Here is a 144,179-nt window from a genome sequence, read left to right as displayed (position 1 = left end):
CTTTTCTTTTTATTTTTAGAATATGGTTTTCTTTTATTTTCTTTTTAGAATAGATTTTATTTTATTTTCCTTCTTATTCAAGACTTTGGTAAATGAAAATGGGTCAAGCTTTTGAAATGCCATTGGTTCCACATCTAAATGAGCATTTCTTACCCTTACCTTTGTATTGTGCACATTAATTGTTAAATGAAATGTCTACTTGGGTGTTAAGATTTATTATGTGCTAATATTGCTTGTTGGTTAATTGATGAATTGATTGTTAGATTAAGTTAATGTTTATACTTGATTGTTTGGTTGTTCTTTTATATCAAAATGCTTAATATGCTAGAATTTATGCTTCTAGTGGAAAATCTAGATAAACAAGACCGAAAAGAGAGTTTATCATTAGATAGTTCGATATAATTGTGCTGAGTAGTGAGACTGAGAGAATATTTATATGTCTAAGTGAGACCGAGAGGAGAGCTTAGGTAGTATCTTTTAGTTTATTGTAACACCCTTAACCCTTCTTCGACGATAGTTTAGGGTCACGAGCATTACTAACAAATCAAACAATTAATTCAATCATAATCAACATATAAACTAACTAATAACATTGTAATATGCAAGGGCAAGTCACGACAATCTAATACTTTCATGCTAGATTCTTATACATTCGAATCATAAATTATGCTATCCTTTTCTAAACTTGGTCTTCCACTGTCTATACTCTTATCACTATTTATCCATTCTAGAATATCAGAATTTAGATACATAGAAGACTATTCCAATTATTAGCATTAGAGTATTAGTCCATACTCTATCTACGATTATCTTTTTAATTTATCTTCAATAATTTTAGTAGAATGCACCTAATATAGGTTTGGTAATCCATTCCAATTCAGAGTAAAAGTTACTCTTATGACCCTTATTACGAGTCTATAGGACCCTAAAAGTAGTTTAAAATATAGACGAGAACTAATTTGAAACAATTCTGGAAGTTTAGAAAATAATTACAAAAATTTTAACTGCAGGGGTCACACGACCAAGTCACACGCCCGTGTGTTTGGCCATGTGGGCATTCGAAGTAGGGACACAAGGTCGTATCCCAGTCCGTGTCCATGCCCATGTATCTCACCAACTTAGGTCACCCGGCCAAGCCACACACCAATGTGCCCAGCCGTGTACCCTTCGAAATGGCATTGCACGCCCGTGTGCTAGCCGTGTGTCTCACACGGCCAAGTTACACGCCCGTGTGTCTGGCCGTGTGGACCTAAAATGTGCCTTAAACAACAAATTTACCATTTCATACTTGCTTTGGCATCAAGCAATTCAAAAATCGTTCGTTTAACCTATTCAAAACATGATCAAACACATCCAAAACATACCAAAACAACTATCCTAGGTGCCTAACAAATGTACCCTCATTGGTACCACATTTATATCATCAAAACATATCATCAATGCATCATTTAAATCAAAATTATGAACATGCCAAAATCCATCAATTTGGCCTAGCTCATATCTTCCTAAAACATTAACTTAAATTCACATGCACATATCAAACATTGGTTCAATTCACCATACCATACTATGACTTCAAACACAAACACATGTTTACTTATATACCAAACTAACATTACACTTATAACCTCATTTACAATCCATCCATAAAATAACTATCAACTAAACATCCTAGGTACATGCTGACACAAAAATAAACTCCACCACATTTGAGTTCGGGATCATTGTTGGATGCTGAATCGGTGATCAAAAGAGAAGGACCTAACCTGCTCACGGAAAAAAAACTTTACATTGAGTAACACTCAGTGATATTTCTATAAGCCAAACATTTAAAGACAAGAGAATACAAAATGCACAATTGAAATATAAACACATATTAATGACTAAGATCACAACTATCATATGTCAATCTTTTGAATTCATACATATTAGCACATCATTTTAACATCATTTCGTATTATACTCAAATTGCACATGCTAACATCTTTTATTTGATTAACAATGTCCCAATTCACATAATTTTTATATAAATAGCTATTCACATATCAAATCACAATTGTTATAAATTGGCATTAGCCGTTCAATACTCAATTCATGAGTACATAACTCATGTATCTCATTTAGTCACAACATATTTCATTTTCATGTTTCAAATCTCTATCCCATTTTCAATTCACATACAATATCATCCAATATTAATTATAGAACCATTTTATTTAATTACCCCTATTAACATGACTCGGACTCAGACGGATACACGGATCCAACCAACACACCAGTTTGGCACCCAGTGCCTCATCGGATAAATCTGAAGTAATAATTGCGCCTAGTGCTATATACATTGACACCTAGTGTCTCATCAGTTAAACCAAAGCAAATTGGTACCTAGTGCCTCATCGACTCGAGGTTGAAGAAATCCCTAAACTTTTCCTATTTTATGTCGTACCATCTATTTCTGACTCAGCCTGATACAATTAATAGGGTTTAATTTTACATTTCAAATACAACCAATATCCAAAATCAAGTTTTCATAAAATCCCTTATACATATGAATTCAATTCAATTTATAATAATCAATATCCTACTTCCACATTTGCACATATATTCGTTTCAATTCAATAATCAATATCTCAAATACTCACCTCAAACACTTACCATATGCATTAATTCAAATTACAACAATTAACAAATAGGTTCAGATTATAAAAATACAAACTGTGAATTCTGAGCTATTCGGTGTCGATTTTATCCTTCCCCTTTTAATCGAGGATTCTAGTACGACGTTATCAATTGAAGTTGAAAAGTTTGAAACCCTTAGGTTGCCGTCCCACTCTTTTCTTCTTCCTTTTATTTTCTAAATTGTTTTTGCATGTGGAAACACGAAAATTTAGACATTTTTACATACCCTTTTTAACTTAAAATCATACAATTTCGATAAAATTCTTGTCGAAAAAATAATTAATTTTTACAAAATAATTAAAGTTCACTTAAAATATGAACTAATTGAATTTTAATTAATTTTATAATTAATTTTGATTAATTTTGGTTATTTTCGACAGATTTGCACAAATGGCAAAAAATGGCTTTGTAGACACTACTAGAAGCACAAAACCAAGAAGCAATTTGAAGTATCGAGGCAAACTAAATTTCAGCTTAAGATGGTCCAAAATTATATGTATTAATTCATAATATAATTAATTTTAATTTATATCCAATTTAATTTGGGTCAATAAATTATTATTAATTAATTATGAAAAAGTGGTCCAGTTGAATTGAACCGAGTGAACCGAACCGACCAAGAAATGGACAGCCTAAAAACCGTCCCAAGAGCTGACCCAAATCAGCTCATTATCTGATTATTTAAGCTTGCAAAGAGGCCCTTGAAGACTTGTTCAAGTTGCATTCAAACCCCTCCACAATTGGTGGCTTTATAGATTTGCCCCAAGCCTAAATTAGCAAAGTTGAAACTATCAACCTTGCCACATGTGTGGCTGGCCAAGGGAGGGATCTTTGGCTGATAATTATAGCTATTTTTAGCAGCCATCCTCAGCTATAAAAACCCCCTTAGGCTGGTCATTTTAAAAACACGCCTCAAGCATTCACATATTTCCTCTATTCTCTCCACTTTCTCTCTTCTTTTCCATTCCAAAATTCTCTTGCTCTCTTGCCGATTTCTCCTCTTGGGAAAGGGGTATTCATCAGCTATTTGGATCAGCAATTAAGTTCTCATAGTAGCCTTGGTCGACAAGGACAAAGGAGAAGGAAGAACAGAGCAACTAGTCAAGCCACGGAAAAACACCGGATTTGATTCTTGTTCCCTATCTCTTTAATTTTTGTTGTTATGCTGAGCATATCTATGAATATTTATGTTGTTGGAATGGTTAATTTAATCAATTTAGCTTGAATTTAATTCATGTTAGGTTGATTGCATTTCATTTGTTAAAATTATTAAAATTGTGTTTATGTTGTTATTGGCCTCGGTAAGATGCTTGATTAAGTAAAATCATGACTAAGTTATTCTTGCATTACAATTTTTAGGTAACTAATGAATTAATTATTTATACGGATTAAAATTGTAATTAATGGACATAGTACTTAATCAGTGTATGTTTAATCATCTAAGGTAGTTGAGGGTTAGATTAGCAATGGTATCAGATGATACATTTGCCTTGCATAACTTGCAAGATTATTGTGATTAAACTGTTTCAAGGTAAGGATACTTTGTTACCTCACATAGTCTTTTATGTGCTTATTAAATCGAGTTAATTGTTTGAATTGACATAGGGATATGTACAAGAGATTATTTTGATTTAATAAGTATGTATGTGCAATAACATATTTGCCTATTAAGATTTGTTTAATCGGTTGAATTGACATAGGGATATAGTCAAGAGATAAATGGATTTTGGTAGGTGAGTATGTTCATAAGTTAGCAAATTACCGAGTTACCGTGAACTTATTCGTAACAATATAAACATGAGTTTAATAATTCTAAGTTAAGAAATGTAATTAATCTAACACAATTATGTCATCTTGATTAAAATCGTATTTTGAAATCGTGCATTTGAGATTTATTTATTTAGTTCACTTAGTTTAAAATCTTAGTTTTTAATCACCCTCTTCAAACAAAATATTTTTCTTCACCAAATTGTTTTAAATAACATTCATCAACAATTCTATTCACAATCCCTGTGGGTACGATTGTAACACCCCAAACCCGGCCTAGACGTTATTGTCGAATCTAGTGTGTCACATTGAAGTGTTTTTTTCGAAAACCATGTTTTCATTAAAAACCCTTCTTTAAATTTCAAACTTCTTGCCAATTAAAACTTGTACAAAACCTCAGTTTGCGTTTGCTTATTTTCAATTGAGGTTTATTAAAGAAACGTTGTTACCTTCAAAACCTTATTGTTGCGGAAGCGTAATTTAAAACAAATGATTTGCGAAAACGTGTTATTTAAAAATTGAGTTGCGAAAACGTAGGGTTTGAAAATAGTTATTGTTTTGAAAAACCAGGTTCTCCTTCTAGCAGATAAGAATCACAATAAATAAAATCTCAAATTTAAAATCCAAAATTTTTGAGGCCTTATTACAACCTGAATCAAAATCAAAGTGCTTTAGTAAATGAGCAAAATAGAATAAAACTTGTGCAGTTATGTGGCCCTCTCTGAGTCCCTTGCAGCTTTGAACCGTCTAACACTGGGGATTACCTGAAAGGTTAAAAACGGGGTGAGTTTACAAAAACTCAGTGTGTAATCCCCTATCATTCAGTTAGTAATATAAGTAGTAACAATCTGGGCCTGAGCCCTTTTCAGTAACAGAACAATGTGGCTTTAGCCCAAAACAGTAAAAGTGTAGTGTGGGCCTTAGCCCATTACAGTATCAGAATAAAAAATAGAATACATGTGGGCCTAAGCCCAATACAGTGATAGAATCAGTAATAGAAATGCAACAATACAATCATGCAACCCATCCCAAACCAGCCAACACACCACCCGTACCAACCAACACACCATGTGGGGATAAAATCGACCCATCCAGCCAACACTCCAATATCAGCACCGTTTACAGCACTAATCAGTATCGCAGCAAAGCTGCCAGTGACCAAAATGGCTAAGAGCCGTAAACAGGATAACTATAAGTTATAAACAGAATGGCTACAAGCCATAAGTACAGTAATATGATTGGCACAAAGCCATCATTAGTAGTGATATGATCGGCACACAGCCATCAGAAACGGTAATATGATCGGCACAAAGCCATCAGTAGCATCGTAGCAAAGCTGCCAGCAACAGTACCGCAGCAAAGCTACTAGTAATAGTATATGTGGCCAAGCCACCAGTAACAGTGATTGTGGCAGAGCCACTATTATAATACTTCCTCCATAATAGTATCCCAACCTCATGTAGTATGTCGTGTATGCAGAATGCCATGCTCAGAATCAGTTATACAAATAACAGACAAATCAGTCATACCAATTATAGACAAATCAGTCATTTAAATCACAGACAAATCAGTCATTTACGTCACGGACAAATCAATCATTTACACTCGTGGGGCAAAATAGTCATTTACCCTCTAGAGGCATTACGGTCATTTTACCTTACAAGGGTATTTCGATCATTTAGCCCTATGGGGGTATTACGGTCATTTTACCTTATAAGGGCATTACGATCATTTTATCATATGGGGACATTACGGTCATTTACCCTATAAGGGTTTTTCGGTCATTTTACCCTACAGAGGTATTACGGTCATTTTACCCTATAGGGGCATTACGGTTATTTTACAAATATTGAGGTCTCGGTACTTATTACGACCTCCTAAAAGGTCTATCATCGCTTCGATCGACTCAGATAACCTACACAGCCAGAACAATGTATATGAGCCCAAAACCCGCTATTGTGCCCAAGTGGGCCCACACGCTCGTGTGGCCCATTTAGGCCAGATTCACATACGGCATCGCGAGCCTCATAAACCAACCTATCAATGATCACTTACCGAGGATTTTACCCGTGTGGGCCCATAAGCCCGTTGAGCCTACGCGACCCATTTTGACCCCTCGAGGCCCATACGGCCCCAACTATGCAAACATCATAGTCTAACAACACTTACCACATCACATACATTTTATTCGTGTGGCCCACAAACCCACTGGGCCCACACAACCCATTTTAGCCCAACGAGACCCAGAACAGCCCAAGACCATGAGAACGCTCGTGGTGGCCTCTACAGACTAACGCCCATGTTCGTAGGCTCGATTCACCACATGCACAATTGCACGTTCGTGTGACATCATAGCCATATTTCTGACTTTTCGGCATTTTGCGATCTACAGTCATAGCAGTGTAACAACACATACTTTCAGCTTTTCAGCTGATCATCGAATACCGTATACAAATACACACCTGATTGCAACAACGAAAAGTGCGAAAAATCTGGAGCACAAAACCTATAACCAACACAACACAAGATTAAGGCATACTCTTAATCCATAAACTTTGTTTACTAAACCACAAACACTCACCTTGCTAGATCTAACAGATACTAGCACCTCATTGCTGATCAAGGGCGAATCCCCCTCCTAACATGATTCGACAGATCAAAAGTTGTTAGAAAACAACCATACATTCGGCTCCCAAGAGAAAGAAAAGGGAAAACCAAAGCTTCTTAATTGAGCCAAAAGAAATTTGACTAAGAACAAAATTATAAAGTGGTTCTAACACCCCCTTACCAAAAAAAAAAACAAACGTATTTCGGCAATAGTCAGTCAGGAAGATTCAGCCCGAATCAAGAAGAACAAAGAGATTTGAGAGGGAGAGAGTATGAGAATTCAGCCTAACAGAGAAAGGAAATATAGAATTGGAAAAGAAGTAGAGATGAAAGTAAAAGAGAGGGTCGGCTATAACAGAAAATGATTAAAGAAGAGATGAGTAGGAAGTTTCAAGCAGAGAAGAATCAGTATTTGGTTTCTTTTAGAGAAAAGAAGCAAAACTAAAGTTGAAAAGGAGAGACCAAATGGCAACATACAAAAGAGCCAACCAAGAAAACCACTCCGGCACTTCGGATATACCTAACAAAAGCCCCTAGCAGAATTTCCAAGAGCAAGAAACCTATTTCGGCACAACTTCTCAAGCCTTCAAACTCCTTGAAAACCTCCACCCCCTCTCCTTGATTTTCCCCCCTTATCCCTCTTGATATCCTCCACAACCAACTCACAAGACCAATTCAAACTTTCCAACAACAGAGTTCAAATCCAACACGAACTCTTGCCACCTTATGAACAAAATATATAATCCCATTTGGATACAGTGAGACTCGAACTCCAGTCCCCTACCAGAAACAGCACCCCAAATTGCCACTAGACCATCCCCTCTCTTTGTGTCATAAAACAACCACAAATAATTATAAATCCTGTAAGCTAACATCCAAGTTCCCTTAAGAGCCCAAAAATTAAAATTTTTCCAAAGGCCAGACTTGAGCCCAAGCTTCTCAAGCACTCCCAAATATGCTCATATCACTTAGCCACTCAACCAAACATGCAATTTGTGTTACTCATTTGCACAACTAAAATATCTAAGAGCAGTCTCCTATCCACTTCCAAGCTCAAGGCCCAATACTTTTAGGTCCAAAATTCAACGGGTTATAACGATAACTCGACATTTACTTGTCACTTTATTACTTGCTGCGATTGTGTACACTTGCACATTTTCGTCGTTCCAAGTTTTTGGCGCTGTTTTCGGGACTGTGTTTTAAAAAAGTCATTATTTATGAAGTTGTTAGTTTTGCATTTTGGTTTATTTTTCTGTTCAAATTTTAATTTAGTTAATTTTTCTGTGATTATTTCAGGTGTTTATGAGTATTGAACGAATCATTGATTTACTCCCTGTGGACCCTGAGATTGAACGAACTTTTCGACAGCCAAGAAGACAAGCAAGTCAGAAAAGGACTGAAGAGATGAACTTCAAAAATCTGAATCAAGGAAACGGTACAAAAATTGGTCAAAATCATATCCTTATTATTGATGATAGGGATAGAGCTTTAAGATAGTATGCCGTGCTTGTACTTCATGATCTTAATCTGGGTATTAGGAGACCCGAAATTGAGGCACAACAGTTTGAGTTGAAGCCCGTCATGTTCCTGATGCTTTAGACAGTGGGCCAATTCAGTGGAATGCCTACCGAAGATCCTCACCTACACTTAAAACTGTTTATGGAGGTGAGCGATTCTTTCAAGTTAGCCGGAGTACTTGAAGATGCATTACGATTGAAGCTGTTCCCATATTCACTAAGGGACAGAGCTCGAGCTTGGTTAAACTCATTACCACCAAACTCAATTTCAACATGGCAAGAGTTAGCAGAAAAATTCCTTATGAAATATTTCCTGCCTAGCAAGAATGCTAAGTTGAGGAACGAGATCACTACTTTCCAACAAATGAATGATGAGTCGTTGTATGAGGCATAGGAAAGGTACAAAGAATTATTACGGAAGTGCCCTCATCATGGAATCCCACATTGCCTACAACTTGAGACATTTTATAATGGTCTCAATGCTCACACGAGGATGGCAGTGGATGCTTCTGCTAATGGTGCTCTCCTTTCTAAGTCTTATAATGAGGCTTATGAAATCATTGAGAGGATTGCCAGCAACAATTATCAATGGCCAACCAATCGAGCAGCGTTAGGAAGACGAGCCGCTGAAATACATGAAGTAGACGCTCTTACTTAAATCACATATCAAGTATCATCAATATCCTCAATGTTAAAATATCTTACTACTAATGGGTGTAATAGTTTTGCAACACAGCCACTAAATCAATTTGAAAATGTAGCCTGTGTTTATTATGGGGAAGGACATTTGTGTGAAGAATGTCCATTGAACCCAGAATCTGTGTATTACATGGGTAATCAGAACCAAAATCGAGGAAGGCAAGTGCTGCAATCCAATTTCTATAACCCATCATGGCGAAACCACCCGAATTATTCCTGGAGTAACCAAGGGGCAGTAACTAGTAACAATTATATCCAACCTAGATCGACCCAGCCACCTAGTTTTTCCTAACAAGACCAGAAACTAACCCAAGCTGAACCATCCAATAGCCTAGAAATCTATTGAAGGTATACATGGCTAAAAATAATGCCTCTTTAAGGAATTTGGAGAATCAAGTGGGCCAGTTTGCAACTAAACTCCGAAACTGACCACAAGGTGCTTTACTTAGTGATACAGAGAATCTGAGGAATCCAAGGAAGGAGCATTGTAAAGCGTTAAAATTGAGGAGCAGAAAGACTTTTGAGCCCAATTCCGTCGAAATTGTGAATGAGCCAGCTGAAGCTCAAGACTCAGAGGAAATTCAACCGAGTGTTGAAATTCCAGTTTCGCCGGAAATTGAATATGCAAAATCTGACAAGGTAACTTTTGAACCAGCTAATTCTGATTAACTAATAACTCTGTTAGATGCAGAATTGCCACAGAAAACGAATCAACCAGTTCCAATAAAGAAACCTCCACCATCCTACCCTCAAAGACTTTAGAAGAAGAAGCAGGAAATTCAATTCAAAAAGTTCTTAGACGTACTCAAGCAACTTCATATCAACATTCTGTTGGTTGAAGCACTTGAATAAATGCCGAACTACGTCAAATTCATGAAGGATATCCTATCTAAAAAATGAAGGCTTGCAGAATTTGAGACGGTAGCCTTAACGAAGGAATGCAGTGCATATCTTCAAGACAAACTACCCCCAAAATTGAAGGATCTTGGATGTTTTACCATACCTTACAATATTGGAGCAACATATTGTGGTAAGACACTATGTGACTTAGGTGAGAGTATCAACTTGATGCCCATGTTAATATTTAGGAAGTTGGGGATAGGTGAAGTTAGACCTACTACGATTACACTTTAATTAGCAGATCAATCCTTAGCACAACGAGAAGGAAAAATCGAGGACGTATTGGTACATGTAGACAAATTTATCTTTCATGCTGACATTGTGATTCTAGACTTTGAAGTAGACAAAGAGGTGCTAATCATCCTAGGAAGACCATTCTTAGCAACCGGAATGACCCTTATTGATGTGTAGAAGGGCGAGCTTACTATGTGTGTTCAGGATGATCATGTAACATTTAACGTTTTTAAGTCCATGCAATTTCCTGACTCAATTGATGATTGTTCTGCAGTGTTCGATTTAGAGGATTTAATCGTGGAGAAGGAACTCAATTATGTTGCGGACCCATTGGAACAAATTTTGACATCAGAACCTCCAAATGATGAAGAGGAGGATGAATACTTAGCTTTGTTAGAAGCTAATCGAAGGGAATTTAATCCGCAATCCCGCTTTGAATCTTTGGAGTTAGAGAAAAAGGATTATGCCCAACCAAAAGCGTCAATCGAGGAGCCACCTAAATTAGAACCAAAGGTACTTCCCTCACATTTGAAATATGTTTATTTAGGTAAATCTCCTACTCTGCATGTGATTGTTTCAGTAGAATTAACTACTGAGCAATAAGAGAAACTCATCCTGGTGGTGAAACAATTCAAGAAGGCTACCAGATAGACCATAGCCGATATTCGCGAAATTAGTCCATCTGTATGCATGCACAAGATTTTCTTAGAAGATAACAAAAAAGGGATGATTGATGGACAACGAAGACTGAACCCCATCATGAAGGACGTAGTTAAGAAAGAAATCATCAAGTGGTTAGATGTAGGTATAATTTACCCCATCTTAGATAGTTCATGGGTAAGTCCGGTCCAGTGCGTGCCAAAGAAAAGAGGTATCACGGTCATTAAAAACGAGAATAACGAGTTGATACCGACTAGAACGGTTACGAGATGGAGAATTTGCATTGATTATCGAAAGATGAACATGGCAACTAGGAAAGATCACTTTCCTTTACCATTTTTGGACCAGATGCTGGATAGACTCACAGGGAGAAACTATTACTATTTTCTCGATGGATACTCGGGGTATAATCAGATTACAGTAGCACCGAAAGATCAGAACAAGACAAGATTCACCTGTCCATACGGTACATTCGCATTTAGGTCCATGCAATTTGATTTATGTAATGCACCTACTACATTTCAAAGATGTATGATGTCTATTTTTACTGACATGGTTGAGAAATATTTGGAAGTGTTTATGGATGATTTTTCAGTATTCGAAGATACATATGATGATTACCTAGCCAATCTAGCCAAGGTACTAAGGTGATACGAAGAAACAAACCTTGTACTTAACTGGGAAAAGTGTCATTTCATGGTACGAGAAGGTATTATTCTAGGGCATCGGATAACAAAACATGGAATCAAGGTAGATAAGGAAAATGTAGATATTATTGAGAAACTCCCACCTCTAATATATGTAAAGGGTGTTAGGAGCTTTTTGGGCCATGTCGGTTTCTATCGAAGATTCATCAAGGACTTCCCCAAAGTTGCTAAACCCTTAAGCAAATTATTGGAGAATGACATGACGTTTAAATTTGATGAGGAGTGCTTTTAACAATTTGAAGAGTCAGTTAGTCTCAACACCCATAATAGTCATACCAGACTGGAATTTGCCATTTGAATTGATGTGTGACGCAAGTGACTACGCAATCGGAGTTGTCATGGGTTAGCGAAGGAACAAAGTTTTTCATCCTATCTACTATACGAGTCAGAGTCTGACAGGAGCTCAACTGAATTACACGGTAACAGAAAAAGAGTTACTTGCTATTGTGTTTGCTTTTTGACAAGTTTCGATCTTATCTTGTAGGTACCAAAGTGATTGTTTATACGGACCACTCGACAATTAAGTATTTACTTGCCAAGAAAGACGCTAAGTTGAGACTGATCCGATGGGTACTTCTACTTCAAGAGTTCAATCTAGAAATTCAAGATTGAAAGGGAGTGGAAAACAAAGTAGTAGGCCATTTGTCCAGATTGGAGCCGCAAGAAGGGAGCTTTCCTCTTATACCAATTCGAGATACATTTCCAGATGAACACATACTAAAGGTAAATTATGTCCATAATACCCCTTGGTTTGCTGATATTGCTAACTTTTTAACTTGTGGTTTGATGCTGATTGATAAGACATATCATCAAAAGAAAAAGTTTTTTCACGATGTGAAGTACTATTTCTGGGAATGACCATATTTGTTTAAAAAGTGTATAGATCAAATGATTAGGAGATGTGTGGCAGAAGATGAAGTACATAAGATTTTATACCATTGTCACTCAGCTCCGAGTGGGGGACACTTTGGAGGTGCACGTACTACAGCCAAGGTATTGCAAGCCAGATTATTTTGGCCAACACTATTCAAAGATGCATATGCTTACATAAAGAGTTGTGATCGATGTCAAAGGTTCGAAAATGTCACCAATAGAAATGAGATGCCTCGAACAAACATCATTGAGGTAGAATTATTTGATGTTTGGGGTATTGACTTTCTCGATCTTTTCCCTTCGTCTTTTGGTCACAAGTACATATTAGTAGCAGTAGACTATGTGTCTAAGTGGGTTAAGGTAAAGGGATATCCGACAAACGATGCTAAGGTTGTAATGAAGTTTTTACAGAAACATGTATTCGCAAGGTTTGGAACCCCAAGAGCCATCATCAGTGGTGAAGGGTCCCGTTTTGTGAACAAGTGGTTAAAATGGTTATTACATAAACATGGAGTGAAGCACAAGGTCACTACAGCTTACCATCCGCAGACGAATGAGCAAGCTGAACTGGCAAACAAGGAGATCAAAGGCATACTTGAGAAGGTAGTTTGCTCGAACCGATGAGATTTCTCCAAAAGACTGGATGATGCTTTATGGGATGCTTTATGGGCTTACAGGATAGCATACAAGACACCTTAAGGGATGTCACCCTATAGGTTAGTCTTTGGGAAAGCCTGCCATCTACCCTTAGAGTTAGAACACAAAGCTTACTGGGCTCTCCAACGACTCACTTGGATCTTAAAAGTGCCAAAGAGAAATGGATGCTTCAACTTAATGAGTTAGAAGAATTTCGAATGTCTTCTTACGAGAATGCCAAATTACTTAAGGAGAGACTCAAGAAATGGCATGACAAGCATATTCGAGTTCGAGAATTTGAGGCAGGTCAGCAAGTCTTGTTATTCAATTCCAGATTAAGGTTCTTTCCAGGTAAGTTAAAATCACATTGGTCCTGTCCATTTATGATTCATCGAGTCTATCCATACGAAGTTGTTGAACTTCATGGTAAGAGAGGTAATTTTTGAGTTAATGCTCAACGCTTGAAACATTACTGGGGAGATAAAATTGAACGGAATCAAATCTCGTTCATTTTATCAGATATTTAATTTTTCTTGTTCTTCTATTTGAATAAATGATTTAGGGTATATTTTCGGGATTAGTATGTTTAAATAAATTATGTCTAGGAGATTGGAACTTAAGTGGGACAGCTTATGACCTCTCCAATCTTTCCCGAGAATTGGTTTTAACATAATTTCCCAAGAAATTATTCCCTAAATGTCAAAATAAATTTTTAGTTTTTCAAATAAAAGGGTCAAATTTGATCCAAGTTTTATGTTGCAACTCAATTTTGAATATTCATTAAGTCTAGGAACTTAATTGAATTATTTTTAAAAATTTAGTTGCTCTTTTGTAAATATTAAACATTAGATGCCTCTTTTTGTAAATATTTTCAAAAGCATCTAGAATAAATGTTTTAGTTCAATAAAAAAAGAAATGATGATAATTATTAATATATAATTATATCCATTGTAATATATATTAATTATGATCAGCTTTATTTAGAGTTAGGATTAGTTTTAATTTAATCATATTTTATTCGGTAAGTTTTTATCTTAATAAATTAATAGCAAATAATAATTTAATATGCATTATATTAATTATTAATTGTTATTTACTTTGAGTAGAATTAGAACTTAGAATTTTTAAGAATTCTACTCTAGCTCCAACTCCTTTCACTATAAATTCCACCTATCTATTCTTATTTTTTTCATTCATACACCATTCCCTCCAAAAACACCAAATCCCTTAAGTGCTGAAACCTCCTAAAAATTCCCTAGCCACAGTATCACCCAGCTGATCGGTCAGCAGCACCCCGCGAGCGCCCACATAAGGCCTACTCAACGATCTGCACGCTGCTCACATCCATCCCTTGCTGCGCGCTGTTGCCTTGCATACCCGAGCGGCACACCTCCCTTTCACCCATCCTTAGCCAAAAACCCCTCAACCTATTTTCATTTGCCATCTTTTGATTCAAAATTATTTTTCTTAAGAACTCTTAATTTTTACAAAAAAATGTGGTAATACCAATATTTCTCCTAAATTTTAATTTTATTATCTAATTTTTTAATTTATTGAATTATTAATATTGTATATTAATTAAATTTTTGAGAAAATAATTGTTACCATCTTATGATCGAGTTAATTATGCCTCGCAAGAAAACTCGTGCATCTACCCAAATTGACGAATCACAAAACAAGTTCCACTGTGAAGAAGCCAAAGCAAGATACGAGAGCTTCTTTAAGAATTAACAGATGCATCCAGAGAAATGTTTCAAATTGAAATAAAGCAACTATATTGGTTTTATGGCGCGTATTCGTCAGGTTTCTGAAACTCTCAATTGGGAGTTGTTTTGTGAGAAGAGAGCTAGTCTGCATGAGGAGTTAGTGCGCAAATTCTATACGAATTTAACCTCAAGCGAGTTGACGGAAGTTCCAGTTCACGGAATCAAGGTACCAATAACTTTAAACGCTATTAATGAGTTCTTTGAATTGCCTGATTTCGAAAATAACGAATATTTATCCTTGATGAGCAATATAGAGTCTGAAAATTTGCAAGATATTCTCGAGGAACTTATAGTTCCAAGTTCTAAGTGGACTTTGTTAAAGAAAGGAATCCACACTTGTCGAAGAGAATATTTGACACCACTCGTAAAGGTATGGTTCTACTTCATTCGATTCAGCCTTATGCCTAGCTTACATAGGACTACAATCTCATTAGAGCGAATTGTCTTATTATACTCGATTTTAACTGGGAAAACCATTGATGTGGGAAAAATCATCCTGAGGGAATTGCGGAATTGTGCCGTTAGACGCTCATGTTCTGGCCCAGCTTACTTTTCGTTTATGATAACAATTCTGTGCTTGAAAGCTAAAATTCTTGCAAATGTAAAGAAGATAGGCTATAGCCAGGGCACAATCATAGATTGGGACCTCTATCGAATAGCTGGAGACTCTGTTCTACAGCAACGAGTTAAAGAAAGTGAGGATCCCGAAAAAGAAGAATAAGAAGATCCCACAGAGATCAAGCTAGTGCAATCAGCTAAAGTCCCTGATAAGGTGGAACCAATGGAACCAGAAGGCGAACCTGCTATCGAGACTTCAATGTTCAGAGCTCAACTGCCTCGCCCAGATCTTCGAGATGAGCTGTCAAAGTTGATGGACATAATGTAACATATGTAGTGACAGCAACAAGCTTATTGGAAATACTAAAAAATAAGGGATGGCTTGATGAGAAGTGCTCTTACGAAAATTTACAATGAGCCATTTATTTTTGCGCCTGAGTTTCCAGATTACATATTTGAACCATGGAGCCCATTATCGAAAAAGGAGCGAAGTGATTCATGCAAAGACAATAATGATGGAGCAAAAGATGAGTCAGATTCGAAAGGATCTGCAAATAAATGAGGGATCTCGACTTTATTTTATTTATGTTCTTAGGTTATTTTAAGATAAAGTTAATTAGGAATTTTCGCATAATAAAACAAGAGATGGAAATCATTAATAAAATTGAACAAGTCGCGAAGTATAACATGTGACAATAGATATATACATGTCTAGGATTGGATTTAGAAAGAGCTTGGTACTTAAGCAGTCAAATTGACTCACCTCCTCTTTTCTAGAACCCTACCTGGTGTATAGTATCTATTCACTTTAAACAAGGAAGGAAATTGTTCATTTTAAGTAGGGGGACCGAAAAATTGAAATTATTTCCACTCAAAATAAATAGTTCTTTTAATTATGATTAGGATATATTTTGTTCAATAATTTGAAATTTTGTTAAGTATGCTAAACTTCAGTATAAATAAAGTTCTATTATTTCAATAAATTGTTACGTTAGCTGAATAATGATATAAATGTATTTTAATAAAGCATGCAAATCGTACCATAAAATTTTTAGTTCCTTAAGAAAGGTAGGCATGCATGAAAGTTTAAGTCTCTAGAATTGACTTAGTAGTTTCTTGAGGCGAAATCCTAGGAAGCATGGAATGTTGAAACTGATTTAGGCAACTTTTGTTTGAATCGTTTGATCCTTTGAAGCTAACCTTGATGAAATTTTATCCTTTGAAACCCAACTTTGAGACTATATGGCCTAATTATTTGAACCCTTGCAGTATTTAGCCATCACTTCTCTCTTAATTATCTTTAAATTGTCCCAAACACTAGACTCAGTACTATTCAGAATATTCTTTGAAAATAAGTTTGGGGGAGTTGAAAGAAGTATCAAATGCTCTAAAATTTGTAGTACATACAGTAAAATGCTAAAAAAAAAAGAGACCACATGTACTTGAAAGAAAATAGATGTACAAAGGAGCATGTGAAAGTAAAGTAAGTTGGTGTATTGAGGGAAATTATTCCAAAGGTCCGATTGAAGCCGAGTCTAGGGTTTAAAAGCCTAAATTTATATATCTTTTACCTACCTCTAGCCTAGCTACGTTGCAACCTTTTTAAATACCTATTGATTCAAGTTTTCTATGCTACCAACATTAGTGGAGAGAAATTGCTATGTTCAACATATGAAGGCATAAGTTAAACTTAATGATTGCAGCTTAATCTTGAATAAGGAAATAAAATCAAATTGGTAAGGGTTAACTTGTTTTTGTTAAGGAAGCATTTAGTCGAATTTTGCTATCATGATAGTTGTTGAGATTAATTTGAACGATATGTATACTTAAGTAGCATAACTATCAAAATTCTTGTTTTTGAGCATAAGTATATTAAATTCATAATTTTGGGAAGAATGTTATTCTGAAGGAATTTTTCAAAGGTGTTTTTCGAGTAATTCTTTTTAATTTGTGCATTACTCAGGACGAGAAATGAATTAAGTTTGGGGGTGTAGAAACATGAAAATTTACACATTTTTACATACCCTTTTAACGTAAAGTCATACAGTTTCGATAAAATTCTTGTCGAAAAAATAATTAATTTTTACAAAATAATTAAAGTGCACTTAAAATATGAAAATGTTGAATTTTAGTTTATTTTATAATTAATTTTGATGAATTTTGGTTATTTTCGACAGATTTGCACAAAGGGCGAAAAATGTCTTGGTAGACACTACTAGAAGCACAAAACTGATAAGCAATTTGAAGTATCGAGGCAAACTAAATTTCAGCCTAAGACGGTCCAAAATTACATGTATTAATTCATAATATAATTAATTTTAATTTATATCCAATTTAATTTGGTTTAATAAATTATTATTAATTAATTATGAAAAACTGATCTAGTTGAACTGAACCGAGTGAACTGAACAGACCAAGAAATGGACAGCCCAAAAACCATCCCAAGAGCTGACCCAAATCAGCTAATTAGCTGATTATTTAAGCTTGCAAAGAGGCCCTTGAAGACTTGAAGACTTGGTTAGGTAAGTAATGAATTAATTATTTAAAGTGATTTAAATTATAATTAATGGACATAGTACTTAATCAGTGCATGTTTAATCATCTAAGGTAGCTAATGGTTAGATTAGGAACGGTATCTGACGATACATTTGCCTTGCATAACTTGCAAGATTATTGTGATTAAACTGTTTCAAGGTAAGGATACTTTGTTACCTCACATAGTCTTTTATGTGCTTATTAAATCGAATTAATTGTTTGAATTGACATAGAGATCTGTACAAGAGATTATTTCGATTTAGTAAGTATGGATGTGCAATAACATATTTGCCTATTAAGATTTGTTTAATCGGTTGAATTGACATAGGGATATAGTCAAGAGATAAATGGATTTTGGTAGGTGAGTATGTTCATAAGTTAGCAAATTACCGAGTTGCCGTGAACTTATTCGTAACAATATAAACATGAGTTTAATAATTCTCAGTTAAGAAATGTAATTAATCTAACACAATTATGTCATCTAGATTAAAATCGTATTTTGAAATCGTGCATTTGAGATTTATTTATTTAGTTCACTTAGTTTAAAATCTTAGTGTTTAGTCACCCTCTTCAAACAAAATATTTTTCTTCACTAAAGTGTTTTAAATAGCATTCATAAATAATTCTTTTCACAGTCCCTGTGGGTACGATAACCCGACATTTACTTGTCACTTTATTACTTGTTGTGATTGTGTACACTTGCACATTTTCGTCGTTCCAACATGTTCTCTTTCCTTTCCACTATCTTTTATTATTTCTTTTTCTTTTTATTATAACATATATATATTATATAATACATATATACATACTTTAACTTTTAACCATTATAATAGGTATATATATATATATAATAAGTTTACACATATGGTATATATATAAAATTAATGTCGTCCACTTAATGGAATAAGGCATAATTGTTTCTTTAGCCCCTTGATTTAATCTTGAATCTATAATTCAACTTTCACCCTATACATGATTTAGTCCTTAAACTATAATAACTCCTAATTCATGCAAAGTCACTTAACCGAAACCTAATTAACTACACAACTAACTTCGTAAATATTTTTAATAAATATTTACGAGTCTGATTTACGGGAATGGATTCCAGGAATGCATTTTCTGACACCCCTGACTATAGGGTCGTTACAATTGATGAGACCAATAGGAGATTCCAAACTAAGAATGACAAACAATATAATCGGGATAGTTTTATCAGCTTAGTTAGAGATTAGCGAACCAAGCGACCATCATTTTATCATTTGCATTGTTCAAAGCAATAGGGAAGAAAACTAGATTAATTTGTTTAAACTTGTTAATTTAAAATTAGCTTAAATATCATTTTAGTTGGTTGCACTAATAATTTCCGAATCGATTAGATTAGTAATTGCTTAGCTTGCAATTAACTTGATAAACGCATTTATCAATTTGACAATCCCTTGAGTTTGATCCTCAAAATACTTCTACATTTTGTTGTAAAATTTCTATATTACAACTCGACATTGTACATTTGTAGTTAAAAACCACGCTTTTAATTTTTTTTATAAACTATTTATTTTCTGCACACACGTGTATGTATTCAGCAGGTAGGTGTAAACTTCAACTGGATAACCTGGTGGTAGATATGCATCTTTTAGAGGATACCCTGCAAATCCACATTAAAAATTATTGTTTCAAAAAAGGAAAAATCACATCACAACAAGAATGAAAGATGCTCAATTTTCCAAAAAGAAAATCAAAAGCATCGTTAAAATAGACACATTGAGGTGGAGGAACACCAACAGTAGGTTACTGCTGGGTGTAATAACTCATCCTTTACTTTTTTAAAACTTGAAAAGTCTTCTTTTTTTCTCATATAGATTACTAAATTTTGAAGAAAACAAGAAAACCAAGTGTCGGTTGTTGAAAATCAGAGGATGGTTTTATATGAAAAAATTGATAAGTGGGTAAAAAGGGTAAAGGCTCTGAGGAAGCTTGGAAGAAGTTTTTGTAGGTGCTACACCCACTCTTCACTCTTCAGTTCCCATATACTTAAAAGATGAACAATGTCATTAAGGGAATTAGAATGTAAAAAAAAAAATTAACGTATGGTTCAAGGTGTGGATTCTAGCTTCACCTACAGAGGTGTTTTATTCGATATTATTTTGCACTACAGTAAGCAGACGAAACAAATATATGTCTTCCATTCAAATAATCATAACACATGGTACAAGTATAAGTAATTACATCAACACACATCCAATTAGCCAATTTTATCAGTTGCATTATTTGATGTAATATGTACCTTCTTACTATCTTTATTCCAAAATTATTTATCATATTTCACTTCAATTTCTCAAATTTTTTTGAGCCTTTGAATTAATTTTGATTTTAATCTCATCATCTATTAGCCAATGAGATTTTGACACTATTAGCAAAAAATGAGGCTCTAAATCTTGAAGGTTCAAGTTTGAGTCTCATATCTATGATCTGTTGTAATTTGATATAGTAAATTAAGCTTTCTTGGTATATTTGAGGAGCTTATTTTTGGGAAAAGTAGTGTTTTTTCTGTAATTTTTAGGTTTTTGATTTAATATGCCTTTTTCTATTTATTTTGAGACTCAAATTGGCCAATTGTGTCATTTGGTGCCTAAACCTTCGTTTGAGTGTTGGAGCTACTTGTTAGAGGTTCGAAACCATGTGAAAAATTCACCAAGGCAAGGGTATTCTTGATATCAAGGCTTTGGAATTACGATACCAGCACTAGTCTCGAGACTAAGGCATGAAGCAGTGGTATCGCAATATCCAAAGGGCAAGGAGAATCCCTATTTCAAGACTAGCAATGATATCGCGATACCAAGCCCTTGGTATCGCGATATCACTGTTGTTAGGAGACAAAAACTGACAATGTTTGTCTAACCGAAACACCAATCAAAAGAGGCCCGTTCAATGGCAATTTGGTCACAAATCTTGGGCCAGAATGCTACTAAAATAAGTCAAAATTGGCTGAGGAGAGAGGAGGCCACACATAGAGTAGTTTAACTTTAGTTTCTCTTAGTTTTTATACACTTTTTCTAGGGTTTCACTTTTTCCTTCTTCCTCCATAGTTGTAGAGTTTATTTTCCTACCTTTTCTTCTTATTCTTGGTGTTCTTGTAGTTAGTTAAGTTAGTTAACATTGTAGCTTAGTTTTATTTGCACATTTAGTTCTTTTACTTTGTTCATGATGACATTTTCATTTTTAGTTTAACGCATTTTAGTTTCTTTTTACATTAATTCATTAAAGCTTATTCCTTTTATATTGCTTGCTTTATATTTTCATGTAATATGCTTCTCTTTAAATTTCCTTTTAAGTACTCTTACATAAAAAAAACGAAACTTTTTTATTTTTCTTAAGTTTTTCTTTAATGGCTTCCATGTTCTACACTTTTATGTTTGTTAGTTTAGTTTTTCATATGGGTAAACTTTTAAAGGGGTTTGTTGATGGAGATGTTGTGAGCTGATTTTTGGATGAGGGACCAAATGGTAATAAATTGGACTAATTTGAATGAACCAAAAACTTAGGATTGACGACCCTAAATGAATATTTAGGCAAGTGAGACCGAAAGGAGACCTTGTTGAGCACCAATTCGTTAGTCCCCGGTTAACTGGTGAGATCGAGAGATAAATTGGATTAATTTGTCTAACTTGGTAAAATTCAGGTCGAGAGGTAACATGGAGCCATTTTAGGAGCTTAAGCTATTTGAATTCTTAATTAGAGGATGCGTGAACCACATCAAGATCAATACCCACTATTTTTTTATTTATTTGTTAATTTCGTAATTTCACACGTTTTAGAATTTAGTCCTTGGTAGTTAGATAGTAGATTAGTGTAATTCTTCTTGACTTATGGTTTGTCGTAATATAATTTTCAGGGAATAGTTGGTTAGATTCTTTATTTTGCATGCTCGTAGCTAGAAATTGTTCAATCTCTGACTCTCTTAGGTTTAATCCTCAGAGTACTCCTATATCCCGTTTTACAAATGTATTACAACTGACCTGTTACACTTGCAGAAACCACACTTCTTAGTTTCATTCAATCTTTGTGTCTTTAATTGATGATTTTCTCTCCTCCCGTTGTTCGCAATAGCAAAGGGGAGAAGAGGAGCAGTCAATATGCAATTGCAATACATGAATCCCCCTTTCATCCAATGCTTATGTCTTGTCTAAGCTTTATCCGGTTATTCATCCTCTAATGCATTGTATTGAATGAATTCTATACAATATTTTATCAAACATATATATATATATTTACTTGTAATTTTTCATGTTTTTGTAGTAGTGGAACTTTAAAAATTATATATATTATCATATATCAATCCTTGAATATATTTTGATTATTAATTTAATTGTGCTCTATAATACTTAATTTAGATTAATCGGTTTGGAAATGTTGGTTTATACTTGTAATTTTAACTTTAAAAGTTTATCCTAATCATCATAAAAGTAAAATAGAGAAAAATTTAAAAGAATAATAAGTAGCGATATAAAAAACCAGATACATTTTAAATTCTAACATTGCAAATATAACAGCCCTAATTCATGAAAATAAAAATAATAATAAGGCTCTCTAATATAAGAATTTAAAGACAACACAGGCACCATTCTTAATCATCCCAAAACATCGCCCCTCAAGCCCTAAAAATGGCGAATGTTATTTTTGAAATTGCCATCATCTTTCAACTATAAGAATTTATTCAATCTACAATAGACAGTTATCTACTATTTTACGACCAAAGAAACCACCAACAGCGAGATCTGATGGAAGCATTGCTCGAACTACTTCTAGGCATTACAGTGATCTTCTCACCATTTGCGGCTTCCCATTTGTTGAAACTAGGTGAAGAAACAAGTTCTTCGATAGCCCTTTTTGTGGAGTCGTTGGTGAACTTCTCCCATTCACCTTTAGAAAAAATTTTCCTTTCTGGTGTGTTGTGAAAGATGGATGGGAAAGAGTCCATATCCGGCAGCTGACTCAGAGATGTCTTGGTAGTTCTTGAAGGAGTGGCTTTGAAAAATACATGAGTTTTTTTCCTTTGTTGGTCAATTCAAAAACAACTAAATTTTCTTAGGTTGTATATAAATAAAAGGATCAAAATCTATGAGCAAACCTTGAAGAGAAGTATTGCAAGAAGCAAGGGGAAAGTGCTTAGACCATTGATTAAGGAAGTTAATGTCTTCAGGCTTCGTGTATATATATATTTTTTATGAGAATATTGCTTGGAGATAAAACAGGAATTTGAATGTTTCTTCCAATGACTTTGGCTAACTTGAATAACTTATTGCAGAAGTGATCCATATAATGGGTTTTCTGATGAAAATAATATTAAAAATTTACTTACAAAAATGGTATGACTTGTAGATTAATTACAAAAATGGGGTGTTTTCTACAGTGTTATTGGGTGCCTCCAACCTATCAAGTAACACCATCCTAAATTTCACCTAATTATTTTGGTGGAAAAAATATTTTTTTAACTGGTGTTGCCTGATACATTGGCGACACTGGTTTTATTTTAAAAATATACATTTATTTTCTCCTAAATACTTAACAAATAAGATACAAGTACGAAAAAATAATTTTTTTTGTGGTTCCGTCTAACACATTGGCAACACCAGTTTGATTTTTTAAGATCAAGGCTATGAAAAAGGGAAAAAAGTTGAAAAAAAAAGAGGTGATGTATCAGGGTGCCACCTGACAGTCTAGTGGCACCAAAACACTTATTTAACCTCCTCCCCAGCCTAAAAAACACATTTCAATTGTTTATGAGTTTCAAAAAAAAAAACAAGAGAGGAAAAAAAGAGTTGCTAGAAATCAAGATTGAAGATCAAGAATATTTGTTTTACATTTTAGTTTTCAAGTTTTTTTTTTTTACTTCAAAAATCAAGTTTGAGTTGATAAAGTTATTTTGTAATTATTTTTATGTAATTTTATTTTATTTTACTATTATGTACAAATATGTGACTTTATATTGATAATTAATAGTATGAGATGCAAGTTATATTGTTTGATAAAAGTTTCCTTGTTGCTTGAAAATGGTATGAATTGTTTTAATAAAAATAATATATATATATATTATTTTTAATTTATTTGATGATTTAGTATCAAAGATGAATAATCGATTCTTCGTATACATCCATTTCGATAGGGTAATTTTCCAAAAAAAGTTTGTTGTATATTTGAATCGCACCATTAGATAGGAATGGGATTTAACAAGAGTGTAAAACTAGATTAAATCAAATAAAAGATTAGTGCAAAAATCACTCGACGTTGTGCAAGGAGCATATCTAGATTATTCAACAAAAAAATTAGTTTTGTCAGATCTGTGCAAATATAAGAAGACGGAACTTGTAGAGGATGATGACATGGAGACTATGATCACAATATATTGCTCGTCTGATAACATTGAACTAGTTGACTTGTTCAGTGAGTTAGCTGATGTGGAACTAGTACAAAATGTCATTCCATTAATTCAACAATATGGAGTTCATGACCTGTATACAGAAGTTCTGAGAACCTTTTTTGATAGGTGATCTTTTGTACACGGGATTGACTTTGGTCTGAATGTTGAGTGGGTTGAACTATGCAATTATGGAGCAACATTGACATGGGGCAACAATCCACACAATGCACCTATTGTGTATAATAACCCTAATCCAAGTCCCCATTTATAGATACATCTATTGGTGACTAGTACCGAGGCAGATGGTGAAGAAGGACTCGATAATGACGATGGTTTCAATCACTAGGGTGAAGGTTTTAGTGACCCCGATCTCGATGAGGTCTCGAATGATATCGATGAGACGATGTCACACCCAAAAATGTTAAAGCTTTGGTTTCAATGGTAACTTTGGGTATTAATTTGAAAAGCTTTCTATTTGATCAAGCTCTAATGTAAATAAGAACAATTTGTGGATTGGTTGATAAAAGATTTGATTTCAACCTTTAGTTAAGTTACTTTTGAATTAGAAATCTTCGTAGTGGGAGATATGATGGTTGGGGATATCTATAAATTGTTTTTGAATTGATTTTGGTGAAGGAAGTGTAGGAGGATTATATAAAGTGGGAGTCTTCTTTTATGAATCCGTTTATATGTTTCGCAAGTATGGATTCACATAATTGAGTCTGAAACATGGGCCCATAAGGACCATCTTACAAACTTGTGTCCATTATGATAAGTTACTAATAACAGTCTACAACAAAAACTATTTGTCAAAACCTACCTTACTTGGCTATCCGTAATTGTTGGTGCAAGTCACGTGCCATGGAAAAACTATTTAGGGGTCTACTTCCATAAGTCCGCAAGTAAGAATCTACAAGGATTACCTCTCAAGGAAGTATTTGCGCAGGAGTTCACCAAGACCCACCTCACTTGGTTATCCATATCTATTGGTGCAAGTTACGTGTTGTGGGAATTATCTAAGGGTCTTCTTCCATAAGTTCGCAAGTAAGAATCCGCAAGGATTACCTCTCAAGGAAGTAATTGCACAAGAGTTCGCCAAGATAACTACTGGAGAAAGAATCTGTCGGTATAGTTTGCCAAAATGGAAAACATCTAAAAATTTGTATTTCTGATTATATGTCTATGAAATCTCATAAGTGGAAGCCTTGTATGTGCAAGACAGTGTATAGTCCGAATGTGAAATCCCCTATTTTCAAGTCATCTGTATTAGATGCAATGCAGTCGAGCAAGCTGAATTATTCTCCAAGATGTGCAAGTAGATAAGCGATGGTGTCATTAAAGGTTATATGCCAAATACAAGTTGAGCCAATTTATGCGATTTCAATACTACACCAATAAGATTAGCGAACTATTCTAGTACAGACAAAGTCAAACATGAATTTTAATCCATGAAGTACAAGCTTACTAGTGTTGTACTGAAACAAGGTATGAACAACTCACTAAGTTCATTCAAATTTACATGTGTTTTATTATGAATTGCAGGTAAAAAGGGCAATTCAGGGATTCAAAGAGGAACCAGACCAGAATTTGCCATGCTCAGGCAGACTTATTTCTTAGTTGTAATATGCATACAGTAAGGCGACCTAGAGGCGAAGCCTCAGGGTCAGAGTTGGATTATAGTTAAGTATGGTCATAGAATATTATTTCTAATGCTAAGTAAATATGTCAATATAGTAAAGCTACCTTTGTAAAAATTTTATTGCTTAAATGAAGGGTATATATAATTCTATTAAATTCATTAGCAAAGTCAATCAGTTAACGGTGTTATAAATAATATTTGTACTACATTATTTTGATATGCAGAATGTAATAATGAATGTTTTAGTTAAATTCGGACATGAAGCGTAGCACCCTATAGTCCAGATCCAGCGATAATGGTGTGTTACAATTTTAAGATTTATTAGAGCATCGGTTTAGTTGATCCTCAAGAAGTAAGATTTTGAAAGTTATCCCCTGTATGCAATGCATGTTACTCAATTTTGGCTTAGTTCCTTGAACCGTTATTAAGATGTAATTTTTATTGTAGAGTTAAGTCATGCTAATGGATAGTTCATGATAAGTGGAAAGGAAAACCCTACAAGCTATTGATTTGAATACAAGTATCCCAGAATCAAAAGGAAAATAAAGTAAGCAAGGAAAGAAAATCAATCATGAATGTTAATAGAAGAGTTAAAAATTTTATTGATGACAGGAATTGGAAGAGAGGCAAGTACAATTACAAGAAAATTTTACTTCCCTTCCTTGACTGGTGGGGCAAGAGTGGTGATATCCTCCAGGGCTTCTTCTTTGTGGCAAATGTCTTTAATGGGAGCAGGATTAGTCACCTCGGGTTCTAGGAGAAGAAAGAGTTTGCCTGACTCTTTCCATTCTTTTTGGAATTCTTCTCATTTCACTCCTAAAGGGTAGAGAATATCAAAGTTGAGGTCCACATTGATAAATATTTGCATGCAATTAAAGTCCACCTGACTCATTTCAAAAGGACCCACGATGACTTGAGCATGAAAAATAAGGTTGGAATTAAAATTGCGCAAATATTCTTTCATATTGGCCTTGGTATCTATTTTGAAGTTCTTTAGGGCCTCGTTGCTTTCGTTCCACAACTGCTCCAGATCCGTGAGGTGTTGTTCCTCAAGGGCTTTCATCTTCCCCTCTCATACAACTTCCTTCACTTCATATAGGCGGGCCCTCCTTTCCAAATCTTTCTCCCTGGCCTCCAAGGATTTGTACTTAGTCTCTCAGGTGTAGACAGAGTCAATGAGCTCTTGGTTTTGGCGAACAGTTGCCCCATTTAGTTGGCGAAGCTAGATAATTGTTTGTTCACCAGAATGAATGGTCTTCTCAAATTCTACCCGTTTAGCCTCGTGTTCATTATAGGTTTCCTAGAGGGCCTAGCCAAGAAGTCCACACTCTGCTGCCATCAACTAAAATGAACCCACCAATCCTGCTAGCGAAGGCTTATGAACATTAGAAGAGGAGAAAGAAGGGTAGACAAACTCTTTTAACCCTTAGGGCAAATCCTTATCTTACCTTTATTTGACAGAGGATGGAGAAAAAGGATATGGCCCCGCATTAAGGTGATTCCACCAGATAAAGAAGGTATTACCTCCCAGGAGAAGTAAAGTTGATGGAGAAAAAAATGAGAGGTGTGCATAATAATATGACTAGTACCAAAGCTTGACCCTACAAGAGAAGACACTGAAATTGGGGTAGGAAGATCCGCAGGATTGGCAGCTATGATGGAAGATTCAGGTATGGTAGGGACAGTTGGAGGAGAATTTTCTCTTTGAGGAACCGCTAGTTCCTTTCCATGTTTACAAGGTATCAGCCTACCCCTACTACTGTCTTCAGCACTATGGGGCCCTTCTTCCACCCTTGGCCTCTTGTGGCCACCACGGTTGGCCCTTACCCTTAAGGGAACCACCTTTTCACTCTCTCGTACACTGTTCATCAAAGTGTCTATGTTCACACTATGTTGGGACTGGAAGAATTAGAGAAACTGGAAGAGCATGCAACAACAAAAATGATGTCAGGCCAATTGGGAACTAAAGCTTTACTCGATGACTTACCTTTATCACCCGTTGGTGAGGAAGACCAACTGTATGGATGCATATTACAGACGATGTAAAAGAAGTTGGTGGGTTCCCTCTTCCTCCGTACCAACATCAAGGCTAAGTCATTATTGGCCTCATAAGGCCATGTTTCTTTGGTGGATATTACTCTTCTGGTATCCGTACCAAACATCCGGTCAGCTACCTGACAACCATTAGGGCTTTTCCCGTCTAAACGGTATCGGAATATGTTCCTAGCTATTAAAAGCTTTTCCAACTCCAGAGTACGACCCAATTTCAATAGATTGTATTGCTTTATGGCAATTTTAGAATCACATACTTGCCACTAGAGACAGGTGGTTTCTCGAGGGATGGACCACTTGGTTGGGAAGTCGAAACCATCTTCAAGTTTCCTCCTTACCATCTTGACAATGGGCTCGCAACCCATGCGGGCACGAGAATGAACCATTCTAGCTGAGGCACCTTGAGTGATGACCTTCACCTGATATATCTACTGAAAAACACCAATAAGGGTGGCTCCTCTCAAATGTTACAATCCATGAAGTAGGCTACCAATTTCCACCATGAGAGACCCGCAAGTTATCCCGATACAATTCCATAATCGTTGGCACTGCACAAAAAAAAAAGGTTTTAGTGAGAGATAGAAACCTAACTATAGAAGATAAAGAAGGAGAATGAATCCATCATCAGATTCGCTTAATCGACACCCCCCTTAAACAATTTTGAAATCCTAGGCAAAGTTGGGCAATCAGATTCCCCTGACTGTCAAATGCTTGACCATCTCCTCCTTAGTAGTCATGCATCCGCAAACAAGATTTTCTACCGATATACTGGCTTCGTAATTCTGAGGCTAATTGCCACTTTCAACAGTAGAACCACACCCACGACTTCTCTGATCTCGACCACCATGGCCCCTGACCCTACCCCCTAGACCTACACTGACTCTAGCCATTTGAAGTAGAATGAAAAGCAAAGGACGATGGAGAAGGAATGATTACCTTTAGAATTAATTGTGTTCTGAAAAAGAAGGAAGTAATGCTCCGGTGATGAAAAAGGGAAGAACAAAAGAAGAAAACAAATCAGGAGGAACGAATTAGGGTTCAGAAAGAACTCAAGAGATGAGAAAATTGAGGGAAAACAAATTGAAAAAGTAATGATTTCCACTTCTCTACGATCCATTATATATAATCCAATCGTCCACTAGAAGTTTCAAGTTTAAAAAGAATTATAATTAACTATACAAATTCTCTAATCCGTACTTGATAGGTGTTAATGTCTTATAAAGGTTTCCACAAACTCTTGGTATTTAGAAAATGGAAATATTCGCCAATATAGTTCACGTAAGCAAGTATCCTCCAATTTGGGCTCGCCCCTTTATGTATCCACCAAAATGAATATTGCAATATAGCCATCCGTTGAGGTTATATATTTTGACACTCCGCAAGACTACATCTTATGTCTCTTCACTAAGACTATCAACAAAAGTGTCTATCTACGGAATCTATTTATAGTGCGACTGTTCACATAATTGTTTAAAGAAACATTTTGCACAAAGAATGCGTAGTGCTAGCTGCATTATGTTATGTATGGATTAATCCACCAGTTACTAGGGTACGAAGATTATTCAAAGTATCTCCTGTAAGATTATTCCTTAGTATACACCACCCTAGTGTGGTTTATCTAATCGATTTACAGGCAACTGGTACAAGTGCATATAACGCTAAGCGTTCGATTTAAGTAAAGATGAGAGAAGGTAATCTTTTACACCTTAAAAAGTGGGGCCACTGAGGAAAAACAATTTCACAATGATTCCACCTCTTTCCTAATTGTAAGTAAGAAATTTCGAGGATGAAATTGTCTTTAATGGTGGGAGAGTTATCACACCCGGAAACGTTAAAGCTTAAGTTGTAATATTAAATTTGGGTATTAATTTGAAAAGCTTTCTATTTGAGCAGACTTTAATGTAAATAAGAGCAATTTGTAGACTGGTTGATAAAAGATTGAGTTTCAACCTTTAGTTCGTTACTTTTGAACTAGAAATCTTTGTAGTGGGAAACATGATGATTAGGGATATCTAGAAATTGTTGTTGAACTGATTTTGGTAAAGGATGTGTAAGAGGATTATATGAAGGAGAGACGTTATTCTCTGGTGTTATTCTTTCTTTTTTCTGTTCTTTCTTCATCTTTTTCTTTGGTCTATTTTGGAAGAGAGAATGATTAATGAGCGTTATGCATGGAAAGAAGGGACTAAAGTTTGAGCATAAGAAATTGAAAATTTTTGTAGCTAGTAAGCTTTTTAACCTCTCTGTATTAGCAGATTTAAGAAAAAGGAAGAAAGTTAAGAATTTCAGTTAACCTATTGATTCTGTTCTATAATGTGTAAAGTTTCAGATAATCATTAAATTCCCTCTGCATGCAAACAAATTGTGGTTCTTATAATTATGAATTATCTTCGTTGGATTTCTAAAATTGTTGTTTAGTTTGCTAAGGAGACTCAATAAATAAGGGAAAAGCTAAATAGATGGATTCGGTGTCAACTTCCAAGTGAGTTTCAAAAGTCAGTCTTAAATGGTTGGTCATTTTTTTAGTATCGTGTGTTGGGTATGTTTAACTTAGTGTTCTAAAAATGATGAGTTATTCTACGACTGAATGTTGGTGTATCGTGATGCATGATGTGTGTTGATATGCAAATGCATGAATGCTTGTAAGTTTAACAATGTTGTGTAGATGAAATGCTTGGCATAATATGTGTTGTACATTAATAGTAGTATTGGTTGAGTGCTTGTGTATGAAATGCATGTCTATGAATGATATGTGGAGTATGGAGGGATGTTCTGGTGGATGATAGAAGGGTGATATGCCATGTTGTGCAATCTGTGCCATGTGTTATTCAACTTTGCGAAAGTCTGGGTGAAATGTACGGAGAATGAGTATGAATGGTATTTGGCTTTGCAGAGGTTCGATTGGTTTGTACAAAGAATATGTGCACATAGATATGAAAATCCTTTATGGGTAGTATAAGACTTTGCAGAGTCTAAGGCTTTAAGCCGTATGAATGAAACCAAATCAATGGCCATGACATAATCTAGTGAAGGTCCGCCAGATAGTTCACGTATGTGTATCTATTTCTATATGAGGAATTCCTTTTAGGAATTCGTATTTTATGAGTCCGCATATGTAAGACATGGTTTTCTGCCAGAATCGCTTACATGATAGTTATACATGGGGTTCTACCTTGTGGAAGTCCGGAAAATAGTTCATGTATATGATCCCGTTTGGATATGAGTAGTAATTTTCTTTATTAATCAGTAATGGGTAAGTTGGTTATTCAAGCATGTATCTATCTAAGACTCTATGCGGAATGTATTCATATCTACAATATGATTAATTGTCTATGATCCCACCCCTGGATGAGAGACTTCTTTTATGAATCTATCTATATATTTTGCAAGTATGGATCCGCATACTTGAGTCTAAAACATGGCGATCATTCTACAAACTTGAGTTCATTAGGACAAGTTACTAATAGCAATACACAATAGAAACTATTCATGAAGACCTCACTCACTTGGCTATCTATACCTGTTGCTGAAAGTCACGTGCCATGGGAATTATTTAGGGGTCTTCTTCTATAAATCCGCAAGTAAGAATCTGCAAGGATTACCTCTCAAGGAAGTAATTGTGTAGGATTTCACTAAGACCCACCTCACTTAGCTATCCTATATGTTGGTGCAAGTCACGTGATCTGGGAATTATCTAGAAGTCTTCGTCCATAAGTCGGCAAGTAAGAATCCCCAAGGATTACCTTTTAAGTAAGTAATTACGCAAAAGTCTGCCAAGACAACTATTAAAGAAAGCACCCGTGGGTATAGTCTGCCAAAATGTCAAATGTCTAAAAATATTTTTTTATTCGCCTATGAAATCTCATAAGTGGAAGCCTTATATGTGCAAGACAATGTATAGTCCAAATGTGAAATCTTCTATTTTCAAGTCATCTGTATTAGATCCAATGTAGTCGAGGAAGTTGAATTATTCTACAAGATGCACAAGAAGATAAGTGATAGTGTCATTAAAGATTATGTGCCAAATACAAGTTCATCCAATTTATGTGATGTTAATACTACACCAATAAGATTTGCAAACTATTCTAGTATAGACAAAGACAAACATGAATTCTAATCCATGAAGTACAAGTTTACTAGCGTTGTGCTAATACAAGGTATGGACAACTCAATAAGTTCATTCGAAATTACTTGTATTTTATTATGAATTGTAGGTAAAAAGGGCAATTCTAGGATTTGAGGAGGAACTAAACCAGAATTGTAGGTAATAACGTATGCATACAATGGGGTGACCTAGAGGCGAAGCCTTAAGGTTAGAGTTGAATTGTAATTAAGTATAGTCATAGAATATTATCTCCAAGAATAAGTAAATATGCCAATATAGTAAAGTTACCTTTGTAAAATTTTTATAGCTTAAATTAAGGGTATTTATAACTGTATTAAATTCATTGGCGAACTCAGTTAGCTAATAGTGTTATAAATAAGATTTTTATTACGCTATTTTGATATGCGAAATGTAATAATAGATGTTTTAGTTAAATTCGAACATGGAGCATAGCACCCTGTAGTTTAGATCCGGTAATCGGGTTTGGTATGAGGTGTTACAAATGATAAAGGTGTAGGAGATGTTGATAATGTAAACGCCCATTTGCTTAGGAACTAGACTCTTGGCATTGTTATATGGAATGATCATTTAGCCCATATGCTTTAGATCCCAATGTTTTGCATATATCTAAGTTCCTAGAATACCCAGATATAATACCTTCCCATAGGTTGCCACTAGATCCCAAATCAAAAGAGTTGGTTGTAGGTTAACAATTCCCAAACAATTATGAACGTATATTTGAGATTAGGAAGTATAGCATGAAAGTATCATTGGACTACAAAGTCACTGTATCTAAACCAACATTATATATCGGGGAGTGTTGGAGGTCTTCAAAGGGTTGCAACTGCAGGTACGAGCTGCATTGATGCAAATGCCGCAATTGAGGGACATTCGAAAATATGTAGGGCTTCATACATTCATTGTAGATGATGCAAGATTGTGGAAAACTTAATATGAAAACAATCTATAATTTCATTATTCCACTAGTGAAAGATATGCCCACCATTCATGTATCAATCTTGATTGTCGATATACAATCCCGTTTTCAATAAAAAGTATCATACCAGAAAGCATAATGAGCTAAACAAATGGCGGTAGAATAGTTGTATAGTGATTGAGATGCGTCATACAATGCAATTCATGTGTGGTTAGCCGCAATACAAAAGTACGTACCAAGGGTTGTGGTTGACTTGCAGACATTGCCTGCTTACGGTTTGGCTGACCAATTAGATCCAGGGAAAATGATTTTCCACCGCTTGTTCTGGATATTTGATCCATGCGTTAGGGCATTTCCCCACTGTAAGTCTCTTGTGTAGGTTGATAGAACCTGTCTATATAGGAAATATACGATAATCCTCTTTATTACTGTTGCACAAGACAATAACCAAAACGTACTACCGGTAGCCTTTCCCATTGTGGAGAGTGAGAAAATAGAATTGTAGCAATTTTTCGTGACAAACTTTCGGAGGTATTTTGTTAGATAGGACAACATTTGCATTATTTTTTATTGATCAAAGGGGCTAATTACGACGATTAGGTGTTCTGGTTTTCTATGGAGATTCGTATACTACATCCTCTACATTACAGCTAATTTTCGCAGGGATTTTAAGAATGTAGATTAGCGTAAACAAATCATGAACATGGGTAATTCAACATTCATAGTTTTTTTATCTTTTGAATACACTTAGAAACTCAAAGGAATGATAACATGTCTTATGGAAATATGTGCACAAGGTATGAAATGGAACAACACCATTTTAGAAATAGGATGGCGAGGCTTCAGGAATGAACAATGATATACACAACTGGTTCAATAGCATATAGCTGTATCAATGGGCCCAATGTTTCAATGAAGGGTCTCGCTATGGACATATGACCACCAACCTTCTAGAGTTTGTTAATTTTTTCTTGAACTGTACACAAAATCTTCCCATTTTAGTTGTTTTCTCAGCTACGTTCTATTGGTTGGCAACCTAGATGCCTAGAATGAGGGAGAAAAAAGCAAAGCAGATTGAGGTGAGACATACTTATTGTGAGGAGGTTAGGAAGGCGATGGTGGTCAACACACTGAGAGTGAGGTCAATGACCATAAAACTATGTTTCTGACACTTGGAAAACTTTCAGGTGACAGAGTTTGTCGACCATCGAGTGGGTATCCCGGCTAGGTCCTACAAAGTTGATCTTCAAAATAGGCAGTGCTACTACATGAGGTTTTAAACTCTTTGGTACACATGTTCATACGTCGTTGCAACATGTGCATGGGCCAAGGTTGAATGTGACCAATATATCACTGAGGTGTACATGTTGAAACACATGTTACATATTCAAGAAAATGAGTTCCCCACATTTAGGGATGTCTCTGATGCAATTCCCCGAGCTTGGAATGTTCGTAAAATTGCTTGAATGAAAGGATTGTCTTGAATGGTTCAAATGGTGGAAACCTTGACTCGAAGTACTTGAATACTCTAAGGAATCAAAGTTATAAATGAATCCGACCCACTTAAACTTGACGAAATACTTGAACCTTGGTATGCGTAGTCACCACACTCCGTGATAGGAAACGAAGTGATAAGACAAAAGATTGAACGCCACAAACTAAGAAGTTTGATAAGTTCGAATAAGTTCGGTTAAGAACCTTAGAGAGAAAATCCTCACAAAGATAAGTTTTAATGTTCAAAATGTTCTAAAATTACAAATTTCTAATTACATGACTTATATACACCCTAAGATGGCTATTCAAATTTGACATCAATATTGTGTAATTAAATTGTTCACACTCTAGCATTAAAAATCACTTCATAAAGATAGGAAATTCATGCATAAATCGATTGGTCACTTTCTCCCCCCTTGGACCGTCCATGTATGCTTAATCAAGAAGAAATCGCCAAGTTTCCTTGCATGTTCAGCCTTTAATTCTTACTTCATTCCCCTTGGCTGAATATTTGCATGCCCCATGCATCTCCTTAAATTAAAGTTTTAATGCGTCTTAGGATGTTGACTGGATAGTATAAATATTTGTAATTCATTCCCCACATTGCTGTATGTATATGTTCATTCAATGGCCGAATTTATGAGGTACATTCCCTTTTATTTGTTCATGACTCCTTCTTTATTAAGAAATGCATTAATACATGTACTTAGCTCTCCATACGGACAGTCATATGTATCATCATTGAAGGTTGGTTCTTGAATGTTTCAGATGCTTCCTTTGTGCATGCATTGGTTGTGTAACACCCCTTACCCGAGACCGTTTCCGGAGTCGAGCACGAGGCATTACTTAACTTATCTTACTAATTCGAAGCATAAAAATTTACTTTTGCAAATTATTTTCACTATTTACAGCAAAGCTGTCCAATTGCGCAGCAGTCACTAAATTAATTATAACTTGAGCTAAGGAACTCAAAATTTAACTCCATAAATTTTCCTTGAAACTAGACTCATATATATTCCTACCATAAAATTTTTAGAATTTTTGGTTCAGCCAATTAGTACAGTTTATTAGTTAAATTCTCCCCTGTTTCACCATTCGACTGTTCTGACCTCTTGTTACTAAAAATAACTTTTCTCGTTATAGAATTTTCATATGCTATTCCCACTTGTTCCTACATAAAATATACTCATTAAGGAATCTAAGCATGTAAATTTCAACTCATAACCATTTTTGTACAATTTTTAATGATTTTCTAAACTCAAAACAGGGGACACCAAAACTGTTCTGACCCTGTCTCACAAAAATTCACATATCTTAAAATATAAAATTCCTTTCACTACACCGTTATTTTTCAATGAAAATAGACTCAACAAGATTTAATTCCATATATCATTCACCCTCTAATTCATTTTATACTATCTTGGGTGATTTTTCAAAGTCACGTCACTGTTGCTGCCTGAATTCTGTTTCTTTGCAAAATTTCATCCTTTCATGATTTCCATACATAATTTATCACCTAGACTCTTATAACAACAAATACCTTCATACTTAACCATTTTAATGACCATACATCATCAAATACTTACACATCACTCATTAGCAAAATCATCATTACAAACATACAAAATAACTAAATCCCTATACATGCCATAACTCAAACGTGTTTTGACATAAAATACCGAAGCGATTGTGGTTGATAGTGTGGACGATCTCCGACTTCTTTAGGATCCTTGAAGTAGCTTTGCAATACTATAAGAGAAAGAGAAATAAAAGAAGTAAGCATAAAGCTTAGTAAGTTTACTAGCAAATAAATAACAACATTACACACAAATAATTAAACTCAAGTGACTATATCTCTAGTTTACTCTTTAGTTAATCTCATACTAGTTCTCTTACTTGTTTACTTAGAATACTTATGTGCATAACTTACTCAACTCTTGCTGCATCGTTGAACATCAATTGATAGTATAATAAGTTCTTAAGTCTTACAACTTACCGAGCTTGCCATTTATGCTTTAAACCGAACTTTCATGAACATGATTCGTTTACAAGCCCGTTGAGCTACATTGGAATAATAAGGATACTCGGGTCTCTTCTGATAATAACATGCCAAAGCCACGTCCCAGACATGGTCTTACATGAGATGTTCTCATATCGGTGCCCATGCCATGTCCTGCACATGGTCTTACTGGGACCTCTCATCTCGGTGCCACGCCATGTCCCGGACATGGTCTTACATGGGACCTCTCATCTCGATGCCAATGCCATGTCCCGGACATGGTCTTACATGGGACCTCTCATCTCGGTGCCAATGCCATGTCCCGGACATGGTCTTACATGGGACCTCTTTACCCAAATGTCATGACATTCAGTATCCAAAGACCATCCTTATGTATCAACTGGACTTTTTAATTTTAATTCTCTATCATTTCATGCTTAGATCATCATCAAATAAATTCATAAAATAAATTCATAATTGCTGGAAAATAACAGCATTGATAATAAATATTGAAATATTGCATTTATTTACCGTAAACTTACCTCGGTACCAATTATAGCCAAATTCACCAACTTAGTCTTCAACTTTATTCTTCCTTTGTCTAACCTCGAGTTTCAGACTTCTTGATCTAAAATAGTAAATTTAACTTATTTAATAATCACATTCATCAAAACAGCCCTCGACTCTAACTTTTCAAAATTACAATTTTGCCCCTGAACTTTTACATAATTACATTTTTGCCCCAAGGCTCGGAAATTAAACTTCATCTCTTATTCTTATGTTTTATAACATTCTGAACATTTTTCCTTCTATGGCAACATCAAATTCCCACTCTAACATGTACTTATGAACATTAGGTATTTTCTGGATTATGTCGTTTTACTCGTTTTCACTTAAAATCGCTTAGCAAAAGTTGTTTAACATAATTTCTAGCTTCATATTCTATCATAAAACATCAAAATAAACACTTTTCACCTATGGGTATTTTTCCAAATATAAACCCTAGGTTAAATTATTGCTAGAATAAGCTAAATTAAGCTACCGGACTCCAAAACGTAAAAACATTAAAAGCGGGACTTGGGATCACTTACTATGGAGCTTGGAAGCTTGAAAACCCTAACTATGGCTTCCCCTTGCTGATTTCGTCCTAATGAAGAAGATGATGATTTTGCCATCTTTTTCCTTTTAATTCATTTTAATTACTAGATTACCAAATTGCCCCTAACTTAAAAATTTTCTATTTCACTTATCTCATGTCCATTTTTGTCTACCAAGTTACCAATGGTATAATTACCATATAAGGACCTCCAATTTAAAGTTTCATAACAATTGGACACCTCTAACATGTAGAACTCAACTTTTGCACTTTTACAATTTAGTCCTTTTGACTAAATTGAGTACCCCAAACGTCGAAATTTTCGAACGAAATTTTCAAAAAATCATTTTGTGAAATTGTAGACCATAAAAATATAAGAAAAATAAAATTTTTCTCATCGGATTTGTGGTCCCGAAACCACTGTTCTGATAACCTCAAATTTGGGCCATTACAGGTTGAATTGAAGAGCCACTCAATGATCCATACGAATGGTCTCCTACACAAGTACTTGGAACAACTCACTCCAAAACTTGGCTTAGACAATCAAAAAAAGAATTAGCCACTTGACTCTTGATCCATTCGCATATATCATATATATATACCATGACACACACTCACTCATGCCTATATGCAACACTTAATAACAAATTACTCGAACATACTAAAATAACACACGCATGCATGCTAAAGATAAATCAACTTAGTAATTTAAACATTGAAGACATATGACAACATGTATGATAAATTTTTTGGAATTAAATAAAAAAACACAAACTTATTAAAATAAACTTAAGATAATTAGAAGTCTTAGAATTGGCTGATTAATTCAATCAGGCCCTTTAAACAATACGTCCAAAATTTGAATGATTTGGACCCACATAGGAGTTGGACTAGGCCCAACTTGGGCATGACCAGTTTGGGCTTCATTCCAAAGCCTTTGTATAAGCCCACCAAGGTCTTCCACATAGCTTGGCCTTGGAATCACATCAATCTTGACATGGGAAGTGCCTCTGTGTATATTTGAAATGACATGGACTTGAGGGAGAAGGGCAAACCCAAACATTGCGGTCTATGCAAAATAGTTGGCCACAGTTTAAAGTGCCCGTATTGAAACTTTCATCCTAGACAATTGTCGTAGTCGAGACAAATATAAATTTAAGTACCCGAAGTTTGAATATATTTTAAACATTACCTATTGCATTTTATTGACATTAACAAAAATTAATTAATATAACACCAACCTTGTAATGTTTAATATAATAGAACATGAGATTGAAGTTGGAAAATTGAAACGCCAATAAAATTTGATTAATATAACACCAAAATTGTCATGTTTAATATAAAGGAAAAAATGAACCCTTATTAAAACTTCAAATAAAGCTTATTAGAAAAAAAATGGTACAATTAATTCACACTTTAAATTTATCAAAATTGATGGTTGGATGGATTTTTTTATGGGGTGAAATGTTGCAGTGCCCTTTGTTGACGTCTAGGTTGTTGCGACGGTCTATCGGGAGCTCAATGTTTTCCTCTCCTAAAATTGCATTATCATCATCCATTGGCAAACCAAGTGTATCAAAGTAACTCAAAAAATCGTATGTCCCAAACGTTTGACCGGGAGGTGTGGAGTACTGAGGTGCAGAGCTGAACATATCATCTATCATTAATGACCTCGATTGTTGATCTTGAGAATTACAATCGGGCATCTCCGAATGATAGTAGTAGCCTTGGAACTCTAGTGCAAAACTGTCATTGTGCAACTTCAGATGATAAGAACTAGCCTTTGATTGTGGTTGTATCTAAACTAGGTATTCTTTGGCAGCTACAGGTTTAGGCCAAAGAGTAGGAGGAGACGGATGCCTTCAGCGAGTATGAGAGCAACTCAATACACTTTCCTAATGTCCTCGTCGGTGCATGTGTCCAGGGACTACCATCAACTAGTCACAAAATAAATACGACAACCCGTCTTCCACATACCATCATTTGTAGTGGTTCGAGGGCATGAAATCCCTCGTAAAAGAGTCCATCTGAGGCCTCCTATCTATCCAAGCATTCCACATTACAATCCACTATTTATGCTTCAATGTCCAATTATTTACATCTTTTCTCCTCTTATTAATGCCATGGACATTATCGAAGTTGACTAGAACGTTTGGAACATCTTGCTTACACTCGAATTTTCGTAGAACCCGATCCTTGTTGTGCCACGCAATGTTTGAAAAATTCAAAACAAGTGCGTTAAAACACCACACATATGAATGGTGGTAATTCGACTGAGAAATTACACCCACAACATCTAACGCAACATATGGTATCCATACGAACTGCACAATTAATAATATCATTATAGTGACATGAGTAAAATAACATAACTAAAATAATTACATAACGTGAATATAATTTTATTTTGAAAAAATTACCTCTTTTTCGGCGTATGCCTCAATCATTTGTTTATATACAACAAAGGTTTCTGACTTCTTAATCCCTGGACAAGTACATCATTTGAAAAGAATTAATTCTTAATTGATGTTTTAAATTCTTTACCTACTTACAAGCGGGAAAACATATTGTTGGTGACTTAGTGATGCCAGAAATAGCATCTTGTACAATGCCCAAGACTATAGCAGTAGCAAACACCCCGCCTATATTTTGCATATCGTGTTTAGTCGCTTGACAAAGCTTAAGGTACAATGTTGCTAATACTGTTGAACCCCAACTATACGAACGGACAACTTGAAAATCTACCAACATAGGCAAGTACATCAGGTGGACTTTATTATTACATGAGTCTGACATGAGTACCCCCAGTCAGCTCTAATATATATGCCCGAGCAGTGCACATCTTCTCCCACTCACAGACAATACTCGATAAAGTTTTGAGATTTTGCTTGAGCCAATGAAATTTTAATCTAACACATTTAGCAGTGTCATCACCCGGTGACCGTCCAAGCAACTAATAGCAAAATGACATAGGTTCGATCACTTTACTTAATCTCGTGACTGCAACATCGTCAACTGGGAGCCTGAGTTGCAATGATACATCTACTAAGGTGAGTGTGCACTCTCCACATGACAAATGAAATTTGTGGGTCTCCAAGTGCTACCTCTCAACCAATGAGGAGATCACGTCAGCCCTGAGCTCAAACGTCCTAATCAACGCCATCGTTCCAAATCCCATGGCATCCAAATAGGAGAAATACATTCGTCTGGTTGGTAGTCAGAACATAGGCATGTACTCTCAAGACGCGGTACTTACTCTGTCCATAACAAATAATCATATTAATTAAATATGTCAATTAACAACATAATGACATGCAAATTTATAAAATACTCGTGAATAACAAGTAGCAATTTTTTTACCAATACATTAATCATCATGGTCGTGTGATCGATTGCTCTAATCTATGAACCTATTTCGATATTTGTACAAACAAAATTGAATAAAAATAACATTTTAAAACAATAACGCTTCAACATAATAATATTTACACAACCCATTTTCAGTAAATAATTTTATATTTATTTTATTTAAATAAAATATTCACATAATAATTTTAATCACCAACTAAAAGAATTAAAAAAATTTATCTTACCCCGGATGTTTGCAATTGAAATTTTATATTCTATGCAAATTAATATTAAAACATTATTAAAAAAACATATATATAAAAATAACTACTCTATTTAAATATGAAGAAAAAAAAGTTGGCAGATGATCGATTGGTCACATCGATGATAGGCGTCAGGCCAACTTTTCTTTTCTTTTCTACCATCAATTTTTTGAAAAAGAATCAAACCAATGCCCCTAATTTGTCAGAGATAGCATTAAAAAGTTATTTTTTTCGTACCCATATGTTATTTATTTTGTATTTAGGGGAAATACATGTATTTTTTGGTGTGACCTAACATGTTGGTGGCACCACTTAAAAAATGCTTTTTTTTCCAACAGTAATGATTGTGAAATGATTAGGCGAGTTTTAGGGTTGTGCCATCTGACTCATTGGCTGCACCAAATTCTACGATAGAAAATAACCTAATTTTGTAATTAAATTTTTTTTAATATTATTTTGATAAAGAAACCCATCTAATGTTATGCAATCAAATCTAGTGCGATGAAAAAGGAACAATGTCAGGGATGAAACCAAAGCATAAATTTATACTTGTACACACGGCGCATGAATCTCAATCGAGTGACTTTACACAAAACTAATGAGAGCATTACACAAAACTAATAAGAGCAAGGATGGGATCCATAAAACTCTACAGAAAGAGCAAAGTATAGTTTTAATAAAGAATGAAGATACAATTAGCCATAGGTCGGGGATATTTTCATTGAGTTTGAGAAAGTAGAGAGATTTGTGAAGAGGTACAACCTGAAGCATCATGATGCATCCACTATCCGCATGGTCCAGGCAACAAAGTAAGATGTGCTTATATCAATTGAGCCATCTTCGAAGAAGGCAAGTTTGCGAACAACTTAGAAACCAACCAAGCTCCAGCCAGAACAAAAAAACCCAGGAGAGATATAGCCAACTGAAATTTAAACATAAAAAGCAGTTCTTTGTATTATCAGGAAATATTTGCAAAGCTTCTCAGCAACTACCACATCCATTTATAGAAGTTCAAACCACTAAGCTATAAATACATGTCACACATGTAACATTTAGCTGCAACCAATATATAGTTAAATTGAAGATAAGAAAAATGCTCGTATTTGAATCTGGAACCAAGTGAAATAAAGAGTGCAAGTAGAGAAACTCTAGTCTCAATACTAGAATGAAGGTATAAATCTAAGCCAATTTGCAAAGCAAGTATTTAATTTAGAATTTTTTGCATTTTTTAGGGGTTTAAAAGAATACATGGATTGTTTTGTTACTTTAGAACACCTATATGCAATGATAAAATATTGACTACAACTAGAAGGGGAACAAAGGAAGAGAAGACAATAGCTAGATTTCAAATAATTCACACAACCATTAAAAATTAAACACCATAATTTTCTAGTGATAGGAAGTATTCAATATAAAGAAACCCTTAACAGAATAGAACTTTAGCAATTCTACATTGATTTTACCATTTCATTTTACATAATAATATCATATGAAAAACAATTTGATTTGATGGCCAAAATCCATACGAACTATTAAAGTCAGCTACCATGTTTCATCATTCATGGTTCACTCGCTACCCAATCAAATTTACAGTGTCTCATTCAACATCAACAAAGTAATTGATAACAATAATAATTAGTGGCTGAAACATCTTAGAGGTTATGCATTATATCATAGAGAAACATAGAGCAAGTGAACAAAAATATTTGCAGGAGACTTACATATTGTAGAACTAACGTTAATACTGGAAATATTGAATGATCGCAAAGTCCAAGCAATGAACACCAACCAAATCCAAGTAATGCTCAAACTTGGTTATAGGAAGTGACTTAGTTATCATATCTGTAGGATTATCATGAGTACTAATTTTGCTCACAACAATATCACCACGAGAAATAATATCACACACAAAATGATACCAAACATCAATGTGCTTTGTTCTCTCATGAAACATTTGATCCTTCATAAGGAATATGGCACTCTGACTGTCACAAAACATTGTACTGATATGAAGGTCTTTACTGAGTTCACCAAAGAGTCCCTTTAACCAAATAGCTTCTTTACAAGCCTCAATAATCATGACGTACTCAGTTTCAGTAGTAGACAAAACAACTGTAGTTTGCAAAGTAGCTTTCCAACTAATTGTGAAACCCCTAATTGTAAAGACATACCCTGTGAGAGAGCTTCTTTTATCAAGGTCTCCAACAAAATCAGAATCAACATACCCAATGAATCCATTTATAGTTCTTCCTAACTATAAGCAAACATCAGTAGTACCTTGTAAGTATCTGAAAATCCATAGAACTGCTCTCCAATGTTCTTTATCGGGATTTACCATGTATCTACTAACTGCAATAATTGATATGATAAATCTGGACATGGGCAAACCATAGCATACATGAGGGATCCCACTGCAGTAGAATATGGAACATGTGATATGTAGTCAATCTCATCATCTGATTGTAGAGACAAAGCCAATGAAAGTCTAAAGTGGGCTGCTAATGGAGGACTAACAGGCTTGGCATTCTACATATTGAACCTGCAAAGAACTTTCTTAATGTACCCTTTCTGACTTAGATATAATTTACATGCTTTTCTATCTCTAAGAATCTTCATCCCAAGTATCTTCTTTGTTGTTCCCAAGCAAGACTTGAATCGAACTATACTTCACAACTGGAGAAAACACATCTGTGAAGTCTACACCTGGAATCTAACTGTAACCTTTTCCAACCAGCATTACTTTATATATGGGTTCTTCAACTCCTGAAGTTCCTTCTTTCTTTTTGAACACCTATTTACAATGAACAACCTTTTTTACCTTTAGGAAGTTTCACTAGAGCCCATGTTCTATTCTTATGGAGCAATTCCATCTCTTCTTACATGGCAATCATCCACTTTCCTAAATCTTTACAACTAATTGCCTCAGAATAAGTAGATGGCTCTTAATTTGCATCTATATCTCCAGCTACATTTAAAGCATAAGCAACTAGATTAGCCTCGGTGTACCTCTTTGGAGGTTTAATTTCTCTTCTAGGAATGTTCTTGGCAATAGAATATTGTGGTGAAGAAGCAGCTCTACTCTCATTTTTTGTACTAACTTAAGGATTAGACTCTGTTGTAGATCCTAGATAAATCTAAAGCTCCACCTACTTTTGTTGGTCTTTATTGGAAGAGTGTTTAAGAGATAAGTTAGGTAGCATAGCAATTTCATAAAAAATAATATCTCTACTAATCCCAACTTTTCTATTTTCAAGGCACCATAACTTATACCCTTTAACACTAGTCTTATAACTAAGAAAAACACATTTAATGAATCTAGGTTCCAATTTCTCATTATCAACATGAGTGTAACACCCCTAACCCGTATCCGTCACCAAAATAGGGTTACAGAGCATTATTGTAAAACTGTAACATAAAAACATACATTTCCAACATTGATATAACCATAGCATAACCCATTCATATAAATGAATATCGTCCTTTAATCGAGCCCTCGAGGCCTTAGAAACACTTTAAAAACGATTCGGGACTAAATCAGAAACATTTGGAACATTAACGAAAAAGTTAAAAATTTTAAACTGCAGGGGTCACACGGCCGTGTGACTCACACGGTTGAGACATGCGCCTGTGTCTCGAGCCGTGTAACAATCAAAATAAGGACACACGGCCATGTCCTAGCTCATTTCTGTGCCCATGTAACTCTCTGACTTGGGTCACACGGCCAAGCCACACACCCGTGTGCCAGGCCGTGTAACACTCGAAATGGTCTCACACACCCGTGTGTCAGGCTATGTGTTAGGCCGTGTAACTACCTGAGTTGCAACCTTTGAAACCTACAGGGGGCACACAGCCATGTTGCATGGCCATGTGTCACACACGGCTGAGACAAACGACCGTGTCTTAGGTCGTGTGGACAAGAAATTTGCCAAAATCAAGCCAATTCTTTCACCCAATTCAAACATGTATCTAGACACAATTTGCATATATGACCAAAGCATTAAAATATGCCCAAAACATGCATAAAATGACCAATTTACTAAACTCTTAATCTATACAACCCACATGCCAATAAGGCACCTCAATCACAAACCATTAAACACATCTACATTTATGCATATTTGGCCATACATCAACCTTACACAACTAATTCATTTCCATCTCAAACATACCATACTTGACCACATTGCAACTACTCCATCACATACCAATTTGGCTATTGAAAACATGCACCAACTTAACCATATTAACAAACATTAACAAGATGCCATAAGTACCAAAAGCTCATCAACCAAGATAACTTATACATGCCAAACATATCAACTAGCCAATAACCATAAGTCCACCTATACATGCCATTATAACCTTCACCAAAACATCAAAATCTACTGATATAATCGTTGGATAGTGTGATAGGTCTCCGATGAGCTTCCAAATTGATCGAGCTTTTCATAATCTAGAAAACATAGGAAAGAAAACTACATAAGTATATAATGCTTAGTAAGTTTGTAAAACATGAACATAACTTACCATTTCAATTCATAACTTTAAAATTAAACATGATACAATCCAAGTAATAGCTTGGCACAAGCCTAAGCATCATCAACAACATTTGTTAGTACATTAACACATAATTCACTTGAATTATCAAGTGGTAAGGTAAATTCACATGAACATAATGTCATTGAACACTTTCCATAAATATAGAAATACATTCATAAATCATTATCAATTCATACCTTCCCAAAGGTCCATAACATAGACGATTGGAACACTTATCGTTCCTTCCCTTTACATGCCCGTTGAACCACTTAGAATAATATCAGATACGTGGGAAAGCTCACATAAATTATGCTAAATATATGGTCGAAACCATTCCTTTTCCTTTTCCTTTACATCGTTGCTCACTTGAGCCATAAAATGGGTCTGCTCACACAACCTAACGGTTAAAATGTAAGCTACACAATGTCGCTCACGCAAACTAACGAGTGTCCGCAAGAAATGTCCTACCCTGTTTCGGGTGCTCGTAAATGGAAATTTATGCAATTTCATCCACATTTCATGCTAATCGATTTACCTAGGGACTAATATCGACCCTTAAAAACCATTATTTCACAATTTTACCATGATATTTTACTACTTTTGCAAATAAGTCCCTAAATGATAATTTCATCAAAAATCACTTTATAAAACTTTTTTATTTAACGACTCATAATATCTCATTAAACTTCAAAAACCATACAAAAATTTTCATGGAAAACTCTAAACCTTTAACAGTTTTGTAAATTAGTCCCTAGGTTAGCTAGATTAAGCTACAATGACTTCAAAAACATAAAAATCAATAAAAACAGGATCAAAAATCGTACCATGTAAGAAATGAGATGCAATTGAATGTTCCAAACCCTAATATGGTTTCTTTCTTCTTCAATTTTAGCGGTAGTGAGTTTTGAAGAAGATGAATTCTTTATGTTTTAATTAATTTAACCTTATTTACCTATTTACCATTTTATCTTTTAAAATTATTCATAATTTCAACAAAACCAACCCATGAATATCCACTAACTATATAAATGGTCTATTTACCACCTAAGTCCTCTTATTTTAAAGTTTCATAGCTATTTGATATCTTTAGCTACTAGAACTCCACTTTTGCACCTTTTATGATTTAGTTATTTTCACAAAATTAACCAGGCAAACGTCAAAATTTCTTAACAAAATTTTTATACAACCTTATTAATATTCCATAGACACTAAAATATTAATAAAATAAATATTTACTCGCCAGATTTGTGGTCCTAAAATCACTATTCTGATTTCACTAAAAACGAGCTACTACAATGAGCATATGCAAGACACCCAAAAATCTTCAAATCAAAATAACTAGTAGGATTTCCAGTCCATACCTCTTGTGGAGTCTTTTTCTCAATGGCAACGAACGGAGACCGATTAATAAAAAATGCAATAGAAGTCGTTTCAGCCCAAAACAACAACTTCGGTAAAAAAGTATTCGACAACATACATTGAAACATTTCCATGATTGTTTTATTCATTCATTCTGCAATGTTGTTTTACTGTGGAGTATGGTGAACTGTTAAATGTCTTATGAGCCCTTCTAATTTGTAGAAGTCATTAAACTCATTAGAACATAATTTTAAACCATTATATGTGCGGAGGTGTTTTATCTATTTTCCAATCTATTTCTTTATCAAAGTCTTCTAATTCTTAAACTTGAACAACACATCACTTTTCTGCTTTAAGAAGAATGTCCACACTTTTCTGGAAAAATTGTCAATAGTCGTCAACATATAATTAGCTCCACCACTCGAAGGCACTCTAGATGGTCCCCAAAGATTAGAATGAATATAATCTAGCATTCCCTTAGTGTTATGGATTCCTCTAGTGAATTGAACTCTCTTTTGCCTCCTAAAAACACAATGCTCACAGAACTTCAGTTTACTAATGTCTTTTCCATCAATAAATCCTCTTTTGCTCAATTCTCCCATGTCGTTCTCACTCATATGCCCTAGGGCATATGTCAAATTCTAGTAATGTAACATCTTTAACTCGTTTCTGTCATTGGATTAAGGTTATGGAGCATTACCGGTCAATCAGAAATCATACAACATCATAACATTAAATATCTTAAACATATCATAAGCCATTCATTCATATGCATTTTGTCCCTAAAACGAGCCTTTGAGGCCCTAAAAAAACTTAGAAACAATTCGGGACTAACTTGAAACAAAACAAAAAGTTTAAGAAAAAGTTGCAAAAATTGAAAATTAGGGGTCACACGGCCGTGTGACAGCACCCTAGGCCGTGTACCTTTCAAGCAAGGGACACACAGCCGTGTCCCAGCCCGTGTCCTCACTTGTGTAACTCACTGAGTAGGGTCACACGGTCGTGTCACACGCCTGTGTGCCAAGCCATGTGCTAGGTCGTGTAACTCACTAACTTAAACACTAAGAAACTCACAAATGACAAACGGCAGTGTCGCTAGGCCGTATGTCTCACACAGCCATGTGACAACCGGTGTGAACCCAAAATTCACCTAAAATCAAGCCATTTCATAACCAAACTATGCATAAATATACAATCCAATTGTGCACACTTCCAAGTGACCTAAACATCATCCAAACACACCTAAAGATGTCATTTCAAATACCCTAATTGAACTAACCAATATGTCATTCAATGCACCACAAATGCAACAAAACATCAAATACCTAAACATACAAATATTTATGTAATCCAAACATAATAACCAAGTTGAAATAACTACTGTTTATAACCAAATTCAAGCCATCAAAACATACCAAAGAACCTTAAATACAAACACAATAAGGTAACCAAAATGACATAACTTGGTAAGGCATCAAAATGTACCGAACCAACATAGCTTTCAAAACTTATACATACCAAAAACATCATTAACACATTCATCAAAATACCATTCTCAAACCATCACAAACATTCCAAAAGATCATGATTTTAAATCACTAAAAGTGGTCAAGATGACCTTTCTTAACAAGCATTACAAGTCCATCATATAAACATAAACTTCAAGACACAAGCATGCTAAATCAACCACTTAATACGTTCATGATCCATAAATCCAAAAGACCTATACATGCCATTATTAACCTTGGCCAAATTACTCAAAAACTACCAAATTGATTGCTGGATAGTGTGATAGGTCTCCGATGAGCTTCCAACCAAATCAAGTTTCCAATGATCTATAAAACAAAGGAAAACAACTACGTAAGCAACAATTTCTTAGTAAGCTCGTATAAACTTAAACATAACTTACCGCTTCATTAATACAATTCATAGATTAAGCATAAGTGATTACCGATGCCATATAGTATAAGCCTATTGAAACACCATCAAACTCACAAGTTACTAAGTTCATTAACATCACATATAAGTTCATTTATAACATAAGTGAATTTCAGAAGACACATCACATACTCATCAACCTTTTCATAAGATTATGAATCATTCCATTTACTTACTTACCATTCCATTCCAAATGCTTAATATAAGCCTAAAAATCATCATCAATTCATAATTTAGTGCATTTTTCCATGATATAAACGAGTTCATCCATAGCATAAGTAGATTTCCCATATATAAGTACATCATTTAACTCATCAATCTTTTTATAACATCATATTACATCCCAATTGTAAACTTACCATTTCATTCCCTTTTCTTACCGGTTGAACCATCTATAATTACATCGGATACTCAAAAAGGCTTAAACATAGTGTGCCTTTACATATAACCGCAACCTTTCCTTTACATTAATGCTCACACGAGCTATGAAATTGGTCTGCTCACATGATCTGTGGAGTATCCGCAACAAATATAGGACCTCAGTCATCAGTAGGACATTCAAGACTAGCACCCAAAACATGAAATAACTGATGACATGTTATTTGTATCCTAAGAATTCTTAAGGTTCAATCGGGAATTATTATCCGTCAATTTATCATGGCACCAATACATTTATAGATATTGATTCATTTATATTAGAACAACATAACATATATTCAATTAAGCTAACGTTAAAATGAATATAGTTCATACGAACTTACCTCGATAAATACAGTTGTAAAACGAAGCCAACGACTAATCCAACACTTAGCTTTTCCTCAATTTTGATCCGTTTGGCTCCTTTTTAATCTAAATAATAATTTTTTGTTCAATTAAACCATTCAAATAACTTAACATAATCAATTCAAGCCTACAATCCATTTTAAGGTGAATTTATAAAATTACACCATATTTATCCAATATTTACACTATTTTCCTTAAATTTTACCTTTTCATAAACCATTCCCTAAAATTGAAAATCATCAAAAATTACTTAACAAAATACTTTTATTTAACAACCAAGCTTTATAATCTATCATAAAATTTCAAGAACATCACAATTTCATCCATGGTAAAATTCAAAACATTTAAAAATTTTGAGAACGAAGATACGGGTTAGTTGGACTTAGTTGTAACGATATCAAAAACATAAAAATTATAAGCAACGGATGAAAAATGGCTTACATGCAAGGGAAAAACCAAGTCAAAGCTTCCAAAATCCTCCAATGGTGGTTTCGTGATAAAAAATATGAAAGAAGAAGAAGATGGACACCATTTTCTTATGTTTTATTATTTTAATATACTTATTCATAAAATTTTAATAAATTAAACACATATTTTAGTAATATAATATAATAAATAATCAACCATGCACATAAAAATGGCTTAGTTGCCTTATAAATCCATCCACTTATAATAATTATGCCATTTAGTCCATAAAATTCAATAGAAATTAAGTTTTACATCTTTTACGATTCCTTTTTCTTTAATTACCTAATCGAACCATAAAATTTCCAAACCATAACTTCTCATACTAATATCGTAACTCTGTAAATATTTTTATAAAATATTTATGGGCTCAGTTTATAGAAACGAGATCTTGATACCTCGTTTTCCAAAACCACTTAACTTAATTATTCGTTCAAATAGCTTAAATTGCCAATTCAAAATTTATTTTACTACAATAATTGAGTCATAAATGTTAAATAATAATATTTACAAGCTCACTTGTCAAATTTGTGGCCCTAAAACCACTATTTCTTACACCGCAAAAAAACGGGTTGTTACAAGTAATATCATCATCTAACAAGGAAGAGGAAGCGATGAATGCATCTTCAGTAACAGTTGAACCTTACAACACATATAAATTGAAAGTCTTTCTCTATCCTTTCATCACAACGAGGGAACCCTTGCTAATCTTCAGAACTCCACTTTTAGTTGTGTACTTGTGCCCTTCTTAATCAAGAGTACTCAATGAAATCAAATTCTTCTTCAATTTTGGCACATGTCGTACTCAATTAAGTGCTCTAATGACTCCATCGAACATCTTAATTTTGATCATACTAATGCCTATGATTTTACATTAAGCATTATTTCTCATAAAAAAACCTTCAAACACAGTTTCATATGTTGTAAACTAATCTCGATTGAGACTCATATAGAACGTTTAACCAGAATTGAGGATCCACTCATCGCTTACTTTAGAGTTGTTGGTAGAAGCAACTATAAGTTCACAATCACTGTAGTCTTCTACTACATCAGCTTCACCGGGTTATTCTAGTTGTTTTCCCTATTGATTCACAGCCTCCCTTTTGATCTTGTTCTACAAATTATCGCATTTAAACTTAATGTGTCCTTTCTTCTTATAGAACTTATAGGTTTTACCTCTGTTTGGATATCTCGATCTACCCTTAGATTTATTGCGAGGATTTCGTTCATGTGTTCTCCCACAATTGTTATTAGTATTTCATTCTTGTCTCCCACGAACAATGAAACCCTCTATCTAAGAGTTGGATCCAACCACAAGATGCTTCATCTTGTCATATGAGATTAAGGAAGCATAGATTTCATCAACTATGAGAGATTTAGAGCTATACAAAATTGTATCTCTAAAGGTTGAATATGACGGGGGCAATGAACAAAGTAGAATTAACCCTAAATATTCTTTATCATACCGAACCTCTATAGCATCTAGGTCCGAGAGAATTTCTTTAAACACAATTAAGTGTTCGGGCACAGACACACCTTCCTCCAAATGATGAGCATAAAGACGTTACTTTATATGCAGCTTGCTAGTTAGGGTTTTCGACATACATAGCTATTTAAGCTTTTTCCATAATGCAGTGGCGGTCTTCTCCTTCAGCACGTCTGGTAGAATTTCATTTTCCAGATGCAGCTAAAAATACGTTAAAGCCTTTCGATCTTTACATCTCTTCTCTTCATCCGTCAATTTCAAAGGCATCTTATCTAACCCTAGCAGGGCATCCTCCAAGCCCATCTGCGCAAGAACTGTCTACATCTTTACCTACCATAACACAAATCTGGTGTTGCGATCCAACAGTGAAAAATCATACTTCATTTTCGTCATTACCATGATCGAAACAAGCAACCCGAAAAGCTCTTGATACTAGTTTGTAGAGCTAACGTCGATAATGGAAATATAGAACGGTTGCAAAGCTATAAGAAAAAAAATAAGGCACGCAGATTTTATGTGGAAGCCCCTTTCAGGAAAAACCATGGGAAGAGGAGAAGAAAATTCACTAATGTCAAATTTGAATGATTACAAGAGGAGTTTCAATTACATCTATTTAAATTTTTACAAACCTTATTCTAATCAATGTCAAATAAATGAAGTGTAGTAAGTTTGAAAAACCTTATTCTAATCAATGTCAAATAAAAGAAGTACAGTTCTATATGGATTTTACTTTTATTTTATTTTACCACTGTATTTTATTTTAATAAGGATTCAAGTCACTCAACTCTAACACATACAGGATTATACATGTCTACAGTGATTCCCATTTCTGAAAGTATTGATTGCACTGACTGTGGTATATAGCGGAGAAGACAAGATCCACCACCAAGCTAAAAAATAATGACAACGCCATACGTGAGAAGAATTAAAATAAGAAATAGGCATAAACACATATGCATGCATATGGAAAAAATATTAAAAATATATAAAAAATTAGTTTAACCGGTCAGTTCCTAGATCAATCGGTCTAATGATTTTTTTCAGACTAGTACCGTTATCGATTTCGATCTAACCGGCTCGACCAACTAATTCGGTTCAGTTCAAGAATTTTTAATTTTTTTATAGTTTTTATAAATTTATATCATTTTTTTATGAATATCTTATTAAGTGGATGTCCATCAATATCAAAATAAGTTTTAATGTATTTTAAATTCTAATAGTCATTAGAAGTAGATCTCTACTTCATTTATACTTATTATGCCTATAAATAGAGACTTTGGAGAAGCTTTGTAAATATTCAGATTAATCAATAAAATACGCTCTCTCTTTGTTCTCCCATTCTCTTTGTTCTTTATTCTTTGTCTATTTATTTTATAATATGTTATCAGCACGATTCCCTTTTATTTTATAATACAATCACTCCAAATCTACTGCTCAAGTTATTGTGAATTGCCTTCTAGAGCTATTGCAATTTCAGTATTCAATTAAGGCCTGTGCACTATGGGTAATCATTATCCAAAGAAATATATATAATCCTTACGTGGGTGATGACAATGATGTTAAAGATCTTCAAGTATATTTTACTATGATTTATTTATTATATCATGTTTATTATAATTGGAAACTAATCATGACAACATGAATAGATAGATTCGATTTGAAATCATATTTGTGATGATGATTATGAAATAAAGAATTTTGGGATATTTATAAGTTCTTCATAGTAAATCTATTGCTCCCCAAAGTGAACACAAAACAAAATATAAATCAATATTATTCAAATATTTGGTAGTACAAAATTAGTCAAAACCTTCGAATAGCTAATATATTAATATCTTGTGATGGCTAATCCATTGATTTTAAAATATGTTTATAATGGATCTCATATTGAGATTGTAAATGAAGAAAATATTATATTTCATATGAATCATTATTGCTATAAGTATCTATTTTGAAAGGATGAAAAAAATGGGAGGATTGAGTTATTGATTACTCTTATTATTAAATTGAATTGACTGTGCCCATCTTTGTGATCTTCTTTTGTCATCATTCCCATTAAGTGGTTGAAAGCAAAATATTTGATTGTGAAAGATCTATTTATGAGCAATAGAATATGTATTTCTATCTAAAGCTCGTTATGATTGAATGCACCTGAAGTTGTAATTTTTTTAAACTGTGAGTATAACTCTATAGTATTCAAAATAAGTTCTCAATTAAAATTACGTGGAAATATTACTGATGAGAACTTTCAAGAGAGAAAACTTATGTATGAAAAGTCATTGGTTATATACCTGTTGTACACCTGGAAAATAAGATCATCTCTCAAAGTTTGCTATTAATAGATTTTGATTGGATTCAAAGTCTACTACTGGAGTTTAATTTGCTTACTTCTTGATAAAATCGTCAAGACTCAATGCAGAAAAAAAAGATTTTGGCATATTCCCTAAAGTGAATATTGCATATAATTGTTTAGAAATTATATTTATTTTGTTGACTTCGTGACATTATAAACTTCACATTGATTTAGGCATTTCCAATAGTAAATGTCACAATAGTACTTATATGTGGATAAAAGTAAAATAAATGACAGTAAAAATATCAATTTGCCACAATTTGTATTGAAATTATTAGTACAATTGAAGTGTATATTAAAGTAAACCAGAATTTTACTAATGCGAATGCATTTGCTACTTGGCATGACTAGTTAGACCATCTTGGATCATATATGATGTGAAATTTAATTGAGAATTGTATGAACATTCATTAAAAACCAAAAGATTCTTTAATTTAAAGAATTCTCATTTGTTGCTTGTTCTCAATGAAAATTGATTCTTAGAAACTTACTAGCTAAAGTTGAGATTTAATGTCTTACATTTGTAAAATAAATATGTGCCCATTCATCCACTATGTGGATGGTTTTGATACTATATGTTTTGGTAGATGAATCTACAAAATAATCACATGTGTTATCAACTTACAACTTGTTTGCAAGATTACTTGTTTAAATAATTAATTTCAGATCATGCAATTAAGACAATTCATCTTTCTAATATTGATGAGTTTATATCTCAGTCTTTAATTGATTGAGTTTGAAAAATTTTGTAAAAGTTTGTTATTTATGCGTATAATGATTTAGAGAAATTATTGATTGAACGTCTTTGGTTAATATCTAAACCATTACTTATGAGAACTAAGCTTCCTATTTCAACATGAGATTATGTTGATTTACGTGTTGTACGCGACAAGCCAATAAGTTATAAATACTTTCATTACAATTGATTTTTGGTCAAGAGCTAAATCTTTCTCATCTTTAAATTTTTGTTTGTGCGTATATATTCCAATTGTTCCACCACAACAAAAGGTGAGTGAATACTCAAATAAAGTTTGGAATATATATTAATTAAAAGTTTCATTGTATTATTATATTTTTTAAATGCATTGGAGATTCAATTATGACATGATTTGTGATTACCATTTTAATTCAATAGCTTTCTCGACATTAGGGGAGAGAAATAATAACTTGTAATGAGTTAGGGGGAGAGTAATTTCAACTAGAAGTTCAACAAGGATAACTCATTACAAGTTCCAAATATGAAAATTCTCATAAAAGAAAATAATTCTTCTAAATGATTATACAGTGGAGGCAGTTGCTCCAAAAGAGACCCAAGACATAACTAAAACTGCAGAAGAGATTCAGGTACCTAAAACTAAAGGTTAAAATAGTAAAAATAAATAAATCTCGATACGTTATGTCAATTTGAGAAAATGTCCAACTGATAATAAAAGAGGTCGACAATGGTTTTGCATGCAATATTATTATTGAAATAATGAAATAAAAGGAGGATCTTGAATAAATCTATTGAGAAATATAGATATATAGAATAAATTGTTCAAAATAGAAAGGTACAACTCAAATAGATTTAAATTCGTGGAGTTTTTGGACTAACAGTACAAATATCTAAAGGTATAAAGCCAGTGAGGGTACAAATGAAGTAGTTTTGCAAAACCGAAATAAAATATGAAGTTTTTTGCTAAGCCCTGGCATTCATTATGAAAAGATATAATATTCTTTTATGATGGATGCAATAACCTTTAGATATATTATTAAACTAACAGTTCCTGAAAGATTTAACTTGCATCTAATGGTTATTGTTACAATCTTTTATGAATCACTATATAGTAAAGTTTATATTAAAATCCTTGAAGGATTTAGAATGCTAGAAGCATATTGAAATTATCGTGAAATTGTTCATTTATATGAAGTGAAATAATTGAACATATGTGGTAAATTTGACTTAGTCAATAGTAGTTGAAAGAGGATTATAAAATGATCCAAAATACCTATTTGTATTTTTATAGAGGAATCATGATTAAAGTGTGTTATGATTATTGTTGAAACTCCTGAAGAGATCAAAATATAATTCCCCTAAACTTTTCCCTTACTTGTGACTTTCAAAAGAATGTTGATATAAATGCTTAGCCAATACGTTCAAATGATCATTTGAATAGCTAGTATTCAAGATTGAATACATAGAATATGAGATATTATGTGATGTTTTCATGAGGGGAGTAAATACGTGTTGTACTCTTTTGCCCTTAACTGAGATTTTGTCCCATTGAGTTTTCCTGGCAAGGTTTTTAATGAGGCAACATATTATGCGTATTATATATATCTACTCTTTTTCCTTTACTAGGAATTTTTTTCCCACAGGGTTTGTAACGCCCCGAATAATTTATTTCTATTTCTGTAAATATTTGACACAACTGTGTATCTGCTTCAATGGTTAAGTGTTCTGGTGTGTGTATGAGGTCTTGGGTTGAAGTCCCACATTTGATAATTTTGTTATTTTTTATCCAAGCCTTACCATTGTGGAAAAGGCTTACATAAAATTGTCTGTTAATTCATATCAATGTGTCTACTGGTTCGAGTGGTAAGGGGGTTGTTGTGTTGGAGGTCTTGTGTTTGAATCCCTGTATGGGCAAGGGTGTTAATTTTTTCTCAGGTGTCTGAAGAAGTTACTAGTTAGTGGGTTAGTGGGAGAAAATTTGGGGATATATTATCATATATGCTTTTATTTTATTATTTTATTTTATTTTATTTTTTCCCAAAAACTCTTCATCTGTTTTTGACGTTTCTTATTCCCTTCTCTACAAAAATTATGTTTCTTCTTGTTTTCCCAATTCCGCTCATCACTCTTTAACTTCTATGGTTGTTTTTGGAATTTCGTTGCTCGTCGCTCAGTTAAGGTAATTAGGGTTGCGTCTGTTGGAGTTTTCATTGTATGTAAAGTGGCTTATTTCCTCTCGTGATGGTGTGTTGGGGTAATCATGAAATCTGATGTTTCTACGATTATTTTGGTTTAGGAGAAGGCGGTGATCAGTGAGTTTCTCTTCCTTTGCTTAAACTGTGTTAGCGATGGTTTTCGTCTTCGGTAAGTCGAGTTTTTGTCAAATTGTCATTGACGAATTCATAATTTTAACCACTACATCGGTGTTGGTATGTTGTTTCTTAGGTTTTGGAGGGCTCAGGATTTAAGTAGCATCTTAAGCGAACTAAATGTGTTTCCAAACCACGAAAAATTGAGTTTCAACAAAAGCTGAAAAACCACACTATCGATGCCATACAAGCGTGTGCCTGACCGTGTAGTTGGCCGTGTGCCAGACACGACCGTGTGTTTGACAAGGCATGGCAATACGCAAGACACGGCCATGTGGTGGTGTGAGTGTGGCCGTGTGAGCCACATGGGATAGGCCACACGGGCATGCCACACGAGCGTGAGAGTTTTGAGCCAAGCCATGTGGGCCACACGGGCAAGGCCAATCTGGGCATCTAGCCCACACGGGCATGTGGGCCTATAATTCTAAAATTTTTCCTAGTGTCGCACAAGTCATTCCGATTGACTGTGGGCTACCGTAGGGTCGGTAAGGGCTAACCAAACCCTAAAACTATGTGATCTAATAGTTTGATATTCTTCTGCTCTAAGTAGGACACTGTTGTGCATGTTTGATTATTCTAATGCATATTTATTTAATATCTGTATATGAACATGTAAGCATGATAATTATAAATATATATATCTGATTGGGGTGGGATTTCTATATGTGGAGGAAGTGTTCAGTATGGCCATCATCGCCTATATTCTGGCAGCTTGGCTGCATATTATCTTATATGTGTCGTAATGACACAATATGGTGTGTAAGGATGGGTGGGTGTTTTTAACCCCACATGGTGTGTTGGGATGATCGAAGATGGTGTGTAGAGGATGGGGGTAGGATTCTGCATATTTGATTTTGTTATCTGTATCTGTAACGGACTTAGGTCCGAATCTGAATATGACTGTATATGTGATTTTTGAATGTATTGTATGTCTAATTCTGTTGGGTTACACACTAAGTTTACGAAAACTTACATATGTTTGTTTTTTTTATTCACGTAATCCACAAAATTAGGCAGATCGGAGCGACGATGTCTCGCGATGACCAGTAGTTTATGAACTGACTTTAAATAAAGGTTTGAATTATTTAAGAATTATTTATGGGAGTTTTGTATTATTTGGACTCTCCGGACTGTTCGGTTTAATTTTTGGGATTTGGATTTTTAATTAATACTTTATTTGCTACGGTTACCTAAAACATGGTTTTTTACTAAAACAGAGGGTTTCCAAACTTACAAATGGGATTATAAGAAATCACGTTTATTATAACTTCCGTTGTAAACCACATTTTGGCAAACAAATCAATTAAATAACGTTTTCGACAATAGATATAAAATGAATTTGAGTTATTAAGCTGGAATATTTTATCGAAACGACTCTGTTTTCAAAACCCATCTTTATGATATCTTCGGATTCGGCCATAACATCTAGGCCGGGTTTGGGGTGTTACATTTAGTGGTATCAAAGCTAGGTTACAAAACTCGGGGTGTGAAATTTTGGATTCCAAAATTGTGTTTCAAAAAGAACTGGTGTTTAAGTAAATTGGATAATTTCAAGAAATTATGTGGTACACCGAGCCTCCTGCGTCAATCTTGTAAGTATTTCTTTATTTTAGATAGAATATTCTAAAAACACTGTAGTTGGTACTTTTTGAAACTGTACTGAAATAGTTAGAGACTGAAACCTCTGTAAAAATTTTTGAACTTCTGTTAAGTTACACATAAAATACTTGCTAATAAATACTAGAACTGATGCATACAAATTTATAATGTAGATAAAATTTAAAATTTATGATGAGCGGCCATGGAACTCACGGACGTGGTATTCATGGTTGTGGTAGAGGCCGTAGGGGGCTCAAGCTGGGTCTTCCTCTTTGGACAGTATGCCATACTTAGATACGAGTGACACACCAGTTTCGCCTGCTACTGACACTGGGTCTGAAAGCCATTTGGCTGGGGACAATGCACTGTCCCAAGCCATGTTGAGGATATTGGAGAGGGTCAATGGACCCCATTCTAAAAATGGGGGCCGTGGGTCGATAACTGAGCAACTCCAATCCAATGGTGCTGAACTGTTTAGGGGTGTCACAAGAGTCACCCCTACTGTGGTCGAGTATTAGTTGGAGGCCATTGAGAGGATTATGAATGATATCGACTGTGCTCCTGATCAAAAACTTAAGGGTGCCATCTCTTTGCTTCACGATGAGGCATATCAGTGGTGGTTATCGATTGAGAAGGGTACTCAGCCTGATCGTTTGAACTAGGACTTCTTCAAGACTGCCTTTCAGGGAAAGTATGTGGGTGCGAGCTATGTAGATGCTCGTAGCGTGATTTCGTGAATCTCATGCAAGGTGATAGATCGAAGGCCGAGTATGAGCCCGAGTTTCTGAGGTTGAGCTGCTACGCTTGAGGCATGGTGGCGTCTGAGTACGAGAAATGTGTCAAGTTTTAGGACAGTCTGAGAGATTATTTGAGGGTATTGATTGCTCCATAGAGGGAGCGAGAGTTCACAATTCTGATAGATAAGGCGAAGATCGCCGGAGATGTTAAGTGCGTAGAGCGCCAAAATAGGGACTGTGAGCGAGGCAAGAATAAAAGGGAGTCGGAGCCCTCTAATTCTGTTCAGAGGCCTAAGAAAAAGGCTAGACCTGATGGGCCGGATAGAGTGGGGGTTCTTGTTGCTCTTGCTGGGACTCAGCCATGTGGAGATTGTGGTAGGCACTATCTAGGCAACTGTTGGAGTAGGATAGGGGCTTTTCTGAGGTTTGGGTCTTTGGAGCATCGTATTAGAGACTGTCCATAGCGGGCAGATCAGATGCAAGCTTTAGGACCTAGTTCTGGACAACCTCAGAGGGCAGTTCAGCAGCCCCCTAAGGGCTATAGAACGACTAGAGGTGGTAATGGTATGGGTTGTCGGCAGAGAGCACCGGGCAGAGGTGCTAATCAGACAGAGGTGAGGCAGCCTGCATTGGTTCATACTACTCGACGTCGAGAGGATAGAGATGCTCACAATGTTATCATCGATACGTTATTTATTTTTGATATACCTTATACTGCTCTGATAGACATAGGTTCTACACACTTCTATGTAGCTAGTACTGTTTCAGAAAACCTGAGGATTTCTGTTGAGAGCACTTCTGGTGATATTGCTATACTTTGTCTGCTCGGGCAGTCTATTCGGGTTAATAAACTTTATAGGAATGTTCCGTTAGAAGTGCAAGGGGCCATATTTCTAGCAAATCTGATAGAGTTACCGTTTAGGGAGTTCGGATGAATTGTCTTAATTGCATGATCTGAAGTTAATTATTTAAACAAGCAATCTTGCAAACGATAGGTTGCAAGTTGGTAACACATGTGATTATTTTGTAGATGCATCTACCAAAATCATATAATATCAAAACCATCCACGTGGTGGATGAATGGACCCATATTCATTTCAGAAATGCAAGACATTAAATCTCAACTTTAGCTAGTGAGTTTCTAACAACCAATTTTCATTGAGAACAAGCAACAAATAAGAATTCTTTAAATTAAAGAATATTCTGGTTCATTAATGAATGTCCATATGAATTCTCAATTAATTTTAGAATCATATATGATCCAGGATGGTCTAACTGGTCATGCCAAGTAGTAAATGTATTTGTATCAGTAAACTTCTGGTTTACTTTAACATAAATTTCAATTGTACTAATAATGTCAATGTAAATTGTGAAAAATTGATAATTTTACTGTCGTTCCTTTTACTTTATATCCACATATAAGTACTATTGTGACATTTACTACCGGAAATGTCTAAATCAATGTGAAGTTTATAATGCCACTAAGTTAACAAGATAAATATTATTTCCAAACAATTATATACAATATTTGCTTCAGGGAATACGCCAAAATCTTCAAATATCCAAAAAAAAAAATTAATAGCAAACTTTGAGAGTGGATCTTCTTTTCTAGGTGTACAACAGGTACATAACCAATGACTTTTCATACATAAGTTTTTTCTCTTGCAAGTTCTCATCAGTAATATTTTTCCACATAATTTTAATTGAGAACTTATTCTAAATAATGTAAAGTTATACTCACTTTTTTTTAATAAAAAAACTTGCAACTTCAAGTGCATTCAACCGTAACTTGAGATAGAATTACCATATACTATTGCTCATAAGAAAATCTTTCACGGTCAAATATTTTACTTTTAATCCATTAATAGGATGATGACTAAAGAATATTACAAAGATAGTAATACCAATTCAATTTAATAACAAGAGTAATCAATAACTCAATCGTCTTTTGATTCATATTAAAGATAATCTTTTCCTCATTCACAATCTTAATTGAGATCCATTATAAATATCTTTTAAAACCAATGGATTAACCATCACAAGATATTAATATATTAGCTCTTCGGAACTTTTAACTAAATTTGTACTACCAAATATTGGAATAATATTGGTTTATACTTTCTTTTACGCTCACTTGGGAATGCAATAGATTTACTAGGACGAACTTATAACTGTTCCAAAAATTTCTTTATTTCATAATCACCATCGCAAATATGCGTGATTTCAAATCAAAATCTATCTATTCATGTTGTCATAATTAGTCTCCAATTATAATAAACATGATATAATAAATAAATGATAGTAAGATATACCAGCAGATCTTTAATATCATCGTCATCACCCACGTAAGGATTATATAAATATCTTTGTATAAAATGGTATAAAAAATTTAGAGATTTATGTATACATGAGTGGCTAAAGGCTTTAATGATTACTCATAGTGTGCAAACTTTAATTAAAATAGCAGCAACTCTAGGATGCAATCGACAATAGCAAATTTTGGGATATTTTTGTGACTTATGAAGAAAAACAATTAAAAGAGAACTGTGTTGATAACGTGTTATACAATAAAATGGGAGAGCAAAAGAGAAAGCGTATTTTTATTGATCAATTGATATATTTACAATGTTTCTCCAAAGTCTCTATTTATAGGCATAATAAGTATAAGTAGAGATCTACTTCTAATGACTATTAGAATTTAAAGTATATCAAAACTTATCTAAATCTTAATGGATATCCACTTAATAAATTATTCATAACAATATGATATTTTTTTAAATTAATTTTCAAGTTAGACAATTGGCCCAATAGGTAATTGAACTTAATAATTGGACCTGAGATCGTAAATTGTGCCCAGGAGCCCAAAATTGAGACCAAGACCCAAAAACTAGTCGAGTCGAGCCCAATATGTGAAACCGGGCTGACGGTGCAACCGATTACTAGATCGGACTGGCCGGGTCGTCCTTGACCTGGATCGAACCAGCAATAGCCGAACCGGCTTGGGTTCTGTAAGGTTGTCGCACCTGCATTACCGGACGCAACAGTGTTGGTGGCTACGACGGCAGCGTTCCGGTGGCCGGCGGCAGTTGGTCATTGGTGATTGAGCAATGGAAGGGTTACACTCCTATTAGGACTTTACTAGAGAATTTGATTTCAGATTAATTATTCTAAAAATAATATTATTTTCATAGTTTAATATTAAATTAAATTTAATACTTATCTTAATAGTATTTTATTAACTTAATAATAAAGTGATTATCTTATTATTAAATTTAATTTAATTTTAAAGTGATTAAGTTTAATCATAGTTGAACTCTCTAAATTCTCTCTATATAAAGACAACATTGGGTCATTATTTACACACTTGAATTTAAGAGAAAGTTGTAAAGAGAAAATTCTCTGAAGAGATTATTCCAAAAAATTTCTAGAGATATTTTTTTGATTTATAACTTGACCCAAAAATTTAGATAAATTGTAAAATTACCCCACTGGTAATTTTTATGAAAAATTTTCTGATTCGAAGCGAGCCCACACTCGACAGACATGAGCTTGAGGATAGTGGAGAAGACTACTCGATCAAAGCGCTCATCCTAGACGAATCGAATTAAGTGTTTATTACTTTAGATATCACAATCAAGATCTTGTTTTGAAAAAAAATTTAAAACTCTGATTTTTCCCTAAATTTATTTTCCGCTGCATTTTCCAAACTCATTTTTCCAACATGCTTGCTACAACAAGACTTGCCGAAAATAAATTCTAAGATAGATGCCCTTGTTGCCGAGCTTCAGCGTCCAAAAGAACCGTCGTAATGCCCTGAAGATTAAATGGAATCTTGCTTGTGGTTATAATTGAAACCACGTGATCGAACTCTGGTGGAAGGCCATTGAGGATGGCTGATTGTTTCTCCTCCAAGGAAACACTCTGACTGCACCCCGTCAAAGAATCATGGAGATATTTAATCTTAGCAAGATAAACAGACATTGAAAAGTCTTTTTTTTTTTAAGATTATGAAGTAAATACCTATATCACATAGCCTTAATAGTCGAATGACTCCCAAAAAGACGCATGAGGGCCTCCCATAACTCAAAAGAAGAACCAGAACTCCTAACTAATTGATTATGAAGGGAAGCACTTACAGTCGAGAGAAGCCACGCTGCCAACATTGAATCCTGTTGCTTGTCTTGAACATACACCGAATTCTCATTGGACACGCCATCAGCATCAACCACTTCTCGCAGTGGTATAACAACAGTTCCATCAACAAACGACTGCAACCAATGAGTCTTAATCACCAATAAAACATGCTGCTTCCATGCCAAGAAGTTTCCATTGTCAACAGGAATTGCCACCTTCTAAGATGCAAAGGCAAACAGATTAAGAAAATTTTCAGCTGACTCCATCGTCGACTCAACAATCAATGAAAAACACAAAAAATACATTATGATACCATATTAGAATTTCAAGAATTGAGAGGTTCATTAACCGCCCTTTTATTATCCAAGTTATACACATTTATATAAGGCTAGAAACAACAACTAACACTAACTACTTAGTAATTGCATTACACCTGAAACTAACTAAGTCAGTTAGACTGTTACTCTAATAAAGAATCAAATGAATTTAATTATCAAAATCAAATGTCAAAATGAACAAAATAAAAATAAAAATAAAAAGTTGGTCTAATTACCTAATTGAGGCCAAAATCTAGATTAATCTTTCCTAATTCTAATTTAATACACTTTCCTTCTATAAATAAGTTGTTAATCAATTATATTAAATTACTTATAGTTTAGTTTACTTCATAATCTTATAGATTCAACTTCAATAATATAAATAGGCTGACTGCCTTGATGCATTAGAATATTGAGTTTAAACGTTTACCAAATCTTTAATATATATATATATATATATATATATATATATATATTTTGTTTTTTCTATTTGCTTTAATTTTGATGTTATTTGTATGACTTCATAAAATACTTGATTTTTTAGCACTAACAGTTTTTCATTATTAAGTTTGTTATTTAAGACATGTATAAAAAGTGTTGATTGAGTTTTAGTTTAATTGATATTGACATTGTTGTTAATATGGGAGGATGTAGATTCGAGTGATATGAAGCGTATTATCCTCCTATTTAAGGGTTAGGGAAGGGGCTATGGGTAGTTCTAGGCATTGTATCAAAAAGATAAGATATGATAAGAACCTATAATGATATTAATGTTAAAAAAAAAGAGACATATATAAAAGTTTATAATTTTTTATTCAAATATAAAAAATTTCATATATTGTCCTAATTTTAATATTAAGATTATGACACACCACAATGTAATATTTAAACATCAAATGGAACTTTTATTAAAATGATAAAATTAAAGATCTGAAACTTTTATTAAAATGATAAAATTAAAGATTTAAAATTCATTTTATGCAAGTTTTACTGTTTTATATAGAAAATAAAAAGACAAAAACACTATTATAGTAATATAACTTATTTTGTATGTATGAAGATATTTTAACCATTTTCAAATTGATCGGTGTTCGGTTGATTTGTAACACTAACTCAACAAAGAGTTTATAAATAGTAAGTATAAATAGATATTTTGTATATACGTGAGCATTTTAATTATTTTTCAACGATTCAAGTGCTTAATTAACTCGTAACATCAAATCAATTAAGAATTTAAATATTTTATAAATATTTATCGGTTTGCCTCTAGTTATTCAACATTTGAAAATCTTTTTCTTACTTTTTTTCATGCACATTTTATTCTATAATTTTGCATAATTAATTTTCTTTCTTCGAAATAAGATACTAAAATTCTGTTATAAATGCATTGATTTTAACAATCCAAATGACTTAAATAAAAGTTTTAAATAGTTGAATAACCAAATTGTAATTTTTTAGTTTAGTGACTAAGGGTATAGTTTACCCTAAAAAATATTATACTCTAAAGGTGTCATGCAATAAAAAGGATAAATTACACCAATTTCCTAAACATTGTTTAAAATTACACTTTGATCACCTAACTTTCAAAAGTTACGTAATAGTCACTAATGTTATTAATTTTTACATTTTGTCACTTGATTGTTAACTTCTGTTAAAAAGTAAAATGCACCTTAATTCAAAGGTGTAATAGATAATTTGGTCACTGAACTATAGTTAACAAATCATTTTGATATTATAAAAATTGATTAACAATAAGTGTAAAAAATTTAAAATGTCTTTAAAATAAATAAAAGATTCATATAAAAATCAAGTGCAGTAAGGAAAACTCAAGAATTTTGTAGTTAAATTTTCTGCATCCAATCTCATCAAAATCATTTTCTTTAATATTTCACAAAAAAAATTTAAATAGCCATTCACTTTGATCTTACTCATTTTTCATTTGCTTTATTGCTTTACACCATCTTTATTTTCATCTTTCTTTGCATTTTTGTATGTAGATTGGCGTTGGCTCTGCTCTTCCTAAATTATTAAAATATAAAATATATATATATTATTTATAGCTGAAAGTAAAATATTGCCTTGAAATTTGAGAGAAGAAATGGTGAGTTTGGAGAAGGAGCACTTTGTATTATAAGTTTAAAAATCTAAAATTCCAAAACAGAAAGTTACTTAAAAGCCCAATCAATCTAGTAATTGGAATTATAAAAATAAATGATGAGTTTAGAAAAGAAGTATGTACTTTGTATTATAAATAAAAGGGAAAAATCTCAAATTTCAAAAGATTAAAACTTATCAAAGATTCCGAACAATATAATAGAACATTTTGCTCGTCTTTTTCCCTCTTTTTTCATAATTCTTTCTCTTTTCTTTTCTTTTTTTCCATAATTATCATGAAAATTTTGCAGATAGATCGTTGATGGTAGAAGTTTTTACTATTCTCAAGAATGAAAGCAATGCTACAAGCTTAGATTTTATTTCTTGAAAATTCGAGCAACAACAATCGGTCTAATAGTGAAATCTGAATCTTGTATTGAAATGCATTTTATTAGGGCTTTTAAAGCTTTGAGAAAAAAATTGCAAAGCAATTTCTAATAAATCAACATGAAGTTGTTGATGTGATTAAAGGTGTTCATCAATGGGTGGAAAACAAATTATGAAATTTAGTTAGAAAATTTTAAGATTTTTATATAATAAAATTTGCAAGAAATATTAATTTAATTTTTTAGTTTTACTTTTAAGATTTTTTAGATTATACACATTTATATATTTTATATTTTTAAAATTATTATTTTATAGATTTTCTAATAATTTTAGTGTAAGATTTTTTTAATTTTTACATTTATTGTTAGGAAAATTTTAAAATATCAAAATGATTTTAACTAGAGCTTCAAATTAGCTATTAACCTTTTGACTTAAGGGTGGGACGTTACTTTTTTAATAGAAGCTAACAACAGACTACAGAGTGACAAAAATATAACACTTTGATAATGTTAGTGACTATTATCTAACTCTTGAAAGTTTAATGACCGAAATGTAATTTTAAACATAATTTAGGGACAGTTGGTGTAGTTTACCAATAAAAAATTATCAAATTATTTATATAAATATATTTATCCTATGGTGAGAGCATGTAGACAAATGGAAATCCCCCATCTTTAATCTCTTTCAACTACGTTGGTGGAAGCTTATCCCCTATTTTCCCGAGAAAAATTGTGGTCAGTGAAAATGAAGTCGCTGCCATTTTCAGCAGGAACTTACATCCCCAAAATCCCCAACCCTAAAATCCTAAACAAGAATGTGGAAAACCCACTGATTAGATGGTCAAAAACGAAGCCAAAAATGGGTTCAATAGGCATTGTTGAGCAACAAAATGAGAAAGGCATAGTGTTATTGAAGAGGAGAGAAGGGGTTGGCCTTGGTTTATATGTTGGGATTGCTGATGTTTTGTTGCAGTTGCTGCCACAACCTTGTCCCAGTGGTGCAGCTGTTGAAGTAGCCCCAGCGGCTTGTGAATTGACTGTTAGTCCTTCAGGCTTGGCCTTCTGTGATAAAGTTGTAGGGAAAGGCCCTGAGGCTGTTAAAGGGCAGCTGATAAAGGTTAGCATAAAAATTCAAGTTTTATGTGTTATATTCCTTCTAATTCAAGTATTATAATACACAAGTACTTGGTGTACTCAATTTTATGTATATATATATATGAAAATGGTTAAGTCTCATTTTTCCTATAATCTTATATTCTTGTCATGCTTAGGCCTTTCACTTATAAGTCGACTTTAAACTAGCTTAACGTGCTCTGGTGTATCTTCCCATCATGGTTTCAAATGAAGCTTAAATTACATACTGGTTTTTATAGTTGCAAATTTTGTCACAAACAAACACAAGAATTACTCTTGGCCACTTCCTTTGACCTGCCTCATTTGACTCAAAAGCCTTAACACAGTGCGAGATAAATTGCTTAGCCTGCAAAATAGTAGACACATGGTTAGAAATTTGGCCATGAGAAGTATTCTGATTTCTAGCAAGCCAAATTCACCGCCACGTCAGTGCAATGCGCCGCACAATTCTGGTCTCTTCTAAGTGTCTAGAGCTTGTAGTATTAATCCAATTAATCAACCAATCCTGGAAACTATCGGCCACAACGTCACTGGTCTGTAGTCCTGAATCCATCCCGAACTAGACTACCCTAGCAAATTTGCACTGAAGAAAGACAGGGGCCAGAGTTTCCTCGTGCTTGTAACAGAAAGATCAAAATGCCTCAGATGTAGGGGTCCTCTTAATTTTAGCTTTACAAGGAGAGAATTATTAAGAATTTCCGTAGGAACATAATAACTTTCATAGGAAGTTTTAAATTCCATATAAGATGCAATATGCTCATATAAGCAATCCTTTCAGCACCATTTCTCCTATTTGATGGTACGTAGAAGATGATAATTATAGGGAAATGATTTAACAACATGAAGTGCATAGGTTGGAGCTATATTACTCTTGGCATTTCATATTTTCTAATAGTGAATGAGTATGAAAGTATGATTGTTCAAATATATTAAAAAGAATTAAAAAGGATGGAATAGAGTCGTATTGAATATATTTTTATCTGATCTACAGTTTTCTTGAGTCTGGAAAACATAAGTTCAAAGTAAAATCTTATCGAATTTAATTTGCAAAAAAAAAAAAAAAAGGCACATTATGTAGGGAGATTGGAGAATGGGAAAGTGTTTGATAGCAGCTATAATCGTGGAAAGCCTCTTACATTTCGTGTTGGCGTTGGTGAGGTACTTCCATTCTTCTCTTCTTTCACTTGTTTTCCCTAAAAAAAATTGAAAAATTCTCAAATTTTGCAGGTCATCCGACAACAGTAGCCATGTTAAGCTTTTATTTATGGTTCCAATTTTATAGAATCGACAAAAAAGAAAAAAGATGAATATTAAGGTATTTCATGGGATTTGCCACAGGTGATCAAAGGCTGGGACCAAGGTATTTTAGGTGGTGATGGAGTTCCTCCTATGCTTGCTGGTATGAGATATAAAGCTTAATCTTATTATTAATTCACTATAATAAATTAATACTAATAGTAGCAATTATTTAGATGAAATATTTTCATTATTTTTCAACATAATTTAGGTGGGAAACGAACATTAAGGCTTCCACCAGAGCTCGGATATGGTGTGAGAGGTGCAGGCTGTAAAGGAGGTAAGCAACTAAAGCAGTTTTCTACACTTTTTTATTTATATACACAAGAATCTGCATTCTGAGGATAGAAAAAGGGTGATAGACTAGAATTAAATTCTTTGACTTGCCGCATGCCACCTCATAACTCTATTAGTCAACTAAGTTAAAGTCTGCCTTCACATCTATTTTTGCTTGTTGAACCATATAGGTTAAGAAGTAAAAATTTACCTTTGTTTTCTTACAAGAGTACCCTTTTATCATCAACTTTGCTTGGTAGAGTGGAAAGAAAATTAGAACAATGGAAAATTGAAGGGGTAGAAAACTAGAAGGAAGCAGAACATAATTTTTCTTTCCATAGAATGCAATTTTCTTTCTATCCATTGCTTGGTGAGTTGTAAAATGAAAGGAAAGAGAATAAAACATTTGAAAAATACATAGTTTTGAACTAACATATACATATCTTATTTTCTCTCCTCTCATCTTCGAATTTAAAAGGATTAGTTTTTATGTATTAGGATGAAAAACGATAACCTCTCCTATTTTCTTTCCTCTCATTTTTCTTCCCAACCAAGCATGTTCAAAATTTATTTTCTTTCTACTTTTTCACTCCCTCTTCCCATTCCTCCACATTTCCACTCAACCAAGCACACCCTATGATAGGTCGAAAGTGGATTAGAGGCAAACAGAACTTGGAAGTGGACTACGTACAAATTTAGTAATTGAAATTTCTTGCTTTCTTTAACCTAGACCCCAACAAAAGTTTTTAGAAAAAATGTTTTTTTTTTTTTTTTTTTCATTTGCACCGATGAACTGCGGACTGAACTGATAAGTTGACTCGATCTAGGCCTATTCAGTTTGGTGCTAAAATAAATGTTTTTGTTAATTTATTTAACATTAATAAGTTTTTTAATATTTAAAATTATTTTAATTCAAACCAGCTGATTCAACTAATTGATTGAAACCGGAAGTTTATTGGTTTGACCTTGGATTCAATTTGTTCAACCTTGCTTTTTTTGTGGCAAAACCAAAGTTGCAAGGAACAATGGGATAAGGAATTTTGCATTGCACGTGTTGCAGGTTCATGCATTATACCCCCAGATTCAGTTCTCCTGTTTGACGTGGAATTCATTGGCAAAGCATGAAAAAGTTAATTATTATGTGAAGAATGAGAAGTTCACCGGAAACTACACTTCAATCACTTGTTTTATGTTTTTTGTTTCAAACTTTGATATATAAACTTCACTTTAATTTTGATAATTATATGCATAAATTTTTTATCTGAAAAAAAAAAAGAAAATTTAGAATAATACCATTAATAATGGTAGTTGTTGTTTGTAAAATTTAAATCAAGTCAAAATTTCTTTTACTAAATTTCATATGTGATTTTGGAATTCATTTGTTTTTAGTTATGGATGAAATGAAATGATCTCTTAATTTATAAACAAAATTTTGAGGAAAAGATAACTATTATTGGGGTTTCTTATTGGGGCAAATACTGTTTCTAAATCATCCCTTGTTTTCGGCATCAATTCAAACTCAATTGAAAAACTTAGGGCACGTTTGGTTCGCTGTATTGGATTAGAGGTGTATTGGATTAGAGGTGTAATGGAATAGAGGTGTAATAGCAAATCAATTGTTTGGTTGAATGTAATGGAATAGAGGCGTAATAGTAATCTTGTGTTTGGTTGAATGGAATAGAGGTGTAATAGCATAATGGAAAAAATTAAAATGACTAGAATACCCTTAGCATAAATTTATTTTGGTAAATGATTATTGTTATTGTTATTTAAATTTTAATAAGATTATTATTATCAATAATAAATAATTTAATCATATTTAAACATAATTATTATTAAATATATTAAATATATTATAATTAAAATATATAATTTAATAAAATTCTTAATAATTAATATTCTTATATGAATTTACTCAAATCATAATATATGATACTATAAAAGATAATTTGAAATGATTAATATTAAATATATTTTAATTAAAATATATGATTTTATAAAATTTAAAATAATTATAACTAATAAATTATCTTATATGAATTTGTATAATTTAAAATAATTATTATTACATATAATTTAATAATAATATATAATTTCATAAAATTATTGATAATAATTTTCTTATATGAATTTATACAATTTAAAATAATTAATATTAAATATAATTTAATAATGATATAAAATTTCATAAAATTCTTAATAATAAAATGTTCTTATATGAATTTACTAAAATCAAAATATAACTTGAGAATTATATTCGCATAAACATAATTAACTTATATTAAGAAAAGGTTAGATGAAAATGAAATTCTACATCATAATCCATATGTTATATAGTTTTACAACATCAAAAAGTTTGAACTTTGATTTTTAATGGTCAGAAAGAAATCTTCTGACCCATTCCAATCGCGCAACAGAAGGTAAACTAAAGAAAACGATCATTTGAATTGGATGATCTGGAATTTTTTGTACAAACACACCCTTAATTTATTAATAGATCTATACTCCCCTGTGTATGCATGTGTGATTTGAGTATGGTGTATGAATATTAACCCAAAAGAAAAAAGAAAATAAATATAATAAATAAAAACCTCCATCAGAATCAACTTCATTCTCAAGTGATACAATAACTAAGAAATCAATTGTTTGCCTACTTGCTTGCGCTACCTACAAAGCTCACTACCTTGTAAAATTTGCTTCACCACTGGGATGAGAAGCAACTAATTACTTTACATCAACATTTACTATTGCCTCTGTTCATACCAATACCATCATAATAGGCCAACCATTCACCCTCACATTATCCCACGGAACCCTGCTGAATCCAAAAGTACTGCTTTGATTTGCTCAGGCAATACATCCTGGCCTTCCCTGCATTGCTGTCATTTGTCAAACACCAAATCAAAATTACTGAATTCTTCATCCAAATATTAATATCCACCAACAAACCAAACACCTTACAACTTTTCTATTTTTTAGATGATATGCAGACTTCCAGATTAGCTGGTACTGTAATGCTTGTTTAACAAAGCTACAATTGTGGTACTCGCATAGCTCCAATTTCCCAATTTTCATATTGTCTTTGTTCAGCATCACCAGATCCGAAACTAAACTTTAAGGAAAACACACCTCACGATAAATTCTGTTCATCACTTGCAGTAAATACCTAACAAATTCATCTCACAAGTAATTCAGTGATCTAAAGATCAACAATTATTAACCATTAGCATCATAGTTGACCTTCAGAGGTATGAGCAGAAAGAAAAAATTGCCTAGGATATATCCCACTAAACAAGGATTCTTACTTTAATCTATGTGCAAACTAGTGCAACTAGCCAGTCTGCTATTCATATACAAAAGGACAATGGGAAGAGAGTCATCAATTTCAGGGTTTCTGACTCATGGTCTATACCATTATTTGAACTTGCCTTTTACTGAACTGCTCTTTTCAACAGCAGTTCTGTGTAGCAAAGATGCACAGAAAATAACTGAATTTCTTCAATAAAGGCTCATTTCATTTGTAGTTTTAAGTGTTAAACAGAAGAAATAGCTTTCTATATGGCTTTATTTTTTGCACTAGAGTTGGCTAGACTTTGAAAGAAATCGCATTCATAAAAAATTGTTAGACAGATTTTAGTTGAAATCTGTTGGATAGATGTGCAAATTAAAATTGATTTTAAATGGAAATCAACGAAGTAGATGAAGAGAAAAAAGAAGGGCACCTCAGCTCGGAAAACATCCAGTGCAAACCCATTAAAACAGCTGATTACAGCTTGTTGTATGTCCAATCCAAGGTTGTCTAGAGCTCTCATGGTGGAGAGCAAGAGACCTGGCCTGCGAGCACAAAACATGTGAATGTTGACAGCCCTTCCTTCCCTTAATCTTACCTCCACCTGAAAATTGCAAAAATAGAAATATATGAGTTCCCTTAACCTTACATCGACTGACACAACCTGTCGAAAGTTTTTGGCAAGCATATGTCAATCCTTATGTGTGTGTGTATCATGTCCTGACTCATGTCTGACATGAGTTCTACAACCAAATGCAAAGAAACAAAAGCCTAGATATAATCTTAAGAACAATTCTGATCAAGGAATAACAAATATCACACTTCTTCAGTTATTGGTGGAGAGGAATTCTAGGCTTCATGGCAAGAAGATTAATACTTTTTCAGTTATTCTTAATAAAATCATAGAGGCAGTTTGACTAAGACTCCACAGTTGAAAGGGATGATACCAACAAGATGCTTGCTTGCAACTGGGGTTTGAGTGTAGTGATTACTTATCCAGAATACTTCTCTATTGTGATTACTATCAGTTTCGCAGATGCTTTTATTGTAGTTGGCTAGGCTCCTCTTTTGCGTGAATAAAGAATAATTTAACCATCAACAGAGCCAAAAACAAATATCACACTTCACAATCCACAAGAAGCGCTTAGCTATTATAAGCAGAAGACAAGAAAACAATCAACAATATGATAAAAGAGAACAAAGAAAAAAAAACAATAATATATATAAGCTCAATTGTGTATATACTTCAGTCCCCTCTATTATATTTATCAAATATAAAGTATTTCCAGTTTTCATGATAAGGTCCATCGACAATCTCATCTTGAAACCTACCGAGTTTAGTTCACTTTATCAACTTGTTAATCCAAAACCCAGAAACACAATGATAAATCAAAGAAATTCTTGAAATTGAGAACAAAACCCTAAAATTTCAGCATAAGAAAAAGAATACACCCACCACCGTTCCTTCAGTTTCACAAAAAACCCAGTTGTAAATCATCATTAAAAAGAAAAGAAAGGGAATTGGAATAGTCTCAAAATAAAATCAAGATTCTGAATTAAAGAAAAGAAAAGGCTGTTGTTCTAAAGCTTCTGAAATGGAGAAAAGAGAATATGCCTTACCTGATAACCAAGACTCGGAATAAGAAAAGAAATTGAGCTATGTTTGTTTGCCTGCGAAGAGAAGATACTCGAGGGAGGGAGAGAAAGTAAGAGAGACTTTTCAGTTTCACAGCTAAGGAAGGAAATGCCCATGTTACAAATGCAAAGAAAATAAACTGGGAGCAAATCGGCAAAAAAGAAAAGCAAAGAAACAAGGAAATAAATCGGATGAAGCTAGAAGGAACAGAAGAGAAACAAAGGGGATCGGGGGAGGGTAAAACAGGGACGGTTTGCTGAAGCGGTAGCTAATCTGGGCAAAAGAGGAGGGATAGAAATCGCTGGTTTTCACCGATTAGGAAAGTAATGGATTACACGCGTATTAGCAATACATTGTACCAAACGACAGAATAGAGAGGGATTAGGTGGGACCCACCGATTAGGGGTGTATTAAACATGCTGTTAAGATTTAAGGCCCTCCAACAGTTTCCAAAAAGTAATTATTATTTTTTCATTTAATTGGATATTTTAACTATCTGTTAACTTTAAGTTAAAGAAGTCTTTTTTTCCCTTTTTCAGTTATTGTCGCGGGAAGATAATAAAAAATATAAAAATTATGAAAAATAGAAAATTTTTATTAAAAATAGAAAGATATTTTAAAATCATAAAAATAATAGAAAATTATTTTTAAAAAAATATTATAAAATATAAAAATATAGAAAAAATGATAAAGATATATAAAAAAATCATAAAATGTGTTCTTTATAAATGTAATTTACTACATTTTATAAATTTTAGAGTTATAATCCTTGCCAGTGTCACGCCATGGTTGTGGCACGTGGAGGAGAATGATAAAAAAAATTAAAATCAATAAAAATATAAAAATAAATAAACAATTGAAAAGTCTAGAAAATTTATTAAAAATTTTAGAAAAAATATAAAAATATAAAAAATTATTATAAGTATAGAAAATTATAGAAAAAATATTAATATATAAAAATTATTATAGAATATAAAAATATAGAAAAAAAATTTGAACAGTTTTAAAAAAATCATAAAAGTTGTAAGACAAAAATTATAATTTAATAACCTCAAACATAAAAAAATAGTGGCATCGTCTAAATGACCCGTGATTACTTCTCCCACCACAACCACTTTTTTAAGCCGTCATTCAACGATAGAGCATGCTTGATAGACTTCAGTCTAGGTTCTTTGAAAACGTTTGTGAGAAAAAGTTGGAAACAAGCATCATGAGACCTAGACTAAAGCCTATCAAGTCTACCCTGTTATTTTAACGACTTAAAACAACGGTCACGATGGGTGAGTAATCACATGCCATTTAGACGATGCTACTGCTTTTTTAATGCTTGTGATTATTAAATTATAAATTTATATATCTTATAATTTGATGATTTTTAATGAAAATTTTAAGCTTTAAATATTTTATATTTAATAATATTTTTAATATTTTTTTCTAAAATTTTAATTAAATTTAATTATTTTTATATTTTTCAATATTTTTATATTTTCTTTCTATATTTTTAACGTTTTTATTTATTTTAATATTTTGTCTTTTTGCCATGTCTCACAACCAAATTGTGACATGGGCCAAAGATTATGTAATGTCCCCAACCTGGTTTAGACATTAGACCCGAATTCGAAAGATTACATTTGTCACCGAAGTGACCTAGAGAGCTATCGAACTTTTGAAAATAGTAATTTGTTTTAATTTAGTAGAAAACTTGGTATACATCGTTTTACTTACCCTTGAAATCTTAAATTTAATTTAGCAGCAGAAAAACGAAATCTATTGGTTTTTAAGGAAAGCCGAGGGTTCATGCATATTAATTAATAATCATAGCATAATATCTTAAAATTTTAAATATAATGTCATGCAAGATAAAACAAACCTAAATCCTAAGTCTCATGTCACGGTTCAAAAATAAGTAATACAATCTTTTAAAAGAAATAACAAATATTAATGAAACCTAATATATTAAGAAAATGAAACTGAGCCAAGTTCCTCTGGATACCATGCCTGCATCTTAACCTAGTGGGTTATCTGAAAAGGTGGAAAATAAAAGGGAGTGAGCTATGAAGCTCAGTGTGAGTTCCATCACAAATAAATTAGTGTAACCAATTAGTATACAAAATCACAACACATAACATAACTCAGAATAACATATTCAGTATAACGGAATAACAGATCAGTTTAATCATGTATTAATTTGTTCACATATATCAAATCATATCGAATGTTTTAGAATTTCAAGTATATGCTTTACAAGTGCAAACACATTCGGTTTAACAGATAAAATCCTACCCCACCGCTACACACCACAAGAGTTCCCCAGAACTCGTCCATCCCTACACACCAAGTTTGTGGTTAAAACCACAAAGTTGCAGGTTAATACGGTGCTAGATGGTTGTTAATACACAACATAATTGTAGATAAAAGCTGCCAGATAATGGGTGGGCAAACCACCAATTTTGCTGGCTAATATGTTGCCTCATCACATACCAAAACCAAAATTTGTTAGCCACACCAATGGCTAACCATACATTCATTGCACATTAACATTTACTTTACTAGCTTATACATGCCATTGATTTTCAAAATAAAGTTTCTTTATATACCGAGATCTTGAGGTTGATAGTGTGATGCGTCTCCGACCAAATCCGACCTCCGAGCTCTTAACACTACAAAACAGGGGAAAAGGAAACAGGGTAAGCACTTTGTGCTTAGTAAGCTCATGTAACCAGAATTATACTTACCTAATATTTTCAATACAATGCAATAAACATTCATACATCCATTCAATACATTATTCTCCTAACATGCACAAACTCAACATTTAAGTTAGTTCAATAATTCCATGTATCAATAATATATATATCACGATTGATGAGCTCATCAATACCATGATTTTCATTCCCTTGTTATTTTTTCATATTTATCCCGTTAAACTTCTTGGAATTTCAATGGATTTTCAGGGGTACACTTTAGTGTACAAATCCGGGTCCGTCAATTCATATTCATGTGCGCACATTTCCATTTCAGAGAGCACACTCCCGCGAACCTCATCCTTACAGCGGGATTACCAGTTTAGGCTAAATCCCCAGTAATATAAACTCATAGAGTATTGTCGGGATTACCAGTCCAGGCTAAATCCCCTGCAACGACAATTACTCTAATGAGCTTCGATCTGAATTACTAGTCCAGACTAAATTCATACCCTAATTCGGATTACCCGTCTGGGCTAAATCCATTTTCCACATATTCTTCGGGAGGGCTATATCAGGATAGGATCACCCGTCCGGGCTAGATCCTTTTACCGTCAATTCCTTTTCAAAGATTCATCGAAGTTTCCTTCCATTCAACCGGGATTTCTTCCCCTTTTTATCAAATATATTAATGTTTCATCAATTTTCATACAATGAACATTCAAATCATATTCACATCAATAACAAACATTTCAGCCATTTAAGAATATAATTCAAGTTACACGAACTTACCTCGATACTTGTTCGTAAACAAAAAAATCTACTAATCCCGAACTTTTTCTTTTCCTCAATCTAGCTTCGTATTTGAATTTTCTGGATCTAAAAAAATAAATCATTAATCTAATACATTTCATGTTCATATGTAACATTCTCTATAATTTCATTATTATTTATAGTGCATTCAAAGTTGTCTCATTGAGTCATAGTCACTAAATTATTTATATCTTGAGCTACGGAACTCAAAATTAAGATCTGCTAATTTTTCCCAAAACTAGACTCACATATCTTCTTAACATAAAATTTTCAGAATTTTTGGTTCAGCCAATAAGTACAATTTATTCTTTAAAGTTCCCCTGTTTCACTGTTTGACAGTTCCGACCCCTCTTCACTAAAAATTAATTATCTTATTGTACAGAATTTGGATGATGTTATCGCTTGTTTCTTTTAAAAATAAACTCATTAAGGATTTTAAACATATAAATTTAAGCCCCTAATTATTTTTCTCCAATTTTTGATGATTTTCCAAAGTCAGAATAGGGGAACCCGAATTCATTCTAGTCTTGTCTCATAAATTCTATTATATCTCATGATTTACAATTCCATTACTTACATCGTTTCTTTTATAAGAAACTAAACTCAATAAGATTTAATTTCATAATTTATTCATTCTCTAATTCGATCTCTAAAATTTTTGGTGATTTTTTAAAGTTAGACTACTGGTGCTGTCCAAAACTGTTTTAGTGCATAATGTTAATTACCATTTTTCCCCAAGCTTTCAATAAATGATAATTTCATCCCTGCTCAATTAACCTCTCAATTAAGCTGATTTTTCTCAATTAACACTTTATCTCATCACTTTAAACTACTTTATAACCTTTGGAAATCAGAATTTTAGCAGTAGACTTTAATTCCAAACATTTTCACAATTAGGTCCTACAAATCAATTTCTATTGAAATTACCTAATAAAATCATCTCACAAACAAATTAAAGCTTCAATTTCATGCTATTTCATCACAAAATTCCAGCACATATTCATAGCAACTTTCAATTTCATTCATAAAATCAAAAACTAATGAATTTAGTAATAGGACCTAGTTGTAAAAGTCTTAGAAACACAAAAATTACAAGAAAAAAGTAAGGATTAACTCACTTGGTGCAAAAATTATGAAAAATTAGCTTGAATAAATGCTTAGGACCCTTTTGGCTGATGAGAATGCAGAAAAATAAAGAGAATTCTAGATATTCCAATTTGGTCCCATTTTTATGTTAGTAAAATTTGTTTTTTTCTCATTTTACCCTTATTTCACCAATTCTCCTGATTTTTCTCAGCTTATGTCGCCCAAAATATCTCCTTTTGGGCTTATTTTCAATTTATGCCCGTCATCATTTAACAATTGAGCTATTTAATCCTTCTAGTAACTTTTACACCTTTTTCAATTTAGTCCTTTTCACTTAATTGACTTCCCAAACATTAAAATTTTCTAACGAAATTTTAATACCATATTACTAACATTTCATAAATATTTATAAAAATAATTTTGACTCAGTTTTACGAGATCGAGGTCTCGATACCTTTTTTTACCCAATTTCTTCAATAATTTCTTTTTTTAACTAACCACTAAATCGGTAAAATTTTTCTATCGATATTTTCATACGATTTTCCTATCATATCAATATTCATGAAAAAATATTAAAAAATATTTCTCTTTAAATGGGATTTGTGGTTACGAAACCACTGTTCCGATAACCTTGAATTTAGGCCATTACAGTTTGTATAAAAGTTCATTTGGTAACTTGATATGTATGGTATGGTTTATACCAAATTTGGTATTTAGAAGGTTAATGATAATGACATGTATGAACGATGCTATTAATATGATTTAGTTTATGGTATGCAATGGTTAAGTCATGTTTTGAATGTACATGATTAGGTGTTAAGTTGAATGCAAATTTTGAAGTGGTGGAATTGTAGTTTGAAAATAACTGAATGTGATATTTATCATGTTGAAATTGGTTATTTATAGGTCTTATGATATGCTTACAAGCATCCTTGAATTTGGGTTTATAGTTTTGAGCATGATTGGTACATAAAACTTATGATTTTGGCCATCTAGGTAAAAGTATTAATACTAGGGACTAAGGTATCAATACTTGACAAAATGAACAGTGTTTTGAAAATGGAAGAATGCTAAAACCATATCGATACCGGTTATAATATCAATACCTATCATACAAGTATCGATATTTGTTACTTCAGTATCGATACCTATTTCCAAAGTTTTAAAAATTTTCAGATTGGTCCTTAATCATGCTCGAATCTATTAAACTATGTTTGTATGCTTGATTTAGTCCCTGCTTTACTAATAACTTCTATTATGCATGAGTTTGGATTAATTTGATGATTTTAATTGAATTCAATGTTATGATTTGTGTGTGAATATTTTGGTGTTTGTTGTAGCATTTCGTAACTTGGGTCCGACAACCGGGCTGGGTGAGGGGTGTTACATCTAGGTGAAACATATATTTGATATATATCGATATTTGTCAAAATATAGAAAGATTATTTTCCCAAATAAATTCTATCTTTTGACAAGAATTCATTTTTTGGTTTCTAGCTCTTAAAAGTTTATATTTTTTTAATATTTTATCCTATACATTGAAATTTTTATATTTTTCAAAATATTATAGGCTCTTTATATATTTCTATATTTTTATAAAATTATATTTTATATATATTTAAAATAATAACCTAAAAAGTAATATTTTATAATAAAAAAAATAATACATATATATAAACTTACTAAAAAATAGGTCTACAATGAATCTAGATAAATTTGGACACCTATTTGTCCAGGTTCATTATTGATTTGAACCAACACCCTATCCCCATCATTGCTTCCAAGTTCTTTAGCTTTTTGTGTTTGTGTGCGAAGAAACCTGTAAAGGCAATCAGGTCTAGATGCAATAAGAAAAAAAATTTAGACTATTCTACAAGGATTCAAACTTGTGTTTGTTTGGTTCCATTAAAGACCTAAATCGCCACCCATATTGCCAAAAGTAAGATTCGTACTGCACCCTCTAGTAACTACTGAAATCTTCAATCCTCAGGTACTCCAAAATCTTTAGACTTTATATGTATAGAAATTTATATAATTGTATTTGATGTGTTTTCTCTATTATTTTTTTGGTAAATCATTCTTTTTGAAGTTTTTTTTAATTAAGTTATATTATGCATAATATTTAGATGTTTAAAGATTTGATTATTAAATTCTTGTTATTAAATATTCTTGTAATTTGATTAAAATTATGGTGGAAAGTGTTATTAATATATCATTGTTGATTAAAGGAAATTTGATTGGATCTATTGAGTCTTATTAACTTGCTAATGTTGAATGGTTGTGTTATATCTTTTAAATTGAATTTATAAATATTTGATTAGAGCATCATAAGATTTTATAACATATATGTGGTATTGAAATTTGGTACAATGTGTATCGGATAACTTTCAAGCATCGTATACGAAAATTTTGATTGTTTATTAAAATGTTGTTACAAAACAAAAGTTGTTTTACTAGTAATATTGCTTGTGATAATAGCCGGGTGATAACATTGATGTTAAAGATCTTTAGGTATATTTTACTATGATTTATTATATCATATTTATTTATAATTGGGGACTAACCATTACAACATTAATAGATAGATTCTGATTTGAAGTCCAAGCATATTTGTGATGGTGATTATGAAATAAAGAATCTACTTGGACATTTAGTAGTCCGTCCTACTAAATCTGTTGCATTCCCCGAAGTGAACGTAAGCATAAAAAATTATTCTAATATTTGGTAGTGCAAATTTAGTCGAAAGCTCTAGAAGAGTTAAATATTAATATCTAAAAGAACAAAATTTGGTAGTACAAAATTAATGCATTAGTTTTAAAAGATATTTATTGTAATAGATCTCATATTGAGATTATGAATGAGGAAAAAAGTATATTTCATATGAATCAAAAGAGGATTGGGTTATTGATTTATATTTATTACTCTTGTTATTATATTGAATTGATTACGACGATCTTTGTAATCTTATTTTGTCATCATCCCCATTAAGGGTTGAAAGAAAAATATTTGATTGTGAAATATCTATTTAAATTGTGGAATAATTTAAAAGAAAAATATGAGCAATGGAATATGGTAATTCTATCTAAAGCTTGTTATGGTTGTATGCACATGCAGTTGCAAGTTTTAAAAGCTGTGAGTATAACTCTACAGATTCGAATAAGTTCTCAATTAAAATTACATGAAAAATATTAATGATGAGATCTTACAAGAGAAATTATTCAACTTTTCATGCTTCAAATGTGCTTCTACAATAGCAATATCATGAAAAAAATTCAAAAGTTAATATCATGTTTACTTATAATTGAAGAAAAGTTTTTAATCACAAAACCTAATCATTCCTTGAAGAGAATGTAACAATATGTAATAAATTTGAAAGACATAATCTTGGACGTGGATGTAGTAAGTTGGGCTATAATAATAGTCAGAGGGGATGGTCATAATAAATTTCCTTACCACCAGAAGTGGAAAAATGAAGAAAGCAAGAAAAGAACAAGAATTCCCAATAACTCTTTAAGAAGAGAGACAACTTATGTATAAAAAGTCATTGGTTATGTACCTTTTGTACGTCTGGAAAATAAGATCCACTCTAAAAGTTTGCTATTAATAAATTTTGATTGGATTCAAAGTCTACTACTGGAGTTTAATTTCAAGACTCAACATAGAACAAAAAGAAAATGTACATCTTTAAATATTAAATCGACTAGATATATGGTTTAAATATTCGATATGGTCTTCTTTTAAGTTTTGATTACATGGGTTACATATTATTTTAAGCATCTCATTTGTTCATGAAAATAAATATTAACTTATTTATTTATGTCGTTATAGCAGGTTTTATAATTAAATAATATATTTGATTAAAACATATCTAGTATGCAAATTTGTGTTAATAAACCAATGAATTTTATGGTTATTGATTTGATTTAATTTAAAGAATTGTTAAAGGTAGTAGTTCATATGTTTTATATTATTCTATGTGTTAATTATTTAGAGAAATGACATAACCAATTGTAAATGAAAAGTTATATGAGCATGAATGGTTGGATTTTGAATTAAATTTCATGCATGTTTACAATGATGGTTATGAAAGAAAAAATTGTTAGTTCTTCATTATGCTACATTTTATGTTTGAGATATGAATTTTATTCATATATTTAATTTAGGTTTGCTTCTATACATGACCTAACTAGTTACTTTTGGTAGTTAATTGGTTATGCAAAACTTTTGTTAAAATGGCTTTAAAAGTATTTAGATTGATACCATATCTCCTTATGGCTAAACAAAATAACGAGTTATTCGTTCCACCAGTTTTGCTTCATTCCCTGAAGTGAATGTAGTAATACATAACAATTATGAAATTTTAACTTACTGTCATTGTTATGTCATTGTTGACAAATAGATAAGAAGAAGATGGATGATTCAAAATGTTGCCAAATGTTTATTCTTAGTACAGAATGCTCAATTATTTATACTAATTTATCACTCATTGAAGCAAATGATATCTATATAATCTTATTGGTAAGAAGTATGATATATACTTACATTATTATCTGAATTACTTTTGCACATTCCTTAAAGTGAATGTTTGCAATAAATATAATAATTTTTTGGACATTTGAAGATTTTGGCATATTCCTTGAAGCGAATATTAATTTAGTGGCATTATAGGCTTCACATTAATTTAGACATTTCAGTAGTACATGTCATAATAATACTTATATGTGGATACAAAATAAAAGGAATGACAATAAAATTATCAATTTGTCACAATTTATATTGACATTATTAGTAAAATTGAAATGCATGTTAAACTAAACCGAAGTTTCTTGATGCAAATACATTTACTACTTGGCGTGACCAATTAGCCCATTTTGGATCTTATATGATGCGAAAATTAATTGAGAATTCATATAAACATTCATTAATGAACCGAATAGTCTTTAATTTAAAAATTTTCATTTGTTGCTTGTTCTCAATGAAAATTAATTATTAGAAACTCATTAGTTAAAGTTGAGATTTAGTGTCTTGCATTTCTAAAATGAATATGAGTCCATTCATTCACCATGTGAATAATTTTGATATTATATGATTTTGGTAGATGCATCTACAAAATAATCACATATGTTATCAACTTGCAACTTATCGTTTGCAAGATTGCTTGTTTAAATAATTAATTTTAGATTATACAATTAAGACAATTCATCTTGCTAATCTTGACGAGTTTATATCTTAGTATTTTATTGATTGTTGTATATGAGTTTGAAAACAATTATAAAAGTTTGTTATTTATCGTTTAATGGTTTAGAGAAATGATTGATTGAACGCATTTGATCAATATCTGAATCATTACTTATGATAACTAAACTTCCTATTTCAACATGAGATTATGTTGATTTACGTGTTATACGCATCAAGCCAATAAGTTATAAATACTCCCTATTACAATTGGTTTTTGGTTAAGAGCTAAATATTTCTCATCTTTGAACTTTTGTATGTATGTATATATCCCAATTTCTCCACCACAATGCATAAAGATGAATGATTCCTTAAAAAAGTTGGGAATATATATTAATTTCGAGTCTCCTTATATTATTAGATGTTTTGAATGTATTGGAGATCCAATTATGACATGATTTGTGATTACTATTTTGATAGTTTTCCGACATTAGGGGAGAGATATAATAGTTGAATGAAATCACTACTTGTAATAAGTTATCATTATTTAGATCCTTATAGAGAGTAATTTGAACCGAAGTTCAAAAAGGATAACTCACTTCATTCTAAGTTAATTGTCAAATGTATTTACAAATTTAATGAGAATAACCAAGTGTTATATACCATCTAATATTTTAATTTGAATCAAAGTCTCATTAGGACAATCAGTTAGAATAAATGATAGATTGATCGGTTCCAAAGATGAAAATTCATCTAGATGGTCATATAGTGGTGGTGGGAGCACTAGAAGAGACCCAAGACATAACTAATAACTAAAACTCCAGAAGAGATTCAGGTACCTGAAACTGAAGATTAAAATAGTGAAAATAAAGAAATATCGATAAGTTATGTCAATTCGAGAAAATGTGGAATCGATAATAAAAGTGGTCGACAATGGTTTTGCATGCAATATTATTGTTGAAATAATGAAATAAAGGAGAATCTTCAATAAATTTATTTAGAAATATAGAAATTAAATAGATTGGCCAAAATAGAAAGATGCAACTCAAGTACAATTAAAATTCGTGGAGGTTTTTTTACCAGTAGTCGAATTATCTAAAGGTATAAAACCGGTGAAGGTATAAATGAAGTAGTTTTGTAAAAATAGAATAAAAATATAAAGTTTTTCGCTAAATCCGGCATTGATTATGAAAAGATATAATATTATTTTGTGGTGGATGTAATAACATTTAGATATATTATTAAACCGACTGTTCAGTAAAAGATTTAACTTACGTTTAATTGTTGTTGTTACAACCTTTTATGGATCACTATATAGTAAAGTTTATATTAAAATCCTTGAAGGATTTAGAATGCTAGAAGCATATTGAAATTTTGAGAAATAATTCATTTATATGAATTGAAATAATTTGAACATATGTGGTAAATTTGGATGAGTGAATAGTAGTTGAAGGAGGATTATAAAATGATTCAAAATACCTATTTATATTTTATAGAAGAATCATGATTAAAGTTTCTTATAATTATTGTTGAAACTCCCGGAGAGTTTAAAATATATTTCTCCAAAATTTTTCCTCACTCATAACTTTCAAAAGAATGGTGATATAAATGTTTAGCAATACATTCAAATAGTCATTTGAAAAGCTAGTATTCAAGATTGAACACGTACAATATGAGATATTATGTAATGTTTTTATGAGGGGGAATAAATACGAGTTGTACTCTTTTTTTTCCTTAACCAAGATTTTGTCCTATTGGGTTTTCCTAATAAAGTTTTTAATGAGGTAGCATGCTATACGTATTATAGATATGTATATTTTTTTTCCTTCACTAGGATTTTTTTTCCCACGGGATTTTTATCTTAGTAAGGTTTTAACGAGACATATAATCTACCAAGGGACATCCAAGAGGAAGTGTTATGAATATTTTATTATTTAATGGAAATCCATTAAGATCAATAAGTTTTGATGTACTTAAACCTCTAATAGTAATTAGAAGTAGAATTCTATTTCATTTATACTTATTATATTTATAAATATAGACTTTGAAGAAGTATCATAGATAATTCGATTGATCAGCAAAATATGTTCTCTCTTTGCTATCCCATTTTCTTTGTTCTTTACTCTTTATCCATTTATTTTATAATAATATTAAAAAATGTAATTAAAATAATTTTAAAAAAAAAGTTGTATAAAAAATGGGCCCTTCCTCTCTACTAAATTCTTCACGAGGCAAAGGTGACCCACCCTGCTCATCATAAATCAATCAGAACCTTTAACATTTGAACCAATTGGGTCTCTTAAATATAGGGGACCAAGAAAACCTATAATTTATGCTCACAATTTTGAAACTTTGAATTTAAATTTGTATGCTTGAATGTCCAAAATTTAATGATGCAATATAAATGTTTTTAGTGGTTTCATTTTTAAGAACTTTTGAATTCTTCATCTCACACTTAAATTATTTACATATAAAAACCTAATACATGATATATGAAAAATATAATTAATACATGAAATATGAGTTGCATAGAGGAAAAACAAAAGCAAACCAAGATTTGAACACTAATTATGCATAATCAGAATCCCTTCGTTTCTAATGGAATGCATGGGTAAGACTAAAATGGGAACCAGTATGTAATATACCATTCAGCTAGTTAGTTCTTTTGTATTAAAAAAGATATACCATTTTCCGGTAATGTTAAACTTTTCTTGTGATTAGTGCCATTTTTGGTTGCAATGCGCATTTTAACCCTTTAATCAACCTCTGCCCAATATTTTTCTTGATGCCTGAATTCTCCGATGATGAACACCCCAATGCCCTCTCTTCTGGACCACAGCTAAACCGAAAACTGGCTGAAGCAGGAGCTCCATTATATGCTCTTTCAATCTTTCTCCCTGAACCGTAATGGAAGCTAGCAGACCGGCCCGATTCCAGTACATCTCTACATCCACCACCACTTCTTTCAATAACATTCTCATGATCAGATTCTTGCAATAACTTTTTCATGCAAAGAAGCTGTTTCTCCAGGGTTTGGATGCGGGAACTGGTGGCGTCCATTGCTGCCTTGAGTTGAGCCGTTTCACGCTTGGTGGCATCGCGTTGGAGGATTTCACCGAGGGTAACGTTGCTGTTGTCGTCGTCCTCGTTGTTGCTGTTTGTAGGGCGATGCCTGCGAGGGTAGTATTGGTGATTGGCGGCTGATAGAATGGAGCGGCGGGTATTGAGTTGTTCCACCAACATGGCTCGGACCACGAACCGCAATGGCATTCGAGGGTTTTGCACTGCATGTAAGAGCAGTTGAGGTGAGAGCTTGTTGCAGTCTATGGAATTACATATCTGCGTCTTCTGCTCTTCCGTTATCTTCGCATTGTGCTCCTGCACAAACCATAAGTTTTAATTTCATCGTAATCAAATATTAATTAATGAGTAGTCCAGCAGTCGTTAATGCTATCCAGATTTATATATTAAAGTTTATATTCAACACATATTTGAATTATAATTATAATCATTAATCTGCGTAATTAGAATTAAAATTAATTATTACAATGCATAAACAGAAGGACTAATAACCGAAACACATTCAAACTTAAATTAAAATAAAATATTGATAGAATCCATGCATGGTGAAGCTTAAAGTAAATAAAATCTCACATGTTTTACGTATAGTAAAATTCAAACAAGTGTTGAAGATCCTAGTAATTCAACCTTTGCAAATACTACAAAGCTTCATTGGCATATATTTTTAAAATATATAAAAATATTAATATCAGCACGTAAAACATACCATGTTCTTATTAAATCCAAGCATGCAAAATATGTTTTCAAAATTTAAAGTGAGAAAAATATGAGAACCATCATCTCACACGTTTTAAGTTTCAAAATTTTAGATTTTATTAGGAAAAAAACCAATTAATCAAATGTGCAAGCCAATTAAATCTTTTCACTAATGAAAATTGATTTGCTACCTATCATGTGAATAAATAAGTTGATATGACATGCCATATACATAAATATGTCAGATATATACTACATCAACAAACATTTAAAAACCTAAAAATTGTAGGTTTGAAATAAACTTAAATAAAAGAACATCTAAATTTATTTAAATGCGGACATCTATTTATTTAAATTCATTTTAGTAATAGTTGAAAAAGTCATATAAATTATAAAAATAATAAAAGTTGTAAAAATAATAAATACTAGAATGGAATGCTATCATGAATTAGCTTCTTCTCATTATTTCCGTCAATCACATTAACATACCACATCAAATGATATGGTCTATTTTTGAATTAGATATTCTTTTCTTTAGAGAAGAAAAAGAGACTTAAAATTGAAATTAGTGAAAACCTAAAGCATAAAAACTAGAAATAAAGAGACGCCAACATACACAATCTTAAATAAACTCACCACCTTACACCTAAATTTCTAAATGCACCTATAACAAAAGTTCACACTGAAAGTCATCAAATTAATTCATGGGGTTTTTATTGAATAAAAAAACTAAAATTTTAATTAAGAAAGTAGTGCAGTGTCCTGTCCTGTCCTTACCTCGAGATAAAAATCAACGATTCTGTAAAGCAAATCCTGGTACTCAAATCGTTGGTGCATAGACTCAGCAACGATTTTGAAATCATCGGCGCGCAAAGAAATAACGTCGTCAAAATAACCGTCCAATCCCTTACTATCCTCCGTTAAATTCATAACCTCTACGCATCTACTAACGAGAAACGACGTCGTTTCCGCCTCCGGGAGCAAGGCCAGGCAAGACTTGAAAACAATCGCCGCGTACTTTCCGTTAACGGCGATGAATTTTTGGAAGTAATTCTCAGTCATCTGCTTCAAGTTACTGTCGTCCTCACCTTTGGCCTCCGTCATTCCGAGGAGGTCCGCTGCTACCAAGAGTGACGCTACGTTGAACGGCGTTACGAGGAGGTGAGTCCCGTAACAGAAATCGACAACGAGAGCGAATGTTTCGGCGGTTATGTTTAACGGCGGGGATAACGTCAATTCTGATTTTTCAGTTAATTTCCGCCTTAAATAGGTGCTCCTGGATATCAGAGGATCCTATGAAAAAAAAAGGGAACCCAAAACTATTCATTAACAATAATTGGTAAACGCAGCGTTTAGATAGCTTTTCCGGGTTGGTAACATACTAACATTAAATCGTTGAACCAAATGGAGTTCATTAGAAAATGACTATGATTTGACTTAATTATTATTTGAAACTCTCAGCCTAAAACTGAAATATTTAGCTTTGAGTTTCTATGGATTTTACTAAGCTTAAAACTCAATTGTAATATTTTGAAGTAGGAAGTGATGAGATATTCTTCGAATACAGAATTGGATAAGTTTCTAGTAATCATTAAACCCAAGAAGAGAAAAAGAAACACACACACATACCTTATGAAGGTGAAAAGCAGTTCCCTGTACATGTATCAACACGTCAGTTTTACACCCCATTGCCGATGACCTTATAATATACAATACCCAGAAATAAAATAAGACAAAAACCCCAAGAAAATGTAATAATTTTTTTCAAAAGAAAGAAGAGAGTAAATATATAAAATACCAAGCTTGTGCACTTGAATGGAGAGGTGAAGGAGGAGAAGAGAGAAGTGAAGGAGAGTTGGAAGAATCATCATCATCATCATCATCATCATCATCATCATCATCATAAACTTCATCTTCATAAATGGTTTCTACAACTCCTAAATTTCCCCAAGGCTTCATTTTTTGTGTTTGTTTGTTTGATTGTTTGTTTTCCTTCTGGGGTGTGATTTTTGTTTAGTGTTTTAATGGTGTTGCTATTGGCACTAGGGTTTTTGGGATTGGAGGGGGGTGGGGAAATTCCTTTGCTGGTTGGGATATTAATGGTGCATGTGATGACTCATAAATGCTAGCTTTTAATGACCCTTTTCTTACCCTTCTCTCTGGGAATATGACTTTTACTCTCTTTTTTTTATTTCAGTAAATATAGATATGTTAATATGATTATAATAAGTAACATATCTATATGATTAATATAAAAAAATTGACAGATGCATGAATTGCTAATAAAAAAAAGGAAGAAAATCCATTAGATTTTTGCACCTAACTACATAAAAAAAAAAAAAAAGAGACCAATTAGGTTTAACCATATTTGCATAATCTATTTGGTGAATATGTTTCTTGAGAATTTGAGAAATGTTGGAAGCTATTTGCTGATTTTATTATTATTGAGGGCAAAGAATCAATCATTGATTTTAAAAGCATCTTAAAATTTATTACCAATAAATCAAGCGTTATGGAGAAAGACATGAAGGGTGTCTGCCATATAAACACCATGTCTTACAATACAATTTAACATTTCAAATTCCTGGAATTATTTTTACGATTTGAAGTCAAAATCCTTGTAATCTTTTATTCATATTCAAACCTCCCTAGTTGGTGGCAGATTCAAAAATACGATTTAAGAGTAAGGACAAAGTTAAAAATTTTTGAACAGAATTAAATTATATACTTTTATGATAGTAAAAATACAATTTTATCATTTTAATAGCATATATTTTTATAAACTTTAGAGGATTAAATTAATTTTTTATTTTTTTTTGGGGTCAAAGTGCAATTCTATCATTACTAATTTAAAATTTTATAAATTATAAAGGGCCTAAATGAAAATTTTTCTATTTTAGGAGGGCTAGCCCCAACCAACCCCCTTAGGGGTGTTCAAACAGTTAACCAAACCGAACTAGTATTAATTGAATTAACCGAGCTTTTTAATCTTTTAACCGTTAACCGAACCAAAATTTTTTCAAAAAATATTAATCAAACCAAATTAACCAACTTTATATGTTTTTTTTTTTGTTAAAACATGTATAAAACATATCAAAAAATAAATTTTTAATGTTCATTTGACCGGATTAATCAGATTAACTGAATTAACCGAACTAGGAATAGCCTAATGCATATAATATATAATATTATTTATTAAGTTCAGTTAATTAATCGATTTCAAACCAAATTAACCATTAACCGAAATTTTAAAAAAATTTTAACCGACCGAATTAAATCGGTTCAGTCGGTTAATTCAGTTTTAACCGAAGTTTGAACACCCCTAGCCCCCTAGATCCGCCCCTATATATTCCTCTCTTTTATTTTATTTTTTAAAATTATTATATATGCTAAGTAGTAAAAAGAGTATTTTTGTGCATTGTTTAAAATGATGAGGTTTATTGTTCAGAAAGAAGAAACCATGAGGACTAAACATAAGTTGGAATAATTTTCATAATGCAAAAGGGGGGATTTCATTCAATATAGTAGGGTTAGTAGTTGGAAGAAATGAGTAATTTTTATTAGCGGGAGTTATATCATCTATTCACCCACTTTATTGGTAATAAAATCAAACAAAATAGTTAAATTTGTTTTTCTCTTTTAGTTATAAGACAAATCTACCACTTTATTATAAATAAATATGGAAACCTACCATTATAAGTGTATACATAAAATTTTCACTCAATTTTTATATTATTTAACTTTGCCAATAAACCTTAAATTTTATCAACTTTGATTTTTAAATTAAAATTTACATTTGATGTTGATTTTGTTCGTTTGAAAACAATATATATAAAGAAATATTATTCAAATATTTTATTTTAATAGTTAATAATAAATTAATTTATAAAGAAAACTAAAAATTAATAAATTAACTTCAAATTTTCAGAAATGTAAAAACCTTTAAAAACTTAAAATATAAATAAGAGTTGTTATTAATACTAAAAATCTTGCCACACGCATATGCCTGTGGAAACCACTGATCTAAAACACGGATGTGTGTTTAAAAATAACATACAATCTATATACATTAATTTAAAAGTTATTTTTGAAAGTTGACTCAAGTATTATTATTGATGAAGTGGTAAAGAATTTGATTATAAATCCATTAAACACGAGTTTAGTCCTTAGATGTGTTAATTTTAGTTCTTTTATTTAAAAACTATATAAAAATATGGAAAAACAAAAAAGACGTCAAAAAAATAATAGTAATCATTTAATTAAATGGTATATTACTCATTTCCTAATCAAGTTGGTACCCAATTAACCCGTGACACTAATTCAATCAAGAGATTTTTTTTTACGGCAAGCCCTAACAATAACACACCTAGCATGACTCAAACTCAAGCCATACCTAGGATGGTCAACACCCTAACCATCAGGCCAACACGCGAGATTCTAAATCAGGAGTTTTATTAATAGTATAAAGGTAACATTATATTAAGTAATTTATTGTTGGTAATTATTAAAATATTTTTATTAGATTTGTCTTCAAGTTATTTATAGTAAAATTTAATAAAAAAAATCAAAATTCAATCAACTGCTAAAATCCTAAATACAATTAAAATAGAGTGCGAAATTTGCACATTGACCCTTTCTTTTTCTATATTAAATAGATTTCATCTTTATAGCTTCTAATGCTGTAGAGAAAAAGGCCTTTTTTAGAATAGAAAAAGACATTTGTTATTAACATGTAAAAGTTATATACCAGAAAAATATATATATAAAATTTTAATACACAAAATAATATAAACACAAGTATAATTACGTGTTTGATGCATTCAAGTTTTTAATGTAATCTAAATTGATATATTTTTACTCACTAATAATTAATGTTATCCTTAGTTTTGTGTTATGTTATTTTATTTCGGGGTCTTAATTGATTTTATAATTCAATTTATATTTGTTAGAGTAATTCAAGAAGTTGTATGTTGATGTAAAAATTTATTTCGATTCTGCAAGGCGTAGTAAATAATTTCAGTTACACGTAAGCATGTGAATAAGTCAGGATTTATAAGGTCGTGAAGGAGTAACTTAAAAGAAGGCGACTGGAATGAATAAAACTTTGGTGCAAAAAATCAAAAAGCTTTCGACCAATTAAAAGGAAGACCTCGACAAAACAAGGCTTAAATGCACCATTATCAAAATGGCTCAAAACTTACAATATTGAATCATGGAAAAGCCTAAAGTATCATCAAACATCCATCCACAGCCTTTGAGAACCTAGAAATGAATATTTATCATCTGTGGAACTATTTATTGCCACCCTTTATCAATCACCAAGAAAAAAAATTTTAAGGTATCAAATTCCAAAAGCATCATTGAATAGCCAAAAATGAAAAAAACCTAATTAGGGCTTCAGAGCAAGCGCCAATCCGAACCGGGGACTTTTTTCCAAGGCCTTTGTGTCAAGCTCACTGGAGATTGTCAACAACGACTTCGGTACAACTTCGTGTTGCAGCACTGCTCCAAGCCTCCCATGACTGTTGAGCTTAGCTTTAATCAGAGTGAGATGATCAACAGCATACACCCCTCCAACAGTAAACGTGTTCTCATTTGTGGAAAACCTTCGGCTGATCTCAGCCACGGCAGCACTCTTCTTCAGCTGGTCCATGTAATGCACATATGATGCTTTTATACTGTCTCCCTTGTCTCCCCTGCAAATAATAAGAGAAAGAAATCAGGGTCAAAGATTAGAAAATTCTCAATTCGGTTCACTTTTAAAATCATGTGGAGTAAATACAGTAATGTACAAAAGCTTACAGAATTATCGAAGCACAGGAATCCGGTTTTGTCATGCTAATACCAGCAGTATACTTTGTGAAATTTCCAGAGGTGGTATCATAACCTGCCTCTGCACCAAAAGCAATACTGGGTGTCCCAATGGTCGCCGTGACATCAACGCCTGGTGTCTGGTTCAAACCAACCGTTGTTGTAACGGTTGCATGGTCATGGAAATACTGAACCTCCAACTGCAAAATAGATAGCAGATACGGACTATTAAACATCAAAATCATCAACATGGAAAACATTTCTGCTTAGGAGAGGTAGCTTCCTACCTTGCCGGAGTTATAATCAGGCACTTTGAACGATGCAATAGTCTTCGTGGATGGAAGAATCTCAGTGAATGTAAGTGTTGTGGAGATCTGGAAAAACAATGTAAGAATGTAAGACGCTCAGCTGGATTAGGCTACTGTTATTTAATAGTTTCAAAAGAAAGTGAAAACCATAAGAACCCACGTTAGAGTTGGTATCAACTTTGACATCGAATTGAGTATTCTTGTACTTGTATAATGCAGCAACATCCCCAGTAGAAAGTCCTCCTTTCTTTAGAGCAGTTGATGTAAGGGCCTGATATATATATAAGGGGGCATATGAGGAATAAAATAGAACAACTTCACCTGTTGTAAGTTTTAAATTATAGGATCTAGCTAAAGAAGACCACATGAAAGTTCATTAACCTCAGCAGACAAATCAAAATTCAAACCGCCAAGGAAAACTTTGAGAACAAGTAAAATTTAAAACTTTTGGTTCGGTTCAGAGCGGTGTATCTCTTGCATTCATTCGAATTACACCTTTTGAACTAAAAAAAGTGGTAATATCAATTCAGACGAAAACAGTGCCATCTGGAAACACAGGTTCACCGACAATAGATTGGCAACAAAATGTTTGAGTCCAAAGATTCATGAGAAATCCAGGGAAATCACCCTAAAACAGATTTCTTTTCAGTGGAAAAGAATAAATAACAAGAACCTTGATTTTTCAAATGCCCGATCTACATTCAATTATAAGTTAGACCTTTCTAGCCCTTTTTTTTTTTGGTTGCAAATTAGACCTAATTACTCCAAAACTCAAGGTTCACAATTACATAAATAGAGCCTGAAATTATGAAAGCACTAGTTTTACACAAATATGGACCCTCTCTATATATCAAGTCCTAGCGAGCAAATCGGAGTGTCATTATAGAATAAACTATCGCACCCCAGCTACGATATAAACATGAATCGAAATTCAAGGTGTAAAAGAGATTATTTTGGCATACAACTCCAGCGCCAGTGTAAGTAGAAACAGTGAACTTCTGATCCGAGGTATAATCTTTAGTCAACAGATCTAAGCATTCAAAAAAGGGAGAAATGAAAACAGGTAATTGAAAGGAATATAAATATATATCGAAAGATCGTACGGTGGAGAAGGAAGGAGATAGAGGAATTGATTACCTTTGGCTTTCTTGCCGATATCGACGAAGAGCCCTGGTCCCTTACTCATGGTTGCAGAAAAGACTGGGAAAGATCTGAGAAATTGATAGGATTTAAAGATGGTGAAATCGAATGGAATCGATTAGAAGGACGCAGGGCTTTTTTTAGTGGTGGAGACGAAAATGAAAATGCCAAAACTTTTGAAGGAGGTGAATATCGGGTGTGACCCTTTTTGGAACTCCTAGTGCTCTTAACCGTTTGATTTTGTCGAAACTATGATCAAATTCAACCTTCATCAAATATATGTATTATTTAAATAATCACAATGCAGGCTGGATCTGGGAGGAATATTATTACAGCCAAATCCTACACTAATGTTGGATGAGTTTCAAAAAGTAACTACTACACATTTTTTTGCCAGGAAAGTGATGATTTCAGATAAATAAAAATGTTGTTTATTAACTTTTTTAGTTATAATATTTGAATAAATCTTTTGTTTTTTTAAATAAAGTTTAGATCTACAGTTGTTTAAACTTGATGATATGGTCATGACAAAAAAACCTTTGATCATATAGTTTTCTTCAAGAATTATCGAGATTTAATCTTAAAAATAGGTTCAGAGGAATGCCAACTTAAGCTCTTAAATTAAAGAGTTTTGAGATTTAATTGGGCCAATGAAATTCGCTTCTAAAGTTATTAAGATTTGATCTTGAACAATGGTGTGAATTACTTAAAAAATTCATTTTTTAAAATAATTATTGGATTAGGTTGATTTTTTTTGTAAAATTACAGGATTAGGCTGAAATAATGAAAACGTTTTCATCTAAAAGCGTTTTCAGCATATTGGCAGAAAAAATCTTTTAGCTGGAAGTGCTTTCTGCCACATTAACTGAAAACGCTTCCTGTTTTCCCCCAACGGTCACTCTCAATGGCTATTTTCTCCAACAACTATTTAATTAGCTATTGAAACCAACGACTACCCCCAAAACGACTATATTTCTTTTTCTATATAACCCCCCTCCCTCATTTCATTTTTGTCAATTCAATCTCAACTATCTCTCTCACACACATTTTCAAACCTCTCTCAATTCCTTTTAATTTCTTACTCAAATTTTATTTCTCTCTCAACTCTCTTTTTTTATTAAAATTATATTAAAATTTTTGTAAATTATTTTTTTCTATTACAAATTATTTCGTGTTTTTCAAAATTAGCAATGGAAAAATCTCTAATCCGTTTGGATGGCAAGCACATTTCGGTCGATCAATTACAAATGACAAAATTTTTTTATTATATTTAATCCAATTTAATTTAAATATTTTCTTATTATATTAGAATTTAATATTATGTATTTTTTTTATATATAGCCAAAAGAATGGGTTTTGGAGACGTATATTTGTAATCTACCCGGTCCTCACTCACCTTTAATCGAACCCTACCTGAGAAATGCGAGATTTTTGCACGTGCCATTATAGGTAGGGGTGTATATTGGACCCCACACTTGTAAGCACGCTGGTGGAAAGGTGGAGACCCAAGACGCACACATTCCATCTTCCATACAGTAAGTGTACTATCACTCTCAAGGACGTGCAGTTACAGCTCGGGTTACCAGTGGATGGGCCTGTAACACCCCAAATCTGACCTATACATTATGGCCAAATCTGGAAGGTTAAAAAAATAAGTTGAAATCTTTACTTTCCAGAACGTGACTCGTTACGAAAACGAAAATCAAAGTTTTATAAAACTCGCCACAATTCCTTAATAGGAAAATTTGTCATTCTTAAAACATTTATATGAATTTACCGACTACTAAATTAAAAACCCAATTTTATGAAATCATAATGCTTAAGTTACTTGCTTCAGAAAACTCGTAATTCTAAATAAAATTTTGTAGCAAAAATTTTAGAGTTGATGATTTGAAAACGTGATCTCGATAAGTGAAAACCAAACATTTATTTGAGCACATTCTGAAACTTTCGTTATTAATCTTCGTAAAACTCATTTCAAATTTGCAGCAGAAAATCCTTAGCTTGTTTAATTTTTGAAAACCAAACATTTATTTTTAATTAACTAAAAATAATGCAAAAATCTTTAATTGAATAACAAAAACCAAAAGTCCAAAAAATTTGAATATTAACAAATCAAACCATTTTATGTGAGAGACCAATCCGAGTTCCCAAATGTCGCCCAACCCTAATTTTGTCGATTACCTAAAAAGTCAGAAAAATTCGGTGAGCTAACAAGCTCAATGTGTAACTAAACTCAAACAGAAACACAATAAACAAATCAAAATGTCACAGAGAAGTTATCAAACTCGAACGACAAAACTGTGCATGCATGGTCATGCCAATGCAATATTTCAAAAAATAAAATGCAAATTTTTCAGAAAACTTCCTATCCATCTTTGCAGCACACCAAATTAGAGTTCCCCAAAACTCTTCCATCCAAAACACACCAACAGATAATTGTAGACAATGCCACCAAAGATTGCAGTTAAAACTGCCAAATCAAATATATATGGTAATGCCACTATATTGCAACCAAGCTGCCAAAACAGATATGTGTGGTCGAACCACTATAAATGCAGCCAAGTTGGCAGAACAGAAATGTGGTTAAACCACAAGATAGTGCAGATTATTAAACTGCCAAAACTTCCTCCTTACCATATTATCCCAACCCCATGCAATGTGACATGGCATGCAAATATAGAATCTGAATGAAAAGCATATAAGACATGCAGTTGTACAATAGCAAAAATTAGAAGGCATGGAATTCCACGGTTTGTAGAACCACGATTTGTAGAACAAATGTGTCACAATTTCAACAAAAACAAACCAATTTTGCCATAACGTCACATGCATGGTCATATAACAGATTCAAAGATATACAAGTTAACATAATTAGACATTATATGCTCATATACAACATAGTAAAACAGAAACATGCCATCAGAACTATCAGTATATAGATCATACATATATATTTCACATACCTTTTCCACATTACTTATAGTATCATATCATCAGATATCATGTTTTCAAGTCCTATTGACACAATATGGACTCTACGAATTGGCTAAATACACATCATAGATAAATATGGCCCTAGGTGAAATTTCCATAAAATGGGCCCACACGGCCAACTGGCTCAACCTGTGTGGCTCACATGGCCCAATTAACCCAAACAGTGTGTCACACATGTCGTGTGACATCGACAATGTGTGTTTTGGCTTTTTTTCATTTGCTATTTTTACGAGATTGAGTCATACATCTGGTCATTTTTCGATGTCAACGCTATAGCAGCAAATCCAATACCTATATGACATCCAACATACGGATTAGTGATAGAAATGAGAACCAATTAAAAAGAAAATAACCATTGCTTTAAAAAATTATTTTCCAAAAAAGTAGAGTAATCGGCTGTAATAAACCAAAACAACTCCAAAATTAGTCATTCAATTACTTACCCTTGCTTGTTTAGTACTTGGAGCACCTCAAAATGCCATAGGGTTATTTGGCACAATATCCTCTCCTAACTAGAACCAAATAAATTAGTCTCACACAATTTCGCAGACAACAACCTACAAAATAAAATATTCTAAAAACAGTCTAAAAACCACTTTCTAATCAACAAAACAACGAACATACATACAAAAAATTATGAAACCTTACCAAGTCTCTGTAGCACACACGGCCAAACACCACAACAGAGTGTTAACAACGGTACAAGGAAAAACGATGTCCCAAAAATGAATTGAAATCACGAAAGAAAAGAATGTAAAGGGAAAAAGTAGATAAAGTTGTCTGAAAAAAAGTTACCATAACCAAAATAAAGAAAACGAAAACTACTGATGGTAAGAAAGGGGAAGAACATTCAAAAAAGAAAGAAAAAAGTATAACAAAAGAATGGCAGAGAGAAAAAAGTGCAAAAATCAAAAGTTGAGAAAAAAAGGAAAAGAGAGGGAAGTGGGAAAGTGAACAACAAGAGTGGGGAGGTTTTTGGGGATAATATTTGTTATCCAGTCAGATTTCAAAAGTGTTTGAAATTGACCCACTTCCTGAGTCATGGATGGTACAACAGAGGAAAACAAAAATAATTCTTTCATTAGACACAACAAGATTCAAACACAGGACCAAAGGGTAAGCTGACACCTTACCACTAAACCAACAGGCTTATTTTGTCATCAATTGAGTGAAAATAATATATAAGCTATAAGTTCAAAGATAAGGGTTGGGAAAAATTAACAAAAATTTAAGGGAAGAGATTTGAACACAGAACCTCACACACATAAACACAACACTTAACCACTGAACCAAATTAATTCACTTGATAAAAATTCCACATCCTTAATTCAAAAACAAGACGTGACCACTCCTGGTTTCACTAACCCAATTCTTACTAACCTAGTTTTTGGGATGTGACAAGGCTAGCAGTGATTGGGTCAGTTGTTGCAATCGATTGGAGAGACATATGCGATCAACTTTTTGGGAGGGTCCCGGAAACAATTATTGGATCCCAGATATATGTGAATTGGTTAAAAAGAAATTTTGTTGGGCTCTATACAGATTCGAGCGAAGCCCAAAGGAACAACACGCTCGAGCATACATTCTTATGATCATTAGGGCTCTCCTAATGCCTGACAAGTCACAAAATCTTGTCCATTTAAGGTGGCTGCTAAAACTCGTCGACTTTAGAGAAGCGAACGAACTTAGTGGGTGGTCAGTTGTGTTGGTGACGTTGTACTAGAAAATGTGTTGAGTGATAGAACCACAAAAAAATAAAATCGATGGTTGCACACTACTACTGCAATCATGGGTGTGATACCAACTGTCCTTTTTATGTCCTCGAGCGGACTATCCTTATGCAGTCCCACTCGTAACAAGGTAAAATTCATTAGATTATATATTTACCATAATAAAATTATTTAAAATTTAAATATCGTGTTAACATATTATTTCAATAGGTGGAACCATGGGTCAAATTACATGGAACTATTGGATGAGCTTCGAGATATACAACTTCTGTTAAACTAATGATAAGAAGCGGAGGTATGTATTTTTTAAATTTGAATTATATAATATTAACGTAATTGATTTAAAAATTAATAGTATATATAAAACTAAATTTTTTTTATTTTAATATAGTTTGAATAGACGTCATGCTCAAATCCGACAATTCAAGAATACATCCCATTCGAATTCTTGGTGAATCCTAACATCTGGCACGTGAAGGTGTCATTGGTAGTGTTCGCTATGGTGGAGATGCACGAGTCGGATAGAGCATTATGACACTTCGGGTTTAGGCAATCAATTTCGCCGGCACCCTAAGACATTGAAGATCTGCATCATATTGACTTGTGGGGGAGAATGAGTGAGAATTGACCTATATTCCACATGCAATATATTAGCATTTAGAACAATAGGTATGAGTTTTTACCTACTTACAAGACCATTATCGCTCCAAAGTTAGCCTGCGATCTGGAGTACATGCCATAGTTTAGGGTCCATGGCAAGTCATATCTGCTAGCGGAAGAAGCAAGGGGTAGACAATCGCATATGAGGAGGCATGATGGGCACCTAGGCATCTAAGGTCAAGAGCAGCTGTCGAGGCGAGTCCATTGTCTACACTTATGCAAGAACCGACACCGATGGCTGCACCACCCCCAGTCAGTATGGCTCGACTTATTCTGGTGCTTATACTAACCCGGTCATTTTTACATAAACACCAAATATTGCACCACATTTTTTTGTTTCTACATTGATGTCAGGTTTTATTTGTGGATCTCTGTCTCCGACATATTGCATGCTGATGCCATCGACGTTTCAGACAATGACGCATCCGATGATGATGTATAATCCAATTATGTTTGGGGCATCGACAGAAAGTCTGATCGTTCTGCCATCAGTGTATGGGACACAATATAGTTATACCTCCACACCAATGGTGTCGCAAACACTTCCAAGAACATTGTTCTACCAAGGTGGAACATCTTTGCAACCATCTATTCCTAGAATGGAAGATACACGATGACAACATATCGCAATCAAATACGGACGAAGATATAATGATCAAGGCGAGGAGGCCAATATATAGCTTGAACCAAGAAGAAATCTAGCTCGTAACCATCGACCACCCCAATGTGGCACACATTCTGATCGAGGATATGAATGATTTTTTTGTACTTCTCATATAAATTTTAATTATTTTTCTAAGTTATAGTCGATAAGATTGTATCGATATTGAATATGAAATGTTTTTAAATAAATATAGTTTTTGCATCAAAAATTGTTTGTGTCGTCATTTCAACCTCCTATGAAAAAAATGATCAAAACTCAATTGCATTCAAAATAATAATAATTACAAACTAAGATTTAATCAAATTGAGTAGTTCGAGTTTCAATTATGAATTGAATTAATTTTACTGATTCAAGTAATTCAAATATATGATTGATGTAAATATGATGCTTCTAAATATCAAATTAAATATTTATTAACTTTACATCTCAAAAATTATAAAAAGCTGAATAATATTAAAACTAAAAAATTAAAAATAACTCAAAATCTTACACAATCTTAAACCCTAAAATCCATAAAAATCTAACATTACTTTTACAAAAAAACCCTAACCCTAAAATATGAATCAAAAGAAAAACGCTTCTAGTTGAAAGTGTTTTCGTTATTTCAACCCAATCCTGTAATTTTACAAAAATCAGCCTAATCCAGTAATTATTTTTAAAAAAATTGGATTTTTAAAAAGTTCACTTTGAAGAACGAGTATAATAACTTTTGTGTTAACAACATATATATTTGGAGAAAGTTTGGTTCAAGAGTCTTCAAGATTTTATTTTGGATGACTGAGTCCACTTAACAATACATTGATTTTAAAATATGAGGGTTATTCTATTTTGTGGTGCAGTAACAAAATTGGAAAACCTTTTGATCTAAAGGGTTTTTGGGAGATCTTGGATGGTTGGCCTAATAGCTTAATTCTTTCATACCTTTTCTTGTAAAAACTTGTTAGCTTTCATTGTATTCATTTAACTCAAGTGTTCTTCTTTATATTAGTGCTTAATTGACAAACATTCTGATCTTGTAAGGACTACTTTTTAGTTTGCTTATTTTTTCTCTTTGAGAGAGGGTTAATTATTAAGGTTTGGGAAGAAACCTTAAGGGAATGCAGTCTTAAGATTTTGGGGCATAAATCTTAAGGGAGTTTTAAGGTTAAAACTTATCCTTAAAGGTTACCAAATTAGTGAATTTGGAGAAAATCCTTAGTTGTGGAGAGCTAAGGTAGTGTAGTAGGCAATTGGGGTCGAACCACTATAAATCCTTGTGTTCTTTGTTGCATATTTTTCATTACTTCCACCACAATTTCTCAAAGGTCAATTCAACTTCCTTATCGACAATTTTGAGTTAATTCTTCCGAGCTAACAACATAAAATGAACATGATATGGATATGTGATGTAAATTGGCTTGAGATTAATATATGGTTATTTGAGATTATACATATGCTCATAAGCCAAAAAGCTTACCTATTTGATGTTGTTGTTTTATGCCTTGATAGGTAAAATTATTTTACATATTGTATTGTATGTGATAAATGTCTAAGGTAAGCAAATCATTTATATAGTATAAGCTTACTAAGTATTTGTAATACTTATTCGTGGTTACTACTTTCTCTATAGATTTTGGACATTTGTAACATGTCGATTGGACCAGTGAGAAGCACACACCTACCATCTCCCGATTCAATAGTCTTTTGAATGTTTCAAGCTTGATTATTTGTGGCATGTACATAAGATGGTTAAACTTTTGCAAGTTAATGATTATTTGTGGTTTTTCTTCTATATAAGTATTTATGGTAATTTGTTAATTGATGTATGGTTTGTTGCAAAGTTTGGTATTTAGAATGTTAATGTGAATGACAAAGCTTAGATGATGATATGTATATAATCTAGTATGTTGTATGAAATGGTTAAGGGTTAAGGTATGACTTGTAATGACTTATGTTTGTGCCAATTGTGGCATATTGGTTGTATGTTTGGGAAAGTGCTTATGATATGTTTTATAATGGATTGAACAAGTTTTGGATAGGTTTACATTGGTTGAAAGGTGCATTTTAGGTCACTTATTGGAAATTGGATTGTACCGAGCATAAGATGACATATTTTGTTATACACAGGCTGACACATGGTCATGTGTCACACACGAGCATGTGATACGGTCGTGTGTCACACACGGGCATGTGACACGATCGTGTGCTCTTTGTATAATTGGAAAATTATTGTCCACATAGTCAAGTTGGTCACACGGGTTGTTGACAAGCTCGTGTGTGTTTTACAATTGAGTCATTTATTTTTGTACATGGCCTCAGTTAGATACAGGGTTGTGTAACATTTTGTTCATTTATTATATTTAGATCCACATGGCACCAGTGAGTTACATGATTTAAGCACACGACCATGTAACTCTATCACCACACGGGTTCAGCTTGTCACAAGGCCTGGCCACATGGTCATGTGCCCCTTGTTTTGCATGATTACCCTATTTTCTATCAAAGTTTCAAAAAGGTCCCTAATTGATTCTAGATCAATTTTTAAGCTTTCATAAGTTCAATTTAATCCCGATTTCAGTTGCAATGCATGATTTGTGTGAATGTATGAGATTTATTGATTTTCCAAGTGAATTCTTGATTTAAAATTTATTGTAATTGTTTCGTTTATCGTTGTAGCATCCCGTAACTTGATTCTGGTGACGGAGATAGGTGAGGGGTATTACAAATACGACCATGTAATACCGTTTAGTATTAGCTTAAACATTAGACACCTAGTGAACCAATATTTGCTTCTATTTTGCTTTGCGTGCAAAAACCACATGAAGACAATTATACAATGTATATTAATCTAATCAATGAGTTTATTTTATTAACCAATCTATTTGAAAAAATTACAAGTTTACAAACCAATATACTACACTTAGGGCACCAAACCAATAATTTATTCATTTGTAATTTTATTTTTCAAATAGATTGGCATAAATAAAATTTCATTATTCACATTAATATCGTTTGTATTTGTCCTTAATAGTTTTTGCATGCAAAGAAAAATATAAGTAATATTGGCTCATAGATTACATAATGTTAATACTAAGTTACATTATGTGGTCAGATCATAATGCGAGAAGATAATTTGTATTAGTAGGCATCTAAAAGTTTTATAGTATGATGAATCAAAATTGAGCAAATAAGTTAAAAGACTACTGTGTCGCCTATCAAGTTCGATTAGTGAGATATCTTGTCTTGGGTATCGAAGCGGTTAACTCCTAGAAGATATATACATAGATGTGATTGTTTGGATTGACAATAGATCGGATAGGATCCAAGTTGAATTAACCTTAAATATATTTATGAATTAATTCACATGTAACGTTCATATTGTGACTTACCTCAATCTTGAGTAAGGGACTAATTATGTGTACATGACTCATATACTTTGATGTATTAAAATCCTAAGTTCAAATAACTAAAGCGCCAAAAGCTGATACGCTGGGTATACAATTTTTGTATGACATGGTTCATTTACAATGGTGGAATTCACAACCAAATAAAAGGGTTAGTGGTATCCTCTTATTAGCATTACATGATAGATGAAAAAGTAACTTGGCCACGAGCCATTTGTCTATGACAAATGATTTAATTACTATTTGTTAATAATTGACTTTTTCATGAAAGAAGATGTAATGATTACCATGAGATAAAATAGGATCATATTGGGTGAATAGATTTAACCCATAGAGATTAAGGATATCCTATGAGGGTAACACACTTATGACAAAGTCATTGGATAAACACTGATTAAGTTGCTTTGGTAATGAAATATAATAAGGGAGAGTTCAATCATGGTATTTTAATGGAATGACTCCATGATTAAATAATATTGTAATAAATAGACAAAGAGTTAGAACTTACTTACAAATTATTTGAGCCCTAATTATATGTCCGATTGGTCTCTCTGTTAGCTTGATGTAACCCAAAACAAATTGCATGTAAAATTGATAATATAGAATGAATGAAAACGACAATTAAGAGAAAAAGACTGCAAGTATCACTCTATGCAGTAAATGTGTTTTCTCACCAAGTACATGAGATGACTTAGAAATTAAATTAATTTCTTTGAATTATTATTTAATTGATTGGAATTAAATAATTAAAATTTGAAGTGGAAATCAATTTAATTAGTCATCATAGTTTTGTTGAATAAGACAATTAAATATATTTTCTCTTAGATTCTAGTATGGTAAAGTTGCAACGACTTTAACAAAATTAGAATTAGGTTGAGAAAATAATTTAATTCAAAAAAATATTTAATTAATTAATAATATTTTAGAAACTAGAAAATAGTTTTTGGATTGATTCAATTATATGTGTTGGTTAAAAGTCCAGATGACACATATAATTCTACAAAGTACACGAGATGGGTTTAACAAGTCCATCCTAAGTGAGAGGGCGACAAACCCTAACGCTCATTAGGGTGTGCTTCTGCTCCTCAGTATTCCATATAAGGTAATACTATATATTTTCTATTAAAATTTTATTATTAATTACCCCTTGTTCAAGTAAAACTCTAGTAAACTTTTTCCTATAAATAGGAACTATGGGATGACGTAATTGGCACACAATTTTAGCATTGTTACCCTGCCAGAAAATAGTAACAATTTATTTACATAATAAAATTTATTTTCTACTAAGCTCAAAATTTTTTTGGTTCTTATAGTGAGAAATTAACTTTTCCACTAAAAGTTTATCACATTTTTTTTTTCTGTGTCATTTGGTTCATATAGTTTGAGCCCACACTCAAAACAAGCCGAGGTTCGAAGATAGTTGAGAAGATTATTTGGTAGAAAAACAAGAAACAACCTAGACTACCTTGCTCAAAGAACAGGTAAGAATTCGGTCTAGGGTTTGTTTCTATAAATACCACAAGGCTCGGTTTTAAGAAAAAATTAAACTTTCGTTGTGTCAAAAACACTATTTTTGATTTTTCCAACATATTTAACCTATTGCAAAGTTAAATTAATTATATAAAAATGTTCACATAATTAATTTAATTTGATAGAGTTAATATTTAGTCACAATATATATGTGCAATTGACGCATATATAGAGGTTAATATTTGGTATCTTGATAGTGTACTTTTTTTATTCTACAAGTAACCTTAAAAAATTATCATGTGTCGCCTTTTTTTTAATATTTTACTATACTCATCTAAGATATTTGTCAACCCACTAATCTTATTTGTGAAATCTAAAATCTCCACTATCGATTGTACTAAATATTTTCCCATATATTAATATCATATTTCATAAAATCGGTTAAATGAGATTTTAAAGAATTTTAAAACAAGTTTTAAATTTTCTTATCTACGGTGAATGTGGTTTTATTCAAAATGTTAAACTAAGTCTTATTTGGTAATATGTTTTGATATAACAAATTAACGCGTTTTGAATAAAAGTTAAGTTGAACAAATTGATAAAACCAAGTAGAAATGGTTTAAATTAAATCAAACATTTTCAATTATGTTTTAACTATTTTTAAACAAGTTAGTATTGCTTCAGAACAAAAAGTATCGATATTTTTTGTCCAAGTATCAATAGTTTTCAAGATATCGATACTCGTTCTAAAATCGATACCAAATTGATATTTTGTTTTCAATTTTCGCAAAAAGTATCGATATGTTGACAAAAAGTATTGATACCTTTTACCAAGTGTCGATAAATTGCCTTTGGTATCGTTGTAAACAAAATTTAATGGTCACTGAATCAGACATTAAATGCTAATAGTATCGATACTCGTAGAAAAAGTACCAATACCTTTTGTTGTAGGTGAATTTAATGATTTGGTATTTTCATCCCAACGGCTCTATTCACTCTCACAACAACCACAATGGTTGGAAATCAGTTAGACGGTATAAATACCAACTTCCAAAGGTTTAGCAACAACAAGAGACATGTGCAAAGCTTAAAGATCAATAAAAACAACCTAAGAGCTTAATTCTTTCTTTCATTATCTTGTATACACTTGTGAGCTTTCATTGTAATCATTTATCTCAAGTGTTTTTCATTGTATTAATGCTTAATTGGAAAACATTCTAATATTGTAAGGATTACTTCTTAGTTTGCTTTTTTGTTCTCTTTGAGAGAGGGTTAATTCTTCAGGTTTGCTAGAAACCTTAAGGGAATGCAATCTTAAGATTTTTGGGCATAAATCTTAAGGAAGTTGTAAGGTTAAACCTTATCCTTAAAGGTTACCAAATTAGTGAATTTGGAGAAAATTCTTAGTTGTGGAGAGCTAAGGTGGTGCAGTAGGCAGTTGAAGCCGAACCATTATAAATCCTTGTGTTCTTTGTTGCATATTTTTCATTGCTTCCATCACAATTTCTCAAATGCCAATTCAACTTCCCTATCAGAAATTTCGAGTTGATCCTTTGAGCTAACATATGCCAACATCAACTTTATAGTTCCACACTTTTCATCTTTTGTTTTACTCGATGAAAACTTATAAAAGAACTCAGTACACAGGTAAAATAATATCAAATGCTCATCCAAGCTAATCATATACATTAGTGTTAGGTTGGCCGTTCGGGCTAAACTTTTAACCACACGCTAAATAGCCTAGCTAAGGCTTAATATACATGTAAGGTTACCCATCCAAGCTAAACCTATAAAATGACGTCAGGTTACTCGTCCAAGCTAAACCTATGTCCCATGTATCCTCGAGTCTGCAACAAATGTTGGAGCTCAGAATCATTGGGAATCAACCCATAACCTCGTGTACAAGACTTTTACTATGTTCATCGAGAATAATCTCAACATTTTCATTCAGTAACATTCCGTTTCAATTAAGTTTAAATATTCAATTTATGTACTAACTCATAACCAATTAAACTTTTACTAAAACAAAGATACATATTTAAACATAATACAACAACAATTTAAACTTGATTATATTGTATGAACTTACCTGGAAAAACAGTAACAATTTAGATGTCAATAACTATTCAACAGTTTTCCTTTTTCCGCGTAACTCTTCTGGTTGTTGAAAATATTGATCTAAACCATATTTTAACTCAATCATCTATTCCAAATATCATTTAGCAACATACTGAAGTTATATAGCAGTTCAATTTTATCTATAAAATAATTTCTCAAATTTTGCATTTATTTCAATTTAGTCCCTAAAATCGAAAATATCATAAATTTCAAATTTAAGCTTTGATTTCAAAACCAATCTCAAATTCATCCTTAGGTAACTTAATACCAGCATGTAACATAATTTTTGCCTACTGTTTACAAATTTTACATTTTAGTCCTTAGTAGCAAAACTATCAAAATTTCATTTTACAATTTAGTCCTACTACTATTTAAGCTTAACATGCAAGAAATTAACACTAAAAACTTCAAGAATCCTTCAATGGTAACTTTTCAAAACCCTAACATTTTCATAAAATAGCCCTTGGGCTAGCTAGATCAAACTTTCGGTATCTCAAAAACATAAAAATTACAATAAATTGATTTAGAAACGCTTACCTAATTATAGCTGAATAGCTTGAAGTTGACTGAATAGCTTGAAGTTGAAAAGAATGGTTTTTAGGTTTTCTTTGGTTAGGGATGGTGGAGAAGAAGATAGAAATGAAAATAATAAAACCTTGTTTTACTTTTACATATTTGTTTATTATTTTAAACATAATTTTAATATAAGAATTAATTAATAAAATACATCGGTTGTCCACCAAATATTAAAGTGGTTAAATTTCCATTTTGAACCCTGATGTAAATCTAATTAAGCCTTATAACAATTAAAAATCAATCGTGATAGATTTTTACGATTTTTATGATTAAGTCCCTATACCCTAATTAACTATTCAATCACTAAAATTACCAAATCGAAACTCAATTCAACCTTAATATAGACTCGTTAATATTAAATAATAATATTAACAGACTCGATCATTGGAGAATGGGGTTTCAAAACTACCATTTTTTATACCACTGAAAATAGGTTGTTATAGGATTGTAATACAAAAAGACAATTTATATTAGTTGACAAACCTAAATATGTCCTTAGTCTAATAAAAAATGAACAAACCAATTGAAAGACTAATATGTCATCTATTAAGTCCGATTGGGGAGATGTCTTGTCTTAGGCATTTGAGCAGATAACTAACATAAGATAGAGACATAGATATCTAAATCCGTTTATGGATTTATTCACTTCTGAAGTTCATAGTGTGACACGCCTTACTCTTGAGTGGATGATGGACTATGTATGTGTGACTCGTATACTTTGATGTAACTAAAAGCTTGAATTCAAATAGATAAAGAACCGAAAGCTAGTGTGTTAGGTATATGAATTTTGTAGTATGCAGTGTCATTCATAATAGTGGAATTCATAGCCCAAGATATGGGTAAATGATATCCATTTACCACCACTTTCACTCTGGTGACATAATCATCAATGCTTTCTGAAACCTTCATTTTCAACGTCTCAAATTTGGTTCTGAGCATTTGTAAACATACCTTGTTAGCCTTTTCAGCTCATTGAAGGGATTTTTCAATGCTTCCTTTGATGTCTTCAATCTAAAATTTTTCAAAGGTTGATTCATCAACTCCTTGAAAAATAAAGAAAAACGCATTCTTATCCTTTTTTTTTGAACTTCTTTCAATGCTCTTTTCTCTTTCTTTGTCAAAGTCACTTTGGCAGCTGCATTTTTGGGTTCAACGTATCCTTCTCCGACAATATCTCAACAATCTTGAGAGTCAAGAAAAGCCTTTCTTTTAATGCTCCAATTTCCATAATTTATTTTTTTTAATTTTAGAATTTACGATTTAATCATGTTTTTCATTATGATGACTACACAAATCTAGCTTTGATATCACTTTTTGGAATCATATACAGAATTAATAATAAAAAAATAATTTTATTACGCAATACAAAGATAATTTTTTTCTCTCTATACTAGCTGGTACTAGTTTTCTATCACACAAACTTTTAATTTTTCTTCACCATATATATTTCACTAAGCCTGTTTATAGTTTTTTAAAATTGACTTAAAACTGGAGTAATAAGCTTAAGGAGCTTCCAGCAAATCCATGCTTATCCAATAAGCTTCACCACCAAATCTTTGTTTATCCTTAAGGAAACTTAAAACAAGCTTCCATATTGCTATTTTTCCACCTTTGTAAACCCATTGAATGTCACGTTTTAAACCAATTTATAAAGCCACCATTAGCTTTGAGCTTTTTTGACTTTGAGAAGTTAGTTTGGCTTTTAATAGTCTCTGGGTGGAGATTCCAAAACGGAATGTCAAGCACTAAAACTTGTAAAGGTTGAGCCATTCATCTTTACTCAGAAATGAATGGGAGTAGTGCTAGAACTTCCTGAAGGAAGGCTACATTTGTCTTGCCTATATGGATTTGGAAAATGATTTCTCTTCTAAAAATGCTATTCCACTTTTTGGATATACTTTTTTTGGAATTATGGGTATCAAAGATCCTATTCGCCCTAGTGTCAAAGAATCTGTCATTGCTTGTCGTTCTGCCTGTTACTGTAAGAATGTTTACAATAGATAATACAAACTCTACAAAGGCTATAGCCAGGAAATGTGGAATCCTTACGTATGATAGCATAGTCGTTGAAGATCTAGATTTCAAAGAGAAGAATTAGGTGGAAGTACTTGCTTTAATTCCTAAGATTTAGGTACTCTCCAACATTTTTTCCTTTGCTTGAAAACTATTATCTGTTTTAGGTACTCGTAACAAGGACAAATTATCTAATAAAACCTCGATTTTCCTTCTTTTTGTAGGTGATGGTTCGATATTTTCCTATGATCAAACATACACTGGTAAAGTAATTACAAAGTGTTGGTAATGTAAAGTTTTTAAGGATTTAGTGGGGGTTGTTGAAGATTTTGCGGAGATGTGGTTACGGGTTTTTTACAAAATTGCCTATGCCACCTTATTACCCTTCTGTTACTAATATAAATAGAGGACTAGTTTCCTCATTGAAAAGGCCAACTCTCCCTGAAAGCATTCCTCTCCTCCAGTTTCTTTGTGTTTTCTTTATAAACTAGTTGTTTTTGTTCCCTAATCACTTTAGATAAAATTCTATCTAGGAGTTTGGGTTTTTAGCAGGACCGATTGTGACCCGTCCAAACTTTGCTGGAAATTGTTCCTACTATGATTTCCCGGTAAGAGCAGTACTAATCGAGTTCCATCTTCCATATTTAGGTGTACGAATATCGAAGGACTATGTTAATCTTGAGGGACGATGTCCACTATACGATTATATTGACCAGGGTGAATTCATTTCTAAGGTACTGGATTTACCACGGCACAGTAATATCTAATTTTATATTTAATTATTTATTTTTTCCAGTCAGTGTTAACAGATTTGTTTTACAGTAGATTATATTTCCAACAATTTAGAAATGAATTATTGCTTAAACATGTCTAACTCAATCAACAAACCACATCGAAAATCCAGATGACGTTATAACTGCTATAGTTTCTGAAGTAAACCTGGTTGAAAATAACACCGAGTGGATTGTAGGCACAAATTCCTTTAAACATTTCTACGCTAACAGAGAAATGTTCACCGAATTTGAAAAGGTAAATAAAGGTGAGCAAGTCTACATGGGAAATTCAAGCACTTTGGAAGTACTCGGTAAAGGAAAATTTTTACTCAAACTCACTTCTGGTAAAACTTTGGCATTGAATAATGTTCTGTATGTACCCACCCTTCATAGAAATTTGATTACTGGTGGTCTATTGAATAAAGTAGGCATTAAAATAGTCTTTGAATGCTTTACTACTTAGTTTTGGCTTACTTAATGAGATGTGGAGGGAGGTCTACTTTCTACGAATCACATTATTAATAAAGTGCCTCATAAAAAATTAGGTTGTACCCTATATGAATTATGGAAAGATTATGCCCCTAATCTAAAATACTTGAAAGTGCGGGGGTGTTGAAAAAAGTAGGCATACCTATTTTTAAATAGAACACTATTAAGTCTAAAACTGCAGATGTTGTTTTGTTGGTTATGCTCTGAACAGTGCTACATATAGATTTATGTCTATGCATGATTCTTCTATATGTGAATCTAGAGATACTGTTTTCTTTGAAAATATTTTTCTCTAAAGAAGTTTGTTGCAAATCCTGAGACACAATTAGATGAGCATGTTTCTTCTTCTAGTACACATAATAGAGATATTCTTAATGATGATGTAGAACCTAAAAGAAGTAAAAGACAAAGGAATGCCACTAGTTTCGTACTTGATTATCTTACTTCTTTCATAACTGAAGTTAATGAATTAGACTTAATAAATGATTCTATTGCTCATGGCTTTTGATAAACGAGGATCTAAAAACTTACGATAAAGCCAGAAATTCACTATATGCTAGTTTTTGGAGAGATCCTATTGACACAATTAGTAGATTTGCCTAAAGGTTTTAAACTTATTAGTAATAAATGGGTCTTTCGAAAGAAACTTAGACCTGATGAGTCAATATAAAAGTATAAATCAAGACTAGTGGTAAAAGGATTTACTCAGAAATTTAGAGTAGATTAGTTTGGTACATACTCTCCTGTGATTAAAATCTCTACCATTTATGTTTTGTTTTCTTTAGGTTCCATTCATAATCTACTAGTACATCAGATGGATGTAAAGACAACTTTCTTGAATGGTGATTTGGATGAAGAGATTTATATAGAGCAACCTCCAAGATTTGTGACACTTGGTATGGAAGATAAATTTTGCAGACTTAAAAAATCTCTGTATGGTCTCAAACAAGCTCCAAAACAATGGTATGAGAAATTTCATAAAACTATTCTTAGTTTCGATTTTATAGTTAATGGTTCAGATGTATATATATGTTTGGATTTGATTGTGTCTTCAAAAGTTTATAAGTAGATGACATGTTAATTTTCATTTCTAATATAGAAGCCATTAATAAAACCAAGATTTTCTTATCTACCATATTTGAAATGACTGATTTGGGAGAGGTAGATATAATCTTAGGAGTTAAAGTTACAAATTCAAAAAAGAGTTTTTCACTAAACCAATCTCACTATATAAAGATAGTGTTAAAAATGTTTAATAGTTTTGATGTAATCCCTATGAAAACTCCTTATGATTCTAGCATACAACTGCTAAAAAATAGAGAAAACAATATTTCTCAATTAGAGTATGGAAAGATTATTGGAAGTCTTATGTTCTTGATGAACTACACTCGATTGAACATTGCTTGTGCGGTTAGTAGACTAAGTAGGTATACCCATAATCCGAGCAATGAGCATTGGAATGCTCTAAAGCTTTTGCTTAAATACCTTAAAGGTACTTTATCTTAGGAATTAGAATTTTTCGGTTACCCTATAGTCCTTGAAGGCTATTGTGATGCTAATTGGGTAACTGATAACAATGAGGTAAGCTCTACAAGTGGGTATGTCTTTACTTTTGGTGGAGCAACCATTTCATGAAAGTCTGCTAAACAGACTTGTATTGCTCGCTCCATGATGGGGTCAGAGTTTATAGCCCTTGACTTAGCTGGGCAAGAGGCTGAGTGGCTTAGGAATCTACTTGCAAAGATTCCTTTATGGGAAAAATTAGTACCTCCCGCATCTTTATTATCTGACTCGCAATCCACAATTTGTGTTGCTAAGAGTCAAGCTTACATTGGTAAGAAGAGACATATTTGGATAAGACATGAATATGTGAGACATTTAATAAAAAATGGAGTACTCATCTTGGAGTACGTGAGGTCTGAAAGGAACCTAGCTGATTTGCTAATCAAAGGGTTAAGTAGGAAAATGGTTCTTGATCCGTCGAGGGGGATGGGTCTAAAGCCCAATGGTTGAGGAATTCATGGTGGATACCCAACTTAGTCTCTAAATTTAATGTGGTCAAGCGAAATTATGGAAAGACTCATGGTGTACATTTTACCTATCCCTATGGCAAATGATGTACATGTATAAGGATGAGTTTTTACTCTTAATGAATTCATAGCCCAGATTTTGGGTAGTCCTTTTGAGATGGACTTGATGAATTCACCAACTTGAGAGGTTGAGTTTATTACGGTTAATGAGTTCATATCCCAGATTTCGGGTGGTCTTATTGAGATGGACTTGATGAATTCATTGAACTTAAATTTGAGAGGATGAGCTTAATGAAAGCTCTTAATGATTTCATAGTCCTGATATAAGTAGTCTATAGTGATATACCTGATTAAATCACCTACGTAAGTGTGAAGGATTTAGTGGAAGTTGTTGAAAATTTTATAGAGGTGTGGTTCTGAGTTTTTTACAAATTTGCTTATGTCTTTTTATCGTATCGCCCTTTTGTTACTAGTATAAATAGAGGACTAGCTTCCTTATTTTTATACACTGAATAGAGAAATGAACAACTCTTTGTGAAAACATTCCTCTCCTCCACTTTCTGTGTGTTTTCTTTATAAACTAGTCGTTTTTATTCCCTAATCACTTTAGAGAAAATTCTGTCTAGGAGTTTGAGTTTTAAGCGGGACCGACTGTGACCCCTCCAAACTTTTTTAGAAATTTTTTCTACTGTAATTTCCCAATAAGAGTAGTACCAATCGAGTTCCATCCTTCATATTCGAGTGTACGATGAATATCGAAGGACTATGTTAACCTTAGGGGACGACGTCCACTACATGATTACACCGATCAGGGTGAATTTGTTTCTAAGGCAGTGGATTTACCACGGTAAAGTCCTTTCTGATTTCATATTTAATCATTTTTTTCAGTCAGTGCTAACAAATTTTTTTTACAGTAGATTATATTTCCAACACGAAGTACATTTGATAAAGTTGTTGCTGTGATGGATGATGGTACAAATGATGCTCTAGCCTGCATGAAGTAGATATCAGACTAGCAACGAGCATTGTTGGAACTGAGATAAAAAATGCTTTAATATTTTCATACAGTGCATTCATCTTGGACCTATCAAATTGAAGAAGATTTCAAATCCAAAAAGACTTCTATATCATGATCTATTGAAGTACTGATGTCATAATCTTATTCTCAATTTCAGGTGGCCAAGGAGAGTGTTGGTGTCATAATCCTGGAAGACAATTTCTCAAAAATTGTGATAGTGGCCAAATGGGGCAACTCAATATACATCAATATTAAAAAATATGTACAATTTCAACTGGCAGTCAACATTGTTGCCTTGAATATTAATTTCTCCTCAACATGTGTGACAGGTATGACAGGGATATCTTTCTCTACTATTATTTTGAACTTATTTTTTAAAATTTCTTTGCAAATGGAAATTATTTTATTCATTTTTTTGCACCAAGTCATGTTGTAGAGAGCACTTCTTTTATAGTTGTTCAGCTATTGTGGGTCAATATGATTATGGATACTTTGGAAGTGCTTGCACTTAAAACTGAGCCTCTAATTGATTGTTAAACAAATTAACAAAGACGATAACAAAATGCTTGAAGTTTCATTTCCATTCAACTTTTTCGTACTTGAAGATACTTGAGTAAGGGTATTCATACAACAAAAAATACTTTTACTGCCAACATTAATAATAACATTAACCCATTAACTGCTAGTAACTGACTTATAACAGACTTAACAAATAATATTTATCTTAACACTCCCCTGGTTTTCTAAGTTTTGTTGAACTAATATTCACTCAACAACACTCGCAATGCTTCTCTAAAAGTAGAAAACTATTTTGGTGTAATTGGTTTTGTAAGCACATCAACCACCTGTCTTTCTGATGGAACTAAATTCACCTGTAGTATGCCATCAAGAACTATTTCATACACAAAATGATAATCAATTTCCATATGCTTCACCTTAGCATGATGAGTAGAGTTTACAGCCGTTGTCATTATTGATATATTATCACACCATACAACTAGTGGTTGTTTAATAGTTACACCAACCTCAGTTAGAAGTTACTTTATCCATAACAACTCAGACACACAATTTGCTATACTTCGATACTCTACTTCTGATGAGGATCTGGACACAACAACTTGCTTCTTGGAGCACCATGCAATTAGATTGGAACCGAGATAAATGCAATAGCCTGTAGTTGATCTTCTATCTTCAACAATGGAGGCCCAATCAGCATCAGAGTAGCCAATTAGGCAAACTGTCATTCTGTGAAATACAAACCATAATTCATAGTGCCATTCAAATACCTTAACACTCTCTTTACAACCTTCTAGTGAATGTCACAAGGTGCATTCATGTATTGACTAAGCTTGTTGACATAGAATGCAATCTCTGGTCATGTAATGCACACATATTGTAGTTTGCAAATAAAACTCAGGTATTAATGAATATCAACAAGTGGACTACCATCTGTAATAGTCAACTTGGGAGTGCCTACCATAAGAGTAGGAGTAGAAGTGGCTGCAGTCATGCCTGTGCTATGAAGCAAATTTGGAACATACTTCTTCTTAAAAAGAAACAAATCACCATAGGATGTGTGCTGAACCTCTATACCTAGAAAAAAATTGAAGCTCACCCATGTCTTTGAGAGAGAAATTGTTGTGAAGCTGCTTGATGACCTGGCTGATTTCTTCAGATGAGCTACTTATCACAACTATATTGTAACAGCCCGTTTTCAGTAAAATCGGAATAGTGGTTTCAGGACCACAAATCTGAGACCATAAAATTTATTTTAATATTATTTTGTGGTCTATAGCATGATAATATGATAGTAAAAAATTTTTGTTAAGAAACTTTACCATTTGTATGCCCAATTTGTGAAAAAGGACTAAATCGCGTAAAGTGTAAAAGTTGTGCTCTAATAGCTAAAAGTATTAAATAGCTATAGAAATTTAAAGTAGAGGTCCTTATATAGTAATTAGACCATTAATTGAGTTAGTGGATGTGCATGGCTTGGTAATTATGAAGATTTTAAAGTTAGGTAAGGGTAATATGATAAAAAGGCAATTAAAGGTAAATAAAATAAAATAAAACAAAGTGGTCATCTCTTTGTTTCATATTCCAACTGAAAATTACAGCATAGAGGAGCCATGGAAGCTTGAAAATTTTTCTTAAGAAAAGTCCTTGCATGTAAGTGAAAATCAATCCCGTTTTTGAATGTTTTTATGTTTTCTGGATCGTTGTAGCTTAACCTAGCTAACTAGGGGACTAATTTGCAAAACTATTGAATAGTTTGAGATTTGAAATTGATGAATATGTTAGGGTTTTAAAGTTTAATGGAAGAAAATAAATCTTTTTTGTGAGTTAAACAACTTTTGTTAAGTGATTTTTAATGAAAATGTCAATTAGGGGTTAAATTGAGAAATGTGAAAATCGTGTGTTAAATATGTGAAATTGTGGAATGTATAGGCTGCTATGAGCCTATAGTAAATTTGGCTAGGCTTTTATGTGGATTAAACTTCATGGATTTCATTTTACGAGCCTAGGGACTAAATTGTAAAGAAGTGAAATGTCTAGGGGAAAAATGGTAATTTTGCCATAATATGAAATTGGATTGAATTGAATAGAATGAAGATTAAATTAGTTAAATTTGATTATATAGATCAAGAAAAGCCACGCTCGGAATTGAATCGAGGAAAGGACAAAAGAGTAGACTAATCGATCAATTTTCTCTGAACTAATTCGAGGTAAGTTCGTATGTTAATAAGCATTAATTATATGTGTTTCAAATGCTGTATTATTATAATCGTGATGATACGACTCCACAGAAATATTTGACGAAGTTTCGACAACGTAAGGATCCCGGTTGAACCTGAAAACTTGAGTAAGGGTATTTATACAACAAAGAATACTTTTGTTGCTAACAATAATAACAACACTAACCCATTAACTGCTAGTAACTGACTTACAACAGACTTAACAAATAATATGTATCTTAACACTGATGAACTAATGAAGCAAGTACCAGTTGGAAGGAAAGGAAATTTTATCAGTAATGTCATGTGGAACAATATCTAGGGGCAATCTCTATATCAATTTATTGTAATATGGTATCCCCAGGAGAGAGGAAAAGTAATGTTTTAATCTCGACGGCCCTGATTCTGATATGATACTGAACATAGTTATTTTCAATTCATTTGTCTTCTGTCAAGTACCATTTTATCAAGAATTCCTTGATACTCCTTAGTGCAAGTTGTTATATATGCAATTGCTGGAATGCTAACTTTTGGCATGCTAGAAAATAATTGTGAGCTAAAAAACTGTCATTCGGACTCTTCATTTTTTAAAATACCTATATCCAATACTAATGTTTGACAGATTCAAACAAGGGTATAAAGATAGATCCTCCAAGGATTCATATGATGCCAATTGGAAATTTGATAAAACAGGAAAAATTAACATACCGAGTCTAAGTAACATAGGACAAAAGCATCATGTATTGTTTAGCTTTAGTAACATGGTTTATCACCACCAAGGCATGAAGAAAAACTCCGAATGCTTGGTCATTTTCAACAGGTCTTCAATGAGATCAGTTGACGGGACATGGAAGAAATAGATGCTCTTAGGGGCATATTAGATAACTCAGTTTTCGTGGCTGTTCTTAGTTGCACTGCAGTCTTCCCTATCATTATCGTCGAATTTTTAGGTACATTTACGAGCACAACACCGCTTACATGCTACCAGTGGTTGGTATGTGTATTCATCGGATTCTTAGGCATGCCGATGGATCCCAGTATGAAACCACCATAGAGGGAAATGAAAAAATCGTCAAGATTTTTGTTACTTGGTCTCTGAAGTTCTAATATCACACACACATATATACTAATCAATAATTGTGTAGTTTATAGATAGAATGGTAGTCTATTTCTCTTAATTTCAAAGGTCAAAAATTTCGATGCATCCTTCACCATTATCTTCGTTAGTTTCTACTCAAAATTGAAGTAATTCAATAAAAAGATGTGCCATATTATATGTACCAAAAGGAAACAAATTAGTACATTTAAAGTGGAAATTTATTTATTTATTTATATAAAACTGATGTTTCATAATTTTAGCCTGAAAAGTATAAAACAAAAATAATTTAGAAATTTAAAATGAAAATGGATAAAGTTTAGGGAATCCAAAAAATATTGAAGAAAATGGGAGTAATCCACGTTAATGCTTTTTAATGTCGAAATTGCTTTTCTCCTGCTTTTTAATATCCAAATAAAAATAATGAAAATTTTAGTTCTGCTAATGAGTTACATCGTAAAGATTTAAGTCATATTGAAGAAGATTCCAACATGGATGGTCCCTTTGTTGCTGAGAATGAGATGCAGAATGTCCAAAATATGAACATAGAATCCCTTTGTTGCTGAGAATGAGATGCTGAATGTCCAAAATATGAACATAGAATCAAGTCCAACAAGAGGTATGCATTTCACAAGCATTTTGATGTTAAATAAATCATTAAAAATTTTATAAAAAATAAAAATAAATATATATATTAAAAATAGTTAAATCATTAGTTTTAATCTAATTCAATTAGTTTGTATTAATTAGTGATTCAATCAATTTAAATCCCTTCTTTAAATTAGTGCCCTAATCATTTATTGATCCTACCAATCTAATCGATAACTTTTATATAAATAATTAAAAAGAATCATTGAGTCAAAATGGTTAAATTCAAGCTTACACATAAAAAATTATTTTAGAATCGGGTGGAGATCGACAAATCTAGTTATGAGTATTGTTTGCTTTATAAAGTAAAATATTAACGATTTTATCTTTTAAAGAAAGAATTCTCGATAATCTTTAATCAATTTGAAATAATTTTAATTTTGAGAAAAAAAGATGCAAAGAAGAATAAAACTTGACTATAAAATCATCAACTCAATTATTTATATTATTGTTTAAGTTCCTAAATGAGTTGGTGTTATCCTCAATCAAGTCACCAACTTGATCAGAGAAATCACGGAAATACCCTTTTATAATTAAAATAAATTATATTATTTGAGGGTATTTTAATCTTATTGTTTAAAAAAACCAATAAAAATATACATATGACGGGATTTGAACCTGAACCAAAACCTTAAATTTACTTAAGCACACATTAAGATGAAATTTGATTGAGTTGGTGTTGAGTTAACTTGTGACACCAACTCATAAACTATTTAATTTTATTTTATTAAATTTAATATCGTACATATCTTTTGTGTTATTATTATTTAGTTTGAAACCATATGTTTTATTAATTATTTTATGCTATTTTTAAACATACATTTATATTTTATATTTGTGATTCCTACACGCATACACATGTCATAAAATTTCCTTAAACCATATGAATAAGCCTACATTAATATCATCAATTCATACTCCAATTTATACATCTAAGAATGCAAAACACTGTTTGAACTTGGATAATTCCACTTGTTTGAGGGAAGGAATATCTCAATCCAAATGTCTTACTACTTTTTATCATCTTTTAGCCTCTCATTTTTCCATTGCAAATATATATTGCCAAAATGTGTAAGCTGTCCGTTTATCTCGCGGGTTATTATTTCCTCTATTAGCACATGTTTGCAATCAACATAAGCCTGGTTTTCGCTTCGGATTGCTGATAAGAGTGTCAGCTGAAAAATAAAGATATGGTTATGTCAATCCTTAAATTACCATAAAAACAACTTGGACAAATTTAAAATTATTATCAAAGACATTTTGTAGGTACATTTGCTTCCCCTAACAAAAACGCCCGTCTTTGGCGCTTATTTAGACAATCTTTTCAAAGACTTTAGATAGTAAAAGTAGAATACAAATCTTTATATTAGGATTTAGAATCCACTAAATTATTTATTTTAAGAGTAAAATAAACATAACATAATTTGACTAATTTGACGCTTAGTACACTTAAAAATTTTGTCATATTCATGTCTAATAATCAGATCGGAGTTCTAGGAAGGCTAAAAATGCAGAAGATGAAATTGAAAATCTGTATGTATGATTTGACAGAGTTCTTCAAACGTTGCAGTCTTTACTGTCTACAGAGTCATTTGAAAGAACAATGAAAACCACATTGTGCGACTTTGATGGAACATTGAACCACTGAATAAATATGTGTCGGGAGAGAAACCATATGTGTTTTCACAAGACATATAGTAATCACTGGAGACTAAAATTCAATGCCGTACGATGCCAGACTGGATCTCCTAAGAACCCCATGAAAGCATGTGGAAGGGCTGAGCCTCTGACACCCTATTTCCCAACTGCATTCACCCCTTTCAACCCGGTTTTTCCCCCAGTCCACCTCAAAACAAAGTTATTCCAACTTTGGGTCCTACACCATCACCCAAAAGGAGCAAATAACAGGATTCACATGAACAATTTTACAATGTGGTTGGTGTGGACTGTGGCATAAAGTGTTTACTCACAAATCTTACTCGCCTTTTTGCATCATCTATCTTAATAATCTGTTTACTTCATAATCAGGGTAGAAGATCCCCTTTGATTCCTTAAAAGAAATACTTTTGGGTTTTTTAATGGCCCTCTAATCCTAGTGCTGCTTCTACCTAACAGTGACAAAGAAACTTCCCACTCATCAAAAAGGAAACCACAACATTCCAGGCAAATCCAATCACCATTCATCTTATTGGAAAATGGAACCCTCAATCATCATCAACAAAAATCGTAATGAAAAAACGCTGATGAAACCTATAAGTAAAATCTAATTCCAAGAATCGATTTTTTTTGTATTTTTTTTAAAATCAAAATAATCCAATCAATAAACCCAAATCTTATCTGCAAAAAGATGGCCAACAGATTTTCATTGATCAGAGTCGTTGAATGTAAGTTTTCTCTTAGTGCCAACCCCATTACTGACTGCACAAGAGTTCTCAGGAGCATGATATACTGAAGAATAATTTGAGGAAACTACACATTTTGGTGTCTTAGAGATCCTCATCTCTATTTCATGCATCATATTATAGCAACAAAATACATTTTCCTGTTATCAAATTCAATTGCAAGATTGACATTAGTATAGTGTTGAAGTCATATAAATAAGAGGGAAATAACAGAATCGCTCACAATTTCTAGAGATCCCCAGAATGAAATGAAATTCATCTTGAGCTCCATTGCTTTTCTTGTTAATCTTTTATCAGAAGAAGCGGCTAACACCGCAGCTGCAGCAATAACCGATGATCGATGATCCACCAAATTGATTTCTGCACATCAAAAAGATCGATTCATAAACATAAGCATACAAAGCTAAGTTCATAACTACATTCAAAGCTGGATTTTTAGAATTACCTTTTATCATAAGCACAATAAGATGCAGAGCTTTTGAGACTAATCCTTCAGGTTTAGATTCACCATAAAATTTATGGATGAAGTAAGATAAATAAGCAAAGGGCGTGATTGTACTCATCTTCCATTCCAAAGTACTGACTACCAATAACTCCATTCTTTGAACCACTTTGTTTTCAAAGTGATCTTGTGTAGGATATTCTGATAAAACAGGTAATCTGCGCTCTTCCATTTTTGCTGCTAATGATAAACACGCCACCGACAACAATCGGATAACCCACAACTTCCCATTCTAACATCCAAAAATACATTGTTACAAACACAAACGAGAAACCTTTCATTTGACCATTGCTTGAACAATAAAAGAAAAAAAAAAGCTTACATCAATGGATTTCTTTGAGAGAAATCGATCCAAGTACATTACAGACATATATGCTGTACGGATTTGAAACCCAAAGAGTGTTCTTGTCTAGATCAAAGAAAAAAAAGTTTCATCGAACCATCCCTATTAAAAAGGAAAAGAATAAATAAAGAAAAATCAGAAAAAATACAAACTTTAAACATCCATTCAATAGCATTCAAGCGAGCACATTGCGGCCATTTGTTTCGAATGGTAATGGGATAATCAGAGATACAAGAAGTTTCTCTTTGAATCAACTTCTCAATATATTCATCATCATCATCATCCTTATCATTCAAGTAAAGATTTTCATCGTCTTCAGCTTCTGTTTCAAAAAAAGAAACTTCTTCTTCAGTTTCTTGACACAAGAGATTAGAGCAAGAAAAGTAACTCTCAAACTCCCCCATTTGTCTGTGGACCTCAAATCTCAACCAAAAGAAGAAAAACAAAACATGGGTTTGGTCGTTTATTTCCTACAAGGCTACAACTAGTAGTATATATGTAAAGTGTTGAATACACGTCTGAGGAGATTAAGGAAAATCCTAGAGAATTGGGAGTCCCCAATTTAATATTTTTTTTTTACTTTATAAATCATTTTAATTTTTATGGCGTAAAAATAAATATTTTATATTTAAATAATATTCAAAAGACGTTCATTTTGTCGAATAATTATAGAAATTTAAAACTAAAAATAATATAAAATATTAAAAATCAAGTTGAGTATAATAAATAATTTAAAAAATCTAAAGAATCCAACTAAACCAAAATGACCTCAAAAGAGATTTGAGTTGTGAGGAGTGAATAAGCGGGAAAAGGGAAGGTGATGATAAGAGTGCCGCCAAAATCAGCGGACGAGATATAAGAGAGAAATAGGCGTTATTTGGCAGTTACGGTGAGTGTGCACCGTAGGAAACTAATCATGCACCTCACTCTTACGCGCTTCTCTCCCTCAATTCTCTGCATCTTTTGGGAGATTCTGCTTATTACGGTGGCATACGGGTCAAAGGTATTGTATAATTATTACCAAGTATCTTATACACGGCCATTGTTAGTGGAATAATGAAACTCCTACTAGGTTTAAATGATGCCATAATTAAAATTTTAAGTATTCAAGTTCTACTCTTAAATCTTAAATTTTATAAATGATGAATTTATATTAGAAAATTGTTTTGTAAATTAGTAAATATAACTATTGAATATAATTGTGATGTTTGATAAATATAAATATTAATTTTTAAAATATTGTTAATTATTAATTATTAATTTTATTTATATAATATTTATATTATTTTAAATAGTTTTAGATGAAAGATAAATATAGTAATTTGAATATCTCATTTTAAAGAGATAATTCATTTTAATTTTAATAAAATAAAATCAATTTAATATTTTTCTAGCTTAAGTGATAAGTACACCTACTTATCTTATTCAACCTTTTTTATTGAAAATTTTATATTATGTAAAAGATTAAAATTGATTATTTAACACATTTGAAATAATAAATCCTAAAAATTCATTTTCAATGAAATGAAAATATTCAAAAATAAAATAAAAATTTTCAATGGTTTATCAAACACCCTTAGAGTGTAGTATTTTTACTCCATTAGAAGTGAATAGAATATTTACCCAAAATGTATAATAATATTATTTTAACATATAATTCCGGTAAAAATGCAATTGAAGCCCCTATACTAAAAGTCTAATTCCATTCTGCCCCTCTGCAAAAAAAGAAAAATAGATACATTAGCCCCTGTACGTTAGGAAGAAAAGTACAAATTGATCATTCTGTTAACAATTCCATTCAGTTGTGTTATTAAGTAATTATTTGGATTTTTCAATTTTTTTTAATGTAAGTGATGTGGAATTAGAGGATGAGTAGGATTATGTAAAGTACCATGGAGGCCCTTATAGTAGGAGATAGATTACATTTTACCCCCTCTACTCAAAAAATGAGCAAATTAGTCCATGTATGTTAGATTAAGGAGCAAATTGGTTCTTTTGTTAAAAAGTTCATCCATTTCTACTGTTAAGTGATGACATGGCTAACGGAGCAACCATACATTAATACATGGTGTGCCACGTGTAACAGCCCGATTTTGGGCCAAGTTGGAGCAATGGTTTTGGGACCACAAATTCGACGAGGAAAAATTTATTTTTATTATATTTTTATGGTCTAAAATTTCACGGAATGATTTCGTAAAAAATTCGTTCAAAAATTTCGACGTTTGGGCACTCAATTTAGCCAAAAGGACTAAATTGTAAAAAAGTGCAAAAATTGAGTTCTACATGTTAGAAGTGTCCAATTGTTATGAAATTTTAAATTGGAGGTCCTTAAATGGTAATTAGACCATTGGTTAACTTTTTGGACAAAAATTGACAAGAGATAAGTGAAATAGGATATTTTTAAGTTGGGGGCATTTTGGTCATTTAGTAATTAAAAGGATTAAAAAGGCCAAAATAGCCAAAAATTTGTCCATCTTCTCCATGATGAACTAAAATAGCAAGGGGGAAACCATGGTTAGGGTTTTCAAGCTTCCAAGCTCCATAGTAAGTGATTCCAAGCCCCATTTTTAATGTTATTTACGTTTTCGAAGTCCCGATAGCTTAATTTAGCTTATTCTAGTAATAATTTAACCTAGGGTTTATATTTGGAAAAATACCCAGAGGTGAAATGTGCTTATTTTGATGTTTTATGGTAGAATATGAAGCTTGAAATTGTGTTAAACAATTTTTGCTAAGCGATTTTCAGTGAAAATAAGTGAAACGACATAATCGGTAAAAATTATTATTGTCCATAAGTGCATGTTAGAGCAATAATTTGATGTTACTATAGAAGGGAAAAATGTTTAGCATGTTATAAAACATAATAAAAATGAATAAAGTTTAATTTCCGAGCCTAGGGGCAAAATTGTAATTTTGCAAAAAGTTTAGGGGCAAAAATGTAATTTTCTTAAGTATGATTTTTGGATCAAATTGATTAATATGAGTGCTAAATAGGTTAAATGTGTTGTTAAAAGCAGTGAATGACGAGAAATTGACCTTGAAAATATGATAGTAAGTTTGTATGTAGATAAATATTGTTTTATTAATGCTTAAGTGTTTTATTATTTTATTTAAGAAATGTACTATACGTGGAACAAATATTTGATGCAAATTATGAATTAAGATTGGTTAGAGGAGAACTGGTAAAATATTGAAAAGTAAAAATTTCCCGATTGAACCTCGGAATATAAAAGATATGAATGATCGTAATTGGGTCACGTGTGGTATGGACTAAGTGCAGGCCACTACGTGTACCAAACTGATAGGTCGCATATGTGGCGCGGGCTGTGTGCAGGCCACCAATATTCTGTTAAGATACAAGGGTGGCACGGATTGTGTGCAGGCCACCAATATTCTGTTAAGATACAAGGGTGGCACAGACTATGCGCAGGCCACCAAGAGTCTGTTATTACACAAATGTGGTACGGACTGTGTGTAGGCCACCGAGAAATTTATTTTTATTCCGATAAGTTCATCGGGAAAATTGACTAAGTGTAATTAAATGATGAATATATATATATATATATATGTGGATTTGAATTGAAGATTGACTTGAAATTGGAAATGAGAAATTGGATTGCTTTGAATATAGTGATAAATTGAATGGATTGTATATGAATTGAAATGAACTATTGGAATGAGATGTGATTAATTCAATGGAATTGAGATAGTGAAAAAGTGAAACTATGAAAGAATACATTTTACAACAAAACAATTTAGACAGCAGTAGTTGTGTAACTTTGAAAAATCACCAAAAATGGTGGAAAGTGAATTAGAGAGTCAATAAGATATGAAATCAAATTTTAATGAGTCTATTTTTACATAAAAGAAACAGAGCAAGCAAAAGAGTTATAAATTTTGAGATATTTGAATTTTAGTGAGGTAGGGTCGGATTGATTTCAGAATCCCCTGTTTTGAATTTGTAAAATAATTAAAAATTTTGAAAACATAATTATGAGTTATAATTTATATAATTGTAATCCTTAATGAGTCTATTTTCAAAGGAAACAAACAAAAATATCATCCGAATTCTGTACAATGAGATAATTCATTTTTAGTGAAGAGAGGTCAGAGATGTTGAGCAGTGAAATAGAGGTGAATTTAATGAATAAACTGTACTAATTGGCCAAGCAAAAAATTCTGAAAATTTTATGGTAATAATATAAGTGAGTATAGTTGATGGGAAAATTAACAGAACTTAATTTTGAGCTCTGTAGCTCTGGATAAAAATAATTTAGTGACTGTAACCCAACTAGACAGCTTATTTGAAGTTGAATGAATAGTCAAACTATAAAGAATGTTATTTTTAAGAGTGTTATGTACACTAAGGATGTGGAATGAAGAGGAGGAGGAAAAAAAGTAAAATATACGAATGATTCGTGTATAATTGACTATATGCTCGTTTATAATCGATAGACGCCGAATTGAATAGTAAATTCGTATCGGTATTGAATTTATTAATAGCAATTGTTGAAATTTTGAATAATATGTTAGTAATAAAAAATAAAGTAAATATCAATATTGAATTGTTTGTGAGTTGAATGAGAATTATTATTGATATGATTTGAATTAAAAGAATTATTGTGGTATTGAAATGCAAATTGGATTGAGAAATTAATTTGAATTGTGAACACGAAGAGTTATGAATTGAATGGAATTGAAATAAAACATTGAATTGTTATTGCTTGTGAATTAGTCATTTTGGTACATAGATAATGCTGGATGATAATCATGCTTTGTGAAATATTTGTAGTCATTAGGATGATTATAAAGTATCTTGTTATTAGAATAATTTGGTTATGAGATGTTATAAAATTGTGAGATTTAATGGTTGATATGAATTTTAAGGTTAATTTACTAGTTGACTAAAGGAGAAATGAGTTTGTTGATGGTTGCGATATCTGAAATTTTGGCATATGCTCGAGATATGTAATGTAGTAACATGTGAAATTAAAATGAAGAGATTTATGATTGTTATTAGTGTTGATTTTGGCATAATGTGGATTATTCAAGGTTGAAATAATTTAATGGATAAATTAAGAATATGAATAAGTTTGTCTTGAGTCTTATAGGCTTTATTTATTATGAATACAATATTTCGAGGATAGGTTGTAAAGAATTATAAAAGCACGTTAATAATATAAAAAGTTTTAATCAGGATGAAATTTTGTAACTCGGTTTAATATGTATACAAGTGTATGTGTTTTAGTAATGCCTCATACCCTATTCCGGCATCGAATAAGGGTAAGGGGTGTTACACCACGTGTACCTCATGCTTTTCATATCAACAAGTATTTAAAAATTAAAATCCATAAATAAAAAAATAAAAAATTCTAATAATTATTTAAAAACCATATCCAGGATGAACTTGATCAAATGGTTGTCCGAGTTCATCCTGGATATGGTTTTTAAATAATTAAAAAGTATAAAATGATTAAAAACAACGTTCAAAATGGATATGGACAAATGGATGTTTAGATTCAAATGACTTTTGACAACAATTAGTCTAGGTTCATTCTCGAGTGATATATTAAATAATTATAAAATCATACAAAATTATAGAAATTTATTTAAAATGATTAAACACATAAGAAATTATAAATAATTACTAATTTTTAAAATTAATAATAAAAAGTTATTACGAAAGGTTACTATTGTATATATTTATGTATATACATTTTACTTATAAGAAATTAATAAAATAGTACTCATCAACTTGTTTAACTAAAATATCAACTTGATTAAAAAGATATTTTGTGTATATGTGTATTTGAATTCTTTAAATATGTTATGTGTGTATGTATGGTTTTAATATTTTTTAAAATTTTAATGATTATTTATAATTATTTATAATTCTTAATAATTTTAAAGAATTTTAAAATTTTAAAATTTTAATTATTTGAAAAACCTTGTCCAAGATCAACATATATACATGGTTGTCCATGTTGTTCAAGTTCGTCCTAGATGTGGTTTTTCAATAATTACAGAATTTGTTTTGGTTTTATTTTTTTATTTTTTTTAAATATTACCACATCAACATAAGGCACATGTGGCACGTCATGTGTTAATACTTGGTTGCTTCATCAACCATTTCAACACTTAATAGTAGAAATGCAAGTAAAAGTACCATGGAGGCCCTTATACTAGGAATTAATTGCATTTTGCCCCCGCTATTTTAAAGAAGAACAAATTAGTCCGTATACATTAGATCAAAAAGCAAATTGATCCTTATGTTAAACATTTCATCCATTTTTATTGTTAAAAATTGGTCCTTGTATGTCAGCATGAGGTGCATTGTACATGTGACACATCACATCTATTTTTTTTTGGTTAGTCTGTCAGCTAAACATATTTTTAACAATAGAAATGGATGAAATTTTTAACAGAAAGGACTAGTTTGCTCTGTAAGCTAACGCACAGGGGCTAATTTGCCTATTTTGAGTAAAAGGGCCAAATTCCAATTTGACTCCTAGTACATGAGCCTCCTTGGTACTTTTACCTAAAAATGGAAGGAATTTTGAATAGAATGGCCAATTTGTTCTTTAATCCAACATACATGGACTAATTTACCCATTTTTTAGTAGAGGGGCAAAATGCAACCTGACTCCTAGTACAAGGACCTTCATGGTACTTTTACTTTTTTTTTCAAATTAAAAAGTAACTCCACCTTGGATATTACGTTCTATGTTATCGTTTAACAATGAAATTTTGACAGAATAACCAATTTGCACCCTTTTTTTAATGTACAAAGGCTAATTTATCCATTTTTTTGAGTAAATGGGGGAAAAATGAATCATAACTCCTAGTATAATTTCAAGGAAAATTTTGTTTATAACTTTAAAAGATTATTTATAAAAACATCATACTTTTTTTGTTTGTTATTGTCGAAACCATTGTTATTAAAAAACAGAGATCGACTTTGAAAATAAAATGGGAGTCGCCACCGATCTTTTAATAAGGTATGATCGAATTACCTTGAAAATGATTTTAGGTCTACAAACTTTGAGAAAATAGGTTCGAGAGTCGGTTACGCACGAGGAAGGGTTAGCACCCTCGTGACGCCCAAAATTGGTACCGAATCAATTGTTTAATGTCTTAGTGTCGAGAATTTGAAGAGATTTTAAAATACGATCCTTTGAAAAGAAAATTTTAATAATCGAATTAGAAAATAAGACCTACCCACTTTAAAGAAATAAACCGTTACACTCAGTGAGTTAGAGTGCAACGATCCAATCTTCGAAGTTAGATTCGTCCTTTTAAATTTTAAAAATTCATACATTTTGATAAGGATATTTGGTTATTTGGGTCAATCGAGAAATCAAAACCCAGTAAGTTAGGGTTCAATTTTCTTAAAATTCCTAAACACCAAATATTACCTTTATTTTAAAATCGAGATAACAAAATGTCATATCCAGTAAGTTAGGATACAACACCTTGAAATCTTAAATGCTTTATTTTAAAATTGTATGGTTTAAATAAAATAAACACTTGGATACCTAAATTCGTCGAGAGAAATTGAAGCCCAGTGAGTTAGGGCACAATTCTCTCGAGAGCTATGAACACCAAGCTTTTTTTGGAAATTATGAAATAAAATAATTGTAGTGTTTTAATAAAATACAAGCATTACGATTGGAACAGATTGAATAACAATGCATATAGTGTAAAAGATAAATAACAATCTAAACTTAAACTAGAAGCAATCAAGCAATTAGTAGGGAAATACAAGCAATGGTTTTAATCATATTATACATACATCAATATTAATAATTAAACATCAAATGAATCAATGAACAATTTTCCAAAAATATACCAGGATACTAGAAGGAAGAATTATACTTAATGAGTCTTATGTACAAAAGTTCTTTTTAAAAGATATTTATACATGAACTTAAAATAATAACATTGAATAATAATATTTAAAATAAATTTGAAACAAGTAATATACATTTATTAATTTAACAAGTAGTACGCATAAGGTGAAAACTCAATATAAATAATGATCTATATAATAATATGTAAAAGTTGAAATGTACAAAATATGGAGGAAGATATATATATTTTTAAAAATAATTATGTACATATATATAATAATATTACGTTTCAAAAACTTTTATAAAAATAAAAATATATAATGAGTGAAATTAAAGAAAAATATTATAGAATAAAAATATTAAAGAATGTATATATGATATAACGAATTTACATAAAAATGATTAATCTAAGTGATAATGAATATATAACAAGGCATAATACAAAATAAATTTAAAATAATAGTATATAATAGATTTTTTAAAATGTATGATAAATTAAAATAATAATATATCTTAAAATTATATTAATAAACTTAAAAACAATGTCAAACGGATGTTAAAATATACTATAAATAAATTTAAAATAGATACCAATCCAACTTAATTATGCTATTAAAACTAAATTTGAATTGAAACTTAATTTAAAGTACAATAATAATAATAATAATAATAATAATAAGTTTAGTTGTCGTAAAAACAATAAACATTTACAAAATTAAATGAAATACTAAAAAATAAGAATAATAAAAAGTAATCGCATTAAAATTACAACATTCAAAGGACTAAATTTACAATCAATTCAAAACTAAGGACTAAAGTAACAATTAAGCGCACAACTTCTAGAATTCAAATCCAGAGAACAAAAACGCCATCGTTTGATCTTGGACCAAAATGAAATCAGAATAAAAAATGCGGCACAAATTAAAGAAATTGAAGAAAATCAAATTGAAACTATATAGAACACATAGGGACTCATCGCGTAAATAAACCAATGATATGAAACGCGCGGATCCTTCCCTCGGGTCGGGTCACCGTGTGGATCTGCCTTCAAACGACGCCGTTTTGAAACCATCGTCTTGGCATCAAATGGCGATGTTTCCTACGACAGTTATAAGCTAAAACAAAACCTAAAATCTAACAACCAACTTATATTTTGTTAAAACCTAAAGTAAATGAAAGAAAAAAAACTCCACATGCGCCGCTTCGAAGACTGGCCATCCAAGGGCTCTCCGAATGATCGTCTGGCTCTGATTGCAGTGGAGTAAACGTCGCTCAGATGAAAGGTAAACTCTCACTCTTCCTTTGTTTCTTTTTCCTCAACCGTGAATAAAAGAAAAAGAAAGCAAATAATTGAAAAGAAAAAAAAGATCGAGAGAAAACCGAAAATAAAACTCGAAATCACCTTCAAATTCGATTTCTTTTTCTTCTTTTTTTGTATACAATATCTCTGAACGTGTGCGTGTCCCCCTACAAATTCTATTTTATGGCTTTATAAAGCCGAAAATACAAAATAAAAAATCAAAGAGAAAAAATACATCATCCTCTTTTTTGTTCTTTTTTTTTTCTCTTTTTTCTGTTTTCTGTTTTCTTTTCTTCCTTTTTGTTCTTTTATGTGCTGCGTTGTCTTCGTTTCCTTTGCAGGTACAGTATACGGAGGTGCGTGGCGTGGAGGTGTGCGTGGCAGAGGCTGACTGGAGCGGCTCGGAGGCTGAACCTGCTGGCTACGGCGCTGAAAGTCTCAGAAACCCTAGGGATTCTGTTTGTTCCAGTTTTGGGCCAAGGGTATTTAGTTGGTTTGGGCTTGTAAGGCGATTGGGCTGGGGTGTATTTGGTCTGTATGATTTTAGGCTTGTAATATGGACTGATGGACTTTTAATTATTTTTGTTTTTATTTTTATTTATAAAATTGGGTATGCTTCGGGCCTGGTCAAAATAGGCCTATTACAGTTATCATATGGATGTATGTATGTGTTGAGGATTGACCTGTATAAACAACGAGATAGTAAAAGTGGAGAAGAATAAACACAAATATTTTACGTGGAAAACTCTCACTGATGGATAATAAACCACATGCAAAGGAGGCTTCAACTTTTCATTAAACAAACAAACAAAAAGTACAACGGTGGAGAGTATCTAACCCGAATACAAAGAGCAAATCCCAAAAGGAACACAAATATCCCAAATATAAAAGCTTTCTAAAAAACTCTCCTAAAAACTCTTTAACAAATCTCACACAAAAGATATATAATGCAAATTTGATGCTCTAAATCTAACGTAATCTAAACAGGGTTCCAAAGGCCCTTTAAATAGGCTAGGGACGTGGCTCTAATATGACTAAAATAACCCTGAAGGAATTAGAGTTTAACTGGGAGAAGAAGTCTTGTTGAGAGTAAAAAATTTGGTTGTATTTGTGCAGAAATCATCATCTCGTCGTGATGTCACAGCCTTGCTTGGTTGCCAAAGATGTCTCATCGTCCCGACGTTCGGGACCTCCTCTTCTCGATGTCTTGCAACTTTTTACTCCCTGTCGATTTCTCATTGATTCTCATGTTCAGTGCCTACAATGTATCTGATAAATGTGAGACACACCCCGTAAATCTCCACCTTGACTCGTATTTATCATGCTTCCTTTGCCAAAGCTCGCCATGGGCATATCTCGAACTTTGCAGGATTCTAACCGAGACTTTGAAACCGAAAGACTTCTAGTCTTCATTTTGTGCATTGCCAAATCGAAACTGACTCAAGTTTTCTTTCAATGAATGTAGTGCATTTTTCCAACTCTTGCACACGAAGAGGGCCTCTTTTGTCCAAAACGGTCATACATTTTTTGCTTGGATGACCAAGTCGCCTATGCCTCAACTAAGTCGAATTTGACTCTTTAATAAATGAGGAACTTGCAATTTTTTCTTTATCGTTGATCCTTGTAGAACATAAAGACTACCAATCTTTCGACCTCTCATCACAACTAGAGCGCCATGAGACACCTTAATGTCATTTGACTCGATGTTAATTCTACAACCCTTCGAGTCCAAATTTCCCAAAGAGATTAGGCTTTTCTCTAAATCAGGAACATGCCTGACATCTGACAAAGATTTAATAATTCCATTGTGCATTTTGATTTGAATAGTGCCCATATTGATTATCTTACAGGGTGAAGAATTCATTATAAGCACAACTCCACCTTCAATTGAATTGTATACACATCCTTGTTTGGACACATGTGAAAGGAACACCCTAAATCCAGAATCCAGTCGGACGAAAGCTCTGAACTTTTGGTCATAGATACCAACAACCAATCATCCTTCTTTTCAGCCACACTAGCATTAGCTACCTCAACCTTTTACTCTTCATCCTCGTCACTCTCAGCAAGCCTCCTATTTTTATTTTTCAAGCTATAACATTTTGCCTTTATATGACCAAAATTTTTACAGTAGTTGCATCTTCTGTCACGGTTCCTTGGTTTCGACCTTTACCTAGACTGTTGCTTGCCTTTGGCAACCAAAACTGAGGCTCCTTTAATCAGATATGCTGCTTGAGCCTAATCCATTGTCGAGTTTTTCTTGGCTTAACAAATTTTCGTTTACGTATTCAAATGAGAGTTTATCTCTGCCATAAATCAGGGTCTCCTTGAAAGTTTATACAAATGGGGTGAAGAGCACAACAATAACATAGCCCAATCTTCTTCATCTATGTTAACCTCGACGTTTTTCAGGTCATTCATAAGTGTAATAAACTTACTAATGTGAGCCCTAATGAACATTCTTTGATCAATACAAAATGTGTACAAGAGTTGCTTCAATACCAATCGATTGGCCAACGATTTTTTCATATAAAGGGTTTCTAATTTCTTCCATAAAGCAACCGTTGTTTTCTCTATAAGTACTTCTTATAATACATTATTTGTGAGAAACAGCTGAATTGTAGACATAGCTTTTCCATCAAGCTCTTCCCATTCTGATTTTTCCATAATTTTAGACTTTTTACTGTTAACAACCTTCTTTAGGCCGTTCTTGTAACACCCTCACCCGACCTGATCGTTGAATCTGGGTGTAGTGTGCCACAATTTGACTAGATTGGACTAATTACCAAAATTTTAAACTTAACAAATTGAAGGCCTGCTTCATTGAATAATCAATGTCTCTTATATCAGAAACATTAATTTTAAAACAAATATTTACTATCTCGAATGTCAAACTCTAACTGAACCATTTAATTACAACATGTTTGACCCTTAGGTGAAGCCTCTAAAGGTACCCCCTCCTATGTGCATGACACCACACCAATAATTACTCATTAACCTATCTCGGTCTCGTTTGGTCCCTCCTCAAGGTCCTCGATCACTTTTTTAGTATTGCATGCATAAGCCAAATTTTTTTAAGTTTGAAAGAACTTGGTGAGTTTCTTTACTGTACTAGACAAAATAACCTTAAACTTGTCGAGGTAATAGTAAAAAAAAAAGAAACTAAACACATTTAACTTATTGATTGTCTTGGGGAGATTTCTCTCAACTCGATATCGCAGTCTCTAATTTTTTCTGAACTTATCTATTAGTGGTTAGGTAGCTAACCTAATCATTCCCTGGTTGACCATGTAACCATTCAAAAAGTTTTGGTAGTTCTCAAGTATCTCGCCATAACCGCGGACTCTGCCCTTCCTTATATACATTCTTTCCTTCATTAATCTCTCTTTCAGACATCCTTCTACCCATACTTTTAAATCTTTAGTCTCGTAATAGGATGGTCAGTTGCCAGTATATATTCCCTTTTCCACCTTGGGCTTGTAAGGTAGTCGTCTTGCCTACCACCTTAATAACCCATTCGTTTGCCTTCCTTGGTGATCATAGTAATCCCAATTAGTCCTTAGTGGACTCTATTTTCTTGCTTCAATCCTATAGGACTTACTAACACTCCATTAGTGGGATTAGCTAATGAGGATCCATGTCACTCTGGCAGACTAGATCTCATTTCACCCTATATTCGAGTTCCAATATTTTTTAGGTCACTTCCTTGTGAACTACCCTAACAACAATACCTTACTTTTAAGGTGTGTGTCTGTCTGCTGTGGACCGCTTTGGTCAATATAGGTAAACCTTATTGTTTCTCCACTCCCACACGATACTCTTGAAATTTGTCAAAGGTTTCACTTTTCTGATGCATTAGGTATTCATATTGGGAATAATAATCTATAAAAGTTACATAATAATATGTAATTGCACACTAACATTCATGAGACCATATACATTAGTGTGCACAAGTTCAAATAGTTGAATAACCTTTGTACCTTTTGCATTAAAAGATCGTTTGGTGATCTTACCTTCTAAGAAAGATTCACATTGTGGAAGACCCACTTCATTAAGAGTACTTAAGGTGCCATCTTTCATAAGTCTAGCGATTTTTTAATGGTTGATATGACCAAGCCTCAAATTTCATATGTATGCCTCTTTTGAATGAAAAGTTTTGAGCTACTTATTCATGAGTTTAGTTTCTAGTAGTGAGTACATCTTTGGTTTGATAAAAATATAGATAGTTTTGCATCCATCATTTATAAATAAGAGAACAATTATTATAAATTGCAATACTATTATCCAAAGTCATGGTAAAACCGTCTTTAAATAAACATGCAATTGAAATTAAATTTCTCTTAGAATTAGGGATAAAGAAAACGTCTCTTAAAATAATAATCCTAAAACTATGAAAGTAAATATGTACTTCTCCTAGTACTTTAGCTGTCACAGTTGTCCCGTCCCTAATCCGCAATAAAAGATTCTTGTCTTTAAGATCTTTCATTTCCTTCAACCCTTGTAAAAACAAAAACATTATTAGTAGCTCCAAAATCAATGACCCAATGGTCTACTGAATTGTAACGACCTAACTTTTGCTAATGTTGTAACACCCCTAACCTGTATCCATCGCCGGAACAGGGTTACAGAGCATTAATGGACTAACAGAATAGTAAACCATTCAATTCATACATCAATGCAAACATAATCTAATTACATTCCAATACATTCATAATGTCCCTTAATCGAGCCTTCAAGGCCCTAAAAACACTTTGAAAAGAATCCGAGACTAAATAAAAAACATTTGGAAATTTTAAGAAAAAAGTTGAAAAATTTGAACTGCCGGGGTCACACGGCAGTTTGGCCAGGTTGTGTGGACATTCAAAATAGGGACACACGGTCGTGTCCCAGCCCATGTCCATGCCTGTGTAACACACTGACTTGGGTTACACGGCCAAGCCAGACGCCTGTGTGCCCGGCCGTGTACCCCTCGAAATGACCCCACACATCCATGTACTAGGCCGTTTGCTAGGCTGTGTAACAGCCTAACTTGCATGCCTTGAACCTACAGTGACACATGACCGTGTCGTATGGCCATGTGTCACACACAGTTGAGACACACGCTCGTGTCTCAGGCCATGTGAACCTAAAATGTGCCTTAATCAACAAATTTACCATTTCAAACTTACTTTGAACCTAATCAAACAATTTACCAATCAAAATATCTACCCAAATTGACTTTAATCATGCCAAAAATATACCAATATCAACCTAATTTAGTGCCTAACCTGGGTACCACAAGTATATATATATATATCAAAAGATAACATCAATTCAACCTATTAATTCATTCAAGATATCACCTATAATCACCAACTCAAACATACCATATCTTAGCTACATAACAACCAATTCATCACATACACTTTTATCCACTCCAATAAGTATCAAATGGACATACTAACACATATTAATAAAATACCAAAAGTACCAAAAGAAGATCAACCAAAGCAACTTGTACAACCAAATTCATACTTAGCTAATTACAAATCCAAACATTTGCATCATCATTCAACCTATTACATGCCATATAATCTGAAATAAACGTTCAAAAGCTACCGATTTAAGCTAGATAGTGTGACTTGAGTGTTGCTCAAATCATCCAACCTTCTGAGTATCTACAAGAACAAATTTTAACACAAGTAAGCTCAATGAAGCTCAGTAAGTTCGACATATTAAATCGATAAATCTTATCGAAATAAATACAACAATTCAAAAAGTAATATAAAAACCCTGAAAGTTTCCTGGCATCCACAATCTCAAATGGTAATTCATAATTAATCAATTGAAATCCCAAGTATATATGGAAAATTCATCAGAGTTACCCAACAAGTTAACTTACCGAGATTTTCAACTCAAAGAACGGCTTACGGATAGAAGTACATCATTAGTCCAACCAAACACACCAGATGCTCAATCGAGCCAATCCATCCATCACATTGGTCCTCATAATAGCTAATCCAACCATCACACCAATGCTCATAAGAGCTAAACCAACCATCACACCAATGCTCATAAGAGCTAATCTAACCAGCACACCAACTAGAGAGTATAACATGAGAGTTCACAAAAAATGCTGAACCTCGGTTTACTCGGGCAATATAAAAATATATCCCTCCAATACCATCTCCACTCTGAACCACCATAACGCACCGAATCCCAACTATACTCTATCCCACGTTTAAATAACTCGAGGATCAAGTTCAATATTAAACGTCAAATTACCATTCATCATCAAAAATTAAGACTAATTATATAAATCGTAACATGTTAGAATACTCATTAATTTATTTTTATATTTAATTCTAAACCGTACGAACTTACCTGGACCAAATTATAGAAGTTGCAGAAGTGCAGGGACTATTTTGCAATTTTCCTTTTCTCTGAGTATCTACGGGATCTTGATCTAAAATGTAAAATTTTTTATTTATCAAAATATATTTCATTTCCAATACATTTTACAATTAATACCCTTTTATTTTCTAAAATTACATAATTACCCTAAACTTTTACAATTTTGTAATTTAGTCCTTTAACACTAAATTCATCAAATTAACCTTTTTTCTTAAAAAATATTTATCCAAATATAATAGGCCCTCAAAATCCCTAATAAATTTCAAATTTTCTACAAAACCCTAATATTTTGACATTTTCACAATTTAATCCTAAAATCAAAATTTAACAAAAATCACTTTACAAAATCATCAAATAACATAATCAAAATTCCAAATACATGGTATTCATAAAAAAAATTAAATATTCATCAATGGAAACTTCCAAAATTTTTAACAGAATAAAAAATGAAGGTACGGGCTAGCTAGACCTAGTTGCAACAATCTCAAAAACATAAAAATTACAAGAAAACGAGTAAATTTACATACCATGCAAAGCAAAGAAGCAACCGAAACTTCCTAGGTCAAAAATGGTGGTTTTGCCCAAGAGTTGAAGAAGAATGAAGAGAAATGACTTAATGTTTCAATTTATTTTAATTAATTTTAACTTATTTACCATTTTGCCATTAAACATGCCATCTTTCTATCAATTTTCTTTCTAATTGCCTTCCAAAATATAACTAGGGTTTAAGTATCACTTAAGTCCTCCCTTAATTATTAATTAACCCATTTAATCACCTAAATGCATTAATTAACAAGTTTTGCAACTTTTTCAATTTAGTCCTTTTTCTTTAATTAACTATATAAACATTAATATTTATAAACCAAATTTTAATACGACTATATTGACTCTATAAATATTCTAAAAATAATATTGACAAGCTAATATGATGGAAATTTGTGGTCCCGAAACTACTATTCTGTCACCACTGAAAATCAGGCTGTTACAAATGGTCTACTAAATTGTGTGGGAAAATACAATTTTGAAGCCCCATTTTGATAAACCAAGCCTAGAAGGATGAAATAGAAAGATATATGGAATTAGTATGAAAATATATTAAATATTCATTATGTAATTTAACTGAAAAAGCGTTAATTAAAGCTTAGGGACTAAATTATAAAATTTTATTCGCTATTGATTTTAATTTAGAAAATGCTTGAGAACCTAGATAACAATTATCCAATTGGGAAAAAGGTTACTAAAGCATTTTTATTTTATGAGATAGTGGGAAATGATGTTCATAGTCATTTAATTGGTATAATTATAAATATGAAAATAAATAAGTTTATTTAATGACTAATCATGATTAACTAAGTTTAGTTACTCATTAAACTATATATATAATTTTGAGAGCAAAGATGAATTGACTTATTCATCTTCTTCTACCATCCATACTAAAGAAAATAAAAGAAAATCTTAAGCATTCTTAGTTCATTCGACCATCAATCTTACCAAGGTAACTAAGCCTTTTCTTGTAATTTTTATAGATTCTTGGTCATGAGAACTTAATTTAGCTACCTATGTATCAATTTCTTCAATTGTTTAGTATTTAACAAGTTTCCTTTAAAATGAAATTGATGATTTTGAACATGATTTGAAGAAATTAGTAGTTAGTAAGCTTAGATTTTGATAAGGACTAAGTTAAACCTTAAGTTAAACTTGTTAGATAACTTTGTGACATTAGGTGCTAAATTGAATAAATTAAAATTTTTCATGAAATTGTGTTATACATAGAAAGTATAAGGTCCGTAATGAAACAACATAAAATCATATTTTAATCCAATGCTAGATATTAAAAAATATGAGTATCCCAAATATAGGGACTAAAATGAAAAAAATGAAAAAATGTCGATATTGTGTTTTAATATGATTTAAGTATGAAATAATATTTTTTTCATCACTGAATTATTGAACCTAGCTAAAGATGACACCGAGCTATCTTGAGAGAGGGGAAAGATGAGAGTCGTAGACGAGTGATGAAAATTCGATTTGTACTTTTATGAGTTGAGTCCAATACATTAACACATATACAAATGCATACATACATATATGATTGTTGCAAAACTACCTATTGAGGTAAGTGTATTACTATCACATGACTCGGTTTATACATGATGATATCAAAAGTGAGTTGAATATATTTAAAAACAAACATGACATGAACTATGTTATGTGATTATGGTGTGTATTGATTAATTGGTTACCCTATTAACTGCTCCGGGCATGCCATAGGGTCGTTGGTATAATGATTAGAAACCATCGTTGTCGAGAAATTTAGGATGGTAGGATGAACAATACTGACAGATAATGAAATTCATTATTGTCGGGCAACCTGGGATGGTAGAATGTGCAATTTCTAATAGTAACGGGCAACCCAAGATGATAGAGTAACATATATTCGTGTATTTATCTTAACTCCGTGTCTAATTAATTGGGATTATAAAACATGAATTATTTATATCATAAGTGGTATGAAATGTGGGTTAAAATGATATGTTATGTATATATATGCATTGTGACTAATAAAAGCATGTGAAAGGCCATTCAAACCAGTTTATATGAGCATGAGGGTTGATACGGATACAAACTAGTCAATGGATGTGGGAAAGAAATAAGGTAATGATATAAGTAATTGTATTAAATTAATTGAAAATGAAAGTCTCTTATTGTTAGAAATTATAGTAAGATATGATCATTTAAATGGTCAATTGAATTAGTGTATGAATTTGGTATTTGAGACTTGAAAAAGTAACTTGAAATGGTTGTAATTAAATCATGTATTGATTGTATTAGTTCATGTTAATTCTATTGTTATTTTACTTAAATCATGAAAGTACCATTGAGCTTTATCGCTCAGTGTACGATTTGTTTATTCCTTGTGCAGGTATTAGTAGATCTCAAGGTCCTGATGAGTAATTCAGCATCCAATTCGCAGTTTTCGACTCAGAAATGTTTGTATAGTTTCTGTATGTTTCGATAAATGGCATATACCTAAAGTTGAATCACTTTGTAATGAAAATGTTCATTTTGGAACCTTGAATCGATAGACGTCAACTTGAATTTAAGTATATGAATTAGTGAAGTGTTCATATAGATAGTACATGTAACAACTCGTTTTTCAATTGTGTCACAAAGGCGATTTTGGAACCCCATTTTCGATGTTCAAGTCCGTAAATATTATTATTTAATATTTACGAGGTTTGTATAAAGGTTAATTAAAGTTTAGTCTGTTAATTTTACCAAAATCAAATGGATTGTTAATTAAGGTACAATGACTAAATTGTAAATGTGGTAAAGTTTAATCGCTATGGGTTTTTAATTAACCGAAGGATAAATTGTGCAATTAGACCATAATTATATATAAAACGGTGGTGGGAACTAGTTGTAACCCACCAAATTTGTTAATTACACTTAAGTTTAATTAAACATAGGTTAATTAAGTTAATTATAATTAATAAACTGATTAAAGTATATAAGCAAAATTAAAAGAAATGAAAGACATTTCCTTTTCATCTTCTTCTTACAAAGCAAAGAAAAGAAAATGCTAGGATTGAGTTTTAATCTTTTAGTTCTAAATAGGTATGTTCAATTTAGTCTTTTCTTGTAATTTATATTTTTGAGATCCCGAGAGCTTGGTTTAGCTAGCCCATTTACTAATTTTCAAAATTATTAAAGTTTTCAAAAGTTTCCATTGTTTAATTCTTGAAGAAATTTGTACTAAATTGTAAGATTTTAAGCTTAGAAGTGAAAAAAGAGACTAGTTTGTAAAGTTTAATTACTAGTTTTTGAACATAGAAAATAAAGTTCATAAATTTTAAAATTGGTGTAATATTTCCGTAATATTTTATAATAGAGGGTTATAGAAGGATATAATTCAGATTGGTTTCGAAATTGAAGCTCAAAATTGAAAGTTATGGTAATTTCGATTTTAGGAACTAAATTGAATAAAATGCAAAACGTTAGGGGGCATTCAAAAGATGAAATTGAATTGATACGTGCATAAAATAGGATGATATAAGATATGTGGAATTGATAAATTGAATTGAATTATTATATAAAGCAAGATTTTAACCAAACCAAGGATAACCGAGAAAATGGCAATATTATCGATTAGTCCTTGTAATTCAACTTGTTTGCTAATTTAATCAGGTAAGTTTGTATAGTGTGTTGTGTTGAAATTGTTTTGTATTTAAATTTATGAATATATATATGTTTAATTGAAATTTGGATTGTTTATGCTTTGGTACAAAAGGTGAGATTTGGACTAAATTGTAAAGAAATGAATATGAACTTATACGTTGGAATTACCCCGATTAAATTAGTAAAGGTCTTGTACACATGGATACGGATTGATTACTGATGATTATCTAGATCCAACATTTGTTCCAGAGTCAGAGATACATGTGACACAGGTTTAGCTCGGATGAGTAATCTGATGTCATTTTAAAGGTTTAGCCCAGATAGGTAACCTGATATGTATATTTACAGCATTGGTTAAGCTATTTGATGTGTCGATGTAAAGTTTTAGCTCGTACGGGTAACTTGACTTGAATATATGTTCACCTCAGATGAGCAATAGATGTGTTTAATACCAGTGTCTTCAATTAAGTTTCATCAAGTAATATTGTTAATATGAAATGAGAAAACAAGATGACACAAAATGTATTTGATGTTCAAATATGGTATTAATGAATGATTTGAATATAAAGCTTTGATATACTTGTATGATTACTTATATGATATGAATTGGTATGTTATAAATTTGGTACATTACATGATTGATTATATACTAAAGCTCACCTTGTTGTTGTGATTTGACATGTTAGGCAAACTCTGTCAAGTTAAATAGTTTAATGTGTTTAATTTTAAATCAAGGTAAGTTTCTCATTTAAATACTTGTGAACTTTCTAAGCATTCGTTATGCTTACCTCATTGTTTTCCTTTTTCTTGTCGATTGCCAATTTGAGAAATGTGTCGATCGAATCGTCGAGAAGCTCACATTATCCTAAAATGATAGTGTTTGAACTTTGGTTAATGCTTGATCTTGCGAAGGTTAATGCCAATTAGTATATGTAAGTTTGGAAATATGTTGTGTTGTGTGTACGGTACTTATAATTTCATATTTGAGCATGAAATGGTATGGAAAAATAATGATATGGAATGCCTAAATGCATATGTGAATGAATTGTGATTCAATAAGTTGAATTTGTATGAAATGGTGCCAAGTTGAGGCATATTGAATTGATTGATTGGGAAATGTTTAAATGCAATGTTTGGTATGAGTTTGGATTGGTTTTATGCAAGCACAAGTGTGCAAATATGCACCAACTGAGTAAATGGTTTGGTTGTATTGAAATAGGTACCAAATAGCTGAAAATTTACCAAAAACTGAGTCTATGTCTCAACGAGCAACCGTCCTCGACACAATGTCGACTGACAGTGTGTCACATCGTGACAATGAGCGGCCTAAGGTCATGACATGACCAACTGTTTGGCGACATCACAACATCGACTCTGAATTTTTAAAACTTTACAATTTGGTCCTATTTCACGCTCGGGTCAACAAAAGAGCTTTCGTAAGCTCAATTAAGGCTCATATTTAATTGTGCATCATAATGAGAATGTGTTATGCCATGTTTGAATATTTTATTGATTTATTTAGGACTTATTTGACAGTAGTTGCTCCAGCAACGGATGTAGCATCCTGTAGTTTAGACCTGACAATCGGGTCGGGTGAGGGGTATTACAGTACAAGGTTTAAATGT

General features: G+C 32.4%; 5 protein-coding genes, 1 long non-coding RNA gene, 1 other non-coding gene and 1 pseudogene across 15 annotated transcripts; 2 read left to right on the top strand and 6 right to left on the bottom strand.

Moving 5' to 3' along the window:
• Window positions 1-8,901: 8,901 nt before the first annotated feature.
• On the bottom strand, window positions 8,902-9,008 carry LOC128035671 (small nucleolar RNA R71). Its single transcript, XR_008192223.1, has one exon. It is a non-coding gene; the product is annotated as a small nucleolar RNA R71 (small nucleolar RNA).
• A 17,762-nt stretch (window positions 9,009-26,770) lies between these two features.
• LOC105762368 (uncharacterized) lies at window positions 26,771-29,340 on the bottom strand. 2 transcript variants are annotated; one of them, XR_001123865.2, is made up of 3 exons: window positions 29,181-29,340; window positions 27,641-28,792; window positions 26,771-27,554 (listed from the first exon to the last, which is right to left on the bottom strand). It is a non-coding gene; the product is annotated as an uncharacterized LOC105762368 (long non-coding RNA). The 2 variants fall into 2 exon arrangements; XR_008192050.1 differs by having other exon boundaries at window positions 26,771-28,792.
• A 38,070-nt stretch (window positions 29,341-67,410) lies between these two features.
• On the top strand, window positions 67,411-70,820 carry LOC105763446 (peptidyl-prolyl cis-trans isomerase FKBP13, chloroplastic). Its single transcript, XM_012581686.2, has 5 exons — window positions 67,411-67,877; window positions 68,960-69,052; window positions 69,233-69,293; window positions 69,402-69,470; window positions 70,527-70,820. The coding sequence occupies exons 1-5, from the start codon at window positions 67,506-67,508 to the stop codon at window positions 70,589-70,591; spliced, it is 660 nt and encodes a 219-aa protein (XP_012437140.1). The 5' UTR covers window positions 67,411-67,505; the 3' UTR covers window positions 70,592-70,820.
• A 1,194-nt stretch (window positions 70,821-72,014) lies between these two features.
• On the bottom strand, window positions 72,015-74,837 carry LOC105763445 (transcription factor SCREAM2). Of its 8 annotated transcripts, none has more exons than XR_008191637.1 (4): window positions 74,376-74,837; window positions 73,703-73,903; window positions 73,189-73,359; window positions 72,015-72,632 (listed from the first exon to the last, which is right to left on the bottom strand). XR_008191637.1 is itself a non-coding variant. In XM_012581685.2 (3 exons), exons 1-3 carry the CDS (start codon window positions 74,505-74,507, stop codon window positions 72,314-72,316), a joined length of 327 nt encoding a protein of 108 aa, XP_012437139.1. In that variant the 5' UTR covers window positions 74,508-74,775; the 3' UTR covers window positions 72,015-72,313. The 8 variants fall into 8 exon arrangements, 3 of the variants coding, with proteins under 3 accessions (XP_012437139.1, XP_052480617.1, XP_012437138.1); XR_008191634.1 differs by lacking the exon at window positions 73,703-73,903 and having other exon boundaries at window positions 72,015-72,345; window positions 72,423-72,632; window positions 74,376-74,768; XR_008191635.1 differs by lacking the exon at window positions 73,703-73,903 and having other exon boundaries at window positions 72,015-72,337; window positions 72,423-72,632; window positions 74,376-74,768.
• An 11,803-nt stretch (window positions 74,838-86,640) lies between these two features.
• LOC105763444 (BTB/POZ domain-containing protein At3g49900) lies at window positions 86,641-90,012 on the bottom strand. Its single transcript, XM_012581683.2, has 4 exons — window positions 89,725-90,012; window positions 89,556-89,625; window positions 88,704-89,219; window positions 86,641-87,527 (listed from the first exon to the last, which is right to left on the bottom strand). Exons 1-4 carry the CDS (start codon window positions 89,883-89,885, stop codon window positions 86,850-86,852), a joined length of 1,425 nt encoding a protein of 474 aa, XP_012437137.1. The 5' UTR covers window positions 89,886-90,012; the 3' UTR covers window positions 86,641-86,849.
• Window positions 90,013-93,062: 3,050 nt separating this feature from the next.
• LOC105763443 (mitochondrial outer membrane protein porin 2) lies at window positions 93,063-95,430 on the bottom strand. The gene is made up of 6 exons (XM_012581682.2): window positions 95,183-95,430; window positions 95,008-95,075; window positions 94,206-94,316; window positions 94,025-94,111; window positions 93,729-93,937; window positions 93,063-93,622 (listed from the first exon to the last, which is right to left on the bottom strand). The coding sequence occupies exons 1-6, from the start codon at window positions 95,229-95,231 to the stop codon at window positions 93,316-93,318; spliced, it is 831 nt and encodes a 276-aa protein (XP_012437136.1). The 5' UTR covers window positions 95,232-95,430; the 3' UTR covers window positions 93,063-93,315.
• Window positions 95,431-100,806: 5,376 nt separating this feature from the next.
• Window positions 100,807-118,895, top strand: LOC105762022 (calcium-transporting ATPase 2, plasma membrane-type-like; annotated as a pseudogene).
• A 2,136-nt stretch (window positions 118,896-121,031) lies between these two features.
• On the bottom strand, window positions 121,032-123,375 carry LOC105763442 (cyclin-D5-1). Its single transcript, XM_012581681.2, has 5 exons — window positions 122,985-123,375; window positions 122,812-122,898; window positions 122,433-122,721; window positions 122,211-122,347; window positions 121,032-122,127 (listed from the first exon to the last, which is right to left on the bottom strand). The coding sequence occupies exons 1-5, from the start codon at window positions 123,234-123,236 to the stop codon at window positions 121,948-121,950; spliced, it is 945 nt and encodes a 314-aa protein (XP_012437135.1). The 5' UTR covers window positions 123,237-123,375; the 3' UTR covers window positions 121,032-121,947.
• Between the last annotated feature and the right edge of the window lie 20,804 nt (window positions 123,376-144,179).

Source organism: Gossypium raimondii, chromosome 12 (genome assembly GCF_025698545.1).
Source record: "Gossypium raimondii isolate GPD5lz chromosome 12, ASM2569854v1, whole genome shotgun sequence".
In the NCBI taxonomy this organism is placed as follows: domain Eukaryota; kingdom Viridiplantae; phylum Streptophyta; class Magnoliopsida; order Malvales; family Malvaceae; genus Gossypium; species Gossypium raimondii.
Note: the sequence above shows the minus strand (reverse complement) of the source record. Positions and strands in the feature narration are given on the sequence as shown.

Excerpts from the sequence above, each read along its gene's own strand:
- LOC105763446 (XM_012581686.2), top strand. The coding sequence starts at position 67,506 with ATGAAGTCGCTGCCATTTTCAGCAGGAACTTACATCCCCAAAATCCCC. Across the intron at positions 69,294-69,401 it reads AGTTCCTCCTATGCTTGCTG|GTGGGAAACGAACATTAAGG; the intron begins GTATGAGATATA and ends AACATAATTTAG. Across the intron at positions 69,471-70,526 it reads AGGTGCAGGCTGTAAAGGAG|GTTCATGCATTATACCCCCA; the intron begins GTAAGCAACTAA and ends CACGTGTTGCAG.
- LOC105763445 (XM_012581684.2), bottom strand. The coding sequence starts at position 74,507 with ATGGGCATTTCCTTCCTTAGCTGTGAAACTGAAAAGTCTCTCTTACTT. Across the intron at positions 73,360-74,375 it reads TTCCGAGTCTTGGTTATCAG|GTGGAGGTAAGATTAAGGGA; the intron begins GTAAGGCATATT and ends TGCAATTTTCAG. Across the intron at positions 72,346-73,188 it reads TGGATGTTTTCCGAGCTGAG|CAATGCAGGGAAGGCCAGGA; the intron begins GTGCCCTTCTTT and ends GACAAATGACAG.
- LOC105763444 (XM_012581683.2), bottom strand. The coding sequence starts at position 89,885 with ATGAAGCCTTGGGGAAATTTAGGAGTTGTAGAAACCATTTATGAAGAT. Across the intron at positions 89,626-89,724 it reads CATTCAAGTGCACAAGCTTG|GTCATCGGCAATGGGGTGTA; the intron begins GTATTTTATATA and ends GTATATTATAAG. Across the intron at positions 87,528-88,703 it reads TCGTTGATTTTTATCTCGAG|GAGCACAATGCGAAGATAAC; the intron begins GTAAGGACAGGA and ends TGGTTTGTGCAG.
- LOC105763443 (XM_012581682.2), bottom strand. The coding sequence starts at position 95,231 with ATGAGTAAGGGACCAGGGCTCTTCGTCGATATCGGCAAGAAAGCCAAA. Across the intron at positions 94,317-95,007 it reads CTTACACTGGCGCTGGAGTT|GCCCTTACATCAACTGCTCT; the intron begins GTATGCCAAAAT and ends TATATATATCAG. Across the intron at positions 93,623-93,728 it reads TCCTGTGCTTCGATAATTCT|GGGAGACAAGGGAGACAGTA; the intron begins GTAAGCTTTTGT and ends TATTATTTGCAG.
- LOC105763442 (XM_012581681.2), bottom strand. The coding sequence starts at position 123,236 with ATGGGGGAGTTTGAGAGTTACTTTTCTTGCTCTAATCTCTTGTGTCAA. Across the intron at positions 122,899-122,984 it reads CTATTGAATGGATGTTTAAA|ACAAGAACACTCTTTGGGTT; the intron begins GTTTGTATTTTT and ends TCTTTGATCTAG. Across the intron at positions 122,128-122,210 it reads TCTGGGGATCTCTAGAAATT|GAAAATGTATTTTGTTGCTA; the intron begins GTGAGCGATTCT and ends ATTTGATAACAG.